At 37.9% G+C, this 144,179-nt stretch overlaps 6 protein-coding genes across 18 annotated transcripts in view; 1 reads left to right on the forward strand and 5 right to left on the reverse strand.

Annotated features, from left to right (window-relative positions):
• Positions 1–4,287, reverse strand: part of cdc14aa (cell division cycle 14Aa) — a 20,166-nt gene extending 15,879 nt beyond the window's left edge. For 2 of the 4 annotated variants that reach the window (XR_013821718.1, XM_079876113.1), the window contains exons 1-3: positions 1,991–2,459; positions 1,222–1,312; positions 1,053–1,128 (exon numbers count right to left, since the gene is read on the reverse strand). Coding sequence is in view for 3 of the 4 variants with exons in the window: in XM_079876113.1 (XP_079732239.1) it covers positions 1,053–1,128; positions 1,222–1,312; positions 1,991–2,036 (213 nt within the window). In the remaining variant the exon portion in view is untranslated. Of the gene's footprint in view, positions 1–1,052; positions 1,129–1,221; positions 1,313–1,990; positions 2,506–4,129 lie in introns of those variants that run through there. The other 2 variants (XM_079876114.1, XM_079876115.1) reach the window with 2 other exon arrangements.
• A 4,999-nt stretch (positions 4,288–9,286) lies between these two features.
• LOC307162109 (lipoamide acyltransferase component of branched-chain alpha-keto acid dehydrogenase complex, mitochondrial-like) lies at positions 9,287–34,465 on the forward strand. Of its 4 annotated transcripts, none has more exons than XM_079877185.1 (12): positions 9,287–9,376; positions 9,477–9,586; positions 10,582–10,699; positions 10,848–10,923; positions 27,102–27,283; positions 27,382–27,491; positions 27,587–27,812; positions 30,163–30,329; positions 31,040–31,117; positions 31,237–31,428; positions 32,702–32,773; positions 33,601–34,465. In XM_079877185.1, the coding sequence occupies exons 2-12, from the start codon at positions 9,536–9,538 to the stop codon at positions 33,766–33,768; spliced, it is 1,440 nt and encodes a 479-aa protein (XP_079733311.1). In that variant the 5' UTR covers positions 9,287–9,376; positions 9,477–9,535; the 3' UTR covers positions 33,769–34,465. The 4 variants fall into 4 exon arrangements, 3 of the variants coding, with proteins under 3 accessions (XP_079733311.1, XP_079733309.1, XP_079733310.1); XM_079877184.1 differs by having other exon boundaries at positions 9,292–9,352; positions 33,601–34,464; XM_079877183.1 differs by having other exon boundaries at positions 9,287–9,586; positions 33,601–34,464.
• Positions 34,466–36,169: 1,704 nt separating this feature from the next.
• On the reverse strand, positions 36,170–62,245 carry xpr1b (xenotropic and polytropic retrovirus receptor 1b). Its single transcript, XM_079877177.1, has 15 exons — positions 61,656–62,245; positions 53,979–54,030; positions 46,461–46,562; positions 44,620–44,840; positions 44,204–44,353; positions 43,955–44,038; positions 43,782–43,863; positions 43,401–43,597; positions 40,962–41,141; positions 40,655–40,820; positions 40,361–40,555; positions 39,954–40,114; positions 39,689–39,828; positions 39,161–39,382; positions 36,170–36,331 (listed from the first exon to the last, which is right to left on the reverse strand). The coding sequence occupies exons 1-15, from the start codon at positions 61,722–61,724 to the stop codon at positions 36,277–36,279; spliced, it is 2,076 nt and encodes a 691-aa protein (XP_079733303.1). The 5' UTR covers positions 61,725–62,245; the 3' UTR covers positions 36,170–36,276.
• Positions 62,246–62,643: 398 nt separating this feature from the next.
• Positions 62,644–75,422, reverse strand: ddr2b (discoidin domain receptor tyrosine kinase 2b). Of its 2 annotated transcripts, none has more exons than XM_079877175.1 (15): positions 75,328–75,411; positions 75,006–75,237; positions 72,652–72,799; positions 72,062–72,164; positions 71,797–71,980; positions 71,158–71,398; positions 70,940–71,005; positions 70,406–70,542; positions 70,016–70,166; positions 67,124–67,350; positions 66,926–67,047; positions 66,589–66,786; positions 63,908–64,142; positions 63,688–63,837; positions 62,644–63,098 (listed from the first exon to the last, which is right to left on the reverse strand). In XM_079877175.1, the coding sequence occupies exons 1-15, from the start codon at positions 75,405–75,407 to the stop codon at positions 62,967–62,969; spliced, it is 2,406 nt and encodes an 801-aa protein (XP_079733301.1). In that variant the 5' UTR covers positions 75,408–75,411; the 3' UTR covers positions 62,644–62,966. The 2 variants fall into 2 exon arrangements, with proteins under 2 accessions (XP_079733301.1, XP_079733302.1); XM_079877176.1 differs by having other exon boundaries at positions 62,648–63,098; positions 70,016–70,217; positions 75,328–75,422.
• Positions 75,423–91,320: 15,898 nt separating this feature from the next.
• Positions 91,321–105,349, reverse strand: nos1apb (nitric oxide synthase 1 (neuronal) adaptor protein b). Of its 6 annotated transcripts, none has more exons than XM_079877210.1 (11): positions 105,299–105,349; positions 104,665–105,066; positions 104,281–104,352; positions 98,561–98,653; positions 98,327–98,385; positions 97,682–97,790; positions 96,437–96,515; positions 96,179–96,282; positions 94,514–94,642; positions 93,330–93,501; positions 91,321–92,155 (listed from the first exon to the last, which is right to left on the reverse strand). In XM_079877210.1, exons 2-11 carry the CDS (start codon positions 104,761–104,763, stop codon positions 91,800–91,802), a joined length of 1,272 nt encoding a protein of 423 aa, XP_079733336.1. In that variant the 5' UTR covers positions 104,764–105,066; positions 105,299–105,349; the 3' UTR covers positions 91,321–91,799. The 6 variants fall into 6 exon arrangements, with proteins under 6 accessions (XP_079733336.1, XP_079733335.1, XP_079733338.1 ...); XM_079877209.1 differs by having other exon boundaries at positions 104,665–105,076; positions 105,299–105,338; XM_079877212.1 differs by lacking the exon at positions 105,299–105,349 and having other exon boundaries at positions 104,665–104,732; positions 104,953–105,255.
• A 6,935-nt stretch (positions 105,350–112,284) lies between these two features.
• rgs5b (regulator of G protein signaling 5b) lies at positions 112,285–135,685 on the reverse strand. Its single transcript, XM_079877219.1, has 5 exons — positions 135,332–135,685; positions 113,786–114,114; positions 113,397–113,542; positions 112,952–113,118; positions 112,285–112,852 (listed from the first exon to the last, which is right to left on the reverse strand). The coding sequence occupies exons 2-5, from the start codon at positions 113,827–113,829 to the stop codon at positions 112,679–112,681; spliced, it is 531 nt and encodes a 176-aa protein (XP_079733345.1). The 5' UTR covers positions 113,830–114,114; positions 135,332–135,685; the 3' UTR covers positions 112,285–112,678.
• Between the last annotated feature and the right edge of the window lie 8,494 nt (positions 135,686–144,179).

Genomic DNA, 144,179 nt, shown 5'->3' on the forward strand with positions numbered 1-144,179 from the left:
AGTACCAAACCTGGAGTTATCTGTTTTAAAGAGAGATATTACAATGCAACAAATGGAAATTAGGTTTAAAATGATAAAACAATAGATATACTGTTAAAAATGAAACAGTAAAATGGTTATCAAACATAAGTGGATCATGTTGTAAATCATACTCTGCTAGGAACTTTGTGAACTTGAGAAGAACCGACTTCATACATACACTAAAAGAAATCACCAAAACGCTAGTGGTTCAAAAGTCAAACATGGCGAATGATGTTCTGAGACAAGCTGTACACTAATGCCACTCGGTTTAATATTTCAAATCTAAATCAACAAATTCCAGATGTTTTATGTGCTACTTTAGTCCAAATATTTTTGTGCCCACTTCACACTAAAGACAAGCACATACTGTCCAGAAACACCTTGAGCCCTATAGCCCTTAATCTGTCAGCTCCAGATACAAAGATAGTCATTGAAGTTCAATCCTTCATGCCAGAAACTTCTGTGGTGTCATTATAGAGACGTGTAACTCACAGTAATAGAGCGCTCTCTGCTGCTCACTGCAGAAACTGCTTCCGACTCATTATACAGTCTTGCAACAGATAAAATAACTATTAATATAAACATTATGACCATGGCTGCTGGTGGTGAAGGGATGTGACCACAGTTAAGGTTTTACAAAACTGAACTATTAATGGTGATTTTCATTTATTTTTGTAAGGCTGGGCTTAACCTACCCATTTGCGGGGGATTAGCCTTCATCGTTTTCCAGGAAAGCATATTTAAGTTCTGTTATGTAAGATTCATACATTTCTATATACTCATATTCACGTTTTGAAGTTTTAACCTTTTTAATGGAATGAGAGAAAAATGGTTTTGAAGTGTCTCAGCCAACCATTCTGATTTATTTTAGGCAACCAAACTAATATGTCTGCTAACTAAAAAGGCTGTTCTCAATGTTTATCAATCAGGCCAAATATGAAAGTGAGTAAAATATGAATTTCTGGTTAAGGAATACAACAAGCACTGTAATGCAAACACTGAGCCATTTGATTCAAAGAAGATGATCTTACCTTTAGTTTTTTGTTCAGTTTGCAGCAATATCTGTACAGCATTGCCAGATTGAGGGGTCCAAAATCTGCATAAAAGCTTGAGACAGAAATGGACCATAAAGTCACCATTTGTCATGAAATGAAACAATCAAATATGAGCAGAATTTTACATGGTCAGTTAAAAACGTACTTTTCATATATAAATTCATCATCTGTGCAGAAGAAATGTGTGTTTGCTGTGCTCTTGGGTTTGCCTCGGAGAGTAGCGAAATACAGTCGATCTGGGGGAAAGAAAATAAAGATGATGGTAAACCGCTTTAAATCTCTTACAAAACACGGCCTATTGTATATAACTGGACTATACTGAAAAAAAAAGTTGCTGCCTTAATTTTTTAAGTACAATCAACTACTAGGATATTTAAATCATTTCCATTTAAATCTTGAATATTGTGTAACTCATAAAAAAGTTGAAACTTGCTTAACTTATTTTAATGAGTTAAAGCAAGGTAAAAACATATGTTGTTATTGATCATATACTTTTTTTTACAGTGCATTCTAGCAATCTGAAGATAAACTGCAACAGGAAGCAGAATGTAACAAATTTAAATTACTTTCATTATATTATGTATATTTGAATGTACATGAATAACAGATCTGTAAATAATTATATTGTTTTAATAACACTCGTGAAATTGATTACAAAGTGCAACATTTTGTAACATTAAAACAACATTTTGTTTGACTAATTCTGGCATATTTACATATGGTGCAACAATGTTCATGAATATGCATGGCCCCATCAAATAAACCAATAAATAAACAAACGTTATGCTAGGATATTGATGTTATACGACATTTGCATATGGATTGGGCAGATTAGAAAATAGATTTTAAATTATATTTGCCTTTGAACCTTTGTTTTATAAAAAACTTTATAGTAACTATATTCATCTTATTACCTTTGATAAACTCAGAAGATCCAAGCAGCTCATTGTCATCTCCCATTTGATTTAATACTGAAACTTCAGGATGTTGAAATATTTCCACGAGTTTCTTTTCCCGTTGGAACGTTATACTGGAACATCCGGTAATTTTGAAAATAAATGTGTTTAAAAATAAATCCGTTATAACGAAGACAACACAGTCCTGTTATAACCCACTTCTGTGTCCTATAAGCTCTTCTGTGTCGAGAATAGACTGCAAATCCTCTAAGTCTCCTCCGAACAGAAGGTGAGTTAAAAACATCATGTTTTCCATCAGTTTAACCTCATAAATGTTCGTGTCCTTCAGTTTTCCGTAATCTTTTGCACTTTTATTGTGCTGGAGTTCCCTCGCACGTTTTTTCCACGACTGAAAACTTCACGATACAAGTTAAAGAGACATTGCCTAGTTACCACGTGCCACACCACCACACAAATGCGTGTTGCTAAGGAGGGGGCACTTTCGACCAATCAGAGGACGCAGAGCCTGCTCTGTTTTGGATCACAGCTTTTCTCAATCGCTTTGATACGTTTCTCGAATCATCCTTAAGATTAGCAAAACAGTGTGTGCATTTATCAAGCCACTTCATACAAACAGCAGCACACAATGGATTACCTGCAAAAGCGTGTCACTCGCTCAAAAGCCTTAGTTCATCTCTCAAAAGTAAGTATTTATGTCAGTGAACATATGAGTGCCATCAGAATTACAAGTCCTTGTGTCATTTTTCAAAAACAAGATAGTCAAAATGCTTAGCCACGCTGTCAATATAACAGTTTACTCTGTCAGTATATTAAGATGTGAACTATTTTGATGACAATGATTGAAAATGCACAAGACTCACTGTACTTTATATGTAGCCTATGGCATATATACATTTTTAAAACTGTACAATTTTACACAGTAGGCTACTCTATATGGGATATTGATTGCATGAATCTGGATGGGATTCACAGTTACACTTTTACTGAATGTATGAACACACACACACACACACACACACACACACACACACCACAATAGTGCCCTTATTTCATCAGAAACATGTCTACAATCTGGGCCTCTTCTATCTCTTCCTCTGGTTTACCTCCGTACTCTTCCACCACACATCCTTACTTTTCTTCTTCCTGACTGTTGACCCTGTTTGTTTCCTTATTGTTTTTTGTAACACTGAGTTGTGCTCTGTCTATACAGTATATGCTTGCCAAATGATGCAATGGTTGATCTAGTGCTTTATATTCCCCTTCATTAATGAAATTCAGAATTCACCTTCACAATTAACCAATTCAGGACACATTTATAAAAATTAAAAAAAGTCTAAAAGAAATGTATAGAAAATATGCTTGACAGTTTATGACAAATAGTTCAACCATCTTGCATTTAATGACTTGAGATGTTTTGAGGGGATGTTGAGATGTTATTCAACAGGGAACCAGTATAATATATTTTGATCAACATGGCATAAGCATTGATCATGTAGGAAACATCAGACAATTGTACATAATCAATTGCATTACTGTACCAAAGCATTTACAACTTGTTCAAAATAACTATAAATGTTATTTATGATGTGCACAAGTAACTAGATAATGTGGAGGTTGAACAAGTAGTTTTAGGAATTTCAGTTGTGATCTTAGAAACGCACCAAAGCGACTGAGATGCATGTTACATGATTTAGCCACAGAAAGGGACAGAAATAAGAAGTAATGTTATTTTTGCATCCGACTTTGTTGAAGGAAATATTTCACATATTACCCAGGAACATATTTATAAGCCTACCTGTGAAATAATTTGAACTTTGCAGAAGTGTGTATAGACAGACAGATAGATAGATAGATAGATAGATAGATAGTAGACAGATAGATAGATATATAGATATATAGATAGATAGATAGATAGTAGACAGATAGATAGATATATAGATAGATAGATAGATAGATAGATAGATAGTAGACAGATAGATAGATATATAGATAGATAGATAGATAGATAGATAGATAGATAGATAGATAGTAGACAGACAGATAGATAGATAATAGATAGATAGATAGATAGATAGTAGACAGACAGACAGACAGACAGATAGATAGATAGATAGATAGATAGATAGACAGACAGACCTGTGATGTGTGTTATCCAGGCTGTTGGTGGCACCATGGCTGGACGCCTGCGCTTAAAGCGCCAGTGTCCCCTCCAGGCCGGCACATGGGACATGCCTTCATTGAGGTCCGTGAATGGAGGAAGAGGATAATGCTGATGAAGAATCACATCCTTATGTCGTCCCCCATTTAAACTGGAGGCAGCCGAACATAATTTGAGTCACAGAACAGAAGAAATAAGCTGCATTTCTCCAGAACTCCTCGCAGCTCAACCCGCCAAAGTGCTACGAAACAAAGGTAAGAGCGGCTCAAGTGACCGCCTCGGGTTACAGCTCGACTTCAGAAAGGCCCGGCTCCGGTGCTGTCAAAGGTTTTCGGTTACTCTCAATTCCCATAGAGGTGGGAATGTCACTGTTGAATTCTCACTCTGATTGGGCTTGAGATACGACCTCTGTGACACATTGGTATTGTCTCCATCAATCTCTGCCACTATAAAGCAGCATGGGCTTTTCACCACTGCAGCCGTCTGGAGTCCCTTTCTCTTGTTCAAGGGTCAGTGGCTGTGGGACAGTGCTAAGGTAACACCTGAGATGAGGACATGCTTAGAGGCCAGAGTCCAAATGGAAGAGGGTTTCTAATAACAGGCAAGGTCAACCACAGCGTTACAGGAGAGCTTATCAGCGCTGTAGATATTTGAGAAACACTGGAAGAAGACTCTTCCCCACTGGATGCGGATGAAATGAAAAAGCACCAAGAGGTAAATGCTGCTTGACATGACATGATTTTTAACATGAGATAAAAGTATGTTATTATGACATGGCTGACTGATTGGTCAGTCACAGCATTCTAACATCAAATATTTTTGCATAATGACTGCTAAACTGTATTATTGACCATCGTCCCCCATTTATTGTTCACTATAAAAAGTAATTCAGGGGACCTGTTGTAACCGGTCCTACTCGATTTGAACCAGCAACTTGCGCGCTAACAAGGATACTAAAGACTACAGTCTCTAGCATCAGTCGCTAGTGTGCCTCTTGAGATCAGGGGAGTTTACACGCACAGCTCTTACTAGATTGGCTTCGTTTCAGTCACCTCCCCAAAACCTCACTCCCATCTAAGTCACGGCACCAAATGTATCCGGTCCTACTCAACACGCTCTTAGCGGGATTGAGTAAGACCATGGGAGACAGGCGCGCTAACAAGGAGGCTAATGCACCTCTTGAGTCCAGGGGAGTGAGGTTTACATGCACAAACCTCAGCTTGCCTCCTTTACATTACCCCAAAAATTGTTATTCATTGATTTAATTTAAAAAAAGAGGGACGTGTAATGTGTTTTGTGGATTTGGAGAAGGCATTCGACTGTGTCCCTCGTGGCGGCCTGTGGAGGGTGCTCCGGGAGTATGGGGTCCGGGGTCCTTTACTAAGGGCTGTCCGGTCCCTGTACGACCGAAGCAGGAGCTTGGTTCGCATTGCCGGCAGTAAGTCAGACTTGTTCCCGGTGCATGTTGGACTCCGGCAGGGCTGCCCTTTGTCGCCGGTTCTGTTCATAATTTTTATGGACAGAATTTCTAGGCGCAGCCAGGGGCCGGAGGGGGTCAGGTTTGGGGACAACACGATTTCATCTCTGCTCTTTGCGGATGATGTTGTCGTGTTGGCCTCATCAAATCAGGACCTTCAGCATGCACTGGGGCGGTTTGCAGCCGAGTGTGAAGCGGCTGGGATGAGAATCAGCACCTCCAAATCCGAGGCCATGGTCCTCAGTCGGAAAAGGGTGGTTTGCCCGCTTCAGGTTGGTGGAGAGTTCCTGCCTCAAGTGGAGGAGTTTAAGTATCTTGGGGTTTTGTTCACGAGTGAGGGAGGGATGGAACGGGAGATTGACAGACGGATCGGTGCAGCTTCTGCAGTAATGCGGTCGATGTACCGGTCTGTCGTGGTGAAGAAAGAGCTGAGCCGCAAGGCGAAGCTCTCGATTTACCGGTCAATCTACGTTCCTACTCTCACCTATGGTCATGAGCTTTGGGTCATGACCGAAAGGACAAGATCCCGGATACAGGCGGCCGAAATGAGCTTTCTCCGCAGGGTGGCTGGGCGATCCCTTAGAGATAGGGTGAGAAGCTCGGTCACTCGGGAGGAGCTCAGAGTAGAGCCGCTGCTCCTCCACATCGAGAGGGGTCAGCTGAGGTGGCTCGTGCATCTGTTCCGGATGCCTCCTGGACGCCTTCCCAGGAAGGTGTTCCGGGCGCGTCCCACTGGGAGGAGACCCCGGGGAAGACCTAGGACACGCTGGAGAGACTGTCTCCCGGCTGGCCTGGGAACGCCTCGGTGTCCCCCGGAAGAGCTGGAAGAAGTGTCTAGGGAGAGGGAAGTCTGGGCATCTCTGCTTAGACTGCTGCCCCCGCGACCCGGCCCCGGATAAGCGGGAGAAGATGGATGGATGGATGGATGATTTCATTTAATGTTTAAGTAGCAAACATTATTTTGTTTAGTTCTGTGGATATAATTTATAATACAAATAAATTATAATAAAAAAACTTGAAATTGTGTGTAATTTAAAGTCAAATCTCTGCATTATTTGATTTTTTTTTTTTTAAACAATTAAGGTCAGCTCAATGTAGTTTGTTGGTTGAACAATTTCATTTGAAGTTGTCATTACTCAAAAAGATTGAGTCATTTTTTTTTTTTGAGCCAACACATTATTTTTTACAATGCTGTTATTGTTAAAACTAGGTGAAAAACTTAACCTTAAAAAAAATCTGAAATGTTACCTTTACTTGGCAGCTACAGTAACTGAAATCCATTTGTTTAAATTAAAGTACTAGAAAGACAAAAGCACACAACAAAATGTAACCAAAAACTTAAACTACAATTAAAATGAAAACCAAAAATATAAATATAAAAGCTAATTCAAAATATTGATAAAAACTATATATAAATAATACTAAAATAACTTTTTCCAGTTTCATAAACATCACTGTGGTCTCTTTCTTCTGATATAATAAATTAATAAAAAGTCTAATTATTTATTTTTTGATAGGAAGGAAGCTGGATCTTCCGATCATTATTGCAAAATAAATCCTGACAGTTTATTTTATTTTCAATATGTTTGTATTATATATGTTGTTTATTGTGTTCAAATATTCCTTTCTGACTTTTAAGATGACTAGCCTCTCGTAACTTTTTTGTATCATATCAGATTATTCTTTTAATAAGGTGTAATGCACAATTATTTGTAATCACATTCTAATCATCAAAATATTTATCTGAAGATTAATTTTTATTATTTTATTAGATAATTTGTATAATTGTAAAGTTGGAAATGATGCTTCTTTGTCATTTTATTTTAGATAGGTTTCTCAAAAAAAATTACTACAAGGATAGAAGAGATATATGAGATGCTGTTGTGTTGTTATAAAATTGTAAAATACCATATTAATATATCAATAATTAAAGGTTTTGATTTCAGTACATGAATTGCTATCATTCATATATGTGTCCTTTAAGCAAAATGTCATTATACAGAAAACGCGTCAGAGGAGTGATATTAACGAATATTGGGTCAAATGAACTATTGGGATCTGTGTGAAGATCCTGAAGCATCAGACCAAACACAGTGCATGAGAGAATATCCTCCTTCAGTCATGTGCTTCATCTCACCTGCACACAGTCATGCCTCATCTATTTTCGTCTTAACCCGATCATTTCAATCAGCCAATTAAGCAGCATCTTAAGGAGCTGTGGGAAAAGACAGCCAGGGTCAAGGCTGACGTGATAATCTCACCATGAGAAGAATGACTGCTGAACTATGGGGGACGAGACATCCCAGAGACTGGGTCACCTGACCTCAGCCATGCAGTGGAACCAAAGCCGGAGTAGATGACAGCATATGGATTAACTCAATATTATTGTTTATACACTGTGAAATATTATATGAGACAGCATATGTTTTTAGATTGCTTTAACTCATCAAAATAAATGTAAACTTTTTTAATAAGTTATACAAGACAACTCCTTTTTTTAAGTCAGTTTAATGTAATTTAAGTTGAAATGACTTAAACATCCACATTGATTGTACTTATAAATTTAAGGAAGCAACTTTTTGGCTTTAATAAACGTAAAAAATTAGGAGAACAAAAAATAATGTCTGAAGCTGTACAAGCAAAGTATAAAGTAGAGAAGAGGTCTGAAATAGTCTATAATAGAGTAAGTTTTCCCAAACATGACATAGACTGACCTACAACCAGGAAATCCCATGTGGTTTCCATCAGGAATTTCCTATGAGGTTTTAGAATGCCTTTAACGAAAAGAAGTGCACTTTAAAAACTACTGGCAGATAATAATAATGAAATAAAAGGCCACTTTAAAGAGAGTGCACTTTCACGACAACAACTGACTTCAGTACACTTTTAAAAAGTTCACTTGTAATAATGTCAAAATAAAAGTTTTACTTCAAAGTACGTTTTAGATTAATGTTTAAATAATCTTTTGTCATGCTTTGAAGATACACTTATTTTGATGTATATTGACTATAACATACTAAAGCACACGTAAAGTACTATTATAAGTTGTTAACCGTAGTGTGTTATTCCATATAGGCCTACAGTTATTAGATTGCAACTTCATAATTACTAATATACTTATATGCTACACGTTTTAATAGAAATGACATTAAAATAGGCTATATTTTAGTTTACCATAATACTTGTCAATACATAGGCCTACTGTATGAAAATACACTTCAATATAAGTAATTGTGAAATTACATAAAGATGTACTTTATACTTAGAGTAGGCTCAAAAATATTACGAATTACAAAAAGATATTACAAAATATTACGTTCATTTCGCACTTATAGGCTATTTTCTTTTATTCGAAGTATTATTACCGTTATAAGTACTTTAGTAGGCTTCTTACAGGTCTGTAAACATTTGAATAGACTTTCACATTTTGTTTTACGATTAAGGTTGCAAATTCAGCATACGTTAATAAAGATAAAAACTTAAAGTTGTTAGTTAACGTTAATGAGTAAACACATATTTTGTTTGTCAAATAACTTTAAGATATTTTTCACTTCAAATAATTTGAATATACGGCGAAATCATGTTTACATGCTTGAAAAAAAATAAACACTCATTGGCTGGTCAAAGGCGGCGTGAGCATGACGTCAACAAGCGTAACAAACAAGAGGATGCAAGATGAGAGATGACCAACACCACTTGGGGTTCGCAGTTGCAGGAAGTCCTGGTTTGATTTCTCCATAATTATGCAGTAATAAGTGGTTGTAGCATTACATTTGAGTTGTTTTCGTCTTGCAGGGTAAATGTATTGTTGTCATGCGCTCAGTGAGTCGGTTGTTCATATCTCGCAGTTTCAGGATGCCGGAGAGATCTCCTGTGTTCATCATCTCTGTGAGGGTCTTGGGCAATCATGGCGGCGATGACATCAGTGCGGAGCTCTCTGAGAACACTGAGGCGTCTGGTGGGTTTAGAAACATTGTGCTTTCATTAGACGAATATAACGCACCGTGTTAGAGTTTCCTAGTCGAATCACTTTCAGCGAACACGCACAAATTGAAAATATAATGAATTGCTGAAATGTTCAGACAGTCCTGTCCTCTGCTATAGTCAGTGTATATTCATTAAAGTCACCATGAAATCAAAATGGGCATTTATTTATATATTTTTTATTGGATAATGCAGTATTTGTTATTAATAGTTTATCCATGCACATATTAATTTATTTGATCTTCAATTTATTTAATCTTTAATTAAAAAAACTTCTCTGATGAGTGATGACCTGTTTACTGGCGCAAGGGCTGAGATCACAGCAATAGCAAACAACCACAACAATTCAATGATCCAATCAATTCCCATTGAACAAAATCAAGTCCCGCCCTAGATTTTTTTCTTGTTCGAGAAGCCATTTCGCTTGGCAATAAACCAATTTAACAATTGGGGTCCAGTGACCTTGCACATTAAGATAAAATCGGATTTTCTCCAGTCATTGTTAAAAAATAAGCCAGCAAAACTTGCAAACTAACAGTAGTGAAGTGGCCAGAAGGATCGTTGTGCCACCACCTAAGCTCCGCCCACAAAAAACCGTCACCATGTTTACCAACTGAAAAGGGGTCTATAGGGAACAAAAGACTATTGCAACTTTGTTTAATGTCGACTTTAAAGGCACACTATGCAAAACCAGCAATGCAAGTTTGAGAGGTGGCGCCCTGACAAATCTCGCGAGAATCATGACTTGCTTTACGGCACAACGTCACATACATCAACAACATATGAAGCAGCCTCTATGGAAGACACTAGCACGCATTTCAGACGTGAATCATGGCAGAGTCGTCAAAGAAAGCGCGGTCGGAAGAGTGCAGAGACGGCTGCACTTTTTTCAGGGCTTGTAAACCTACCTTTAGCATTCTGAGAAGAAAAAAAGTTTAATGGTCTTGCCTATGTACATCAAATCCCCAGGTTGTATCCCATCGCCTCCAGCAGTGTCCCAGGCTCCAGGCCCTTGGACCGGCCCCTGTAGTTCAGATCTCCACACCACTCACTTCAGTTCACTGGAGAAGCCTCAGATCCAGCCATGGTATGTGTCGGAAAGATGACATTCCCATATATGTTCAAACAGGCTTATTAGCTTGTACAACATATTAACAAGGTCTGATCTTTCTGTTAATGTCATTGCTGTGGTAATAAACTGGACTGTTGCAGTGTGCTTTTGTTTATACTTTCAGTGGCCTCTGGACCAGTGCTGCAGTTCAAACTCTCAGATATTGGAGAGGGCATTATGGAAGTGACAGTAAAAGAGTGGTATGTTGATGTGTTTGAATTTTGTATTGTAAACATGCTGAAATAGATCTTAATCTGAGACTTGAGTTTTGTCCCTAACAGAAGACTTGCTTTAGTGGAGCCACCAAAGTTGCTCTTAGACTATAGGATCATCTGAGGTGTTTGTTAAGACGAGGGTTCTCAAATATTTTTGTCAGATTTTAAAGGTGTTTTATGTAATTTTTTTTTTTTTTTTGACTGTACTAAAGCTTGAAAAACATGTTTGCAGATCTTTAGGAAACATACTAAGTTCACATACTCGTTTCTCAGTTTACATCTCACAATTCTGACTTTATAACACGATTGTGACTTTATATCTCACAATTCTGACTTTATAACACGCGATTGTGACTTTATATCTCGCAATTCTGATTTTATAACACGCGATTGTGACTTTATATCTCACAATTCTGACTTTATAACATGCGATTGTGACTTTATATCTCACAATTCTGACTTTATAACACGATTGTGACTTTATATCTCGCAATTCTGATTTTATAACACACGATTGTGACTTTATATCTCACAATTCTGACTTTATAACACGTGATTGTGACTTAATATCTCACAATTCTGTCTTTATAACACGCGATTGTGACTTTATATCTCACAATTCTGACTTTATAACATGATTGTGACTTTATATCTCACAATTCTGTCTTTATAACATGCGATTGTGACTTTATATCTCGCAATTCTGACTTTATAACACGTGATTGTGACTTTATATCTCACAATTCTGACTTTATAACATGCGATTGTGAGTTTATATCTCGCAATTCTAATTTTATAACACGCGATTGTGACTTTATATCTCGCAATTCTGACTTTATAACACGTGATTGTGACTTTATAACTCGCAATTCTGACTTTATAACACGCGATTGTGACTTTATATCTCACAATTCTGACTTTATAACACGTGATTGTGACTTAATATCTCACAATTCTGTCTTTATAACATGATTGTGACTTTATATCTCACAATTCTCTTTTTAACACGCGATTGTGACTTTATATCTCACAATTCTGACTTTATAACATGATTGTGACTTTATATCTCACAATTCTGTCTTTATAACATGCGATTGTGACTTTATATCTCGCAATTCTGACTTTATAACACGTGATTGTGACTTTATATCTCACAATTCTGACTTTATAACATGCGATTGTGAGTTTATATCTCGCAATTCTAATTTTATAACACGCGATTGTGACTTTATATCTCGCAATTCTGTCTTTATAACACGCGATTGTGACTTTATATCTCACAATTCTGATTTTATAACACGATTGTGACTTTATATCTCGTAATTCTGTCTTTATAACACGCGATTGTGACTTTATATCTCGCAATTCTGACTTTATAACACGATTGTGACTTTATATCTCACAATTCTGATTTTATAACACGCGATTGTGACTTTATATCTGGCAATTCTGATTTTATAACGCGATTGTGACTTTATATCTCACAATTCTGACTTTATAACACGCGATTGTGACTTTATATCTCACAATTCTCTTTATAACACGATTGTGACTTTATATCTCACAATTCTGACTTTATAACACGCGATTGTGACTTAATATCTCGCAATTCTGACTTTATAACACGATTGTGACTTTATATCTCGCAATTCTTTTATAACGCGATTGTGACTTTATATCTCACAATTCTGTCTTTATAACACGTGATTGTGACTTTATATCTCACAATTCTGACTTTATAACACGCGATTGTGACTTTATATCTCGCAATTCTGACTTTATAACACGCGATTGTGACTTTATATCTCGCAATTCTTTTATAACGCGATTGTGACTTTATATCTCGCAATTCTGACTTTATAACACGATTGTGACTTTATATCTCACAATTCTGACTTTATAACATGATTGTGACTTTATATCTCACAATTCTGACTTTATAACATGATTGTGACTTTATATCTCACAATTCTGACTTTATAACACGCGATTGTGACTTTATATCTCGCAATTCTGACTTTATAACACGCGATTGTGACTTTATATCTCACAATTCTGACTTTATAACATGATTGTGACTTTATATCTCACAATTCTGACTTTATAACACGCGATTGTGACTTTATATCTCACAATTCTGATTTTATAACGCGATTGTGACTTTATATCTCACAATTCTGACTTTATAACATGATTGTGACTTTATATCTCACAATTCTGACTTTATAACACGCGATTGTGACTTTATATCTCGCAATTCTGATTTTATAACACGATTGTGACTTAATATCTCGCAATTCTGACTTTATAACACGATTGTGACTTTATATCTCGCAATTCTTTTATAACGCGATTGTGACTTTATATCTCACAATTCTGACTTTATAACACGTGATTGTGACTTTATATCTCACAATTCTGATTTTATAACACGCGATTGTGACTTTATATCTCACAATTCTGTCTTTATAACACGATTGTGACTTTATATCTCGCAATTCTGACTTTATAACACGCGATTGTGACTTTATATCTCACAATTCTGACTTTATAACACGCGATTGTGACTTTATATCTCACAATTCTGACTTTATAACACGTGATTGTGACTTTATATCTCGCAATTCTGACTTTATAACACGATTGTGACTTTATATCTCGCAATTCTTTTATAACGCGATTGTGACTTTATATCTCGCAATTCTTTTATAACGCGATTGTGACTTTATATCTCGCAATTCTTTTATAACACGATTGTGACTTTATATCTCGCAATTCTGATTTTATAACACGATTGTGACTTAATATCTCGCAATTCTGACTTTATAACACGATTGTGACTTTATATCTCACAATTCTGACTTTATAACACGATTGTGACTTTATATCTCACAATTCTGACTTTATAACACGATTGTGACTTTATATCTCACAATTCTGATTTTATAACGCGATTGTGACTTTATATCTCACAATTCTGACTTTATAACACGCGATTGTGACTTTATATCTCACAATTCTGTCTTTATAACACGCGATTGTGACTTTATATCTCGCAATTCTGACTTTATAACACGATTGTGACTTTATATCTCACAATTCTGACTTTATAACACGCGATTGTGACTTTATATCTCACAATTCTGACTTTATAACATGTGATTGTGACTTTATATCTCGCAATTCTGTCTTTATAACACGATTGTGACTTTATATCTCACAATTCTGACTTTATAACACGCGATTGTGACTTTATATCTCACAATTCTGATTTTATAACACGCGATTGTGACTTTATATCTCACAATTCTGTCTTTATAACACGATTGTGACTTTATATCTCGCAATTCTGACTTTATAACACGCGATTGTGACTTTATATCTCACAATTCTGACTTTATAACATGCGATTGTGACTTTATATCTCACAATTCTGACTTTATAACACGTGATTGTGACTTTATATCTCACAATTCTGACTTTATAACACGTGATTGTGACTTTATATCTCACAATTCTGACTTTATAACACGCGATTGTGACTTTATATCTCGCAATTCTGACTTTATAACACGATTGTGACTTTATATCTCACAATTCTGACTTTATAACACGATTGTGACTTTATATCTCACAATTCTGACTTTATAACACGTGATTGTGACTTTATATCTCGCAATTCTGTCTTTATAACATGATTGTGACTTTATATCTCGCAATTCTGACTTTATAACACGATTGTGACTTTATATCTCGCAATTCTTTTAAAACGCGATTGTGACTTTATATCTCACAATTCTGATTTTATAACACGATTGTGACTTAATATCTCGCAATTCTGACTTTATAACACGATTGTGACTTTATATCTCGCAATTCTTTTATAACGCGATTGTGACTTTATATCTCACAATTCTGACTTTATAACACGCGATTGTGACTTTATATCTCGCAATTCTGTCTTTATAACACGATTGTGACTTTATATCTCACAATTCTGTCTTTATAACACGCGATTGTGACTTAATATCTCGCAATTCTGACTTTATAACACGATTGTGACTTTATATCTCGCAATTCTTTTATAACGCGATTGTGACTTTATATCTCGCAATTCTGACTTTATAACACGATTGTGACTTTATATCTCGCAATTCTTTTATAACGCGATTGTGACTTTATATCTCGCAATTCTGATTTTATAACACGATTGTGACTTAATATCTCGCAATTCTGACTTTATAACACGATTGTGACTTTATATCTCGCAATTCTTTTATAACGCGATTGTGACTTTATATCTCACAATTCTGACTTTATAACACACGATTGTGACTTTATATCTCGCAATTCTTTTATAACGCGATTGTGACTTTATATCTCGCAATTCTGATTTTATAACACGATTGTGACTTAATATCTCGCAATTCTGACTTTATAACACGATTGTGACTTTATATCTCACAATTCTGACTTTATAACATGATTGTGACTTTATATCTCACAATTCTGACTTTATAACACGATTGTGACTTTATATCTCACAATTCTGATTTTATAACGCGATTGTGACTTTATATCTCACAATTCTGACTTTATAACATGATTGTGACTTTATATCTCGCAATTCTTTTATAACGCGATTGTGACTTTATATCTCACAATTCTGACTTTATAACACGCGATTGTGACTTTATATCTCGCAATTCTGACTTTATAACACGATTGTGACTTTATATCTCGCAATTCTTTTATAACGCGATTCTGACTTTATGTCTCACAATTCTGTCTTTATAACGCGATTGTGACTTTATATCTCACAATTCTGACTTTATAACACGTGATTGTGACTTTATATCTCGCAATTCTGTCTTTATAACACGCGATTGTGACTTAATATCTCGCAATTCTGACTTTATAACACGATTGTGACTTTATATCTCACAATTCTGACTTTATAACACGCGATTCTGACTTTATATCTCACAATTCTGACTTTATAACACGCGATTGTGACTTTATATCTCACAATTCTGACTTTATAACGCGATTCTGACTTTATGTCTCACAATTCTGACTTTAACACGATTGTGACTTTATATCTCGCAATTCTGACTTTATAACACGTGATTGTGACTTTATATCTCGCAATTCTGACTTTAACACGATTGTGACTTTATATCTCGCAATTCTGTCTTTATAACATGCAATTGTGACTTTATATCTCGCAATTCTGACTTTATAACACGATTGTGACTTTATATCTCGCAATTCTGACTTTATAACACGATTGTGACTTTATATCTCACAATTCTGTCTTTATAACACGCGATTGTGACTTTATATCTCGCAATTCTGACTTTATAACACGATTGTGACTTTATATCTCACAATTCTGTCTTTATAACACGCGATTGTGACTTTATATCTCACAATTCTGATTTTATAACAAGATTGTGACTTTATATCTCGCAATTCTGACTTTATAACATGCAATTGTGACTTTATATCTCACAATTCTGACTTTATAACACGATTGTGACTTTATATCTCGCAATTCTGTCTTTATAACATGCAATTGTGACTTTATATCTCACAATTCTGACTTTAACACGATTGTGACTTTATATCTCGCAATTCTGTCTTTATAACATGCAATTGTGACTTTATATCTCGCAATTCTGACTTTATAACACGATTGTGACTTTATATCTCGCAATTCTGACTTTATAACACGATTGTGACTTTATATCTCACAATTCTGTCTTTATAACACGCGATTGTGACTTTATATCTCGCAATTCTGACTTTATAACACGATTGTGACTTTATATCTCACAATTCTGTCTTTATAACACGCGATTGTGACTTTATATCTCACAATTCTGATTTTATAACACGATTGTGACTTTATATCTCACAATTCTGATTTTATAACGCGATTGTGACTTTATATCTCACAATTCTGACTTTATAACATGATTGTGACTTTATATCTCGCAATTCTTTTATAACGCGATTGTGACTTTATATCTCACAATTCTGACTTTATAACACGCGATTGTGACTTTATATCTCGCAATTCTGACTTTATAACACGATTGTGACTTTATATCTCGCAATTCTTTTATAACGCGATTCTGACTTTATGTCTCACAATTCTGTCTTTATAACGCGATTGTGACTTTATATCTCACAATTCTGACTTTATAACACGTGATTGTGACTTTATATCTCGCAATTCTGTCTTTATAACACGCGATTGTGACTTAATATCTCGCAATTCTGACTTTATAACACGATTGTGACTTTATATCTCACAATTCTGACTTTATAACACGCGATTCTGACTTTATATCTCACAATTCTGACTTTATAACACGCGATTGTGACTTTATATCTCACAATTCTGACTTTATAACGCGATTCTGACTTTATGTCTCACAATTCTGACTTTAACACGATTGTGACTTTATATCTCGCAATTCTGACTTTATAACACGTGATTGTGACTTTATATCTCGCAATTCTGACTTTAACACGATTGTGACTTTATATCTCGCAATTCTGTCTTTATAACATGCAATTGTGACTTTATATCTCGCAATTCTGACTTTATAACACGATTGTGACTTTATATCTCGCAATTCTGACTTTATAACACGATTGTGACTTTATATCTCACAATTCTGTCTTTATAACACGCGATTGTGACTTTATATCTCGCAATTCTGACTTTATAACACGATTGTGACTTTATATCTCACAATTCTGTCTTTATAACACGCGATTGTGACTTTATATCTCACAATTCTGATTTTATAACAAGATTGTGACTTTATATCTCACAATTCTGTCTTTATAACACGCGATTGTGACTTTATATCTCGCAATTCTGATTTTATAACAAGATTGTGACTTTATATCTCGCAATTCTGACTTTATAACACGTGATTGTGACTTTATATCTCGCAATTCTGACTTTATAACACGCGATTGTGACTTTATATCTCACAATTCTGACTTTATAACACGCGATTGTGACTTTATATCTCGCAATTCTGACTTTATAACGCGATTGTGACTATATCTCACAATTCTGACTTTATAACACGATTGTGACTTTATATCTCGCTATTCTGACTTTATAACATGCAATTGTGACTTTATATCTCGCAATTCTGACTTTATAACACGATTGTGACTTTATATCTCACAATTCTGACTTTATAACACGATTGTGACTTTATATCTCGCAATTCTGACTTTATAACATGCAATTGTGACTTTATATCTCGCAATTCTGACTTTATAACACGATTGTGACTTTATATCTCACAATTCTGACTTTATAACACGATTGTGACTTTATATCTCGCAATTCTGACTTTATAACATGCAATTGTGACTTTATATCTCGCAATTCTGACTTTATAACACGATTGTGACTTTATATCTCGCAATTCTGACTTTATAACACGATTGTGACTTTATATCTCACAATTCTGACTTTATAACACGATTGTGACTTTATATCTCGCAATTCTGACTTTATAACACACGATTGTGGCTTTATATCTCGCAATTCTGACTTTATAACACGTGATTGTGACTTTATATCTCACAATTCTGACTTTATAACACGATTGTGACTTTATATCTCACAATTCTGTCTTTATAACACGCGATTGTGACTTTATATCTCGCAATTCTGACTTTATAACACGCGATTGTGACTTTATATCTCACAATTCTGACTTTATAACACGAGATTGTCAAGTCAAGTCAAGTCATCTTCATTTATATAGCGCTTTTAACAACGTAGATTGTTTCAAAGCAGCTTCACAGAGATAAGCGTATAATTTAAGGTAACAGAGATTGTTTTGGCTTTATAGCAGAGTTAAGTTATTTTCCATCTAAAGTTAGTTTTGATTGATTTGCTTCCGTCGCAACGATCATTTGTTCTTAAATTAGGGGCCGCTAAGACGACACCATTCCCTCTACACAGACTTTAAACGCGAACCTGTGAGAAACGCTGATGGCGTTCACATGCGCATTTAGAATGGGTTCTATAGTTATGTGCGTTTGAAAATACGCAGGTTTGGAATTCCCTACAAGCCAAGCCTAAACAAAGTACTTGTCTTTCCTTATAAATTTTGATAAAGAATTTTATTTTATTTTGTTGCTTTGGGGTAGGAACGCGAAACGAATTTCCCGACAACGCCTTGTCTGTAGAGTGGTAGAGGGATCCTCCATAGGGAGAGACTAGTTGGCACTTCAGCACTGCGTTGTCATCGGGTCCAGGCGCAGGTCCTTCGTCAGATCTGGATACGGCCTGGATCCGGCAGGCTGCAGGAAAACCTCGGGATAAACACAGACACTAAAATTAGCGTAGATGCCATTCTTCTCATGATGTAACGAGTACATCAGGATTTATGGGAAGTGTTCCCGGTTCCGGCTGACCTAATCTATGCAGCCTAACATTAAATTATAGAAGTCTATAATGTATTATGTGAATGCTAGGTCAAAGAGATGTGTCTTTAATCTGGCTTTGAACTGACAGAGTGTGTCTGCTTCCCGGACAATGGTAGGAAGACTGTTCCAGAGTTTTGGTGCTAAATAGGAAAAGGATCTACCTCCAGCAGTCGATTTTGATATTCTAGGTATTATCAACTGGCCGGAATTTTGAGATCGCAATAGACGTGAAGGACTATAATGCGTTAAGAGCTCGCTCAAGTACTGCGGAGCTAAACCATTTAGTGCTTTGTAAGTAATCAGCAATATTTTAAAATTTATGCGATGTTTAATAGGGAGCCAATGCAGTTTTGACAGAACCGGGCTAATATGGTCATACTTCCTGGTTCTGGTAAGAACTCGAGCTGCTGCGTTTTGAACCAGCTGTAGTTTGTTTATTAAGCGTGCAGGGCAACCACCCAGTAGAGCATTACAATAATCTAGCCTTGAGGTCATGAACGCATGAACTAATTGTTCCGCATTTGTCAATGAGAGCATATGGCGTAATTTAGATATATTTTTAAGATGGAAAAATGCAGTTTTACAGATACTAGAAACGTGACTTTCAAATGAAAGATTGGTATCAAAGAGCACACCCAGGTTCCTAACCGACGACGAAGACTTAACAGAGCAGCCATCAAGTGTTAGACAGTATTCAAGATTATTACGTGTGGAAGTTTTTTGTCTAATAATTAGAAACTCTGTTTTTTCAGAATTTAGAAGTAGGAAATTACGAGTCATCCAATTTTTTATATCTGCTATGCATTCCGTTAATTTTGTGAATTGATAAGTTTCGTTAGGTTTTGAAGAAATATACAGCTGAGTATCATCGGCATAACAGTGAAAGCTAATGCCATGTTTCCTAATGATATCTCCTAAGGGTAGCATGTACAGAGTGAACAGCAGCGGTCCTAGTACTGAGCCTTGTGGTACGCCATACTGAACTTGTGATCGATGAGACATCTCATCATTTACTGCTACAAACTGATAACGGTCAGATAAGTATGATTTAAACCATGCTAGTGCAATTCCCGTAATGCCAACATAATGTTCTAATCTATTTAAAAGAACGTTGTGGTCAATGGTGTCAAATGCAGCACTAAGATCGAGTAACACTAATAGCGAGACACAACCACGATCGGATGATAAGAGCAAATCATTTGTGACTCTAACGAGAGCTGTCTCGGTACTATGGTACGGTCTAAATCCGGACTGGAAATCCTCGCAGATATCATTTCTTTCAAGAAAGGAACACAGTTGTGAGGATACTGCCTTTTCTAATATCTTTGACAGAAAAGGTAGATTCGAGATCGGCCTATAATTGACTAATTCTGTAGGATCAAGTTGCGTTTTTTTAACAAGCGGTTTAATCATAGCCAGCTTAAAGGTTTTTGGTACGTATCCTAGAGACAAAGATGAATTAATGATATTAAGAAGAGGATCTAGGACCTCTGGAAGCATCTCTTTCAGTAGCTTAGTTGGTATAGGGTCTAACATACATGTTGTCGATTTAGATGATTTAATGAGTTTAGTAAATTCTTCCTCTCTTATAGCAATGAATGAATCAAATTTTTCCTCAGGGAGACTACAATGCACTGCCTGATGCGGTACTGTAGTAGACGGTTGCATAGTTATAATTTTCTCCCTGATATTATCAATCTTATAAGTGAAGAAGTTCATAAAATCATTACTGCTGTGTTGCTTGGAAACTTCTGGGCTTGAAGCTTTATTTTTCGTTAGTTTAGCCACCGTTTCAAATAAATACCTAGGATTATGTTTATTTTCTTCTAATAGGGTTGAAAAATAAGCAGATCTAGCAGCTTTTAAAGCCTCTCTGTAAGTAATTGAGCTCTCCTTCCATGAAATGCGAAATACCTCTAGTTTTGTTTTCTTCCAGTTGCGCTCCATTTTTCTTTGGATTGTGACTTTATATCTCGCAATTCTGACTTTATAACACGATTGTGACTTTATATCTCACAATTCTGACTTTATAACACGATTGTGACTTTATATCTCACAATTCTGACTTTATAACACGATTGTGACTTTATATCTCACAATTCTGACTTTATAACACGCGATTGTGACTTTATATCTCACAATTCTGACTTTATAACGCGATTGTGACTTTATATCTCACAATTCTGATTTTATAACGCGATTGTGACTTTATATCTCACAATTCTGACTTTATAACACGATTGTGACTTTATATCTCACAATTCTGATTTTACAACGCAATTGTGACTTTATATCTCACAATTCTGACTTTATAACATGCGATTGTGACTTTATATCTCACAATTCTGACTTTATAACACGATTGTGACTTTATATCTCACAATTCTGACTTTATAACACGATTGTGACTTTATATCTCACAATTCTGATTTTACAACGCAATTGTGACTTTATATCTCACAATTCTGACTTTATAACACGATTGTGACTTTATATCTCACAATTCTGATTTTACAACGCAATTGTGACTTTATATCTCACAATTCTGTCTTTATAACACGTGATTGTGACTTTATATCTCACAATTCTCTTTTTAACACGCGATTGTGACTTTATATCTCGTCTTTCTGTCTTTATTACACGCGATTGTGACTTTATATCTCACAATTCTGACTTTATAACACGCGATTGTGACTTTATATCTCACAATTCTGACTTTATAACACGCGATTGTGACTTTATATCTCACAATTCTGACTTTATAACACGTGATTGTGACTTTATATCTCACAATTCTGACTTTATAACATGCGATTGTGACTTTATATCTCACAATTCTGACTTTATAACACGTGATTGTGACTTTATATCTCACAATTCTGACTTTATAACACGCGATTGTGACTTTATAACTCGCAATTCTGACTTTATAACACGTGATTGTGACTTTATATCTCACAATTCTGACTTTATAACATGCGATTGTGACTTTATATCTCACAATTCTGACTTTATAACACGTGATTGTGACTTTATATCTCACAATTCTGACTTTATAACATGCGATTGTGACTTTATATCTCACAATTCTGACTTTATAACACGTGATTGTGACTTTATATCTCACAATTCTGACTTTATAACACGCGATTGTGACTTTATAACTCGCAATTCTGACTTTATAACACGATTGTGACTTTATATCTCACAATTCTGACTTTATAACACGATTGTGACTTTATATCTCACAATTCTGACTTTATAACATGATTGTGACTTTATATCTCACAATTCTGACTTTATAACACGCGATTGTGACTTTATATCTCACAATTCTGACTTTATAACACGCGATTGTGACTTTATATCTCACAATTCTGACTTTATAACACGATTGTGACTTTATATCTCACAATTCTGATTTTACAACGCGATTGTGACTTTATATCACACAATTCTGACTTTATAACATGCGATTGTGACTTTATATCTCACAATTCTGACTTTATAACACGATTGTGACTTTATATCTCACAATTCTGACTTTATAACACGATTGTGACTTTATATCTCACAATTCTGACTTTATAACACGATTGTGACTTTATATCTCACAATTCTGATTTTACAACGCAATTGTGACTTTATATCTCACAATTCTGACTTTATAACACAATTGTGACTTTATATCTCACAATTCTGATTTTACAACGCAATTGTGACTTTATATCTCACAATTCTGTCTTTATAACACGTGATTGTGACTTTATATCTCACAATTCTCTTTTTAACACGCGATTGTGACTTTATATCTCACAATTCTGACTTTATAACACGCGATTGTGACTTTATATCTCACAATTCTGACTTTATAACACGCGATTGTGACTTTATATCTCACAATTCTGACTTTATAACACGCGATTGTGACTTTATATCTCACAATTCTGACTTTATAACACGCGATTGTGACTTTATATCTCACAATTCTGACTTTATAACATGCGATTGTGACTTTATATCTCACAATTCTGTCTTTATAACACGCGATTGTGACTTTATATCTCACAATTCTGACTTTATAACATGCGATTGTGACTTTATATCTCACAATTCTGACTTTATAACATGCGATTGTGACTTTATATCTCACAATTCTGACTTTATAACACGCGATTGTGACTTTATATCTCACAATTCTGTCTTTATAACACGATTGTGACTTTATAACACGTGATTGTGACTTTATATCTCACAATTCTGACTTTATAACACGTGATTGTGACTTTATATCTCACAATTCTGACTTTATAACACGCGATTGTGACTTTATAACTCGCAATTCTGACTTTATAACACGATTGTGACTTTATATCTCACAATTCTGACTTTATAACATGCGATTGTGACTTTATATCACACAATTCTGACTTTATAACATGCGATTGTGACTTTATATCTCGCAATTCTGTCTTTATTACACGCGATTGTGACTTTATATCACACAATTCTGACTTTATAACATGCGATTGTGACTTTATATCTCACAATTCTGACTTTATAACACGATTGTGACTTTATATCTCACAATTCTGACTTTATAACACGATTGTGACTTTATATCTCACAATTCTGATTTTACAACGCAATTGTGACTTTATATCTCACAATTCTGTCTTTATAACACGTGATTGTGACTTTATATCTCACAATTCTGACTTTATAACACGCGATTGTGACTTTATATCTCACAATTCTGACTTTATAACATGCGATTGTGACTTTATATCTCACAATTCTGACTTTATAACATGCGATTGTGACTTTATATCTCACAATTCTGACTTTATAACATGCGATTGTGACTTTATATCTCACAATTCTGACTTTATAACACGTGATTGTGACTTTATATCTCACAATTCTGACTTTATAACACGCGATTGTGACTTTATAACTCGTCTTTCTGTCTTTATTACACGCGATTGTGACTTTATATCTCGTCTTTCTGTCTTTATTACACGCGATTGTGACTTTATATCTCACAATTCTGACTTTATAACACGCGATTGTGACTTTATATCTCACAATTCTGACTTTATAACACGCGATTGTGACTTTATATCTCACAATTCTGACTTTATAACATGCGATTGTGACTTTATATCTCACAATTCTGTCTTTATAACACGCGATTGTGACTTTATATCTCACAATTCTGACTTTATAACATGCGATTGTGACTTTATATCTCACAATTCTGACTTTATAACACGTGATTGTGACTTTATATCTCACAATTCTGACTTTATAACACGCGATTGTGACTTTATAACTCGCAATTCTGACTTTATAACACGATTGTGACTTTATATCTCACAATTCTGACTTTATAACACGATTGTGACTTTATATCTCACAATTCTGACTTTATAACATGATTGTGACTTTATATCTCACAATTCTGACTTTATAACACGCGATTGTGACTTTATATCTCACAATTCTGACTTTATAACACGCGATTGTGACTTTATATCTCACAATTCTGACTTTATAACACGATTGTGACTTTATATCTCACAATTCTGATTTTACAACGCGATTGTGACTTTATATCACACAATTCTGACTTTATAACATGCGATTGTGACTTTATATCTCACAATTCTGACTTTATAACACGATTGTGACTTTATATCTCACAATTCTGACTTTATAACACGATTGTGACTTTATATCTCACAATTCTGATTTTACAACGCAATTGTGACTTTATATCTCACAATTCTGACTTTATAACACAATTGTGACTTTATATCTCACAATTCTGATTTTACAACGCAATTGTGACTTTATATCTCACAATTCTGTCTTTATAACACGTGATTGTGACTTTATATCTCACAATTCTCTTTTTAACACGCGATTGTGACTTTATATCTCACAATTCTGACTTTATAACACGCGATTGTGACTTTATATCTCACAATTCTGACTTTATAACACGCGATTGTGACTTTATATCTCACAATTCTGACTTTATAACACGCGATTGTGACTTTATATCTCACAATTCTGACTTTATAACATGCGATTGTGACTTTATATCTCACAATTCTGTCTTTATAACACGCGATTGTGACTTTATATCTCACAATTCTGACTTTATAACATGCGATTGTGACTTTATATCTCACAATTCTGACTTTATAACACGTGATTGTGACTTTATATCTCACAATTCTGACTTTATAACACGTGATTGTGACTTTATATCTCACAATTCTGACTTTATAACACGCGATTGTGACTTTATAACTCGCAATTCTGACTTTATAACACGATTGTGACTTTATATCTCACAATTCTGACTTTATAACATGCGATTGTGACTTTATATCTCACAATTCTCTTTTTAACACGCGATTGTGACTTTATATCTCGAAATTCTGTCTTTATTACACGCGATTGTGACTTTATATCTACAATTCTGACTTTATAACACGCTATTGTGACTTTATATCTCACAATTCTGACTTTATAACACGCGATTGTGACTTTATATCTCACAATTCTGTCTTTATAACACGCGATTGTGACTTTATATCTCACAATTCTGACTTTATAACATGCGATTGTGACTTTATATCTCACAATTCTGTCTTTATAACACGCGATTGTGACTTTATATCTCACAATTCTGACTTTATAACACGCGATTGTGACTTTATATCTCACAATTCTGTCTTTATAACACGATTGTGACTTTATATCTCACAATTCTGACTTTATAACACGTGATTGTGACTTTATATCTCACAATTCTGACTTTATAACACGCGATTGTGACTTTATATCTCGCAATTCTGACTTTATAACACGATTGTGACTTTATATCTCACAATTCTGACTTTATAACATGCGATTGTGACTTTATATCTCACAATTCTCTTTTTAACACGCGATTGTGACTTTATATCTCGAAATTCTGTCTTTATTACACGCGATTGTGACTTTATATCTCACAATTCTGACTTTATAACACGCGATTGTGACTTTATATCTCACAATTCTGACTTTATAACACGTGATTGTGACTTTATATCTCACAATTCTGTCTTTATAACACGATTGTGACTTTATATCTCACAATTCTGACTTTATAACACGCGATTGTGACTTTATATCTCACAATTCTGACTTTATAACATGCGATTGTGACTTTATATCTCACAATTCTGACTTTATAACACGTGATTGTGACTTTATATCTCACAATTCTGTCTTTATAACACGCGATTGTGACTTTATATCTCACAATTCTGACTTTATAACATGCGATTGTGACTTTATATCTCACAATTCTGTCTTTATAACACGCGATTGTGACTTTATATCTCGCAATTCTGACTTTATAATATGCGATTCTGACTTAATAACTTGCAATCACGCAATTCTGAGACAAAAAGTCAGAATGGCGAGATGTAAACTCGCAATTGCGAGGAAAAAAGTCGGAATTGTCAGATAAAAAGTCGAAATTACCCTTTTTTTTTTTTTACTCAGTGGCAGAAACAAGCTTCCAAAGTTACAATCAGCAAATAGCAAAACATGTTTATTTTACGGATTAACCCATTCTAAATAATAAATGATGGTGAATATTCCAAGCAAATGTATGCTGTATGCAGGTATGTCAAGGAAGGGGACAGGGTCTCCCAGTTTGACAGCATTTGTGAGGTCCAGAGTGACAAAGCATCTGTCACTATCGCAAGCCGTTATGATGGCGTCATCCGTAAGCTGTACTATGATGTAAATGCTATCGCACATGTTGGTTCACCTCTTGTAGACATTGAAACGGACAAAGCGCTGGGTCAGTCACTGCTGTGGATCGTATTTTTAATATTCACTTTGAACTTGGAAATGTCCTTCCATCTCTGTCATTGTGCATTAATGCTGTTTGTCCTGCAGAGGGCGACCCAGAGGTGGATGTGGTAGATACTCCAGCAATATCCTATAACCAATCACATGAAAAAACCCAGGCAACACCAGCGGTGCGCCGTCTGGCCATGGACAACAATGTAATTGTGCATGGCATCAGACTGTAACCCCTCTATCATTGTGGCTCTATTGAGTTCTGTATAATTCCTGATCTCTAAAATCTGTCCTCTACCAGATTAAACTAAGTGAGGTGGTCGGGACTGGAAAAGATGGCCGTATTTTAAAAGAGGACATTATCAGGTTCTTAGCCAAGCAGACAGGAGCCATCCTTCCTTATGAGGTCCAGAAAATCCCAACACCTGTGATTTCCACTGCTGAGACCCCTCCCAAAGAGGAGACGCCCATCATGGCGATCCCACAACACATCTTCTCCGGCAAAGACAGGACAGAGCCTCTGAACGGTGAGTTTGAGTGTGTTCCACGTTCTTGGATGTCGGTCAATGATATTCAAAAATATATTGGTAACACTTTACAATACGGTTCGTTAGTTAACATTAGTTAACCACATTAGTTAGCATGAACTAATAATGAACTGCACTTATACAGCATTTATTAATCTTTGTTAATGCTAATTTCAAAAACCTTTAATAAAATCTTGTTAACGTTAGTTAATGCACTGTGAACTAAGGCTGTCAAAATTGCTCAAAAATGACGTTCGAATATTCCCTCTAAAAAACACACGAATATTCGAACTATTCGAACATCTGGTTGCGCATTTTGTCAATGACGCGCATTATGTCAATAACAGGACAAATTCATACAAAGAGACATAACTACTTGTATAGGTAGTAAATTTAAGTTTAAACATATTTGACAATGTATTACCAACACAAAACCAAGTAAATAAACTAATGGCCAAGACCGCAGACCTCACTCTCGCTCACTCGCAGGCACTCTCTCTCTCTCTCTCTCGCCCTCGCGGTCACACTCTCTCTGCGCATAACGGTTTAAATTAACAACAACAATAAGCACATGTTGAGTGCTGATAAAGAGTTTTGTGCAAGCAATTTAAGGTCGCGACTCTTGTCCCAAATATAGCAGGCTTTATTCAGTGATTGAAACAAATTTATTAACATTAATTGAAGTTTTACAGTATAGAACCGACATTGAACGCTCCGAACGAGCTGTGCTGTGGTAAACATGGAACTTTTCTGTTTAACGTTAAATAAAATGAGGCACACAATTCCGAGAAATGTGACAACAAAGAAATTTTACCCTGAGGTTCATAAAAAATAAAGTGCTATTAAAAAAGAAAAAGCCTACTTACATTCTTGGTGCTTGTATTAAAAAAATGAAAAACTGACTGCAATTTACTCCATTGTCTTTTTAGTGCACTGTCAACTTTCAGCAGTGACGCTGTGGTAGACAGTGCGACTCGTGTGACCTGTCCCTCAGGCAGCGCGCGCGCCCACTCGCAAAGCAGACAGCCGCGCCTCTGCTTCCGCGGGCGTGTTTTTCCATATTCGAAATTCACATTCGAATATTAATTTTCACGTTCGAATTCCTGTTTTTTAAAACTATTCGAATATATATTCGAATTCAGAATATTCGTTGACAGCCCTACTGTGAACTAACGTGAATAAACAAAGAACAGCTGTATTTATATTAACTAACATAGATTAACAAAGATTAACAAATACAGTAACAAATGTATTGCTCATAGTTATTTCATGTCAGTTAATGCATTAACTAATGTTAACAAATGAACCTTATTGTAAAGTGTTACCAATATATTATAAATGCAAATTCATGATTACAATGAATTGAACACACCTGTTCTGTTTTTTTATATATATTTATTTATTTTTTATAATTAAAATAATAACGGGCACCATAAAGTTGTAAATAAAAAAAAAAGAACCTGGCTTAAGTTTATTCTTATTTCTTAAATGTCATGTGGTGCGACTTCCCAAAAATGTAGTATTTATTAAATGGATAGTTCACTTAAAAATTTGAAATTTGTCACCATTTACTCACCCTCAAGTTGTTGAAAAAAATATCTTCCTTTGTGTTCAGCAGAAGAAAGACATTCATACAGGTTTGAAACAACTTGAGGGTGAGTAAATGATGCCAGAATTTTCATTTTTATGTGAACTATTCCTTTAATTAACAATACAGTATGTGTAAACAAACTTTTTACCTTGAAAAATATAGTAAACAACTTAGAAAATGATGATTAAAATGAGTACACTTACATATATTTGATGTATGGAAAAAATATCACTTTTTACTTGTTGGTTACACCACATGACATTTTCAGAGTCGTTCAATTAAAACTGTTCTTGAAAAGGGCATAAAAGTTTTTTAAAACCATATGAAACCAACACAAGTACAAAACATACCCTTTTAAAAGCCCTTTCACAGCACGAATGATAAAAAAATTATAAAACTATGACTAGTAACTATATTGTTTTTAATAAGCACATTGCTGTTATGTCGTCTGCCGATTTAAATGCCTGAGATCTTTGCGGGGATTTTGATTTGATTTTTTATCGTTCATCCACCAGAAAAAAAAAAGTCATTCTAAAAAGTGATTCCAACAATATATTCCTCTGTGTCATTATAGTTGTGCTGTGGACTTCCCTATTCCTATAGAATTAAAACTATATAGTCACAGCTGTAAACTGACCTTAAGTTAAGGTTTAAGACCTTAAACTATACTGCCGTTTCTTTATCATGGATGATGTTATTTGTCATTGACTTGCATGTTTGGCTATCTTGAACATCTCTTCTATATGGTGATAAACACAGGTTTCCAGAAGGCCATGGTGAAGACCATGAGCGCTGCTCTGAAAACTCCTCACTTCGGTTACTGTGATGAGGTGGACCTGACGCAGCTAGTGCGCTTACGCTCGGTGCTGAAGGACATGGCCGAGTCTCGGGGTGTCAAACTCAGCTACATGCCTTTCTTCATCAAGGTGCTCTCCTGTTACACTTGGTGTTACAGCAACCACCTGTTTCTGTTTATACACATTAAAAATTAAAGGGCCATCATGCTATAAGATTTTTAAATATTCATTTAAATATCCATTTTTTGTAGGTAAATATAAAATATAAAAATAACCAGTAATCATGAATGGCGGGAAAAGTTGTTGATCAGATTGTGTACGATCACTTCTCTAATGGCTTTTTGCTATGTGAATATTAAAGGCACACTATGTAACTTTTCGCCACTAGAGGTCGCTTATTCAAATCAAAGGCGTAGCTTGATGACGCCTTGATTTCGGGGAATCATGGGAGTTATTGTCTACAGCCGGTGGAGAATACGACGGGACTCGGGCTGAAATCATATTCATGGATGATCGGTAATGTATTAAAGATTTATAAGCGTCTTTGGTGTTTCCATGGTTTCTACAAAATAAAAACAGAAATCGAGGGTAACGAGGGTAATGATGTCATTGATAGGCGACGCACGGACACGGTCTGTGTCCTGCTTAAAACTCTCTGGATTTAAACATTCTTAGAAACATTTTGTGATAATGTAAGTACACAAATCAACAAAATATATAACATTGTTCTAGTGGTTTTTGGATATTTTGATCCAAAATTCTTACATAGTGTGCCTTTAACTCCAGGTGTTTGGGGTCAGATTATAATTCTAGATAGTTTTTTCTACTGTTTTGTTCAGGCTGCATCACTAGGGCTCTTGCAGTTTCCTGTTCTCAATGCCTCTGTGGATGAAGGCTGCCAAAACATCACATTCAAGGCAAGACAAACCCCAAAACACTCCAATTACATCACAGCCTTTCTTTTTGAGGCTCATGGTATGCTGAAATGTCCTAAACAGCACTATTTGAATAACAGTTTTTATTTGTGTTCTCTCAGGCGTCTCATAACATCGGTCTGGCAATGGACACTCCTCAGGGCCTCCTGGTGCCCAATGTGAAGAGCGTTCAGGCCCTCAGTGTTTTTGACATTGCTGTGGAGCTCAACCGTCTGCAGGCTCTGGGTTCGGCTGGACAGCTGGGCACCGCTGACCTCACTGGAGGAACTTTCACCCTCTCCAACATTGGCTCGGTGAGGCGCCGTCCACCTGACTTCAGACTTCAGAAATAGGTCAAGTGTGTATTTTCTGCATCCCCCCAATGGAATTGTCTAAACAGTTTCCCAAAAATCCTCATCTTCCATATCTCAGACGAACAGGTAGCCTTGTCCCAAACTGCTGGTTTGAAAGTATTGATTTCTCCATTTTAATCGATTCTCATTTTGATGAACCGATATCGATTCTTAAAGGGATAGTTCACCCAAAAAAGTTCACCCTCAAGTTGTTTCAAACCTGTTTGAATTTCTTTCTTCTGCTGAACACAGTTCAAGATATTTTTAAGAATGTTGGTAATCAAACAGTTGATGGACCCCTTTGACTTCCATAGTATTTTTTTTTTTTTTCAAACTATGGAAGTCAATGGGGTCCATCAACTGGAACAACATGAGGGTGAGTAAATAATGACAGAATTTTTACTTTTGGGTGGACTATCCCTTTAAATCCCAAGAATCGATCATTTAGTCTATGCTGTTTTCAGTTGATACATGAACAACACTTCATTACTTGTAGTGTGCCTTCCATCCAATAATCACATTCCAAATTCTGATTGATTCAAACAATGAATACCATTTTGATGCTATTTAATGTGGCGTGACAGATCGCTGTAGCTTCAGACAGCAAGTAAACCATTCACCTCTTCCTCTTTACTACTAGTTACACCACAAAATAAACACGAATGAACATCAGAAGGTATGTTAAAAGAAACAGAACAACTTACTGAAATGTATCATATCTCATGTAATCGCGCAATCAGTGTTTCAACCGCAGAAAGACATTAGTGAAACAGCTTGTAAACAACGTCACATAATGTTACATTTACCTCAGGAAACCCATTCAATGACCATTAACTTGATAGTTAGCTAGAAAAATGAACACTAGAGAAAAGCATTTTTGCTAAATATATCCACTATTTACATATTCATTTTATTCTTACTCAACCCGTTCTTCAAGAGTTCAAGTATTTTTGAGTAAATTCATCATTCATTTTTTTTTATGAAGGCTACTGCCTAAATGCAGACACTAAACACTGTTACCCTATTTGGGCCTCGACTGCAGCCGCCCCGAATGTTGGGCCTCATGATCGTTATCCTGTTTGGAGGATATATATGAGGGTCTGGAAGGTCTAAGCGTTTCTTTTATGGGTTAGCAGCCCTCAAACAACAGAAGGCTTTCAATGGGCTTCTATTTGCTGTCTAGCGATAATCTGATCTCTCCTCATAAAATAATTAAAGTCATTTTTTCATTTAGATTGGAGGGACATATGCCAAGCCTGTGATTCTGCCCCCGGAGGTGGCCATCGGAGCTTTGGGAAAGATCCAGGTTAGCTGCTTGTTTTCTTCACTCTTTAATAAATAAAGGAGATGATTGTTGAATCATTGGATCTACAGTAAATAATAGTGATTTTTTGCTGCATTGCTTTTGTATGTTCTATAGCGAATTATAATAACCCATACATGCTGATATTTTGCAATTTTTGTCACATCTATTAATTTATTGAAAAAAAAATACATTAAAAATGAAGTTCATACATACTATGGCTTCAACCACTGCAGAACCTCAAGACTGTGTATCAAGGTCAGATATTCTCCTAAAATCAGATAATTTGTAAATTTTTTAGGACTTTTATGACGAGATTCAAGTTATGAATCATGTTATGAATTATGACAAGTTCAGGTTGTAAAATGTAATGTTGTGCCACTACCCAAAACTTTCAGTGCTATGAAAAAATATATTTCTAAACTTAATACGATACGTACGCTCGCATTTATTCAAGGTTTAAGGAATTAAACTGAACTGCTCTTGCAATGGTTGAAGTTAAGAACTATATGAAACCAACATAAATACAATTCATCTGTTATATGAACTTTTTGTTTTATAATCACCATATAATGTACCATTGTTTGAAGATTTTTTTTTTTTTTGGCCAATATCCAATATGCAGTGATTTTCAATAGAAATTTTCAATATAAAAATAGACAGAGTTCGTGTCGGGTTCAAGTTGTCCTCACTCGGCTGACCACTAGAAAACTGCTTGGTTTGAAAGCTGTGCTTCATGCATCGCTATGCATTTGGCTAAATTTTCAGTGATAATTCCACTTATGTGACTGTGCCTTTAAACTTAAAGCCGTTTCTCTGCTCTGCTGCAGGTGCTGCCCAGGTTTAACTCTCGTGATGAGATAGTGAAGGCGTACATCATGAACGTCAGCTGGTCCGCCGATCATCGTGTCGTAGACGGGGCTACCATGTCCCGCTTCTCCAACCTGTGGCGGTCTTACCTGGAGAACCCAGCTGCTATGGTCCTGGAACTCAAATGAAGGCTGCTCTGGAAATGAGATCTCCGCTGGAGTGTCTTTAGGTTACTTAAAACTGCAATACAGTGTTGTGGCTATCATCTTGAAAACACACGTTTCTGCTTTCACATTCATTTTTTTGGGGGAAAAGACTAATTTCTTTCCTCTAGATGCCTTAATTTTTTAACTATGCATCATAAAACACTTGCGTCATGTTAATGAGTGTTTTTGAGTGGGTGTTTTTTCTAATGCGCATACGGAGGCTGATACTGACTGGCTCTTGGACAAGCATCTGGACTGTAACATCTCATTGTTTGCTGACTTTCTCTGAGACTTCATTCACACAAGCTTCTGTAGAGCTGACAGACAGTCACTTCATCTAAAACCACTTGTGTGCCAATGTGACTGGATGTCAGAGTAAAGAAAGGACCATCATTTAACTGTTAAATGAACAATTGGGCCACGCATGGATAGACTACTAAAATGTGATGGGAATAAAGTTTTTTTTTTGGCAAGCTGCATTGTGTTATAATTTTCAAAATCTCATTAAATATTGTGGTTAAAGGACACAATCACATAAGATGAACAGATTTAATTTAGGCTTGACGCACAAGAACAAGCCTCATTGGTTTTCTTGCGGGAGCTCAAATGAGCTTAAGTGACAAGTGAGAACAAGTGTTTGAGCTTCTGTTTACCATATTTGATCAGTGTTTATATATGAATAAAAGCCAAAATTAAAGCTGTACATCATATAAAGCGATTGTGTCTCTTAAGATTTGGATTACAATCTCTTTATGAACTTTTTGAAGCAGCAAAGTTTTGGTTACATGGTCTTTCAATGGAGAAACCGAAATCTCTTAGGACTCATTAAGAAAAGCGAAAGTCATATGGGTATGAAATAACATGAGGGGGAGTAAATGACAGCATTTAGATTCAGATTTCAGAAACCAAAGAGCAGTTTTAGCCTAAGTTTGATATAACAAGGCAATCTTGTCCATTTTTGTGGTTTAGAAATCTCAATCTAAAATGAGTTTAAATACCACGAGAAAACATCAACAGAGAAACCTTGTTTTTTTATATTTTTGGTCCAAGCATTTACTTGGGACAGTAGTACATGACATAGTATGTGAGGTGTAGCCGGTGAGAGTCTTTGAGTCTTGCAGCGTAGTTGAATCTCATGAATGTCTTACAATGATCTCGTTCACAGACAGCAAGGTCTTCAGAGGTACAAATACACATTTCCAACTGGAATGGATTATAAAACATCATACGAGAACTACCTGGGCATAATCATTCAGAAAACCATCCTTGCCTAATGTCTCATCATGATTTACGCAACAAGTTTTACGAACGATTCACACAGAAACTCGTTGTGCTCGTGTATCAATCATAAGCTTCATCTGAAAAGAAATGGAAGGTTTCGGTTCTCCCTGGAACCTCTGAAACCCTCAGGTGGTCTGGAAGTTGCTCTGGAAGACACTGACTGAAATTAAAATAAAAAACGATCAGAGACCTGGAATGCTACTCGAGTGGAATGTGACGAGAGAATAAGGTATGATTGTTTTTCACACTTTAAAAAAAACAACAAAATGGAGTTTCAGGAGGATCATATGTAGGAAGTCCGCTTTAAAATGAAGGCTAAGGAAATGTTCTCGAGGAATGCTTTAGATATTTGGCTAGCTCTTAACATGAGCCTGACACTTTTAAAGCAAAGGGGTTTTTCTCTTTCTAGGTCTACAAAAGCAGCACCTCTTCAAACTAGACTGACTATAAGACACATGAAAGAAAAATGTTTAATAACAAACAGAGGTATAAATCCCATTTGGCATTTTAGATTAGGTAACTACGTCGGTGGTTTGTGTTTAAATCGACTTCGAATGGCAAAGTATTTAATAACTATAAATATCAAATTGGTATTTTTCATTCAGAGCCACCTGAGGGTTGGTCAAAAGCATGCAGAGGTCCTGGGTAAAAGTCCAAGGTTTAAAGCAACGTTCAAGGCATCTCTCCTTCACATAAATAACAATGAAATGTACATTCAGAAAAAAAAAAAAAAGTAGAAATTGCCATTTTCATGAATGAGGGTAAACCAGTCCATGTGCTACATGAATGTCTTCACACCCTCCTCATTAAAGTCTTGAAAGAAAGTATCCAAACCGATTGACTGATCACACCTGCAATGAAGTGTCCACAATCAGGTGTTTGATTTGTATGAACGCAGTCCAATCAAGCGGTTTGTGAACTGACACGCTGTCCTTTGAATTCACTTGAAGATCCACATATTGTATCTTCACAAAGATGATCAAGGCAGCAACGAAGGAATTGAAAAACAGTACAGTAACTAAGAAGTGTCCTGTTGTGAGCTCATATGCATGTACGAGTCAGTGAGATGTTGTGAGAAGTGTGTGTGTGTGTGTGTGTGTGGTCAGGCAGCTTTGTGATGGATTGATTGGATAGCTTCTGAAGAGTCGAGGCTCACTGAGGTCTATGGTCCTTGAAAAACACTTTATCAAGCCATTGTGGACGCAAAGGTCAGGTGTCGTCATCTGTGTCCTCTATCAGGACTTTGGTGTCTCGGACTTTCGACCTGAGAAAAAAAAAAAAAAGAGAGATCCTTGAGTTAATCAAACTTTCATCATGAGAGCATCTGTATGATGGTGCTCAGAAGCTTACAAGGCAATTTTATTCACCAAATAGGATCCCTGATGTCCCGTTACTTTTTATTAAAGGCATTTTTTTTTTTTATATGTTCTTTAGAGAGAGTTTAAATTTGGAAACTGCTAAATGAACAACAAATCAAGTCATTTTCTCAATTCAATCGCGTTTTCAAAGATTTGACAATCTTTTTGTTTTAAGAAAAACATAAATTTTTCTGTTACAGGAAACATGCATTCATCAATAACTACAAGCCCAAACTTAGAAATATCTTATTTTATGCTAAAACTACAACAGTTACTCATTTAATTCATATCATAAACAACATATTCTGAAGGTTAAACTGATCTGAAACCAAAAAACACGTTTTTTTTTTTTCAAGCCCTATTTTGCACCCTCTCCATGGAAAGTGCCACAAAGTGTTGAAGTCCATGTAAAAACTGGGATTTATCTAGTGTTTTAAGGATGAAGTTGCAATGCTAATAAAAGGACAAGCTTTTTGATTTTGGTATCTTGAATCTCAGACAATGCTATAGCATCTAAACCAGTTGTTCCCAACCAGGGGGCCTCTGCAAACTTTCAAAGGGGACTCAAGATGACTAAAAATGAAGAGAAAAAGCATTACGACAAGCTAAAAATAAATAAAAATAAAGGTATTTCTTATTTTGTTTCACTTCAATAAGTGAAAACCCAGGTTTTAGAAAAAAAAAGTATATATGAGGCAGCTTCATTTAAAAGTGATTTCTAGAGAAGTCAGGTCAATTAATAAAATCTTCAAACTCTGTAGGCAGTTTAAAATGAATATACACAAGTAATGCAAAGATCTAACATATTTTATAAGATAGAAATTAGAAAAAAAATCCTTAACATTAATAATTATCCAAGAAAATTAAAACAACTGGAAAAGTCAAATTCATTGATTTAAAATTCAAAAGTTTGGAATCCCTTAAGAGCGTTCATTTCTTAATACTTCTGGACTCTTGAAATGTAAAATAATAATTTGATCCCCTGCTAATTTTGTAAGTTCGCCCACTTACAAAGAAATCAAGGGTCTATAATTTTTATGGTAGGTTTATGTTAACGAATAGAGACAGAATATCAACCCAAAAATTCAGAAAAACACATTATATAAAGATTGTAAATTGATTAGCATTTGATCGAGTGAAATAAGTATTTGATCCCCAAGCAACCAGGAAGAATTCTGCCTCCCACAGATTGGTTATGTGCCCGTGTTAAACACAGATTAGTCCTGTCACTTTAAGAAAGTACTCCTAATGTCAGTGGAAACCTATCCACAGAATCTGTATCTTCCATTCCAACCTCTCCACCATCATGAGCAAGACCAAAGAGCTGTCAAACGTCAGGGACCAGATTGTAGACCTGCACAAAGCTGGAATGGGCAACAAGATCATCAGCAAGAAGCTTGGAGAGAAGGAGACAACTGTTGGTGTGATTAATCGGAAATGGAAGAAATACTAAAGGAAAAATCAATCGGCCTCGGTCTGGAGCTCCATGCGAGATCTGGCCTCATGAGGTAATGATGATCATGAGAAAGGCGAGGGATCAGCCCAGAACTACACGGAGGAGCTTGTTAATGATATCAAGGCAGTTGGGACCACAGTCACCAAGCAAACCATTGGTAACACTACGCCCCAATGGACTGAAATCCTGCAGCGCCCACAAGGTCCCCCTGCTCAAGAAGGCACATGTTCAAGCCCGTCTGAAGTTTACCAATGAACATCTAATGATTCAGAGAAGGCTTGGAAGAAAGTGCTGTGGTCAGATGAGACCAAAATTGACATCAACTCAACTCACTGTGTTTGGAGGGAGAGAAATGTTGACTCTGACCCCAAGAACACCATCCCTACAGTCAAGCACGGGGGTGGAAACATCATGCTTTTGGGCTGTTTCTCTGCTAAGGGTACAGGACGACTTCACTGTATTGAGGGGCTGATGGACGGGGCCATGTACCGTCAAATCTTCCACGAGAACCTCCTTCCTTCAGCCAGAACATTGAAGATGGGTCTTCCAGCATGACAATGTCCCAAAACATACCGCCAAGGGAACAAAGGAGTGGCTCAAGAAGAAGCACATTGAGGTCTTGGAGTGGCCTAGCGAGTCTCCAGACCTTAATCCTATAGAAAACCTGTGAAGGGATCTGAAACTTCGAGTTGCAAAGCGACAGCCAAGAAACCTTAAGGATTTTGAGAGTATCTGTAAAGAGGAATGGATCAAAATCCCTCCTGAGATGTGTGAAAACCTGGTGACCAACTACAAGAAACGTCTTGCTAACAAAGGCTTCTCGACAAAGTACAAAGGAATGTTTTTGCTTGGGGATCAAATACTTATTTCACTCACTTTAATGCAAATCAATTTATAACCTTTATATAATGTTTTTTTCTGGATTTTTGGGTTGATATTCGGTCTCTATCCGTTAAAATAAACCTACCATGAAAATTATAGACCCTTCATTTCTTTGTAAGTGGGCAAACTTGCTAAATTATTTTCCACACTAATTTACAGAAACTATGAATGTCAGGCAAATTAATATTGTTGTGGTCAAAAAGGATGAGAACCACAGATTTAAACCAATCTGACAAAATCTTTTCATGTTTAAAATTAAATTCAGTTTATGTAGATTCCTCTGACGTTTCTTTATGTTGCATCTATTGCCAGCTGCTTTTGCTGTTCAAAGCTTGTTTTAATGGATTCCATGTCTGGATTTATGTCTGTGTGGTTGCACGTCCTATGTTGCACATACTGGGAGGAGAGGCGTGGTCTTCTCAAGGACATGCTGTAGCTTCTCTTCCAGTTCTTCTTTCCTTTTCTGTTCCTCACACCATCCTCCTGGTCCATCATTTGCTCCAGCAGCGTCAGGTCATCTGCATTCAGAGGCGCTACTGAGATGTCCCGCACTGCTCTGAACTCACCACAGTTATTCAGGTGTTCGTTCTCCAGACGGAAGAAGTTCCAAACAAAGCGCCTGAAACAGATGACAGATTATGAGGGTAAGTTACTTAACTATTTCAAGCTGAAAAATAATATGCCATTAATTTAAGGAGACATTAATGAGGATGGGGGCTTGATGAATAAAAACAGATGAAATGGCTTCTTGATTGTCATGTCTTCAGATTGGCCAATATAGCGTTCCAATAATGCTAAAATACACAATAGCTATGTCATGAAAAACATGTTCATCAAAGAGGTCAACTATTAACCACAGGTTGTGGGTAGGAATAGGTTAATGAGTCACAAAACCAGGCATGTGGATATATGCAGGTATGCTCACCTGAAGACCTCCAGAGGTGCGAGGATAGTGGCCAAAATATCAGAAATGTTAGGGTATGCAGTCATAATCCCAAGGGAAAGCGGAATGGTCCATGCAAAGCGCAAGATTACATCTTCTATTATGGCACAGTAATAGTAAGCCTGTTCAAAGAGAGCACACAAATTAACAACAACGAATCTGTCCACAGTGTAAATGCTGAGGAGGGGTCTGTTCGCTACAAAAATATTTAAATAAGACAACTTAAGTGTGTGTGTATTATTCTTACTTTCTGTGGATACACTATCTCCTCTCTGAGAAGGGTGTTCTCCCCTGCGTTTTTGTCAAACAGACCCCAGTCCATCTTCAGGTCCCAGATTAAGGTGTAGCAGGAATTAATGATCTTGCAGGCAATCATAATATACAAGAAGACCTGACCTTCCTGAAAACCTAATGATAACAGACAGGTAGTGACATGAGAGAACATCACAGACATAAGAGAACACAGGACTGCACGTTTAGCCACATGACGTTCCTCAAGCTTCGGTGTGTGGTCCGCTTTTAATCTCTAAAAAAAATATCATACACCATATTTTACCTGAGTGCCTTTCACACTTGTTTTGAGTGGAAACAAAAAATGTCATGTTGGGTAAACAAAGAATTGCAGGTAAAGAATGTAACAGCTCAGGTGCTTACTTTCATGAGTCTTATAGAGCGCAGAAAAGATGACCACGAAGAAAGTAGTGGAGTATTTGCCAGCATTGGCCAGGTGAGGGAAGGCACGCTTTGTGTCCCGGTAACGCCTCAGGCACTGCACAAACCGGAACCAGGCAGGCAAACACTGGATTACAGCTCGTACTCCATATGAATATGAGTGACAAATCGCTCCATCTGGTTTGAAAACAAAAACACATTAATATGTCATCATTAACTGCCCAATAAAAGCATGATTAAATTAAAATGCAAGGACATTGATGTGCATCTGGATACCTTTACTCAATAGCTTCCCCTCAGAATTGGTCCAGGTCAGCTCTATACTGTAGAAGCAGATCATGTACTCCAGATCCATCAGAAGCACTACTAGAGAGTTCAGTTGATCAGCCAGCCAGAAATCTGCAAACCCAACTCTGTGAAATGGAGCTGTGACCACTCGAAACTATGAACAGAAAAGGGAGGAAAATAAAGGAGGAGGATTTGACTGGAATTTGAAATGGAATAATGTCTCATAAAAGTGTGACTTTGAAAACCACAACGAATGCTGTTGTGTGATATGTATTTGGATTCTCCTGGCCCTTACCAGTAATTTGAGCAGCCAGAAGCGAGATTTGTAGTAGCATGTTTTGAAAGGGTTGATAAGGAAGAAGAAAAAGAACCCATAGAGAGCTAGAGGGTTCACTTGTATAGGGATCTTTGTGTCCTCAGCGAAGAGGCAGGACAGAATACTGACGCACCAAAGAACTCCAAGGAAACCAGCAATCTGCACAAAAACAGAGTGAAAAATGTATGCATATTTAAATATATAGGTTGTCGTCATGTTATGGCTCACCACGCCAATGAATAAAAAAATAATAATAATAGTACTTAAAAACCTTCCATATTTATACCTCATAAAACATATATTTAAACCCATATATGTCAAAAATGGATTCCACCTTCTGTGAAATCTGACATCTTCACTAAGAGAAGCACAGTTTAAGTAATCTAAAGATACATGTTCAAGTACATCCCTGTGCCAAAGTGTTATTGAAGGTTTTTTTTCCGATAGCCAATTCAAAAGAATACATTTTCTTGCACAAAATGATAGAAACGTATAAAGCATCTTTTTATGTTTCTGTAGTAATGTCACCATGTATTAAAAGCAGCATATACATTGGGTCACAGCCCGTGTTAATAGACAAGATAGCAAGTCCAACCGCAACCCAAAATCTGAATCTCCCTACAAACAATGAATAAGAAAACAATCCCTATCGAAAACAATGAATAAGATCTCTCTCCTCTGTTTCACATTTCGGGCACATTGAGGAGCCTGTGCCCCAGAAAGGGGGAGATGAGAGCTCCGTGTAAGATTTTAAGTTCTGTTGCTTTTACTTAGTTACATATACTCAGGGTCTCTGTATTATTCCAGGCTTCCTCCCATTGATTGACTGTGATTTGTACATTAAGTATTCTTTACCATGTCTCTTTTAGAAATTACACATCTGAAGGAACATTTATATTGTCCAGGTGTAGGAAAAGCTGCCTCTCCTCAGCCAATATAGTCTATTAATTGTAAATAGCAGAAAAAATCCTGCCGTGGGATGTTGTATTTGTCGACTAGTTGGTCAAATGACATCAAAATGTGTCCATCAAATAATCCCTGCCATGAGGTGAGGCCCTGAATCTGAAGCCCGAGTCTACAGTCCCCAGCAGGAAGTCAGTTACCACAAATAGGAGTAAACGCTGAGGTGAGCTGAGGTCTATCCTCCAAGCGTCTTATAGACTGCCATACATTGATAGTACAAATTGTGATAACAGGGTTACTGCAAGCGAATTTCAAGGATTTAAATCTATTGAGAAAAAGTAGTTTTATTAAAGGAAATTTGCTTGATGAACTTTTTTTAATCAAACCACACGGATCTGACCATATAAATGAACTAATCCAACCATTCAATTTCCTGATGGTTTTATGTGTGAAGTTTATCTGAATCATTTGAATGGGGGGTAATCTCGGAAGAATATTCATCTTCAGAAGAGAGATCTGACCTAGCAAAGAAATAGCAAGAATATTCCACCTTTCTATATCCACTTGAATGCACTCAAAATGCGGGAGAAAGTTTGACTTTTACATCTGTTCGAAGGAAGGGGTAACATTTATGTCTAGTTATATCAAGCCCTCAGGAAACCATCTGAAAGGAAAAAAGGGTAGTGTTTGGGCTATTTGTTTTAATCCACCAAAGGATTGTCCATGATTTATTGAAATTAATTAATATATCCTGAAAAAATGCCAAATCTGTTAATCGTGTCTATAAGAGCTGGGGTCGATGTTTCAGGATTCACCATTAAAATCAGAATATCGTCTGCGTACGGGTTAATCTTGTGTTGGCCTTTTGCTACCGTTAACCCACAAATGTTAGTATTTATTCTTATAGCTTCTGCTCTAAGACGTTTGATCGCTGAAGCAAATAAAAGAGGCGAAAGGGGGCAAACTTGTCTAGTGCCTCTCCTAACTCTCGCACAGCAGAAAGAGGCTTGTGATACAATAACTTGACCCATTTGATAAAATGCTCACCAAGAACATATTTATGTAACATATGAAATAAATATGGCCATTTGATGCGGTCAAATACCTTTTCCGCATCTAACGAAATCACAAGAACATCTATTGATTTCTGCTTAGAAAACCGTATCAAGTTCAGTAACCAATGCAAATTATTGACTGAGTTGCATCCGTATTTTTATTTTATATTATTTTTAGCAAGGCAGAAAATATGACAGAAGCTCTGCACTGCAAAATCTATAAAAGCATAAAGTAGCTGTCAAAATACTTTTTTAATGTGCGCAATCTGATTATTTTAAATGCACTTACACCCCTCCCACCCCCACACTAACTAAATAAGTGACCCGAAAATGTACAATTTCAAACTGTAATTTTAAAATGTTATATTATCACAAGTCTCCACTTGTCTTTATTTCACAGAACATAAAAAATAGCATTCACTGTACTGCTCAGAACTTCAATGACAGATTTACAAGTTACCTCAAAGAGATGTTGGTGGGACAGGTTGTTGCGGGGGTTGAGCTCGAATATTAAGACGTGGTTCACGCCAGCCTGTCTCCAGCCATATGTGTTGATGCCCAACAAGAAAAGGAATTCGATGAGCAGGAAACCACCCCGATAAATTCTTACCAGGGGCCACACATTCTCCCCCTCTCCACCAAGCAGTTTTCCCACAACTACAGATGTGCAAAACATGAAATTGTTAAAATAGCAAAAGTACTGAATCCTTGAGAAAGATTCAGAGCTCAGGGTTATATTTCTGTTGTTATTCATCTTTGATGTGGTAAAGAAAAGAAGAAGCCTTGTGAAATTTGACTTGATAAAGGAACTAAAGGCAAACTATCATTAGAGGTCATATACCTGTGATGATGACTGTGACTGTTAAAGCGACGAAGATGCCACAGTAGAGTCCCACTCTAAAAGTGGTCCATGCTGGTGCAGGCTAAGATAAAGAGCACAGGATGGTGAGAGGTTTATGTCCTTTTAACAGTACTAATGAAAAGGTGTTCTAGTGAAGGTCACAGTGTTCTTACCTGCGCTGCTCCCAGTGGGGGCACTCGGAGCCTCTTCATAGCTTTCTGTCGGTCTCCTCCTTCCAGCTCTGCGGTAACAAGAGCCTGGGGATTTGAGAACATGCTGTTAGAATAACTAACCACTGTGCTAGTTTGATCAGGCCGTCAAATTCAATTCCTCTTTAAAGCAGAAAGGAGATGAAGTATTTTATGTTTTAAATGCTTTATGTTTAAGTGGAATGAGTCATTTCACTGTAACGTGTACGGTACCTCGGTTTCAGAAATGAGCTGAGTGATCTTCTTACAGGTGTAAAAAGGAGCCACTTCAACATGAAGCTCACGCCAATCAGCACCTCGCATCGTCTCAAAGATCTTGTCATGCTTCTTTAAAATCTTCCGAAAACCTGTGAAGTTTAGATTCTGAAAGGGAGAAACCATTACAACTTTAAATGAGACTGATTTATAAGTCAAAGAACAGCTAAAAATGTATAAAAATCAGAGAATAAAAAAAGAATATGACGCAAACTGGATATTAAATAATACGGGAATTACAAAAAAAAAAAACACAACTGAGTGATTAAAGTTATCATGTGTGTAAATGAGCAGAAGGTTCCGTCTAGTCCTTTATATCTAAATTCATTACTTGAATACATTTTCCAAACATCAATTGTGGTGTGCTTTCAGACCTGGTAGTTCTGCAGCAGGATAAGGCTGAGGTAGAACTCGCTGAAGGCCAGCTGCAGGTCTTTGATATTGCGATGTTTGCAGCGCTCCTGCTGCGACAGGTGGAAGACAGCGCGGCGACGGCGCAGGCCCGTGGCTCGACGGCTCTCCCGCTGCGCGTCCAGAGACGACTGCAGCTCATTCTGTAGCGTCGCGAAACGCCGCTGTGCTTCGGCAAGCTTCTCTGTGTCATAAAAGGGAAACATCATGTATGTAATGAAGCTGGATGGATGGAACTATGATCAGCAAGAGAAATATTAGTCAACACAAAATTGCAAATGAACAGTAACCAATCTACTTTCCTGGCCTACACAATTTATTTTAGGTTGATGTCAGCAATTCCTTCTACCACCTCATTCTGAGAAGTGAATCCCACTTTTCAAGATCAGATCAGTTTCCCAAAGAATAAAATCAAATAACTATCCACTAGGGCTGGGCTGATAAACGATATCGAATTGAATTAAATTAATGTTGTGAACTATGATAAGCTCTGGACATTTTTACTCGATATGGATTAATCTAACAGCTTATCACACACCAGAAATAAACACGTCAACATCCAGTCAGTGCATGTTGCTAATAAGTTATTTCTGAGTGTCTCTTTGTGAATGAACAGCGTGGTTTTGTCTGATACACAAACTCACACACGTGAGGCTCACGGTGTTTTCAGCGTTCAAATAACAGGCTAGATAAGTGAAATTATATTTATATCGTCTTGCTGTATAAATGTGTCATTTTCTGTAATTTTTTTGTCTAAAAGTGACCCAAACAAAAAGCCATTTTAAAAAAGTTCCTTGGGAGGGGATCCGACCGCTAACATTTAGTGTGCCTCTATTTTAAAACCCACCAGCAGCCACAATATATTCCTATGGCAGTGAGCGTTCTGCGCGCTGTTTATGCGCCTGCTGCGCCTCGCGTTTTTGAAGTTGAAAAAAAAGCAACTCCGAGCGGGAAAAGAGCTCGACGTCATTGCGTTTTTTTCCACTGTCCAATCGAGTGAATGGAGAGGTGGGCCTTCCGTTTTAGTGATGAAAGCTACAGTTGCTTGAACGCCCGGAGAGTGTGATGATGGAGGATAAACTTGTGGTGCTCTCGCGGGTTAACAGGAGCTTAACGACTTCATGAACCGTAACTACCACAACGTTAACAGAAAGTAAATAAAGTTAATAAAAGGCTGATTTGACGTTTACTTGACTGACAGGACAGCTGCTTCAGTGGTTGCCTAGCAACATAAAAAACGCAGCGCACTGCTCGTTCTGTGCGATGGTAAGTGCTGTGCACCTCGCGTTTTCGAACCTGAAAAACGCGTTAGGTGTGATCGGAGCCTAACAGTTTCTTTTAAGGTGACGTAGTGACACGTACTCCATGTACTTACTATAATAATAAAAGTAAATTATACAAGCTAACCCAAACCCTATCATAAGTACGTGGTTAATCAATATTACTCAGTGCTTATTTGTGTAATTACACTGTAACAAGAACAACTTCACCTTAAAACAAAGTGTAACCCAATATACAACTGGACAAGGACATAAATGAGAGTAAGAGAACCATGTGAGTGAGAGAAAGAGAAAGCAGGTGGTTATTTAATGGGATATGATAAAATAACATGGTTTAATAACCTGGTTTAATGGCAGTCCTGGCTTTGAATCAGGAGCTTTACTGTCTGTTTTCAAAAAGTTAAATCTCTGTGTGATGGGTAATCTGTCACTGTAAATACTAATGACAAAAAATGGAAACAACAGGGAGCAGACACAAACAGTGAGCTTTACCTCAAACAAGTCTAGTGTTTACACATGGTTACCTGAATAGAAAGTGTTGATTTTGGCCAGCTCCTTCTCACATGTTTGGAAGAACTTCTCCTCAAACTTGGCATAGTATCTCTTGACAGTGTCTTCATCTGTGACTAAAAGCAAGAAGATAATGTGAAAATGCAATTCAGGAAAAACAAAGAAAAAGATAGGAGAGCGATAGCAAGAAATATACTGAACATAGGGAAAGAAGAAACCTGTGGAAAACATTGTTCTGTCTCACAGCTCAAAGGCCTGAGGTTGTGCGTATATTTGAGGGAAGGAGAAAACAAGCAGAGCTCTTTTTACAGAGCAGTACCTCAGGTTCTCATGTTGGGCCTTGTCAATATGTTCTCTGGATCTGAAACATCACTTGCTAAAACGTAGCAATTTTTGCACACTGCCCACAGAATATACTATTCTTGTCCAGATCACAATTTCTTTGCAAGAGATCTCAAGGACATGAGTTTGGCTCAAGCATTTAGAGAAGATTTGAATTAACTTTTTTGCGAGTTAAACCTGATTAAAATAAGGGACAAAAACAGCATGAATCAAATAACGTCATAAGCCAGGTTGCGAACATTGGATTACACCCTTTTGAGGCTGTAAGCTATTGGGGATACTCTTTCACACCAACAATAATCAATTCATCTTGTGGTAATCTTGTTGAATTACCAGGACACAAGTTAATATTTGTGTGTAAACCATGATATATCATTTTCTAGGATTCTTTGATGAATAGAAAGTTCAAAAGAACAGCATTTGTGTGTCCATTTTTTTGTAACACTGTATTTAGTGTCACTGTTGATCAATTTAACAAGTTAAATTTGCTAAATAAAAGTATTACATTTTCTCAAACTTTTGAACATCGTTTGTGTTCTGCAGAAGAAAGAAGTCTGTCCAGGTTTGGAACGATATGAGGGCGAGTAAAACGACTGAATGTTCATTTTTGGGTAAACTAACACTTCATGGAATCCCTGTATAATTATTCTGCGTCATGTCTTTCCAAAATCCTTAGTCTGAGAACCAAGAGTCAAGGCTAATTAAGTCAATTTGGTCTTAAATCACAATAATCATAACAGTTCATGGGTCATGGCTTCAAACATTTACAGTTAGAGGGCATGTGAAGTTTCTGTTGACTGTAAATACTTTTGACACCATAGAGACGTAACTGCATGATATTCCTCTCCGAGGGACAAAACACAGAGCGCAATGACAGTAAGTCTGGCTGATACTGTCCAGACGGACAGACAATGAATCACTATCTCAGGACTCTCAGACTTGGAAAAATGACTCATGGCTTGAAATACCTAAACTGGGAGCATTGCCTCCTAAATTGTGAGTTTCACACTAGCCAAGTTTCCATCCAGTTTTTGCGCTGTTTCATCATTGACAAAGTGAATATGCGCTAAAAAAAAAAAAAAAAAAGGTTTACCAAATTTACTGTCTCCAGCCGGTTTTCATCCAATTGGCCTTTTACCGATAAAATGGAGTGAGCAATGACGTCATCCTTTGTCGCATAGAACCGTTTTCAGAAATGAAACTTAGCAATTTCACACGGTTCCGGTATTAAAAAAAAAAAAAAAAAAAAACACTACCAGTTCTGTCTAAGAACCAATTCTCGGTTCCAAACCCTGTATATGTGTATGTCTGATGCGCCTGTGCGCACGCTTCGGATCTGTCAGTCAGCACGAGCAAGATCGTTTTGTTTACATCAGCATGAGTTTGAAAATCACATTTCATTGGATCAGACTAATGCCACTGAGAATTCGCCATGAATATTCACAAAGCTGGAATGCTGCGCTTTAAAACGATGCCACACTTGTGCTGAGAGGAAGCGCCAGTCGCCGAGAAGCGAGCAGAGAAAAACGACAATTTTCATGGACAAAGGAAAAGTACTCCTCTCAGAAAACACAAATAAAGAAACTTTTAGACGTTTAATCGCTATTTGGAGCATTGGGATCGCTAGACGAGGGCTTACTGAACTCATTTTTGTCAAAACTTCAAATTCGACCAAAATTGACATTTTTGACTTGTTTTGCCTGTAGCCCGAAATTAGCCTGTGCGCATTCTGACTCATTTTGCCAGCACGGGTCACATACAGTCGTAATCAAAATTACTCAACCACACTGCATTATTCATTCATTCACGGCATTTGAAGTATCGACATAGAATTTAAACGGGAAAAGATTGTATCGACAAATTGCAAAATTTTATCAATAATTAGCATTTCCATCAGCTACATCGGTAAACAAAAAAAAACTTTGGATGGAAACCTGGCTACTGGCGTACAGATACATTTTAAGTGTAACTCTTAAAACAAGGAGGCAAACGGCGAGAAAACCGTTACATGAGTGGGCTCACAATGTGTGTAGAATCCACAATGCGAGGTGAGGAGGGAGAGGGAGGTTTACTTTACACACAATATTGCTCATGTTTCATCTGTCAGAGCTCAAGTACTGTGGCAGGTGTGTTTGAAGAACACCATCATCTGACAAAACTAAAACAATGTGACTCCCAGCTGTGATTCTTGAAACACTACACTCACAAAACAGCCCATAATCCTACACTTCCAAAACAAACAGTGTTTGACCGACAGCGGTTTATTAGGCTTTGTTCATAAATTAGCTACAATGTTTTTCAAATGATTCATTGATGTGCAAGTTCTATTAGGTAGATAAGATTTATAAGGAACTGCTTCCCTGATCAAAGTACTAAACCATGGCAGTCACAAGTGTTTAAAAAATTATCTGAGCATGCAGTTTTCTTATCACATGACACTTATCAGTTACTATAAAACCCTCAAGTAAACATGTAAGAATTCTTTTGGGTTATGATGGCCATATGAGGTTTAGCGAGTTCAACACTTTGAAGTGAAAGGGTTAAGAAGATTCTGGGTTATTCTCACAACAAACTGTTTGATCTGATCTGATCTGATCCTGTGTTAATACTGGATTACTCCAGCTCTACAGCAGGGAGTCCCTCTCTGTATTGGTTTAGGTAACCCTCCCCAGTGAGACCTTCAGCAGGGTCATTGTGTCTGGCCTGCTATGCAAACACACGGCTCAGTTTCATATCAGCTCGGCAGGGATTAACATACACAGCTCTCCCTTCTAGCTGGAGCTCCTGAGAGAGAAAATAAACTACAGTGTCTCTGTACTTGAGAACTTTTGAGCTGAAATCTTCCAGGGAATGCATGACCTTGGAGAAGGACCCTCTGTGATTATTTAGACCAATAGCACACAACAGTTATGGACTTTTGACTAGTGATAGATCGATATATCTGCCAAATGGCCATTTTTACATTACTGGCCGATAACAACATCAGCAAAAAGTCACTGAAAAACCCTGATTCTTTCGTCATTCCAGGTCTGTGATTAAACTCAGCTAAAACTAGGGCTGCCACACCTAATCAATAAAAATGACAATACAAATCATTGACAACTAATGCCACTATTGATTAGTTGGGTGTATGAGCTGTGCATGCAGAACCTTCTTCAATTGCATAACTTTACAGTAATGAAAAATTATTTCAACAAACAAACAAAGAAAAACACAGATGGAGAGCAACATTGACAGGGTTGACAAATTTGACAATAATATTTTGTTAAAATGTTACATTTACAACATTCTGCCTTAAATTAGCATATTTATTTGAAATTCTACTTGTAATGCAAGTACTGATATATTTTTATGAGAACAGTAACTACTAATGGGATTTTGCAATGTACTTGTGTACTAGGATGAAATCTCCATTAAGAAATCTAGAGACCATGATCTCACTCTGAACACTGAAGTACTGACAAATAAAGATGGGCATAATCGCTCACGCAACTGTACGCAAAACACTTAAAATTAGAGGTTTATGACTTCAAACACCTGCACTATCAGCCCTTTCTCATATCCGTCATCAAAAAAAATCAGCATCTTATTAACGAAAAACCCTGGTCATGCAATTTCCCCTCCAAAATCATAGCTTTACTTAAACAATCCCATTAACTACACTTATCACCACCCAGAAAAACCACAAACTTTGACAGAAGATTATAGTTATTTCTAGATAATCACAACTACCATCATCCCACAGCTTAGAAAAACACTCAGTATGCAGGTTTATGGCTCTCTGGGAGCTTTAGCACTGTTGTAGGAAAAATGAGCATCTGGACGTGCGTGTTTTTGTGTGTGTGCGTGTGTTGTAACCTTTGGATGTAAATCACTGCTTATCTGAGCGCTCGAACAGTCCTCTATAAGTTTTCCATAAGCTGTGGGCCTTGCGCTGAGCCCGGGGAACTAATAGACAAAGTTTTTCTCTATCACCCCAGTTTAGACATTATATTCTGACAAAGCAATTAAATTACACACTGTGCCAAGAACAACTAGGCCTATGCTTCACATGTTCACTGTAGTGAGGCATCTTTACACTGACTTCAGGTCAGGATTTGTCATTTCCAGTTATTGGTATTAAGACAGGTTGGAACAAACCAAAAAGACACTGAGGCATAACTATTTAGCTGTTTGAGAAATACTGTGGACTTTGATTGTGAAAACGGTCTGATGATAGTCAAATATAATGGTTCTATAACATGGTGTGATGCCACTGGGAGTTTTGCTGATTTTTGTTGAATATCTGATACTTAAAGTCCCTGTAAAGGCAATTCTAAAAAAAAATTCTAAACACATTATAAATGTTAGAAATGTATTGCTAAAACATATTACAAAGACTGTGAACTGTGAAGTACTGAATTGTGGAGTTAGACGTTAAACAGTTTTTCGCCGTTGCTGTGTTCCGGATTTTTTGGGCGGGGCTAAAACGGGGGCTCGATGATGCACTGGAGCCCCTGAGCTCCTGGACACGCCCCTACTTGATGACGCACTGGAGCCCCTGAGGCTGGCCCCTCCCCGATCAGTTTGCCGCTCAATCGCGAGTTACTGTCAGTATTAGTTACTACAGCCTACAGTTTGCTAGCTAGCTATGCCTTCGTCACGGAAATGCGTATTACCTGGATGCGATCACTTACAAAACAGATCGGTGTCCTTATTTAAATTTACAAACAACGATCATATCAACAAGAGGTGGATTAATTTTGTGAAGAGCCACCTTGATGGAGAGGAGAGCTGAGGATCACCGCCAACACCTGCCTCTGTAGTGATCATTTTACACAGGATAGTTTTATAAACTTTCGTCGGAGACAACTGGAATTCACTGATAATCCGCTGTTACTGGTGAATGGGGCCGAGCCGACTATCTCCCGCCTCGGCGTTCATCCTCCCGTCGCGCCGATAACTGGTGCCACCATCTGCAGGGCGTGTCCGCTGCCCGCGAGTCAACTTTCCCGCGAGTGGGCGTGGTTTCAGCGCAGCCAGCGGACACGCCCCCAGCGTTTCAGAGCAGAGATGACTGCTAATTTTTTCAAGATTTTGATCGCTTATTTTATTTACGTGGCTGCTTTTTTTATCATTCAAATTTGGCTGGGTGGCTAATAACACATTATTCTGTGGTGTGACAAACTCAGAACACATACTTAATTTCGACTTTACAGGGACTTTAAAGTAAAGTTAAATCCGCCACCAACAAAGAACAACAGGCACTAGTAAGAATCTGTGGCTAGCTTGATCTTGGGAACCTTAAGAGGGAATAGCAATCACTAGATGGAGGCTATTAATGATTATGCACCAGAAGCCATTTACAACAAATAAACAATTAATAGAAGTTGGGCAAAGGTTTGATGTCCTTAGTTCCATAAATGACCCAAAGTAAATGTAATGTAATGTAAAGGCACTGAACATAATCTTCTTAGTATCACAATGCATTCATACTTAAAAAAAGTATAGTTATCGGTGGCGCATATGCATTCCTGAGATGAGACTTGCTCAGGCCTTGCATTTCTGACATGCAAGCAAAAGACATAAAAGAACATGCTGTACCTGCTGAAACTGCACAAACTGAACCAAAAACAAAGCTTTTTTGTGTGAAAACATATGGGTGAAGTCAAACACAGAAGCTCGGAGCAGCAGAGACACTAACAGGTGCTTGTTTTTGTACAAACACAAGTGAACTGCAAGCAAAGCAACTTCAGATTGTGCGGGTTGTAAATTTCATACACACATATTGTTTGCTTAGGTCTATTCTTATTACCACACAATAAATTATCTGATTAACTGATTAATCGTCAAAATAATCGACCGCTTACTCGATTACCAACATAATCGTTAGTGACAGCCCTAATATTTGACCATTTTTAACAACTATTAGGCTATATCATTTATTAATCCAGCTTAACGTTTATTTTTAAATCTAATTACTGTTAATATAATACTACAAACTGAAATGTATAAATATTACATGGTTAATTCACATTGGTTCATAATGCATTAACAACTTATACAACTTGAAAGTTAAAAAAAAAAAATGAAAAAATTAATCTAGATTACATAATACTTTTAAAAGTATTTTTCATTGTAGTTCATGGCACCTAATGTATTTACCAATCTTAATATGAAACCTGATAGTCTTATATGTAAAGTATCAAACCTATAAAGAGTTCTCCTTTATAACCGTGTGCTAATCTGAGATAGTGACGCAATGATGCAAACTCAGCCCTGTGCTCTGCTGTTATCTGATAGAACCATGACATCTTAAATTTGCTAACCTGAGGTGAAACTTTGCCCTTCCTCTTTTAAAAAACCACCATTGATTTTTACTGATTACTGATTTAGATCTCATTTAAATGAGCGTTTGGTAAAACCAACTCAGGACAACATTGATAGATAGAGAACCACTGTCTAATATGATCAAACTAAGGGGTTTAACTAACCTGACAGAAAACCCTAACTTTTCCACCATAAACTACTTGATTCATTTAAAAAGAGATTGTAAACCAACAGATGCTGGTGTTTACATTGTACTCTGACAATGATATGGAAGAGGAAGATGGGATTGCACTAGTAAGTCACATAAGTTATTGTGTATATGCTCTGGATATATTTGTTAAGGTTTATGAACTAGATATAGCTCTAAACAAAGTCTAAGCACAGCCCTTAAAGGTGATTTGGGTAATTCTGTTAAAATAGTTGATCCTATACAAGCTAGATTCTAACCAATCAATATTACACTTCATGTACACTTACATTCTTGAATCCAGATGAAGTCTAAAAGCCCGTAGAGTCTACCATGTGTCATTTTAGGTTTCATAAGTGCGCTCACGAGCTCCTCCATTGTGGCCACCATGCAACCTTGATATGAACTTCTGCCAAGCTCACAACGAGGCAACAAATGTCTACCAGACAGTCAAAGCACCAGTAGGTCACAAAATTGCTAAGGGGGCTTAGGGTGCCATTTGGGACAGGGCCTATCTGTATTTGTTTGACTGACCAAAGTGACATGGGAAGCCTGGAGACCTGATTGAAAGCTTTATTTTTGTGATTCCATTTAGTGGTCCCAGAAATTAGACTTTATTGTTCATTTTATGAGCTGATTTCTAAGTTGCGTTTTTGCATGCAAACAGACATACATAGGTCACATATGCATTTACCTTCCATTGATGGGGCTTGATCCTGGGCGGAGTACAACATTTCTTTAAAAGCCTGTGGAGAAGAGAAGAATATGAAACACCATTTCCAGAGGTCAGACAATTGGCTTTCATATTACACAGCAGCATGTGACTGGCACTGTGCCCGTGCTGACTGACGAGGGAACCTCTGCCAGGATACAGACGGAGTGAGAAGAAAGACATGAGTTCTTGAGTACAGAAGAGGAAGCACTAAAACTACAAGAATAATAGAGGAAATGGGTGTTTTTAACTTTGTCCGAAACTAGAATCAGATATCCCCTAAGAAACACATCATGTCCTTTAAAAAGAAAAAAAGAAGGACAAAGCAATGGCTTCGCCGCAATTCTGCAGGGATGAACTATTTGATTGGCCAATACTAGTTTTAAATCTGAGATCAATTTTTTTTATATTAAAACACACACAATTTCACATCACTTCAAATTTTAATGTGTATGAATTATAATATGCCCATTTTTGGGAGTAATCGCTGTATAGTTTAAGACAGAAAAATTAAACTGCAAATTAGGGCTGCACAATCATGACAAAACCAAAAGTGTTGATTATTTCCCTTTATGTTTTAACCTCTCCTATTAACCCTCTGGGGTCGGCAAACGCACCCGCGCATTTTGCTGGATTTTCTTCACATTGTAGCACAATAAACTTAAATTACTCCGTCATTTATGGTCATACAGAAAAAAGAAATATAAAAAAAGAATCTGTGATATTTCTACTTTTGTATGTGTCCACTTACAATCAAATCAAAACATTGTGCTTTTGTAAAATAAAGAAATTAAACAGGGTGTGCTTTCTGCCTCCCCGTCGCGGTGAACTTTTTTTTCTTGAGCACGTCTATAAACAAACAAAACTCAGCGAACACTTGTCACACATTTATGAGCCATATACCTTTATAAACATTTAAGTGTGTACTTTTAAATGATCGGATTCAAACTGAAAACAAATATTCTCTGTTTAAGTAATTTGTATAAAACCAACAAGATGTGCAGTATCTCAAACGCTTGCTCATTTTTAATTTGACCACGTGCGCAAAAGAGATTCACATGCAAATCTCCACATGGAACGCGAACGTGCTCGTTACCTCAAAAACAAAGCACGAAAAAACTTCACAAGTCTCTGCTTTTCGTCGAGCTTGAAAGACGCGCCGTGAGCTTACATTGGATTTACCTAAGAAGAACGCGATTTGAAGACAAGAAATATGTAAGGTAAGAAATTCTTACATATTAGTTTGTTATTGTTGCATAAACTTCACATTGCAGTTGAACTGTTGCTAGATATATGGTGAATATTATAATATTTAGACCCGTGTTTACTGTTACTGTGTTTGTGGATATCTGCTCAAACGTAACCATAATGTTTCATATTTTGGTGCGTGATCGCGTTTGAAAAGCAAAACGCACCAAACGGCTTCATGTTTTTACTATTATCTCATTTCATATCATCATAACGAATGGAAACATTTGAAGTAACATATGATAATCAATATATTTTTCTCTAGCGTAGTTACTGAAATCTTTTGGAAGATTTATAGGCTGCTATAGGTTATTGTTATTATTATTTTATGCAGCACTGCGCATAGCCTATGCCTACAAGGCACAACAAACCTGGTGTTCATTATATTATATATTGTTGGAAACATTGTGTGTGTGTGTGTGTGTGTGTGTGTGTGTGTGTGTGTGTGTGTGTGTGTGTGTGTGTGTGTGTGTGTGTGTGTGTGTGTGTGTATTCTGTGAATTTTAAAAAGCAATTTTAACCAGAAAAATCTAAAATTTATTCCCAAAATCGTGCAGGCCTTTCTCTTGATATCAGTATTCACTTTTTTTTTTTCTTTCAGGGACCAGATGCCACTGAGTCCTGCTGACTTCAACATTCGCATGAGTCTCTGTACATGAACATGGTAAAGTGAAAATCAAACACCTTGGAAATGAAAGGTATGTACAATGTTTTTAGGAATGGCACAAAGGTCTCTGCCTTTGGATCATTGTTTTCAATAAGTGCTTTTTTGTCATTTGTTTTGTATCTTTGGATTATGTTGTGTTGTAAATAAATCCAAACAATCAAAAAGCCATTATTTTTTAAATCTCCTCATTCTTTGTGCAAGGTTGATCAGAATGATAGGGCCTGATAGCTCCTAATAGGGCCGTTAGGGGAGGGTCTTTGTCTTTCTCAGGTGTGAAAAGCTTACATATTAATGATGTGATCACACCTCCCGCATAAAGCTTTCTCACACAAAACACGTCTTACAATTTTTAAATCAATATATTGTCTTATCTGAATGAGCAGTCAGGATGATTTTCACATAGTTTTGGAGCAAATATTCTAGGCTACGTGATACAATTTTCAAAAGTCAAGTCAAGTCAAGTCAAGTTTATTTATATAGCGCTTTTCACAACATAGGTTGTATCAAAGCAGCTTCACAGTAATAAATAAAAACAATACATCAATGTTTGTTTATAGTGGAACGTCCACGTTTGGTAATGCTGATCAATGGTATCGTTGATTGATTAATTCAATTAAATATCCCCAAATATCCCCAACAAACTTCACAAAAGTCTTGTGAAGAAATAATCAGTATGGGTTTCATGGCCTTATTTCAGTGATTTTTTTTTATTTTTGTATTTTCACAAACCACGCATAAATGCCATTATCTCAAAACTACAAACTTTTACATACATGCTGCTGATATATTATTGTAGCAGAGTTTGTGCTGAATACAGTGTAATCAGACTTTAGCCATGAAAATGTCACAAGTAACAGAAATAAGCACAAATGTCAGAGCACCTCCAGGGCCAGAAAACACCTCAGACCCCAGAGGGTTAATGTTGATTAACAGAACTAGAATTCATCAACAGAAATTAGAAATCATAACAAATTAGAAACATAATTTAGGCCTACATTATAAATTATTTTTGTGTGGGGAAACATTAGGCCAAATTATTCTTTATAAGTACTTTAGCTAGACATCCAATACAAACTGATAACCATTTCTGAATTAGGCTAGTTTATTGCTGTTTTATGCATCAGTAAATCAAGACAGTGACATTGCTATTGTTATTGTTAATCATCGCAATTTCAGGAGGGATTGACAGTGTTAAGCAGAGCTATAATTTAGGCCATTGACTAAGGGTGTTCCGATTGATCGGGCTACAATAGTTATTGGCCGATGATAGCTTTAAAAAGTTTGATCTGAAGTTTGTCTCTATAAAGGCCAATCAGAAGAGCCGATCAGATAACACAAAACTCGCGGGACAATTTGTTATGTGCGGCTTAAATTGCTTCACTACATTAACTGTTCTACCAGGTGTCTGAAAAGGTGTCAAATACACACAGAAATATGCCAAAATGCTTGGTGAGCATTTGCGTAAACACAGTCGGTTGTGTCTTAAAGGGTTAATTCACGTTGAAATATTTTACCATTAGTTAAACTTAAGAGCAGTAATAGTAAAAAACGTGCTAAAAGTTTTCGAGAGAGTTCCACATCTAATAATTAGCTATTTCATATGCAAAGATGTCAGCCAATCACAGCAGTGGGCGTTTACACTGAAGTCTCTCACAGACATGCCCCTTCAAACAGAGAGTTCAAATCAGAAGCTAAAATCAGTGTAGGAAAAATGCCTTTTATTATTAATTCATAATGCCGGCTTAAACATGGATGTCCTAGGCTATAACGATTTGTTTTATTCAACAGCATGCTTTTCAATTACTATTAAGATTTTACTTAATATGGAAAACTACAATGATATTGTGGAAGGAGGGTATTTTACTCGCCTTTATACGACGCACTAGGTGAAAGGTCATACAACAGTGGAGAAACAGTGAGAAGTGAGAGAGGCAGTAACTTTGCCAGTGGAACTCAAATCAATAACAACATATCAATATTTGGCTTGCTCTATATTAGTTGTTATGCCTCATCGTTACATCACGAGATATTGACAAGGAAACAATTGCTGCCCATCAAGCTCCTCTAACTCATCACATGATATTGTGTCTAGGTGTTCATGATATCCCAAAAAAAATAATTCCTTCTTGGAATTTTCAGTGGGAACACGCTCACTATTTAGGGCTGCTCCATCCAAAGAGTTTCCTACTCAACTGGTAGAAGTCTATTTAAGCCATCAATGGACTATTCGCATGTTTATGATATTAATTCAATTACTTAAATATATCCTGGGTGGGGGGGGGGGGGATTATTTAGCTTCCACACTCCGCACGAACAACATTTGGATATGCAATAATAGCGCACATGTATCTGGATTAACGTTATAGCAAGCTGCCATGTAAGTTTGAGGTTGATGAATGATAGGTGAACGTTTGTTTGCCTGCAGAGTTTGCAGATCACTTTTTTTGGGTTATTCTTAACCCTCTCAAAATTATCCACAGTTTGGATCTTCTGTCTGACATAATTATCACATGGACTGTGCTAACTATCTGTTCGTCATGGACTGCATGACTTCACCATTTCCTGTGGAGGTTTTTTTTTTCTGCGACCAATTAAAATTTGGTTGACCACACCTCTTCTCATCAACTAACGTCTGGTCGACTATTTGGGGGCAGCACTACTATTCATACAAATAAATGGCATAGAACAGTGCATAGCCACACAAATTGAGATGCACCTTATCTTTCACAACTGAATGGAGAATGCAAACAAAACAGAAAAACAGAGGCGCTGGAGCAGAGAACGATCTGACTGGTCAAATATTGCAAAAAAAAAATAAAATAAAAAAAACTAATGTTGTTCAAAAAGTGATGTCCAAATTGCATGCAGTTCTGCAGTGTATAGTACAGTCAAGTCTGCTGCAAAAACAAAATCCTGTAAGAAAACATGAGCTCAGAGGGATCGTGGCCTTGACGGCAGCATCAGGGATGTTTACTTGTTCTACCAGCAGGCCAGCATTCACAACATTACCATGACTGAGAAAAGGTCCTTGCCTCTAGTTTTGACTTCAGCAGGCTTTTTGAAAGAGCAATTTGCGTGCTTGTGCACTATTCTATGTCGTATTGTAGTATAGTGCGAGTAGTGTTTTCACACTGAAAATTCAAAAAAGTGCACTTTAGATACTTGCATGACGCACTTCTTTAACCGGAAAAAGTATAGAATGTTCAGGGCTCCAGACTTATAACATTTTTCCTGCCGGTGCGACCAAATTTTGATATGGGTCGCGCTGGCACGACCACAACGTTGCCCAGCATCAAATGGCAAACGAAATGAAAGCGGAATGAAACCACGCTACTCATTTGTGCTTCACGGACCGTTTATTTCTTCGGATCAATAGACAGTGCAGCGGCGTGAGCTACTCGCCAGTCGAGGGCCGATCTCAATCACGCGTCACCATTACTACAGCGCTGGGAGATCCAGTGAAGAAATACATTGAATTCGCCACAGAATTAATAAAATTTCTGCGAGATCCAATGAGAAACATTCAGATTCGGTACGGAGTTTTCGGTTTTAAACCACTGATATCAGATCAAACAGTGCTGACGTGGAAACCAGGAGAAACACTTATAGAAGGCTTTCAGTCCACAAATTAGCAACATTCACCATGGATTTAATGTAGTAACACTAACATTAACTATGGTATTATGACGTAAATAGTCAAACGCTTACGACTACGTGTAGGCCTATCTTTTTCCAGCATTTCAAAACTATATCATCAAATTTAAATGTTATTTTTGTTGTGATGACTAAACATTTTTTGTTCATCCTTCAAAGAGTGTCCCCATTTATAACTAAAAGTTTCAAGATGTAGGAAAACTCGCACTTATTTAAAAATAAAATAAAATAAGGATTAGGCTAAATTACCATTGTAACCATTAGGTGGCTGCGCACACAATTTTCACTCCCTAATACCTATTTTTTCACTCGTTTTGCTTTTGAATTAATATTAAGACATTATGAATGCTAATAAAGTTAATGTTATCTACACCTCAAATTAAGCTCAGTGCTTTATTGCCAGCCTCTCAGTGCTACCAAATACTTTCTGTAGAACTCCGTGGCTCCGATGCCGCTGCCCTCAAATGTTAGTCTGGACTGGAGCCCTGTGAACTTAAAATAACCCTGCACACAGTAATTTATGTACGTTCATGTCTATTTGTCACCAAGGCATTTGTCAGTAATACAGTCCAAATGGGGGGGCTGTGAATAACTGGGTTGCAGGTTGATTTAAGGTGTGCCCCTACATTTACTGCCTGTGCTCCTAAAAAAAAAATCAGTTAGGGGCTACAGCACTCCTAGTGAAAACAGTTAGTCTGAAACCTTGTAATGTGTCATTAGGGTCACAGCTTTCCTCTCACTTCTCTTTCCGAGCGTCAGGAATCATGTGATAGCCCACACAAAACACGAAAATCAGCATAAAACGCTCATATCTCTAAATAAGCTGACATCAGCTTTGTTAAGACTGTGAGACACAAAAAAGGGTCACAGAACATAACAGACCAACACATTCACGTCCAGCCACAGTGGGCAAAACAAGAGAGGAGAAAAACAAATTGTCCTCAAGATCAAAACGAAGGCAGGTGAGATAGCATTATAAAGTCTAAGTGTGGCGTAGAAAACAAATCCTTCACCAGTTGATTTTCCACCATTATTTATATTTGATTCAAGATCGTACAATCCGCCGTGTACCACTCTCAAAAAGGGATGATGTCTAATTAATTAGCGAATGTCCAAGAGGAAGGCAATAATCTCATTATGTGTAGGCCATTAAACCCTGAAGGAGCTGCAGTACACTAAAGCCCTGTCAACTCTAACCCAGTCCACTGTCGGAGACAAAGAAAACTGCCTCGTATGCTCTCATGTGAAATAATGAAATTATGTAGTCTGCTAAGCATTGCTCTTTGAAGCTCTGTATCACCATCATATATGTTTGTTTTGAGAGAATGTCTCCTGTAGAAAATACAGACCTGAAAATCAAGATGGATAAAAACTGCAAGGCAATGTCGAAAAAATGAAAATTAACACATATGCACACAGCCATTCCTAAATGTTTTATGCATGAAGTAGAGATTAAAAATGTAGATTTTCAGTACTATTCATCTAACACAATGCTAGATTTTGGTCATTGGTATGAGCTTGATTTAGTTGTTCACTCTGTTCATTCTCAAATATTAAGTTTAGGTTACCCAATAATCTTAATATAATATAATATAAATCATAGTATTAAGGATGCATCCGTTATATTTCCAGATCTGAAGCAAAAACATAATTTAATGTCCAAGATTTAGAGATTTTTGTGAAACAACAATAACATCAGTAGATCGTGGAATTGAGTGGATTTAATAGCGGGGTATTCGTTTGATGAACTTGAAACTATCGTTTAGTCCTTCTGTTGGTTCAGGATTTTTCTATTATAACTATATTAATAAAGCTGAACACGATAAGTGCGAAACATCTCTGGACTCATTCACCTGCATCTCTGCTGCTCATACAGACTCGCATTAGCTTTAAAGGCTATCAGCTGTTAGCTTTCGGTTACAGACTAACCCTGAACAGATATTGCAGTTATTATTAATCACACAAATCTTTCGTTTTTCGTTTGAATATTACATTATAATGACAGGTGACTTGTTTTCGACAGGTTCAATGAGCTGAAGGGAAACTGTCTGATGTAAAATAGCTCAACGTTGCTTTAATTCATCTCTTACCTCATATTGAATGTATTGTTTCCTCCACTCCGGGGTGATGTGGGCAGATAGATGCTCGGTAAATTTCATTTTTATGAATTTTCTTGGTGTTTTTTGTCTGAGGAGAGTCTCGCGCTGCTGGAAAATTACCAGTGAATCATCGCGAGCAGAAAATCACCCTCAGATTAACGGCTGGTTTTCGCTGCTCCGCGAGACACATATTCAGGGGAAATATTGCGATATTTTCAAACAGCCGACCCCAGTGTTCCTCATTAGCCCCTCAGGTGATTTTTCAAGTACTGCGGGACGCTGGTAGCAGTGGTTTATTGGGCTGCAGGAGCTCCAGACAGAGGTCTTTTCTGCCTGATATCTGAGGCTGAAGCTCCAGCGGCAGCCATCACTGTCGGAGAATGACGTCACGGCACGTCACCGCAGAGAGGATGTTTTCCAGTTCGCGGTATGAACACTCATGCCTCTTAAAATAATTACTGTGAATTATAGAAGTGCGAAATCAAGGGCAGGTTAAGCTTAACAAAAGGCCGATAGGTAAAACGTTTCTCATCGGATGAAAGTGCATCTGAATGCGCGTCACGTAAACCAGCTTGTTTATCATTGATAGTTCGTTACAGCGTAAGTTATCTAGGCTGAGTGAGTGACATGTTGCTCAACCGAGTCCAAGGCTCAATCTACAAAGCAGCACTGCCTTGTTATATTGCTGTGCTGTCCACTCACCTATTACTCTACAAGATCACTTTTGTCCGTTAAATTGTTTTTTTTTTTAATGTACGTATCATGTATTAAATCGTTAATTCATTCATTTTAGGTTGCTAAAATCTGATAAACAATTAAATATTCAAAATATATATATATTTTCAACATTCAACGCATGATATTTCCCAGATCCCCTGATATTTCCCAGATCCCCCACTTTGAGCACAATAATATCAACAGAAAGAAAGTATAAATATACCCCCCCCCCCCCCCCAATGAAGAATCATTCCTTCCCAGTAAGTCAGCAAATATGTATATTTAATAAACAATGACAACATGAACAGAAAGCACTGAGAAAAAGCACAAAATAACATTTTAAAATAATTACAAAACATTATTCCCATTTAATTTCCGTAACATAAGATTTAATATGTATAGATTCAATATGTTTATAGGTCTATGTATGATTTTCTTATAAATATATAATGAAATTAGAAGGATATTGCTATTACAATAAGCTGGACTTTTCTCACATCTCCGAATTTTTCTTAAGAGCTAAAAAAATCTATAGAGGGTTGAATCATGTGTGGGGGAAAAGCTGCTCTGTACATGCGCATGGAATTAGTCATATTGTCCCATCAGTGTGCTGTGGATCTCCAGGAACGTGGGTCTTTCTCTGGCATTTCTCTTCCAGCAGTTGAGCATGAGGCTGTACACTGAATCAGGACAGCAGGCTGGCTTTGGCAGATAGACCTGAGGGGTTCAAAAAAACAGCTCAGCACTGACACCTTTTGTTTTTTCCAAGTTATTACATGGATTTTTCCTGACTCATCTTGCAGTGCCAGCTATTTTTAGGTATTGGAAGGGGGGTATAAAGGTGTAGACCCATAAAATGTCCGTCCAATCATTGCACTCGGTCCAAATGGGGTCAATTTGATATAATTTTAAATATAAAATGAATAATAAAATACCAGAAATAATAGTTGAATAATACAAATGAATACTAAAAAACAATAATAAACTAAAATTAATTAGATTAAGATTAATTAAAATGCACAAATACAAATATTTTGTCAACAAATTAACATTAAAATATGATATTAATTAAAAGAAATTGTAGAATTATAAATGTGGGAAATTACAGATTTGTTAAGCATTACACAAAGGAATATTGTTATCAAATTAGTTCGTTTTTGTTTTACTGCATGATATTTTTATATTCTGTTGGTCTCTGATGGGTGATTTCCCAGATCTGTAAAGGTTGAAACAGCCTGTATATGTACATGAAAATGATTTACACAGATACTGAAAGACTTGGCTTGCCATGCATTGCAAGTCTCACCTGTTTGTTTTGGTCTCTAAAAAACTCGCCCTTGTTTTCGATCACCTGTTCATCTGTAAATTGGGCATACGGCTGCTCCTTGCACAGGGTTAGAATCTCCCACAGGGTCACCCCGAATGCCCACACGTCACTGGCCATGGTGAACTTCCCCTGTAGAAACAGACATGGTCAAACAGATGCGAGTTTAAGGCGCCGCTATATTTGAGTCCATCAGTCTTACCAGAAGGATGCTCTCCCAGGACATCCAGCGGATGGGGAGCACAGCTCGTCCCTGTATGCGGTAGTAATCTCCACGATACAGGTTTCGGCTCATGCCAAAGTCCGCGATCTTGATGGTGTTATTTGTGCCCACTAAACAGTTGCGTGTAGCGAGATCACGGTGAACAAAATTCAGAGATGACAGATACTTCATTCCAGAGGAAATCTGAGAGGCCATGTTGATCAGTTTTCTGTAGCTAGAGAGAAAAAGAAGACATTTACAGTATTTTATGCTAAATTTCCATCTCTATTATATGGCTTCAGAAGACATGGAATAGTGCAGGATTCAAATCAACAACACTTGAGAGTAGTTAAAGAGAAACAACCGTGTTGTTTAAAGTGCATTTTTATATAGGTCCAATAGAAAATCATGATTTCTGGTTTGTTCAGTTTGTCTAAAGCTAATAACGCTCCCTATTAGGGGTGTAATATTGTGTCACAATATATCGCAATACAAAAATGCAACAATGTGTATCGTGATTCATGGATAGTGACAATCTGTATTGTGTATACTCAAAATAAAAAATGACTGTGCGTGAAAAAAATCAAATTTACAGAGTTTTAGTGTCAGTACTACATTAAACTACTATATAATGTTGATATAATAATGCAATGGGTGAATATTTGTGGGTCCTGATAATGCTAAATGTCTTATGTTACCAGTAAAAAGTGGCCTACATTATTTTAAATAGATCTAGTCAGTGACAGAGTGCAAACATATTTGTCTAAAATAATTCTTTATTTTCAGCTTCAGAATCATGAATATTTGTATTCTGGTGTCTCTATTGTCCTGTGCCTTGGGTTACCAGCACCATGTCCAAGCTTATTCATTTACACCCACAATGTAATATCAAATTTAGCATTTTAATCAACAGTACATTTTTTGTTAACCTTTTATCATATGTCTTGGAGTATCGCAATAATATCGTATCGTGAGTTCAGTATCGTGATAAATATCGAATCGTGCCGATGGTATCGTTACACCCCAAATGAAAAGGAACAGTTTGGGGGTAGCGAATTACAAGTAAGTTATGTAATCAGATTACTTTTTTACTATTTTTTTTTTTCACTATTAATTATTACTTTTAAATTTACAATAAAATATCTGAGTTACTTTTTCATTTATTGACTGACACCTCGTCTGTGCAGATGTGTGAACATGATCGCCCTACAATCCATCGCGCTCTTTAAGATCACTAAATTCGAGGCTTCTGGTCATTCCTAGGTTATCTAAGTCCACTAAAGGAGGGAGGGCGTTTTCACATTTAGCTCCTAAACTCTGGAATGGCCTTCCTGATATTGTTCGAGGCTCAGACTCGCTGTCCCAGTTTAAAACTAGATTAAAGACGCATCTCTTTAGCCAAGCATTCACATAATACTTACCTTTTATACTACAGTTGAATCAGATTGAATGCATTAATATTATGAACAGCAGCTACGCTAATTATTTCCCATCTGCTCTTCTGTTGTTATCTCGGGACGCTAGTCCCGAGGTAATACAGATCGTCAGCTCCAGTTTGTATCCAGCCTCCCATGGAAACTACAGATGCCCCAACACCCATGCAGAGACGACTCGAAGCCTCTGAAGAGACGACTCGACGCTGGCGATATGTTTATGCCCTAAATTAATACATGATTAACTCACTGTATTTTTCTATGTACATTTCTGAAATGCACTTTCTGTAAAGCTGCTTTGAAACAATATGTATTGTGAAAAGTGCTATACAAATAAATTTGAATTGAATTGAATTGAATTGAATTGAATTGAATTTAATTTAATTTAATTTAATTTAATTTAATTTAATTTAATTTAATTTAATTTAATTGAATGATGGTTAATGCAGTTCTAGACTAATGTGAACTTGCATGAACATACATTGCTGTAACACAAACATATGAACACACTGTAGGCATGTTATGTTCAAGGGATAGTTCAAAAACAGATTCAGTATTCCTCAAAATGAATAAAAATAGTCAAATGCAAACACAGAATATTGCAGAAACAATAATTAAATATGTTAAATGAAAATATACTTTATGTATTTAATCTCACTTTATTAACTAATGTCTGCTGACCTTCAATGATCCAATTCAACCATACTACTTAGCAAACATTATTTTATATAAACATCACATTTGTTTTATTTTTTGTTTCTATGGCTGACGTTATGTGTTAATCCAAACGTTTGTTTTAGCAGTACAGGCGTGAACAATAAACATTATAAGATCTTTTGAAGAGAATATTCCAGTCTTTATTTATACTAAGTAAACTAAATTAAACATTGACTAGCGAAATGTTTTTTGTTTTATCTTAAGTGAAAATTCTACTTTCGTATACGTAATTTAGCTTTTGTTTGTGGTGAAAATAAGAAAAAACAAAAATGTTGACCTACATTAAATAAATATTTAGTGTCTACAGAAAATATATTGATTAAAACACTTTAAAACATCTTTTTACTTTGTATGGATATTTTAGTCTTTGCAAAAATAAATGTTTTGTTATATTAAATAAAAAAAATTAAGGTTTAAATAAAACCATAGGTATGTTTTGAAATAATACTAATACTAATAATAATTTGGCTGTATTTATTTTTACTTGGTCCAAATAATCATTTTATTGAATTTTTTTCCAGTCTGATATACCTGATGGTAGCCGAGTCACCGTCCTGAACTCCTTCATCCTGCAGCTCATGACGGGACAGGAACTGATTGAGGTCCCCGTTCTCCATGTACTCCGTGATCATGCACAGCGGATCGCTCTCAACGCACACCGCCAACAGGCGAATGATGTTCGGGTCTCTTAATCGTGAGATGATCCTGATCTCTTTCAAGAAGTCGTTCCTGAAAATGTAGATTTCCTTGAGGAAAGTTTAAACTGTCCTAAAATGGCTGGACAGCATCTGTAAAGCAAAAAAGCAGTGCTTCTCAGCAACAACAGGCACGTGACAAGGATTGCGGGACACCTGCACCTGTGTGTTACCTGGCATTTTTGTTTGCGTCCTCTCTTAGAGTCTTGACTGCTACGAGCATTGGCTCATCGCTGATGTCACCACAATGGTCCTTCATGAATTCCTGCATTCCCTCAGCTTCACACAGATGAACCTGCGGCAGGTAAGAACACATATAACAAATAACGTGACCAAGAATAGCTTTTTGGCGAAGAGAATTGTTCGCCAACCTCTCCAAATTGTCCTTCTCCAAGTTTCTCTTTAAAAGTCAGTCTCTCCCTTGGAAACTCCTCCAGAGCTCCGTCCCGTCCTGGAGATAAGGGCATGTTGACCACAGTGACACGGTAACTGTGAGCCCCGGTGGTTTCCTGCTGGGTCACGATGTCTGCCTCTGCGTAGTGTGGGACCTCATCTGTAGGGTGGCCCGTAGAGGGTTCGGAAGGGGCATCGATCATTGCTGTAACACAACCATATGAACACACTGTGTTATGTTGTTAAAGGGATAGTTCACCCAAAAATAAAAAAGCTGGGTTACACTTTAGTTTAGGGTCCAATTCTCACTATTAACTAGTAGCTTGTATATTACTAGGATATTGGCTGTTTATTAGTACTTATAAAGCACGTATTAGAGGAGTAATTCACTTTAAAGGTGAACTAAGTAACTTTTTTACCTTAACCGAACAGCTTCGGAGTCATTGGAATAGTTATATGAATTTTTTCGGGTTGAATGGTGGTCGTCTCGCACCCCCCAAGTGCCTGTGAGACGAAAAACCACCCTTGCAACTTTGGCCTGGCGGGCCGACGGCCTCAGCGTCAGGAAGTATCGCGTGAGATCAGGTCTCGCGATGTAACGAATTGCTTTACGGCACTGCACACATACACTATCTAAACATTTATATGCTAGCCTTCTGTGTATCATACCTCAGTGGACATGGCTCCGTGCGTTCGCCGGGTTCTTTGAAAACAAATGCACATGACGAGTGGGAGAAGATGGGAGGGGGGAGAGTCGCCAACGAGTTTTGACGACAGTGTTGTCAAATATCTATTCCGAAGCTGTAGGGGGAGCTCTATAGAGAAACCTACTAGCAAAAAATCGAGAAAACGGCGAAGAAATCGGCAAAGCTGCATAGTGCTGCTTTAAAATGAAAATTAGCCCATGATTTACTCACCCTCAATCCATCCTAGGTGTATATGACATTTTTTTCTCAGATGAATACAATCGGAGTTATATTAAAAAATTTCCTGGCTCTTCCAAGCTTGATAATGGCAGTGAATTGCAACCAACTGTTTGAAGCTCAAAAAAGTGAATCCATCCATGATAAAAGTGCTCCACACAGCTCCAGGGGGTTAATAAAGGCCTTCTGAAGCGAAGCGATAAGTTTGTGTAAGAAAAAATATTCATATTTAAAACTATATAACAGCTTCCGGCCAAACGAACATACGGATTCCATTTAAGTGTAAAGCACAACTTACGTGAGTAATGCTGATTTTTGTCCTACGCCATGACGCACTACGATACTTCTGACGTCACAAGTTGCGCTTTAGACGCAAGTAGACTGCGTATGGCCGTTTGACCGGAAACTAGAATTGTACTTTGTCACATGTTAAATATTTATATTTTTCTTACACAAACTCATCACTTTGCTTCAGAAGGCCTTTATTAACCCCTCAGAGCCATGGGGAGTTTGTTTATGATAGATGGATCTATTTTTTTTTAGCTTCAAACTGTTGGTTGCAATTCACTGGTATTATAAGGCTCGGAAGAGCCAGGGTATTTTTTTTTTCTATAACTCTGATTATATTCGTCTGAAAGAAGAAAGTCACATACACCTATAGGATGGCTTGAGGGTGAGTAAATCTTGGGGTTTTTTTTATTTTAAAGTGAACTACTCCTTTAATGCCTCCCCAACAGCAACATAGTGTCGGCCCAGATCCGGCCCACATCTGGTACACGTGGATTCCACACGGTCCAGATGTGGGCCAGATCTCAGGCAATATGTTGCTGTGTGGGCTTATTCTGCAAGACCATATTCTACATCCCTTAAATGTGCACTGTGTAATATTTAGGAGGATCTGTTGACAGAAATGCAATATCATATACATAACTATGTTTTCAGTGGTGTATAAAGACCTTACATAATGAACCGTTATGTTTTTATTGCCTTACAAGGAGCCAATTCTACACCTTACATTGAAATAGCCATTTTGCACCGGCATGTTTCTACAGGAGCCCTAATCGGACAAGCGTTTTTCATCACCATGTTGTTCTTTGTGCAAAGAAGCTAGCTAAAGTCAGCGAATAAAACACTGACACAATGATGAACAAGTAACAATAATATTTGCAATAACATATAATTTTACTGAATAATCAAGTAAATCTAATTTCTTAATTTATCCTCATTATCACTAATAAATCTCATTGTTTAACTGGCTACTCTCTGCTGTCTCAGATGAAGACATCTTTTCCTGTCGGCCACCGTAACTTCTGTTGGTTGCAATTCGTAACCTCACCACTAAATGCCGCTAAAAATTACACACTGCACCTTTAATGTTACCCAATTCCTAAACTTAACTTTTTACAAACCTTTACCTTACTAACTATTAATAAGCAGTAAATAGAAGTATATTGAGTCAAAGGTTGTAGTTAATAGGGAGAATTGGACTCTAATCTAAAGTGTGACCAAAATCTGTCATCATGTCAGCTAAATGAATAAATTTAAATGTCATTCCAAATCTCAATTGTTCCCTCAATTGTTTTATTATTATTATTATTATTAATATGTCAAAATTATGATATAACAGGTCATTCCATACCTGTATGACTTTCTTTCTTCTACAAAACACAATAAAAGATATTTTGAAAAATTTTGGGAACCAAACCACACTGGAGCTCATTGACTTCAACAGTATTGAGACTTTTTTTTTTTTTTTTTAAATAGTGTCTCCATGTGTTCCACAGAAGAATGAACAACTTACAGGTTTGGTGTGACATGAGGGTGAGTAAATGATGACAGAATTTTCCTTTTTGGCTAAAATTTTCCTACATACACATAATGAGCATATTATGAGCTAGAATAAATAGGGAAAAAAAACATAATTCTTGAACACTGAGCAGCCCTAACCAAGGTTTTCCGTAGCCTGAAATTCTGGTAGTTTCCTTAAAAGTTGGGATGGCTCCTGATAGTCAGATCCCATGGGGAAAATCCTTTCATACGTGGAACTGGATTCAACATCACTGGACAGAGAAGAGTGACGGTGTGCGAACGCCTCTCTCTGAACAGAAAGACGCACAGTCAGCTCATCGTCCAGCATACGCCGAGAGGCCTGTACATGTTACAAACATGTTACATTAATAACCATAAGCTGACAGGGTCAATTTGACTGTATTGTCATGATATGCAGCTTTCTATTGCAAAAGATTACCAATAGTCATTTTATGCTCAGCAAATTTACAGCAGGCTTCAAACTCGAGTGTATGAAGTTAAGGTTGAAATTGAAGATCATAATCTTACCTTCTCAATCATCTTCTGCCAGACCTGCCGCCATAGTATGATTATTATGATGGCCAACAGAATGACAATAATGGCCACCAAACAGCCTATTAGGATTCGTGTGTGGCTGTCATCAATTTTGTGGGTGGGATCATCCCCTGAAGAATATTAAGCATGGAGAAGATGATAGAAAATGTTTATATTTCACAGAATCATAAGTTCTGTGCAAATGGACATATTTTCTTAAAGCTAATTATTGAGTTATGTTCCAATGATTCTATAAAAAGTCGACGTTATGATTTACAGTGAAAATATTCAGAGCCCATCCTTTTTTTCTTATTTGCATTTTAATATGCTGCAGCATTATGCTAAAACTCAGCTTGATCTTGTGTATAATTTTTTTTTTTCTTTTAAATTTATGTGGCCATTGCATGAAGTAATGAACACCGGGGGGCGCTGTTGCCTGCAAATTCATATTGTACTGTACAACTGTAACAACCAAATGACACCACAAAGAATTATGAATGGTATGTAAAATAATTATATACAATTTACCTGGATAAATACCTGGGGGTTGGTTACGTTTACGAGGAACAAGAGAGGTGTTGTACATCGCTGTATCTGAAAGGTGAATTTGGGTGAAAAAGGCATTTTAAACTGTAGCAGTACTGCATGTGTAGTAGACTATTAATATGCTAAAATGAATAGGCCTAAAAAAAAAGTGAACAGATTAGAAAGGAGAACTAGAGATGAAAGAACTAAACCTCTATTACCTGACTGGAAAGCAATTTCACTGAACATCATCCAGATGCCATTGAATACAAAACGGCACCTAATTGCGCTGGCCATGCGGTTGCCAAGGGCAACAGTGACAAACCGAGCACTTGGACTGATGTTGTCTGCTTTCGGCTTGAACATCACAGGATTGGGCTCCCAGTCTGAATCCGAACGGAAGTAACACATGGCCTGTCGGAAGATTTTTACTCCCCATGTGTACATGTTGTTGCAGTGGACCTATTTAAACAGAAGGAAATCCATTTAATACAAAATAATAATAATACATACATACATTCATACATGAAAAAGAAGTAGGCCTACACTTTAAAATATTAATTTATTAATAATATCAATTTCTGTTGATCCCAGGTTGCTACGGTCGACAAGTGAACCGAATATGTCCCCTCCCGGTCACCATACAAAAAGATTATTAAAAGATTTAAAATGTACTTTAAAGTAAAACTTTTAATTTGACATTATTACAAAGTGCACCTTTTAAAAGTGTACTTACTGTAAGTGTGTCAAGAAACAGTCATGAAAGAGTACACTCTTTAAGTACACTTAAGTGGCCTTTTATTTATTTAAGTACAGTTTTTAAGGGACATGTAGTAGGTATTTCAGTAGATCAGACAAACCTTCATTGATGTGAAATTTCTGACCCGGTCAAACGTAAATGTCATCTCCACTGAGCCACCAGAGAAACTAGCATTGGTCCAGCCCACATAGTCATAGCCAGGCCAGACACCGTACACCTGACTTTTAGTGAAGTCATCTAAACCCCAGCTTCCATCAGTGAGCTGCCCAAGACCGTCTGTCATGCTGAGAGAATAAGAAAACCTTGTTGTTTAATTTGTATGACATGGTGATATTTGCTTTAGTGTTTAGTGAGTGATCATCTACCTGTAACTAATGGCTCCATCATACACAGTGTCATTTAAGTGGATTTGTTGGCCTCTGGAATTCATCTGTTGGCCAGAAGGGGCGCTGTAGGATACCAGACCATCTGCAGCACAGAGACTTTTTTTTGTAACCAAACCAGTGTGAATAATAAAGTTGTCACTCCTTCCCATACAAATACAACTAAGACTTCAGCTTTCAAGCTTGCAAAAAAGTTGCCAAAGCATTATAAAAGTAGGCTATTGGGGTAAACAGATCACCCTCTCGTTATCTTACTAGAGGAGGAAATATCAGTCCAAACAACAGACCAAAATTTAAAGTTTTTATTTACTAAATGTCTTGACATTTAGGAAGAAAGAAAGACAATGGAACGACAAAAGGCTGAGTAAATGATGAAATGAGTAAAGGCTGAATCAATCCTCTAACGGCTTGAAACCCGTTCTACACTAGAATGTGAATGCAAATGCTTGAAGCTTTTTTATGCATAGTTGCGATCAGACATTTTAGGTAACTGTATAACCCTTTTGAGGTTTGTTAATGCCACAGCCTGCATTTGAGTACTTGCACAAAGAATGTTTAAGTTGATAGTTTACCGAGCCATTCGCAGCCATAGAGCTCCACCCTCATGCACACAATCATAGAGGGGTCAGTCACAGGCACGAAACGCACAAAACGAGCAATAATGGGAGGCTCCAGGTCCTTGAGCACGACATCATAGGCGTTATTGTTCCCTTCGATGATCTAAATAATTATGAGAACACACAGACCATGAAATCACATGAAACATTTCACAATAAACATAATTCTTCAAGGCTTAAAATGATAGTTCACCCAGAAATAAATGTTGGGTCATCATTAAATCACCATTGTGTCATTTCAAAAACACAGAGCCCCTAAAGTTTATAAAGTTTAAAGGGACATGGATATAGGGAAAAAATTGTATTTCAACACTTTTGCATTTTTCTTCCTACCCCATATTATTTCCATTCAAAACGTTTTGCGAGCGAATTCAAACTTTCTTGGGAGAAAAAGTTTTGTGAGAGAAGCCTAAAGCATTGAAATATAATTTTTCCCATCCATCTTATGTCCCTTTAGGTCCTCAGTATACATATGTTTGACTTCTCTTTCCATACAATGAGAGACATGAGTGTGATGAAATGATAATAAAGTTAAGATTCTGAAAAAAAAAAAAGAGCTGGAGAGGGACGTAACCAAACGGGCAGGCAGAACAGTTCATGGGGGAGTGAAGGGTGGGAGGAGCCAGGGGGAGCAAGGAGCAGGAGTAGCCAGCTGGGGATGTAGAGAGCAACCAGGACGAAAGCCAAAGGTGGAGTTGTTGGCGGGAAGAGCCTTGGTGGAGACTTGGCTGATGACACATGGGGACGACTGATGGAGATTGAGTGGAGTCCTGGGCGCAGATAGAGAGCAGATGGGACCGGGAGATACAAATGGTCCTGGAGGCCGAAGGGGAGCCGCAGCGACAAGTGTCCGAGGTACAGCCAGGGTGCCTGAAGACCGATGCAAAGCCGGTTGGACAGAGTACTGAGGCGGAGGCAAAGCCAGAGGGAAGGTGGAGCCAGGCAGAGCCGAAGGGGTGGAGAGACAGAGTGCTCGTAAGTATGTGGCGCAGGTAGGGTGAAACTGGAGGGATAAGGGAACCCGGTGAATCTGCAAGAACGATGGTATCTAGTGGAGCTGAGGGAGGGAGGAGCCAAGGCAGAGCGGACAGGTCGACGGACAGAGGTTAAGTAAAGGGAACAGCTGCTGGAGGCAGAGTCGGGGGATCCTCTTGACTGGGCGGAGCTGGAGACCGGAAGACCCGAGGCAGATACACACAGAGTCAAAGGGCTGAAGGGAACCAGCTGAGGCATGGTTGAGGAACTGGCTGTTATTGGAAGAGGAGGCAGGAGAGGGAGGCTGGGTGGGAACTCTGGAGACACAGGAGACTTTGAAATGGGCAGGACCAGCGGGGACAGGAAACAAAGGAAAAATCCTCTTCCAAATCATTATAAAAACAGTTCACAGAGGCCAGCTCCAGCTCAACCTCAATGATGGGAACGTGGGCGGGGCCTTCCTCCATGCCCTCGTATTCCACTAGAATTCCCATGGGTCACACGATGTTGTGGGGCTGGTGTTCTCCACGGGGCAGATGGTGAAATCAGATCCATTATTCACCAGTCAGGAGAAAGGATAAACAAGGCTTAATACGCAGTAGTCCAGCGCGGCGGCTGTGTAGCTGGTTCAAATATTATAACAAACACAACCAGAGTAAAACTGCAACAGCTGCACATTGTCATGTTGTAAATAAGACAGTATTTGTTTTGCAAACCCCTCTATGTTACGGTTATTGTTATTGGCGTATACCTACCAATGCAACGTCATTGCCATAGAAACCAATGCAGATAATCCGGAAAATGAAAGAGCGACATGGACACAAACACATCAGATCTGAACAGTTGCTATACACAGTGTGGACAGTCAATACTTTTAGATCAGATTCCAATCAGATACACAAATAATCGGATTTGGAGATTACTAAAGGAGGGAGAGCGGTTTCACATCTGTCTCCTTAACTCTGGAACAGCCTTCCTGATAATGGTCGGGGCTCAGACTTAGTCTCCCAGTTTAAATTTAGATTAAAGACACATCTCTTTAGCCAAGCATCCACATAATGCATCTCATAACCTTGTACTCCAGTTGTATCAGATGAAAGTGAAAGTGAAAAGTGAAAGTGAAGTGACACGTCTGGTACATGTGGATACAACGCGTACCAGATGTGGGCCGACAATATGTTGCTGTCTGGGTTGTAATGTAGACATGTATTTTCTGTAAAGCTGCTTTGAAACAATATGGATTGTGAAAAGTGCTATTCAAATAAATGCAAAATGAATTGGATTGAAAGATCGCAGTCTCAATGGAATTGATAGAAATAACACTGCAGCCTCACCTGTCGACCTTGCCGGTCTCGCCAGGAGACCCAGCGGGTGCCGTCCCGGCTGTATTTAATCTTGTATCGCTGGGCAAACTCATTGCCCACTCCGTCTGCGTGCCGTCCCTGCGTGCCAACAAGAGTGAGAAAATGGAGAGTACGAAGGTCAATCTGCAGAAATTCTTTTAGACGGTCAGGTTCAGCCATGATGTCCGGACACCAGGCCCCATCTCCATCATCAAACTCCAATCTGGAACAGAAAGGGATGCGGTCGAGAAAATAACTCATATATAAGTGTTTCTGATCAGTTTTCAATGTGTGATCAGAGTGTTGGATGTACCTGCCATATCGAGCTGCAGTGGACTCTGACCATTGGCTGGAAGCAGAAATATCTTCATCCTGAATCTGGCCTCCTGTCATCCCAAGCGGGTACCTACATACAGCTATCACAGGATGACATTTAGGAAAGTTAAATGACACATATTGACAACACAGGCATTTTCCATGCATTTCGTTGTGATTTTATTATCATTTATATACAACTTTATTATGTTATTTTTATATTTTATTTATATTTTTACTTTAATTTTAGTAATTTTGTTGTGCATTTTTGTCATTTTTATTGGTTTCAGTTTTTTTATTATTTTTTATTATTTTAATTTATATAGTTTAATTATTTTAGGACTTCAAGTTAAACCAAAGAGATAGTTTACCCAAAAATTTTAATATTATTTACTCACCCTCATGTCGTTCCAAACCTGTAAGACTTTTGTTCATCTTCGAAACACAAATTAAGATATTTTAATTAAATCTGAGAGATTTCTGTCCCTCCATTGACAGGCTACGCAACTACCACTTTGACACTTCGAAAAAAGTTCATAAAGAGACCATAAAACCAATCCATGTGAATTTTTTTAGGGGGGCTGAAGTCCTCCTAAAATGGGCCAGTGATGCCTATGACAGTACTGTAATAGCACAAACATTCTCCTCTGAAAGAAACTAGACCTTTCTTGAAGGAGAAATGATCCTGGGTTCTTGGGTCCGCTGTAGTTTTTGGGACTGAATGCATCACCTTTTTTGTATCCTAAAGTCTAAGAGCTGTAGCTCTGCTCCGGAGAGGTGGTCACACAACCTCTACAACGTGAATCCACACCCTATAAGCAAATACCCAAAATACCACTCAACCCCATCCATGAGGCCTCAGCAGAAAACAGAGAGACTTTTATGTTCACGCCAGGACAAGCTCACCATGCACCGAAGGGCTTTCTCAGCTTTGAGTAGTTCTTTCTCTAAAAAAATCTTTTAGGTAGAAATTTAAATTATATCTGTTGTTACTGTTGCTGCAGAGGCGGGACTTCATCATAGACATTTTTTGTCACACTATTTACCAGTAAACACTTTCTCTAACATTAGTGTATGATTCCTGTTTTTTTTTTTCTTTTTTCTTTAGTTTCTACTTTTCTATAACCATAAACTATAATTCGTAGAATGTTCTGGGAACCAGAAATAGTTTGCTGGGAGAAAGATTATTTCAAACTTTTGCCGTTTTCGTTCTATATATACAGTATATCCCAACACCACTGTAACTTAAGGCAGCACTTATGAGTAGTGTAATGATAAATAGACTCCACTGTACAGGAGTACGAACTGGAAAACTCAGTCAACCAGTGAATAAATACTTCACATCCCTCTAATTTTTATTTGTAAGGCTTGGCATTTAAACAGACACTGGACCTCTAGCACACAGTAGCTTCCTCCATCCCCTACCTAACGTCAATGACATGCCTGTGGTGAAACACTAAAATAAATCTAATGGGACATTTCAAATACTGTTAAATCAAATTTTTGGAAGTAAAAAATGTCTTATAATTTACAGTGAAAAGTTTTGTACATTAGGGTTTTATGTTACATATTATGTTGTTAAAGTCAGCATGAAATCTAAATGGACAATTTTTTTTTTTTTTTATGGAATATTGCCGTATTTCTTTATAAATGATTTATCCGTGCACATTGTTTTTTTTTATCGTTTAATTCACGCGTCCTCGTAATCTATCAAGATAACTTCCCCTTCCTCTTGCAGCGACATCATCTCTTCTCTTCTCTGATGATGTGTTTACTGGCGTGAGGGCGGGACAACCTGTCACTCACATGACATCACAGCACTAGCAAACCACAACCATCCAATCAATTCCCCATGGACAAAATCAAGTCCCGCCAACATTTTTTCTTTTCGAGAAGCCGTTTCATTCAAATATGTGTCACAATAGGTTAACCGTCACAATGTTTATTGCATTATTTTAATGTCATGTGTTTTACCATGATGGTGTTTTGTGTGTATGGCATTATGCACCCTCTAGTATTATTTACCTTATATTACGAGTTTTGATATATCACGTGGCTTTCTCTTTTCCACCTGTGTATATAAATATTGCTACCGTATTTTTACGGTAGCCTACAGTTCTGACAACCACAACTGCCTTTTTTATTATGTATCAGATGTAATTTCCTCTTGTTTTTCTCTTAATTCTTTCATGATTTATTTACACATTGACACAATTGCAGCGGAAGTGATGCTGAAACAAGTTCTCCAAAAATCAGAGCTATTATTGATGAATTCACAGCACATTCGACAGAAAAATTTTGCACAATATAATGGTATGAATTAAAAACTGTTCCTCCTTTAATTTAGAAATTGTATTCATCATTCTGCATTTCACTCACCAGGATTGACCTGTGACTTCACAGCTCCAACCAGAAGCAGGACAGTAAGGTATTGTCTCATTTGGAACATCTTATTGTATGATTTTAATTCCTGTAAACAAAATGAAACTTAATTTAACAAACGATTAGTTTAGCATAATAGTGTAACTTTATAAGCAAAGGTTGTTGCAGAATTAGGGCGAAGAAGGGCTTATAATTATTTTAAAAATAATTAGAAATGTTTAAATATAATATTTAATTATATTAATATATTTAATCAATATAATAAGATTACATTATACTACAATGTATTTGCATTACAATAACCACATTCTTACATTTTTTTAATACTTAAAAAAAATCAAGACTTGTCAAAACATAAACCCACAAGATGAGGAACAAAACGGCTCTTGTAGGGGTGTTTGCCCTCAGGTCAGTAAGTTCTCCCGGTATACAAAGTCCACTATGTGAGTGGTGTTTATTTATGTTGCTTACGGCTCCAGTCAGATGCCTGTGGGAGAACAGTACTGTATTTACAGTCATGTGGAGGGGTGACCAATGGGAACTTACTTCTTATGGAGCACAAAAGTCTGCTACAATCATAAACACCAATGTGTGCTTAATACTTCTCTATATAAGCAGCTACATTATTTTACTGAATTAAAAAGTAAAGTTGACAGAAATTTATCAAATTTTACCTAGGAAATGTAGGTTACAAAATATTGTAATTTATTTGTACTCATGGACAACAGTTGATTAAAAAAAATAAAAAAATAAATGTTGATATACTTTTTCCAATCACTGTCCAGAATTATTGGTATTATTTAAAATGAATTACCAGCATAGCCTATAAAACAAACTAATAATCTAATCTAATGAATCAAGTGAAACATCCTACAAAACACAAGAGACACTTACCACTTTCTTTAGTCATAAACTCAAAAGATCACTGCCTCCTTAAGTATTAGCCTTTAAGCAAAACATAATCCTCCTCGTCTTCACGATCCATCCTGAGGGAAAATGAGAGGCTGGGGCGAGTGACCCTCATACAGGAGCAGAAATAAACAGAGAGAAAAAAAAGATACAGTCAGCACCATTCTGGGGAAAGTCCAAATAGCCCAGATTTCATCCTGAGAAACAGAAGGTTTTAATTATCGCAGGACCCTTTCACATTAAAGTTTTTCTTAATATTTTTAACATTTTATTTATTGTATTTTAATTTTGGTTTAGTTTGGTTATATTTTTATTTAGTTTTAGTTAAGTTTTATTAATTTTGTTGAGTGTTCTTATTTGTTTATCTTAAATATGTCTATCGTTTTTTTTTTTATTAAGCTTAAGTTTTAAGTTTTTGTTTATTTAGTTATTTTAGTTCTCGAAATGCTCCCTCAGCAACTTGCAGAAATGTAAGTGTTTTTATATTTATTTCTGTTAATTTTTCAGTTAATAAATTTTTTATGGTTTTACCCTTAATTTTAGTTAACGACAATATATACACTAACGCTGATGCGTGAGCTGGTATCTGAAGCATGTGTGGAAGCATGCCAGTTTCATTGGCCAATGCTGTGGTCAGGTGACGTAGCGTAAACATGTCATCAAGAAACATACATCATCAGATTCTAATTGTCTGAAGGAAGATGCTCAGGCATGAATGAAGTATGTCAAAGTGACCCAGTGTCTCGTTCCCTTCTTAGGTAAACCCTTTTGAGGGAACTCAGTGCTGTGTCATGACATTGATGCTATGGGATTGGTAATACCCACATCGCCATACTGAAAAATACCTGACCATTAAGGTTGTGAAGTACACATGTACACAAACCCTGTGGACCACTGAATGGATTAACCCAAAAAGACTAAAGTAGTAGTAGTAGTAGTAGTTTATTTGAACATGTAAAGAAAAACATAAAAGAAAATATATAGATATATATAGACATACATACATACATATATATATAATACAATTAAAAGAATAAGGACATGGACTTCTCAGCACAAGCTTCCAAAATTATTGTAAGTAATTCAAATAAGAAATTCCCATGTTCAAAAAGGAGTAGGAAGAAGTTCAAAAACCAACTTTTCTCTATTTTTATCCTTTAATTAAATACAAAACAAGTAAATGCTTTACATATTTACATACACATACACCGTATATCTACTTACAGTAGGCCTACCTACACTCACCTAAACACATGTATACACATAGACACAGATGCACCTTCATGCATACACATACACATTTCCATCTATCTTCATCGTTTCCGTCTATCTATATCAAACCGAATTATAACCCATCCAAACTAGACTTAGTATCTAATCCCAGGACCAATACAGTCAGTATACAATACTAACACCTCAAGTCCTTTTCGTATCCATTCAATATATTCATTTTAATTATTCTCTTAAAATAGCTCATTGTTGTACATGATTTCATCTCTTCACTGCAGTTGTTCCATACATTAACTCCTTTGGTTGTAATGCAGTGATATTTAGCATTTGTTCTTATAAGTGTCTTTTGAAATACAAAAGTTCCTCTTAAGTGATGCTTGCTCTCTCTCATTTGAAACAGGATATTTTTTGATAGCTGTTGATTATTTACTTTATACATAATTTGTGCAGTTTTAAAGTCAACAATATCTCTGAATTTTAGTGCTTTTAGTTTGATGAAAAGAGGATTAGTTGGTGCTCTATAAGTGGTTTTATTTATAATTCTTAAGGCTCTCTTTTGAAGTATATAAGTTCAGTGTTTGTTTTGTAAGTGTTTCCCCACACTTCCAAACAATAGGTAATATATGGAAGTATGAAGGAACAATCCAACGTGTACAATGAGCGTTGATTTGGATATTTTGGCCTTAATATAATATATACAGTGAGGAAAATAAGTATTTGAACACCCTGCTATTTTGCAAGTTCTCCCACTTAGAAATTATGGAGGGGTCTGAAATTGTCATCGTAGGTGCATGTCCGCTGTGAGAGACATAATCTAAAAAAAAAAATCCAGAAATCACAATGTATGATTTTTTAACTATTTATTTGTATGATACAGCTGCAAATAAGTATTTGAACACCTGAGAAAATAAATGTTAATATTTGGTACAGTAGCCTTTGTTTGCAATTACAGAGGTCAAACGTTTCCTGTAGTTTTTCACCAGGTTTGCACACACTGCAGGAGGGATTTTGGCCCACTCCTCCACACAGATCTTCTCTAGATCAGTCAGGTTTCTGGGCTGTCGCTGAGAAACACGGAGTTTGAGCTCCCTCCAAAGATTCTCTATTGGGTTTAGGTCTGGAGACTGGCTAGGCCATGCCAGAACCTTGATATGCTTCTTACAGAGCCACTCCTTGGTTATCCTGGCTGTGTGCTTCGGGTCATTGTCATGTTGGAAGACCCAGCCTCGACCCATCTTCAATGCTCTAACTGAGGGAAGGAGGTTGTTCCCCAAAATCTCGCAATACATGGCCCCGGTCATCCTCTCCTTAATACAGTGCAGTCGCCCTGTCCCATGTGCAGAAAAACACCCCAAAAGCATGATGCTACCACCCCCATGCTTCACAGTAGGGATGGTGTTCTTGGGATGGTACTCATCATTCTTCTTCCTCCAAACACGTTTAGTGGAATTATGACCAAAAAGTTCTATTTTGGTCTCATCTGACCACATGACTTTCTCCCATGACTCCTCTGGATCATCCAAATGGTCATTGGCAAACTTAAGACGGGCCTTGACATGTGCTGGTTTAAGCAGGGGAACCTTCCGTGCCATGCATGATTTCAAACCATGACGTCTTAGTGTATTACCAACAGTAACCTTGGAAACGGTGGTCCCAGCTCTTTTCAGGTCATTGACCAGCTCCTCCCGTGTATTTCTGGGCTGATTTCTCACCTTTCTTAGGATCATTGAGACCCCACGAGGTGAGATCTTGCATGGAGTCCGAGGGAGATTGACAGTCATGTTTAGCTTCTTCCATTTTCTAATGATTGCTCCACAACAGTGGACCTTTTTTCACCAAGCTGCTTGGCAATTTCCCCGTAGCCCTTTCCAGCCTTGTGGAGGTGTGCAATTTTGTCTCTAGTGTCTTTGGACAGCTCTTTGGTCTTGGCCATGTTAGTAGTTGGATTCTTACTGATTGTATGGGGTGGACAGGTGTCTTTATGCAGCTAACGACCTCAAACAGGTGCATCTAATTTAGGATAATAAATGGAGTGGAGGTGGACATTTTAAAGGCAGACTAACAGGTCTTTGAGGGTCAGAATTCTAGCTGATAGACAGGTGTTCAAATACTTATTTGCAGCTGTATCATACAAATAAATAGTTAAAAAAATCATATATTGTGATTTCTGGATTTTTTTTTTTAGATTATGTCTCTCACAGTAGACATGCACCTACGATGACAATTTCAGACCCCTCCATGATTTCCAAGTGGGAGAACTTGCAAAATAGCAGGGTGTTCAAATACTTATTTTCCTCACTGTATATATGTGGCTTCCAACATAATTTTTCATTGATTATTACTCCCAGAAATTTGTAAATGTGTTGCATGATTGCCAAAAATTAAGAATTTTGTTTTGCTTAAGTTCAATGTTAGTTTTTTTGCATCAAACCAGCTCTTCATCTGTTTTAATTCATTTTCCACTGTATCCAAGAGTTGATCCAAATTTCCCCCAGAACAGATTGAATTAGTGTCATCAGCAAATAAAATGGTTTTCAGTTTTTTTGACACCTCCCATACATTATTTATATACAAATTAAACAACAATGGTCCTAACACTGACCCCTGGGGGAGCCCACAGGTAATTGTCTTTAACTTTGATTTAAGGTTTTGCAATTCTACATATTGATATTGATTATGTAAGTAACTATTTAAACAAGAAAGTGCAGTCCCCCTAATACCATATTTGTGTAATTTCATGATCAGTAAATTATGGTATCAAATGCCTTCGTGAGATCCAAGAATATCATCCCCACTGCATATTTTTGATGTTCTATTGCTGTTGTTATTTCTTCTACAAGTTGAATAAGTGCATGTGAAGTTTTCCTATTATCCCTGAAACCATATTGCTGACCACACATATTGTGTTTATTAATAAAATTCTTGAGCCTTGTAGATACATTTTTTTTCTAGTATTTTTGAGAACTGGGAGAGCACTGAAACTGGTCTGTAGTTTGAAAGTATATGTTTTTCACCAGCCTTGTATATTGGTATCACCTTTGCCATTTTCATTTTATCTGGAAAAACTCAGAGATTTTCAGAGATTGATTACATACATGCGTTAAAGTTTTAACAACATACCCAATAATACTTTTGACCATAAACATGTCAATACCATTCCAGTCTATGGACTTTTTACTCTTAAATGTTTTAACAATCTCAATAATTTCTTTTTTATCACTTACCTTAACAAACATAGATTCACTAATGTTTACATTCTTACTTAGCACATCATTGCCAGTCTTTGGAAGCTCTTCAGCTAAACCTGGACAAACTCCAAAAAAAAAAAAAAAAAAAAAAAAATTAATTTGCAGCTGATGTCATATCCTTAACCTCTGTATTGTTTTTTTATTCTTGAGAATTTCATTCAGCACCCTCCAGGTGTTTCTTATATTGCTTCTGTTGTCCTCCAGTAATTTACTGTAATAGTTGTTTTTATTGCTTCTCGTAATTCTGGTCAGTTTGTCTTATATTTGTTTTCTGCTTCCTTTGTCCTCTTCTTTAAGAACTCTTTATACAATACATTCTGTTAGTTATCAACAGTTTTTTTTTTCATAAAGTGATGTTACAACAGCCAAAAATGAATAATAGGCTTCATTCACGTTTTTTTTCATTTTAATTTTTAATTTTTTTTAGTTTCTGATTTTAATTGGTTCAATGTGGTCTCTGTAGCACTTTGAGATTCTTTTATGAAAAGTGCTTTACAAATAAAATTGTATTATTATTATTATTATATTATATTATATACACTTTGTCCCAGTCTTGTTTCATTAAATCCTCTTTGAATGTATTAATATTTTATTGGGTAGTCATTATGTATATTTTGTTGTCCTTCCTGGTCTTAGTGTAGCTGGTTATGTTTGCAAAAACTGGCAGATGATCACTGACGTCATTTATTATTAGTCCACTTTCAACTTTATGTTCAATAACATTGGTAAATATATAGTGTAGTACTAGTTGTTGTAATTCTGGTTGGTCGAATGATTGAGGGATACAAACTGGTACTGTACATCATATTAATGAACTTAATGTTTTGTTGTGCTGTTGTGGGTTGAGCAAGTCAATATTGGAATCTCTGCAGATAAAACCCATTTTTTTGTTATTGCTATTACTGAATATTTCTGCTATTTTTTTGTCAATATTTGATCCTGGTTTCCTATAAATGCTGCTAACTAGAATGTTTTTAGATTTTTCCATTTCATTTTGTACTTTGATGCATTCCATGATTGTATCTAGGACAAAAGACATTTTATTAATTATTTTACATTGATATCTTTTATCAATATATAATGCAACCCCCCCCACTCTTTGATTGTTTCCTGTTGATAAGAAACAGTTCGTATCCCTCAATCTCAACCAAATCATGTTGTTCTGCCGTGAGCCAAGTCTCTGTTATTGCAATTGCAGTAAAAAAAAAAAAAAAAAAATCCCACTTGTTTTAGGCACTGTTTGATTTTTGAAAGGTTTGCGATAAGACTCCTGCTATTAAAATGTATTATTGATATTGTGCCATCCATTTTTATGTATTCTTTAAACTGCTCAACTGTGTAATATTCGCACTTGCTGTACCAATATAAAAGTTATTATCTGGGTCAATATCAATATCTTATGGTTTATGTTCGGTATATTTGAAAGATTCCAAGTTCAGTTGTTCATGTGAAACAGATGAGTTTCTGTAAAAGTTTGTCATGGTCATTGCGTTTGATAAGATCAGTTCAGTTTGTATTCAGTTACCTTATGTACTGTAGGCCTATGTTGCTCTTGATTCATTCCTTCTTTAAACTTATCCAGCTCAGTGATATCCCTGATGAGGAGCACTTTCGCTGTCTCAGGTGTCGACCCATGTAATTTGATAAATATTTTACAATTTCTTACCCATGTTGCCTGGATCTTGTATTGTTTTCTGAGTATGTGTGCTTTTCTAGCGATGTCAGCGTTTTTCTTGGTGAGGTGTTCATTGATGTAAACTTCTGTCCCTTTTAATTTTCTTCCCAGTCTGAGTGCTGACTTTTTCTTTCTGTTCGTGAACCGGATTATTATCTATGGAGAGACCGTTTTATCTTTGCTTGGCAGGGTATGACAAGCGTCAATGTAACCGCCATCAACATAAATGCCTTTGCTGTCCAAAAAGCAAATCACCTGTTGTTCCAGCGACTACTTCTCCTCCTCGGAAGCTTCACTCACTCTGGCAGCGGTGTGCCCAGCAAGTCAGTCAGTGAAGGGGAGAAAGGTTGAGGAACGATGGGGAGAAAGGTTGAGGAACGACTGGAAGAATGATCGAGAAAAGCAGAACGTAACCCGGCCTTGGATGCAATGTTGTGTTAGCTATTTTACAATAATGAGCCAGACACACACATAATGCTAAGGTAAACATCTCGCGTTATAACTCTCGTGTCACCTCCTTTAGGTCCATACAACAACAGTAACATTACTCTCACAGTACCCTTTACAGAACACCTCCGACTTTTAAGAACACATTTTCTATTGTAACATTTAGTACAGATACATCTTTGCAGCACCTTCAACTGTACATTTTGCTACAGATCACACTATCTGCAACACATTCTCATGAACAAACAAAAACATTCACATGAACAAACACAGTGAACTTTCCCTTTCTTTCTCTACAAATTCGTTCAGGAGGTCATGACACTCATTGTCACATAAGGTTCTCTACTCATATCTGTGTCTCTGGACGTGTTTGTGTCCCTAGAAGTGTGAGTATGAGTGTCAGTGTTACCCTGTTCCAGGGTTGTGCTACGTATATTATGGTCTATTTTCAGACATTATAGTCTCTGGGATTCCATGGCAGCTAAACACATCCTTTAAAGCTCCAATGACAGTTTTGGCTGTGGCCACATTTAGGTATGCTACTTCAATGTAACATGCTTTGCCCTATGCTGTGAGCACGTGCTGCAGTTTTCCACAAGCTGACTGATGTGCACAGACAGTCCTGGCCACCAGGTAGCCTGGCTAGCCTAAGCTTGGCACTTGACTATACCCTGGTGACCCTTGTGTATACTATGGAGGATTTCTTGCCTCATGCTGTTGGGAATCACGATTCTTTGGCCCCTGAGGAGCAGCTCTCCAGCTATGGTAAAACTTTCCCTTTCAGACCAATATGGCCACAACTCAGGAAGAAGGGACACCCAGTGTCAAATGACTGAGTTTAGCACTGATGAGATCAGTCTTCTGATTCTTGATTATTATATTCAGCCTTTTTTCTGTAGCTAGGGGCATCCACAAATGTGAATGTGTGTTTCACTGGAGCTCTTGTCAGCAGTTATCATTTACTTACCAGGCACATTCACAATGTCAAAAATGAACTTCATCAGCCTCTGATGGAACCACAGTATTTGTGGAGGGAGCTCCTCTAGCGCTTTGGTGCTTAGCAGTGAGAACAGCAGATTGTGATCCATCTTCAGTCTGAATTTCAGCGAGAGGAAGTAAGATGACAGACGTTCACAAGCCCACTTGACAGCAAGGGCCTCTTTCTCTATCTGAGCGGGGACGACAGTGCATATGGAACAGCACCCAAAACTAACTAAATTTTGTAGGGCTCCTTTAATTCGCCATGCCATAAAAAAACTATGACGGTAGGTATGACGTTGTATTAGAGTGAGGGATTCTATTGCAAGGAACCCAATAGGGGCTTAGACAAACTAGAAACTACATAAATTTCCTGTTCTGTAGTTTTATCTTTAATACAGTACTTAACGGACCTTTAAATTGTCCCTTTACATCTAGCTTGTGATTACGTGGCCTAAACAGCACTTTACCTGATGACTGCAGAGCTCCATATTTCTGGATAGATAAGCTGCTGCTTGCTTCCACATCTCTGGCAGGGGCTGTAGAATAAAGCCCAGAGCCTGAGACAGAAGGTCCCTCCTGATCGGAATATCCCACGGAGAGTCTTCCCAGAGTGATTTTATGTCCGAGAACCAGACTCGGGCTGGCCAGAATGAAGCCACACGCAACAGGCGAACTCTGTCCTGACGAACCCTCACTAAAACTCCTGGGAGCAGACAGTCCTCAGTAAGGGCAGTCTGCTTTGGGCCCAAAGCAGAATTTGCTGTGCCAACCTGAACAGGGGGCGTGAACACAGTCTACCCTGGTAATTTATAGGAGACTACAGTTCAAACAAACACACTGTAGCCCCTCAGGTCTGGGAGGAAGTACATCAGAGCCAGGAATACAGCCTTCATCTCTAGGCAATTTATGTTCCAGAAGAGATGTTGGCCTTCCCAGATTGTCCAACTAGTGAGGGAGGTTTCTGTGATCTCAGGCTTGTGATGACAGCATGCCTCCAGAATGGGACCCAAGGCAAGAAACTGGGGTATCTTCCACATAGAAAGGGTACATACCTCTGCACATAACTCTTATTATTTTAAGAGGGTTGCACAATGGATGGAACCCTCTGCTCCTGAGCTACAACTTAAATGGTCTCATGTACAGCAGCCCCAAAGGTATCACATTGGCAGTTGCTGCCAACAGCCTATGATATTGGCTGAAAGCGATTTCCTGACCTCGCCTGACTTCTTTCATGGCAGTAAGTATGGACTCGACCTGAGCAGGAGACAAAAGTGCCTTCATGGAGTTCTGAGTCCCATACCATCCTAAGAAAAGTTTTTCTTGACTCGGAGAGAGCACTTTGGATGCCATTTCACTTATACAAACAAACAGGGTAGACACAATATCTTTCTTTCTTTCCACACAAACACTCAGCTTTCTGAAGACAAAGAAGCTGATGACTTTTCTTTCAGGCGCATATTTATAGTCTTGATTATGCGCCTACGCTAGGTCAACCTGACTGCAACATTGGCCAATGAAATTTAAATTGTTACAGACACCAGCTCAGGCAGAATATTTTCCATAGCGTCAACGTCATGATGCAGCACTCAGTTCTCTCGAAAGGGAACACTTTATAATCAGTCACATAAAGAGAGATGACACAACAATAATAAAGGCAAGACAACAAAAACTTAAATGATTTTTATTTATTCTGTTTCGTTCATTCCACGACTCTTCAATATATGAGTTTATTTAAATGAAAATTAATGCTACAACACAGCAGCCTTCAGACAATACTTGAGCACAAAATACACAGTGTAAGTATTACTTGCTACACTCTTCCCAAAGAATAAACAGTATTAAAGATAAAATGCTGTTATACCATTTGAGAAACTATGTGATATTATCTCACAAATAATTTCACTTTATATTAACATTGGTATCAATGGAGATGGATGTTTAGTGTATAACAGTTCAATCTGCTCAGCTAAAAAAATGACAGTGAAGATCAAACATGCTTTACACATGGAGTTTAACATCTCGACAGAACGTTTCTCTCTCTTTAGCATTGCTGCAAAAAATTGTATAGTCAAGCCTGGCACATTAAAAACACTGGCAAATAAAACAAAATGTCATTAAATGCCCACAGAGACACATTTGCATTGCGCTTCAACATCGTAAAACATGTGCAATAATAAAAAGTATTTAAATAAAAAATGCCATTAAATGTATGGCTGTCCATATCCCTTTAAAAAGAAACAAAGCCATACTCTAGTTTCAGGGCTCACAACTACATTCCATCTTCAAAATAATACAATGCAATCAAAGAAATACAGAGAAGTCAAATACTTCTTGAGACTCATGTTAACTGACCAGGGACCACTGTAGACACTTAGCTTTAAAGGGATAGGTTAATCCAAAATGTATATACTGTATATATATATATATATATTTATATATATGCCGGGTCCATGGCAATGCATCAAAGACAGGCGCTCTCACTGCAAGTGCACGAGCCTCGCCTCGCTGAATTCACAGACCCTAAAGAAAGCGGCTCTTTTCTAACTAAAGTACTTTATTTCGCTTGTTCTCCGCACCAAAGTGATGAATTTGCTAGCAAAAGGGGCAGTAGAGACTGTTCCTTTGGCCCACACAGAGTCAGGCTTTTATACTCCTCTTTACCAAGAAGGATGGCGGCCTCAGTCCCATCCACGATTTCAGGCATCTGAATAGCGTCCTTATGAAACGGCCGTTTACTGTAAATGTTAACATTGAAAGAAATCCTCTCGCAGGTGTGCCAGGGGATTGGTTTTTCACAGCTGATCTTTCACATCCAAATAGCTCCCCATTGGCGTTCAAGGGGGTGGCTTACCAATGTACGGGCCTCTATTCGAACTCTTTCTAGCTCTGCGCACTTTCACGAAGTGCATGGATGTGGCTCTCTCCTCTCTGAGACAGAAGGGAATCAGCATCCTGAATTTACTCTATGACTGACTCATACTGGCCCAGTCAAAGACCGAGCTGGATGCTCACAGATCCTTGCTCCCCAGCCATTTGATATGCCTGGGACACAGGATCAACATTGCCAAGAGCTTGCTGTCTTCCAGCCAACGGATCTCATTCCTGGGAGTAGTCCTTACTGCAGCCCAAATATGGGCCACGCTCACACCAGAGCAAGCCTTGACGATTCAACAGCTCGCAGCGTCTTTCAGGGTCAGGGTCTCTTCAGCTGGGCCTGCTTCCCATGAGGCCCCTACAGTACTGGCTGAAACCCCGAATCCCAGCCCAGGCATTGGCATCTCGGACGCCTCCGCATCAGGGTGGATCATGGCTGCATCATGGCCCTGACCCCTTGGAAGGACCAACACGGGTTGGGGAGCTCTGTGCGAGATAAGGTCAACTTCCGGCTCCTGGTTGAGCATATAAAAAAGGCTTCATATCAACTGCCTGGAAATGTTGGAAGTCTTTCTGGCCCTCAGAACCTTCCTGCCAGATCTGAAATGGCACCATGTTTTAGTCTGGTCGGACAACATGGCAGTGGTGTTCTACATTAACCACCAAGGTGGACTCAGATCGAGGCCTCTGTACAAACTGGTGAGAAGCCTCCTCTTATTGGCACAATTCAATCTGTGCTCGCTGAGAGCGGTGCATGTGCAGGCGAGATTTAACCAAGGGGCAGACATGCTGTCCCGGGGCAACGTGTCCACGGAAGAGTGGACACTTCACCCCCAGATGGGTCGTATGATCTGGAGTATCTTCGGGAAGGCAGAGGTCAACATCTTCGCCTCAGAAGACAACTCTCACTGCCAAATATATTTCTCTAGGGACAGGGACATGCTGCCCACGAATGGCACAGCCTTCCCCTATGCGACTTCCCTCCAGTCGCACTGCTCCCTCAGGTCATCAGACAGATCAGGGAGGACATACGCGCAGTCCTTCTTGTGGCCCCTCCTGAGTTGACACAGCAGCTCTCAGCAGCCCCTGAGGAAATTCCCCTGAGGAAGGACTTCCTTTCCCAAGCGTAAGGAACAATCTGGCACCCCCAACCAGAGTTGTGGGCCCCTTCACTTCTGGCCCCTCGACGGGAGCCGATGAACCTCCCTGTGAGAGTCCTGAACACCATTTCAGAGGCTAGAGCTTGTTGGTCTTTATATCTTAACCTTCACATCCATGCGCCCTGGACCAGGGCCACAGAACGACTGTGGTTCCGCAGTTCTAAGCACGGCACGATAGGACTAGGTTCCCATTGTGTCTAGCGACACAGTATGTGTGACCCGTATCAAAAGTGAACGTAACTTTGGTTCACTAAGATAAAGGGAACGAGTACTGCATCACCGGCCGTGCTTAAATAACCTGATTCCTTAAGCCAGAATGCCCACTTATATAGAAGGATAGCCCCGCCCCTTTCATCAGGCTCTGGCGGGCTTTCTCCCCATAGGCTTGTGCAGTTTCAATTGCGTTATTCTATAGACCTTATGCGCCAGAGAAACGAGGGCGCTGCCATCTTTAAAATATTGTCTTTTAACTTCTGTTTTTGCGGTCGCCCTGTATATTTCTATGGCATTGCTGTCCAGGAGTAATTAGCTTTTGAAGTGGATTTACTTAATGTAAAGTTAACGAAAGTTATTGGACTGTGATGTTTAAAGCAGATGACTCAACAAATGTCAGTCGACCGGGAATATTTTAAAACGAGCCGTTCATTAATAAACACGCAGAATCGCTGTGAAAATGCAGACCGGAAGTCAAAAGACAATGAGTGCAGCGCTGAAAAGGGGCGGGGCTACATAAGGTCTATAATCTTCTGTAATCGAAGAAAAGGGAGTTTTCCCATTGCGTCTAGCGACGCAGTACTTGTTCCCGTTATCTCAGGGAACCGACGTTACGTCAGTACTTTTTATTTATTTATTTGAAGGTATTTTTTATTTATGATGACAAAGCTGAATTTTCAGCATCATTACTCCAGTCTTCAGTGTCACATGATCCTTCAGAAATCATTCTAAAATGCTGATTTGCTGCGCAATAAAAAAAATTGTATTATCATCAATGTTAAAAACAGAAAAAAAAGTAAAAAAACAGCATTTATTTGAAATATTTTGTAACATTATAAAAATCTACTGTCACTTTACTGATCAATATATTGCATCCTTGCACAATAAAAGTATTAACTTCCTAAAAAAAATAACTATCTTACTGAACCCAAGCATTTGAACGGTATATTGTGAAAGATTTGTTGTTTTTTGTCCATGCAATGCACATCAATTGGGCCCAAAACAACATTGATTGAACTCAACAAGTTTATTGTATGCAGTTTATTTATACAGGCTTGGAATGACACATGGGTGAGAAATTTTTTTTTAAATGTTTTATATTGTTTGATTGATTTTTGAGCAGAACAACCTGAACACACACACTGGTTAGGATCTGTATAATTAAACAGTGGGATGTTTAACATCTTTCAGTTTTTTTTTAATATACAAGCACATAAGGTGATCATTCTGACAGCTGAAGCTGCAATGCAAAACTCTCTTCACAAAGCTAAAGTGCTTAGCTTGCTACCCCTGCTGGTGTGGGCTGTTTTTTTCAGCAGGAACAGTCTCTCACAAACACAGATGCACACAGTTACTGGCCCCAGCTGTCCCGGTCATCGCTCTCATCCGTGTTAGACTCATAACCGGATGCGATACCCGACTCTCTGAATCCAGCTGTGTCCAGTGCGCTGAGGAACTGGTTCTCTGGAGGAGAGCAACCTCCTGACTGATCTTCATCCTGACCCTGACCTGAGTCACGGTCCTGCTCCGGCTTCTTCTCCTGGTCTGAAGATTCTGTGAAGAAACGAAAGCCATCCAGCCGAACCAGGCTGTTTGAGAGAGGGAAGCCCCCTCGAGCGCTTGGGGGGGGATTCGGGTTGGGGTCACGCGATGCAGCTGGCATGTTGGCACGCAGGGCGATTTCCAGTAGACTGTCTTGGGATCCCACTTCATGGAGGAAATGGCATAATGGCATGGTCAGTAAGAGAATAACTCAGAGGTGTCATCACATTTACCTTCTTTGAAAATGACTTGATTATATTCTGATGCAGATTTCTGATGCAGTATTCAACTTCTATTAAAGGATTCTTTCACTTTAATCAATGAAAATTTTATCATAAAATATGTATACTACCTTTCAAAAAATTGAAAGGGAAAAGTCTCTTATCTGCATTACTTTGATCAAAAATACAGTAAAAACAGTAATATTGTGAAATATTATTACAATTTAAAATAACTGTTTACTATTGCAATGTTTTTTAAATGTTATTTATTCCTGTGATGTCAAAGCTGGATTTTCTGCATCATTACTCCAGTCTTCAGTGTCACATGATCCTTCAGAAATCATTCTAATATGCAAACAGTTGTGCTGATCAATATTTCTGTGAAAACTGTGATACATTATTTTCAGGAACAGCATTTATTTGAAATAGAAATCCTTTGTAACATCATAAATGCTCTTACTGTCACGTATGATGAATAAATGTATTAATTTCTTTCCAAATCAATCTCAAAAACAATCTCAAAAACAATCTTACTCACCACAAACTTTTGAACGATAGCATATAAAATAGTAAAATCTACCTACACAAAAAATATTTAGAATATAAAGGATTTGTAAAGATTTTTTACTACTAAAGCTGTACATACAAAAATCTTAAAACGTTTTAAATGCTGTCAGCACATTCCTATTGTACCCTTAACATATATCCAAACACACAGGTGTAAATATTACAAACCACTGCCTACAGATAGTATTGAGGTCAAGCCCAGCCTGGGACACATTTTTTGGTGCTTTTATAGACTTTCATTATATGGAAAAGAGCAGCATGAACATTTTTACTTTTGTGATCAGTGGAAGAAGAAAGTCAAAAAAAGAAGACTTGGAACAACGTGATCAGGAGTAAATGACAGGATTTTAATTTTAGGGTGAACTATTCTTTGAAACAGACTGAATTATCCTTTAGCCTGGCACACATGGTAAAGCTGTGTGCCAGGCTGTATGACTATAAAGCTGCTTTGATTTGTATTGTATAAAGCGCTATATAAATGAAGGTGAATTGACTTGACATGAAAGAAGTAAAGAGATAGATCTCTTGAAGGAATATAACCCGAGACTCACAGGGAGAGTTTTTGTGTGGTTGAGTGCGAAGCTCCAGCTCTTGCACGTGTTTGACCAGAAGCGAGAGATGCTGCAGGAGTTCAGTGTTCTGTTGCAGGAGCTGCTGGACTCTCGCCTGAGCCTCCGTCCTGGCGCTGGTCTCCACCGACAGCTGCTGCTGTAGCAGAACCACCTACAGAACAACAATTAGATTGTTACACTTCTGTAAGAAGAATAGTGCTTACCTGTGCAAAACCTGCCACTAAGATGATAGGATTTTCTGGGTGGTTGCCAAGGCACAATGTATTTTGGGTGGTTACTTAAAGGAATAGTTCAATTAAAAATGAAAATTATGTTATCATTCACTCAATCTCAAGTTGTTTCAAACCTGTATGAATTTCTTTCTTCTGCTGAACACAAAAGAAGATATTTTGAAGAATGTCGGTAACCAGACAGTTGATGGACCCCATTGACTTCCATAGTAGGTAAAGAAATACTATTGAAGTTAATGGGGTCCATCAATTGTTTGGTTGCCAACATTCTTCAAAATATCTTCTTTTGTGTTCAGCAGAAGAAAGAAATTCATACAATCTATCTATCTATCTATCTATCTATCTATCTATCTATCTATCTATCTATCTATCTATCTATCTATCTATCTATCTATCTATCTATCTATCTATCTATCTATCTGCCTGTCTATCTATCTATCTATCTATCTGCCTGTCTATCTATCTATCTATCTATCTATCTATCTATCTATCTATCTATCTATCTATCTATCTATCTATCTATCTATCTATCTATCTATCTGTCTGTCTGTCTGTCTGTCTGTCTGTCTATCTATCTATCTATCTCTCTGTCTGTGTCTGTCTATCTATCTATCTATCTATCTATCTGTCTGTCTGTCTGTCTGTCTGTCTATCTATCTATCTATCTATCTATCTATCTGTCTGTCTGTCTGTCTGTCTGTCTGTCTGTCTGTCTGTCTGTCTGTCTATCTATCTATCTATCTATCTATCTATCTATCTATCTCTCTGTCTGTGTCTGTCTATCTATCTATCTATCTATCTATCTATCTATCTGTCTGTCTGTCTGTCTGTCTGTCTGTCTGTCTATCTATCTATCTATCTATCTATCTATCTATCTATCTATCTATCTATCTATCTATCTATCTGAGAAAGCGTTTAGACATGTGATGTGACCTGTGCGGAGGCAGCTTGACTCCTCTGCTCCTGCTGCTGTAACTGCCTCTGCAGGAGCTGCACCTGATGGCTCACAGTTAGAGGGCTGGAGAGAGGAGACTCCATCACCAGCACTGGTGCTTCACACACCTGCATGGAGAAAGTAGGAGATACATGCTGTTTATTACCTTTAAGCTGACATTTGCTTTGCAAATGAGGGCCAATTAAGCTACTTAGTACCTAATAATCAACCATGTGCATGAACTGCGATTGACACTTTGGAATCTATTAGTTCTTTTGAAATGTATCACACATTGAGAATAGTTTAGTTTATTTGTTAAGGTTAATAGGAGTGACCGTTTTCTTTCTATCAACCAATCATATTCAAGAACATCACCATAGCCATGCCATCTTGAATTATGGAACATGTTATCCACTTACAATCTACTTATTACAGTGACAACTCTTACTGGAGTGGCCTGGTGTTTCTTATTTAACATCACAATAGTTTATGGATGACCCTTTTGTGAGTTTGAAGGTAAAACCTTTCAATCACCTGCTTAGATACTAAACCACTAGCTAGTAAGTAAAGTAAAGTAAGTAAAGGTCGGCATGAAACTCAAGTTGTGATTGTCTTTTCTTCCCTATTGTGACGTATATCTGAGTGTAACGGCTTCTCGAATGAAAATATGTAGGGCGGGACTTGATTCTGCCCATGGATAATTGATTGGATGGTGTAAATTGATTTACACGGAGACCGTTTTCAAAAACTTGCACTTTGAAACCCGTTTTCAAAGGTTTGCATTTTCAGACACCCAAAACGCACTTGACGTGTAAATGAACGGGCAAAACTCATAAAAAGTTGTACTTTTTAGTTGAAAAAGGTGTCATCTAAACAGCCCCTTAGGCCCAGAGGAACATAAAAAATGAAAAACACTGGTCTCATATGTTCGCTCTTATGATTGCTGTAAATGAAAGAAGATCAGCAGATTCACAGAACAGATTCCAGAACAGACAACTTCTGCTGTATCAAAGTCATTTTGCAAACCATTACAAGTACATGAAAGCTTTAACCTCTGTGAAAGCGCAGTTTCCTAAAAACTCCCCAGTGATCTAATACGTGTCAGCATGGACAGCTTTCATATCTTATTCATTAGAGTAAAGCTAAAATTCTAGAAGTGTCTAAAATGTGTATCCTAAAATATATAATTCATAAATTAGCCCCATCATTGCTGGAAACAGTTGGCATGTTAATAAACAAGACTTATTGGAAAGAAACTACCATCAATGTCTAAAATTCACTTTTAAGTGTCATTATAAGATTCCAAAGGATATTTGAACTAAACTTCAGACAACTGTCTAGTAAATATCCTTTTTTAGCCCTAATTTTGATCATGGCCCAGTTTCTGCCCTAAAAACCATGTGGGATGAGCAAACTGTAGCATCTATAAATAACAGAAAACAGGGAAAACTTGAGCTATATTTAAAGAGACAACACCTCAGACATCTTCTTTCTTCTAATTTCTTCTAAAAAGTATGGCTTTCTGTTGGTAAAATTTTATTGAGTCAATGTGAAAATGTGAAAAAGAAATTAAGAATTTGAACACATTTGTTCTTGATATTCTGCTGGCTGTGGGAACTCGTTCAAACTGCATATCAACCTTATAGTCAGGCAGAGGACTTTACCTTGTCATCTTTTTCCAGGCCAGCGTTGCCTGATGTCTCAGTGGTGCTGCCAGTAACCGGATTTTCATCTTTGCTTCTATCCTCTTCTCCTTTTACAAGCCATGCTGCCAATTACAGAATAATCAATGGAAAGTATCTAGTTCACATAACAATATAGATTTTTTGATGGTTATGATTTTAATGACTGATCTTAATTTGTCTTCTATGAAAATGGCAACACTTCAGATGAAATGTAAGTTAAGGTCAATGTCTTCTCACCGTCGGCATTGTCTAGACTCTGTTTATGGCACACTTCAAACGCCTGACCCACGGTCCGCACTATCCTCATGGCTTGGCTCTGAGACAGACAGTAGATCTTTAAGCAACCGAGGTTTATTGAACATGTCAAACGTGCTTTTTCACATGCAGGTAAACATCTGTGGATTTTTGTTTGATATGGGACAAAAAAAGCTGTACTGGGAGAGACAGAAGAATTAATTAACATTTGAGAAAGAAAGAGGGATTTTTATAGAAGAGGATGACAGATATAAGGGAAAGAGAAGGAGTGAGTGAGAGAGGGAGAACATTACACCCATAAGTCAATTACACATTATAGCAGTGCTGTCAAAGTGATGGATTAGTTAATTTTAGATAGACCATGGCGCTCTGGACAAAAAACCCAAGCCAAAGAGACTCATATCAAGTAGCTTATGCCAAAATCAGTTTCTTTTTCTGGAGAAAACGGTTAACCTGTTGCTGTTCAAAAAAATCCCATGAGACAAATTTTTTGCAACAGAATTATTAAGAATAGTCATAAATGGTATTGTTTCAATTATATCAAAATTGATAAAAAAAAATTGTGGATCTATCTATCTATCTATCTTTGTGTACTGAACCCCTGTCTGTTTCGTTGTACTATGTTTTCGCTCTTACTTATTAAACTGCATATGGATCCTAACGACTCCACCTTGGCCTCTTCACAACAATGCGATTGTTGGGCAGGGCTCAGCCCAGTAATTGCTGCTTGCAGCTTTATTTTCATTACCATTTGTCGGCCAGCAGCTAGACAGCATTAACAATTCTGCTGATTTGTCATTAAGATAATGAATTGCCACAAAGATAATGTAACAGAAATGTAGATTACGTCCAATGAAAACCAAATGTTTAATGTTGTCTGCAGGGCACAAAAAAATGTATGGACAATATGAACTAATGTAATATTTTCAGAGGCAAGACAGCACTGACCCAAACGGGCTAGTGACTGTTTCATCAGCCGACCCAAAACTCTCTCACATTAGTCCTGGACCAGACGGCCATCCTTATTGTTGATCCCTGTTACTTTAAATCATCTGATGAATAAGATGACAGCTAAATAATATAAGTCCAGCATTATTTATTCACCCCTAAGATGTCCCATTTTGCCATTTTTATTCCTGGACAACCAATCAATATTATTAACATATTTGTGCCAAATGGAGTATTATCAAATGTCTAGAGGATTTCCTTCATTATAGTGAGGTTTACCTTTCTCTTGGATTTGAAGACATTGCAGTGGAACACGTTGCTTTTCCTGTCTCTGGCTATATAACTGAATATCTTCAGGTCCTGTGAGTCATGTGAGACGTAAAATATTCTGAAAAGAAAAAAATGACTAATGAGCTACAGCAGTTGACCTTATAACTGTCTCATTGCCATGGCAACAACAAGGCCAACATGCTCTTCACTGACTTGGTTCCTTTAGCATTACAGGAGTACACATGTGCTCAATACATTTTTGAAATAACAACAGATTTTGGAAATACAACAGAAAATGTTACATTAAATTAGTGTCAAGCTAAAACTCAAGAAATGGATCCATTTCAGAATGATGTTGGTATTGATTGGTACTGTATTGTTTAATACAATATAACTAAAGTGGACTGCCACTAGTCACTGTTGATGTTACTGCTAAACAATCCGCTTACGCTCGCTGGAGACTGTTTGTTGCTATGGGGATTTTGAAGACATTCTGCTTTTTGTTGCAGCTCACGGAGCCAAATGATTTTGATGTGACGTGTGCGTGTGCGTGTACAATGGTAAAGGTCATCAAACCCCCATAGGCAGTGTCACTCCAGTCAAGAATAAAATTAGTAATCAACTCTCTATGGAAATAAAATGTGGTAAAATTACCTGAAAATGGGGTCTTGGGCCAGTGTCACTTGGCTTTCATCCCAGCTATAATCATATTTCTAACACAAATATTGAGTACATTTTTAGTCAAGAAATATATTAATAATTTATAATAATTAGTTGTATATAATTGTACAAAATACACAACATTAATTTATATTTATAAATTAAATTACTTAAATTATTAAAATTAATATTTTGAATGAAATTATGAGAAACGCTGAAAGAGCTCACCTTTTTCTTTTTCCGCAAAACTACCTTGACACCATCCACTGACACAATAAGATTGACTTTCTTCTTCTTTATGTTCTTAATTTTAAACTCATACTGAAAATTATACATAAAAATAATGAACTGAATTGAAAACTGATTGAATAAACATGAATCATGATATAAACTTTATCATGCTCACCACCTGTTCTGTTCGGGTCATTTTTGACCCAGTTGAGAATTAAAAACATTGTAAAAAAAATATCTCTCTTTTTAAATTAGGTTTTTTTTTTTAAATGCTTTTTTGAAAAACAAAGATTTTATCATATTTAATTTATATTTCTGGAATGTCAAAATATTTGTATACATTCTCATGTTATGTGTGGGTCACATCCTCATAATCTGTATACATGTATCTTCAATCTGTACCACCACTGATGAGATGGTACAGATTGATGAGAATATTGTGAAAACATCTAGGTAAGCAAGCACTATCAGTTTTCACATACAAAAATCAATAGGAGAGTGGTGTAACATTTCTGAAGATACAGTTAAGTCTATATGGGTCGTTTTTGACCCGAACATAAAAGGTGTCATTTTTCTAACAGCCTACATTTAGGTCAGTAAACAAGACCAGATGAACCAAATAAATTCATCACTACTTAGCCTTTGAGTAAGACACATCACTTAATTTTACAGAATAACTGGTTCTGTAACAAGTAAACTCGAAGTAGCATTTTGATAAAGTCACTACATAATGTATAAATAAACAAACAAGTATGAAAATTGTGAATTATAACACATATATCTCAAATCAAATAGATTCTTCTAAGTGTCAAGGAAAGGAAAACTTGAGCAACCTGCAATGATAAGACAATATATCAAGAAAGATATCAACCTCTAATGAAGATGCTTTTGCTTTTAGAAGACTTGCAGTCTTTGGAGAACTGCATAAGTAATCAAAGACTAGGAAATCCACAGGAGTGGGATTAAAGGAGATGCACTGGGCATACTAAAATGTGTCTGGGTTAAAATAACTCTCTTTTATCCAAAGCTTTGATTAACGCTACATGGACCAATAGCAAGGCGAGCTTATTTCTAAGGAGCGTGTTTGTTCTGCTGCTCTTAGTTCTCCTTAAATACATGAAATAGATAGCGATATCAGAAAAAGATTGAGAGCTATGAAATACTACTGACTCAATTGATTGATCAACAGAAAAGCTCCCTGAAGAGAAATCTTGTGCAAACATGTCTAAACATTGCACAAACATATTCTCTTTGATGGAGCAATGTTGATTAAAGTAAACCGTGCTGATGCTGCCAGCACACTGGTGCAATCTCATAGCAATAAACACAGCCACACTGGACTCAGCAGAGAAGACACGAACAAACAGGTCTTTACATTGGTTCCATATTAAAAGAATAAACACCTTCCACCACAATAAAAGGGTTTCATTCATCAGTCCATAAAGTTTACCTTTTATAACTAGTTCTTCAGAGAAAACTGTTTAATTATTAAAGAGATAGTTCACCCAAAAATGAAACTTCTGTCAATTACTCGCCCTCATGTTGTTCCAAACCAGTAAGATTTTCTTTCATCATCAGAACACAAATGAAGACCTTTTTGATGAAATCTGAGAGATTTCTGTCCCTCCATTGACAGCTACGCAACTACCTCTTTGATGCTTCAAAAAGTTCATTAAAATCGTTCAAATTTTTTTGAAGAGCCTCGATCTTTTATATGATACAGATTTAATTTAGGCTAATTTACACATATAAACATTAATCAGCGAACATTAACAGAAGCTCAACCAAACCTGCTTAACGCAGGAGAACAAACCTTATTGGTTCTTGTAGAAGCTCAAACGTGCTGCATAACACACAAGAATGAACCTCATGTAGTTCTTTTGGAAGCTCAAACGTGCTGCGTAAAACGAGAATGAACACTATTGGTTCTTTGAGAAGCTCAAACGTGCTGCGTAACATGTGAGAATGAACCTCATTGGTTCTTGGAGAAGTTTAAATGTGCTGCGTAACACGAGAATGAATCTCATTGGTTCTTGCAGAAGCTCAAACGTGCTGCGTAACACGAGAATGAACCTCATTGGTTCTTGCAGAAGCTCAAACGTGCTGCGTAACACGAGAATGAACCTCATTGGTTCTTGCAGAAGCTCAAACGTGCTGCGTAACACGAGAATAAACCTCATTGGTTCTTGCGGAAGCTCAAACGTGCTGCGTAACACGAGAATGAACTTCATTGGCTCTTGCAGAAGCTCAGACGTGCTGCGTAACACGAGAATGAACCTCATTGGTTCTTGCAGAAGCTCAAACGTGCTGCGTAACACGAGAATGAACCTTATTGGTTCTTGCTGAAGCACAAACGTGCTGCGTAACACGAGAATGAACCTCATTGGTTCTTGCTGAAGCTCAAACGTGCTGCGTAACACGAGAATGAACCTTATTGGTTCTTGCTGAAGCACAAACGTGCTGTGTAACACGAGAATGAACCTCATTGGTTCTGGATGAAGCTCAAACGTGCTGCGTAACACGAGAATGAACCTCATTGGTTCTGGCAGAAGCTCAAACGTGCTGCGTAACACGAGAATGAACCTCATTGGTTCTTGCAGAAGCTCAAACGTGCTGCGTAACACGAGAATGAACCTCATTGGTTCTGGCAGAAGCTCAAACGTGCTGCGTAACACGAGAATGAACCTCATTGGTTCTTGCAGAAGCTCAAACGTGCTGCGTAACACGAGAATAAACCTCATTGGTTCTTGCAGAAGCTCAAACGTGCTGCGTAACACGAGAATGAACCTCATTGGTTCTGGATGAAGCTCAAACGTGCTGCGTAACACGAGAATAAACCTCATTGGTTCTTGCGGAAGCTCAAACGTGCTGCGTAACACGAGAATGAACCTCATTGGTTCTTGCAGAAGCTCAAACGTGCTGCGTAACACGAGAATGAACCTTATTGGTTCTTGCTGAAGCACAAACGTGCTGCGTAACACGAGAATGAACCTCATTGGTTCTTGCTGAAGCTCAAACGTGCTGCGTAACACGAGAATGAACCTCATTGGTTCTTACTGAAGCTCAAACGTACTGCGTAACATGAGAATGAACCTCATTGGTTCTTGCAAAAGCTCAAACGTACTGCGTAACACACGAGAATGAACCTCATTGGTTCTTACTGAAGCTCAAACGTGCTGCGTAACACGAGAATGAATCTCATTGGTTCTGGCAGAAGCTCAAACGTGCTGCGTAACACAGGAGAATGAACCTCATTGGTTCTTACTGAAGCTCAAACGTACTGCGTAACATGAGAATGAACCTCATTGGTTCTTGCAAAAGCTCAAACGTGCTGCGTGACATGAGAATGAACCTCATTGGTTCTTGCAAAAGCTCAAACCTGCTGCGTAACACATGACAATGAGCCTCATTGGTCCTTGCGGAAGCTCAAACGTGCTGCGTAACACGAGAATGAACCTCATTGGTCCTTGCGGAAGCTCAGACGTGCTGCATAACACGAGAATGAACTTCATTGGCTCTTGCAGAAGCTCAAACGTGCTTCGTAACACGAGAATGAACCTCATTGGTTCTTGCAGAAGCTCAAACGTGCTGCGTAACACGAGAATGAACCTCATTGGTCCTTGCGGAAGCTCAGACGTGCTGCGTAACACGAGAATGAACCTCATTGGTCCTTGCAGAAGCTCAAACGTGCTGCGTAACACGAGAATGAACCTCATTGGTTCTTGCAGAAGCTCAAACGTGCTGCGTAACACGAGAATGAACCTCATTGGTTCTTGCAGAAGCTCAAACGTGCTGCGTAACACGAGAATGAACCTCATTGGTTCTTGCAGAAGCTCAAACGTGCTGCGTAACACGAGAATGAACTTCATTGGCTCTTGCAGAAGCTCAAACGTGCTTCGTAACACGAGAATGAACCTCATTGGTTCTTGCAGAAGCTCAAACGTGCTGCGTAACACGAGAATGAACCTCATTGGTCCTTGCAGAAGCTCAAACGTGCTGCGTAACACGAGAATGAACCTCATTGGTTCTTGCAGAAGCTCAAACGTGCTGCGTAACACGAGAATGAACCTCATTGGTCCTTGCGGAAGCTCAGACGTGCTGCATAACACGAGAATGAACTTCATTGGCTCTTGCAGAAGCTCAAACGTGCTTCGTAACACGTGAGAATGAACCTCATTGGTTCTTGCAGAAGCTCAAACGTGCTGCGTAACACGAGAATGAACCTCATTGGTTCTTGCAGAAGCTCAAACGTGCTTCGTAACATGTGAGAATGAACCTCATTGGTTCTTGCAGAAGCTCAAACGTGCTGTGTAACACGAGAATGAACTTCATTGGTTCTTGCAGAAGCTCAAACGTTCTGCGTAACACAAGAACTAACCTTATTGGTTCTTGCAGAAGCTCAAACGTGCTGCGGAACACGTGAGAATGAACCTCATTGGTTCTTGCAGAAGCTCAAACGTGCTGTGTAACACGAGAATGAACTTCATTGGTTCTTGCAGAAGCTCAAACGTGCTGCGTAACACGAGAATGAACTTCATTGGTTCTTGCAGAAGCTCAAACGTGCTGCGTAACACAAGAACTAACCTTATTGGTTCTTGGAGAAGCTCAAACGTGCTGCGTAACACACGAGAATGAACCTCATTGGCTCTTGCTGAAGCTCAAACGTGCTGCGGAACACGTGAGAATGAACCTCATTGGTTCTTGCAGAAGCTCAAACGTGCTGCGTAACGTGAGAATGAACCGTACTGGTTCTTGCTGAAGCACAATTGTGCTGCGTAACACGAGAATGAACCTCATTGGTTCTTGTAGAACAGGGATGGGCACCTTCGGTCCTGGAGGGCCACTGTCCTACAGAGTTTAGCTTCAACCCTAATCAAACACACCTGAACAAGCTAATCAAGGTCCTCAGGATTACTAGAAAATTACAGGCAGGTGATTTTTTTCAGGGTTGGAGCTAAACTCTGTAGGACAGTGGCCCTCCAGGACCGAAGTTGCCCATCCCTGTTGTAGAAGCTTAAACATTCTGCGTAACACGTGAGAATGAACCTCATTGGTTCTTGCAAGCAAACATGCTTGAACTTCTGTTGACTACAACTTATGTGTGAGTTGATGAATGTTTATACTTGAATAAAAGCCTAAATTCAATCTGTTCATCATATAAAGTGATCGTGTCTCTTCAGAAAATTTGGACTAAAACGCTCAATTCATATGGATTAGTTTTATGATCTCTTTATGAATTTTTTGAAGTGTCAAATTGACAGTTGTGTAGCTGTCTATGGAGGGACAGAAATCTCTCAGATTTCTTTAAAAAGATCTTCATTTGTGTTTCGAAGATGAACGAAAGTCTTATGGGTTTGGAACGACATCAGGGTGAGTAATTAATGACATCATTTTTAGGTGAACTATCCCTTTAAGAGCTTTGAAACCCCCTTCTTTGGAGCTTTGGAATGTTATAAAGACATGCTATAATGCAAAATGAAGAAGAAATATTTAAGGTTTGGCACTATTTCTAGGTCACAAATTTAAATACATTCGTGACATTAAGTTATTAGTAATTAAGATAATGAAAATGTATTACCAGTAATATCCCCATTCTTAAGATATGCTATTCTTAAGCTATGCTATTCACACATCATTCTTTCAAAAAGGTCAACTGTCTGTTTCTGTCTGTAAGATAATTGTCCTATCCTTCATCTTACAAATTCAGGAACCCTTACCCGTATTTGTCTCATAGCGGCCAGAATTTCAATCCTGCTTTTAGGTCGCACAATATCCAGGCTCCCAATGAACTGTGGCAGAAAATGTTAAAACAATATGATAAACAGTACATTTTCTCAAAAAGTCAATGAATTGCATTCATGCCAGTGTAACAGGTGAAGTACGTACAGTTAGCCACATAATTGTAGACCCTTACATTACAGTGCCAATGTAACATTACACATTAATATAATATAGTTGTTACAATCCTTTAACATGATTATACATATTAAGTATAATCAGAACTTGCATAAGTCATACTCAGTGCAATTGCATGGTAAGAAGTACACTATAAATTGTGAGCCATTTAATAAACAAGTGCATTTTTGTTTCTTAATATTTACCTTCACCTCGAATGTGAGTCCATGCTGGAAATGTCCTTCAGCAGGAATCCTCTGATCCATTGAGTCGTCTACCAAATTATATTTACTTTTCTCCAGCATTATGTTATACAACAGAAATATCGTTCGATGCCTTTATTAACTCAAAACATGCTGAAGCCTCTTGGCTGCACTGATTTCTGAGGGTTTTCTCATAGAAAGATGACGGCAGTCCTGACAATGTCCAAAGGCACAGGCAGAGAGGGTTTCAGCATCATTTAGAGTAAATATGATTCAGTGTTTGTTTCATACCCAAACAGAAGGTTCAAATCGCGTACGCCGTCTGTTTGTATGTCTGGATTTCCAGCATGATGATAAATATCCCAGCTGTCACCGTTGGCGCAGACGGTCCCTGATCCTGAAATTCTGTGGAGTACTATGGAGAGAATGCTTATCTATTAATATTCAGCAGAGAAGCCATCGCCATTGGAAGGTTATCAGGCAACATCAGCGCGAGCAAAGTAATATTCATGAGACAAACATTACGGTTTCCAGGCAAAGTCGGCATAAGATGTATGTCGCAGTGTAAGTCGCTTTGGATAAAAGCGTCTGCCAAATGCAAATTTAAATGTAAGATCATTAATATTCGTCAGCCAACCTTCAGCGTAGTAGCATTCGTAATTTCGCGTCCATTATTTAAAAAAGGTTTACGAACCTTCTGTCAGGCTGTGAAATACTGGACTTTGGAAACACTTATGCTGACATCTTGTGGTTAAACAGGTGAACGCGCCTGATGAGTGCATTGCTACATGCAGGAAAACACCTGTCAATGCACGGTGTGTGTGTGGCCTGGTATAGTTATTTCGTTGTACTAAATAATGAGCAGCTAATTGTGACATAGCCTTAGTATAAAGGGTTTTGTGTCACTTTGAATTATAGAAGTGGCAATAGATATTATTTGCGTAGCTATACATGGACCTCAAACACACCGCGTCTTCTCAGTCAGGTGACTGTAAATGCGCAAAAACTGTTTCCATTGCAGTTTTGCGAAATATTCCTTTTTCGAATTGCCTGCAAAACCACCTCATGCGAGCGAAAAAACTTTTTTGCGATAAACGGGAGTTTTTGCGAAATTACGTGTTGTGCTTATTTTCAATTCGCAATTTCAATTTGCGCAATTTAAAGGGTAATGGATACGCGGCTACTGTCTAATGCAGACAGGTTTTTTCAACGGTTCGGCATAAACGAGGCACTACAACTGCCAATAACCAATCAGCAAACCTCAAGATGACTGACATTTAATTTAGCTAATTAAATTATATTTTTCATTGCAGGGCAGGGCCAGGTAACAATGCTAGACCAATCAACAAACTTTAAATGAAAAATTAAATGACTGACATATTATTGAAAAAAACAAACAAACGGGCGGGGCCCATGGGCTTGAGCCCAGTCAAGCCCAATAAGTCCGGCCTTGGACGCAAGAACTGTTGACGACTAACTATGGCAAAATCAGGACATGTTATATCACTTTAGCTTTAAACCTGCACTGTATTTTTGCTGGGGTTTGGCATAACACGACGAACACCTAGTCTGCCAATCTGTCAGAACCTTCACCATTTATAAAGACAAGTATGTCCTTAATGTTCTTTTGGCTCATGGGTCTACATCTCAAGATGTTGAGAGACTTGCGTCATCCCCCTGAACTTGATTGTGATGTATGTGACTATAAATAAGTGCACACAATAACACAGCAAATGCATGCACTTATTGACACACTATGTTTTTTGTTTTGTTTTTTACGGTAGAAACAGGTGAGGAGATTCTGTCTCAGAACACACTGTACCTATTGAGTTTTATCTTATTAATTTAGGGGACTGTGAAACTTGTTGTTCCACAGTTCATTTTTTGTCAATTTGACCTCAAATCAGTGTAACAGCCCCCTTCTGAGCTGAAGAAGGAAAGAAGAGGGAGAAATGAGAACACAGGATCGACACAATACGAAGAATAAATGTTCCCTTAGAAAAATGTAAGCTTGATAACAGCAGGATGCTAAACGCTGCTAAATGAAGCCAATCAGTTATAATTGTTGCTTTTTTACTAAAGCTAACATACCCATCATGCATTAGAGGCTTAAACTGGGAGATTTTTTTACTTGTCCTTGAGAAATGAGTAGGCAATAAAAATATATTTAGCCTAGAATTCTAGACGCACCCTAGCGGCAGCAGATTTAATTTTGCAGCCAGGGTGGTCTACCCAGATAGCAACATAGTGTTGGCTCAGATCAGGGCCACATCTGGTACATGTGGATTCAACACGTACCAGATGTGGGCCGGATCTGGGCCGACACTATGTTGCTATCTGGGTAGCAACTCTCTGTTGACTTTTGAGCTGGAAAAACCAAACTCTAGTCAGGCCAATCACATCGTGTATAGATTCGGCGGGCAGCTTAACATAATGACGGCAGAGTTGCGACGGTTCCCTGCTACTTGAAAACAAGGAATGGCTGCTGCTGGCGAACAGCGGTCTTTCGAATCGGCTTTGGCCGCGACTCTGGAAGACTTAAGCTTTTCTTTGCGAAAAGAACAAAGAACGGCACTTAAGTCATTCTTAAAAAAGGAAGATGTGTTCGGAGTTTTGCCGACCGGATACGGCAAAAGTTTAATCTCAACTACGCTGGCGGGAAAACGCTCTGGTTGGTTGTAGCGCTATCCTATTACGTGCAGAGGGAATTTGAAAGACAACCGTTTATCCCGCCCCTCGGATTGAGCCCTGCCAATGGTGAGTTCCCAGACCCAACATCTTGATGTGGGTCTGGCTTGCCAGGCTAACCATATATATATTTCCAGCATGATATAGTGTTAAATTTGGATTAGTGTTAAAACAGCGTTGTATAATTATTTTTACACTTTAATGAGTTGTTTTAACATTTGTTTAAATATTTATTTTAAATATTTTGTTGTTGTCATTACAATTTTTATTTATTTATTTATATTAATATTTGAATAAAAAATCCCCCACCCATATTTGGTGTTTTTATTTAAACAAGCTGAGAGTATAAAGTTAGGGATAAAACAGTAGTTAAAAACCCTAGCTCAGTCTTCCTTCCTGCTCAACGTCAGCTCATAATGTGTTTGGGAATAGAGGCTACAAATGATCCAGTCATGTGGAACAATAGAGGTGGAAAACACTGGTCATTTCTCTGAAAACTGGCCCTTCCTTATAAAGAGTTCCTCTATTGTGTCTGCATGCTCAAGTCTAACTTCACCATCATGTTCTATGAATAGCCCCGAGTTATGAATATCTTACACGGGGAGGTGAGTGTAGGATATGTCACTCTAAACACCGGCAGTGACTAAACATAGCAGTATTTACTGCAAATAGTTTCAGTAAGTCAGTCTGTTGACGCTGTTGTTCATTTTAGCAGCACTTAAAATAATCAAACTGCTTAAATAGTAAGTGCACCACATCCTTGGTTAATTTTAGAAGAAGGAAATGTCCTCTTACTGTAAGAGAGAGGCCTAGGATCCATTTACCACTGGCAGTGTGAACTCACTGTCTAGGAATCCACAGTCCACACACTGTAAAAAGTGAACAGTTGGATCAACTTAAAAAAATTACTTCAATTGGTAACACCTAAAGAAATTAAGTTTTCTCAACTTAAATGATCACGTTTTTCATGATAAAACAAGATCATTTAAGTTGAGAAAACTTAATTTCTTTAGGTGTTACCAATTGAAGTATTTTTTTTAAGTTGATCCAACTATTCACTTTTTACAGTGCAGTTTATTATAATAACATTAAAATCAATTAATCAAACAATTAATCAATCCATTGTGGAAATGGTGATTTATTTCAGGATTATTTGATGAATAAAACGTTCAGTGAACTGCATTTACTTGCATTTATTACATTTATTTAAAGCACTTATTAAATAGAAATATTTTGTAACATTATAAATGTCTTCACTGTCACATAAATTAATGCATGCTTGATGAATAAAAGTATTAATTTCTCTCTTTTTTAATCTTACCACAAATGTTTGAATGGTTTCCACAAAAATATTAAGCAGCAAACAGTGTTTTCAACATTGATAATAAAATTAATAATCAATGTTTCTTGAATAATGATTTCATGTGACACTGAATGTTGGAGTATTAGTGCTGAAAATTCAGCTTTGTCGTCACAGGAATAAATGACATTTTTAAATGACATTTTTCATTTATTTTTAATTATTAAATTACAATTTAAAAAAAAATAATGTTTCCAAACTTTTGACAGGTTTGTTGCATCCAATCTTAGATCTACGGCTACTGAACTGTGCTCTGAGGATGTACAGGTTCAGAATGTTAATGTTGAAGGTCTGTGGAGAGGTCTCTCTCTTGGCACATAAATTGACGGGAGATGATGGCTGTATTCATAGCACTGAGGTACTTCCTCCCAGATCACAGAGGCTGTCATGTGCTTGTCCGTACAGAGAACACATCAGTAGTCTCGTATATAAATCATCAGGGGGGTCTGAGATTGCGCCCTCTTTACAGACTGGCACACCAGATCCTCCAGTGGGCCCAGGGCAAGTTGCTCTCCAGGAGGGAATTCTACATCCCAGGGCACCTGAACCAGGGTGCAGATATCCTGTCGAGTCAGGGGCTGAGGCCCTGGGAATGGAGACTTCACCTAGAGAGGGTCAAGTTGATTTGGAAAAAAATGAAAAGTGGACTTGTTTGCTTCTCAAGAAACGTCATACTGTCCGGGTTCTCCCTCATTCATCCAGCTCCACACATGGTACAGGTGTGGCTGAGGCTGCATCTGTATGCCTTTCTCCCAATCGCTCTGCTCCTGGGAGCTCTAGAGAGAGTTCGCCAGGACAGGGTTCGTCTACTACTGGTAGCCCTTTCTGGCTGGGCCGAGTATGGATCTTGGACCTGATGTCTCTCCTCGACGACTCTCCCTGGGAGATTCCCATCAGGAGGGACCTTCTGTCTCAGGCACTACTTTCACTTCCGGCCAGAACTGTGGAAACTCTGGGTTTGGTCCCTGAGTGGACCAACTTGTGAAAGTGGAGAGTCTTCTCTTCAAGATGCGGAGAATGTCAGGTGGACCTAGTTAACTGCCCGATTGGTTCAGTTCCTCCAGGATCGTTTCTCAGCTGGGCTATCCCCCTTCTCTCGGAAGGAGTATGCAGAAGCCATTGCAGCTTACATGCACATTTGGGTGGTTAGTCTTTGGGGAGAAACCTGTTGGTGTCTCGTTGGTACAGGGACGAGGCCTGTAACTCATACAAGTGTGCCATGGCCGTGGTGGTAGAAGGTTTGGCCGAGGTGCTCTTCGAGCCCATAGAGTCTGTGTCAGAGAAGTTTCTGCTCACTATCACGTCTCTAAAGAGAGTAGGAGATCTTAAGGCTCTGTCAGTTGCCCCTTCATGTTTAAAGTTTGCCTTCGGCATGGTCAAAGCCTTCCTTCACCTTAAAATAGTTTATGTGCCTAAGGTGCCGACTAATGTGGCATGCTCTATAGTTTTATAGGCCTTCTGTCCTCCACACTTTTAGATTGTTACGTCCACGGAGATGCCCAGTGGTATAAAACTGACCGGCTGTTGGTATGCTTCGATTTTCCCAGGTTGGGTGGTTAGTTGAGGCAATTTCTTCACATGGCCTTCCCTCACCTCTGGCCATTAGAGCACAATCAACTTGGAGTAGGGCGGCTTCCAAGGCCTTGTTATCAGGGGTTTGCCTTCAAGAGCTGTGTGATCCGGCAGGATGACCTTTTCCACACACATTTGTGAGGTTCTATTGCCAGACTTGGACTCTTCACCAGGTTCTCGAGTGCTGATGTCCTAGCCTTTGCTCAGCATGATTCATACTAGGACAGGCGTTTTTCCGTATATGACAGTGAGTATTCACATTCCCATAGCATCATCTCAGATGCAATGTAAAAGTTCCCTCGAAAGGGAATGTTTTGGTTAAGACTGTAACCATGGTTCCCTGAGTAGGGAGTAGTTCCACCAATGAGTGATTACACATGTGCTTCAGACGCAATCATGCAGAGACATTCTCAAAGCTTCATCTCCTGCGTTGGAACCACTGTGCTAATGACCCCTTGGTTATAACCAGCTATACTATGACCTTCAATAAAAAAAAAATATATATATATATATATATATATAACATTTCTTCTTGGTTATAGATGTTTGGAGATGTTTTCCAGATAATTACATTAGAGGTTCTTCTTTTTTCGCTTTCTGTGTTCTTTAAGTCAGATGTTTATTTTTTCAAAAGATGTAGAGAATAAAAAAATATCTCTTAAACCTTTGTTTTTTTAAAAAAGGATTAAAAATATGGTACATTTTCACAAGATTCTTAGAATATAGTCTTTACTACAAGCAATATTGAACCAGTTTTCATTATTCATATCTTAATCGTGAGAATGATTGCCTCTACTGTGGTCTTCATAGGGTTTTAAAGGGCAGCATGAAGGGGGTGCAGAGCAGGTGACTCAGAGTGGGCGGCTGAAGCATCTCAGTGCCATCACAACAGAGGGTAAACAGGATCCTGCAGAGGCGTGGAGTGGGTGAGATGAGTGGACCACGCGGTCGCCATGGAAACCAGCCTCAGCTCCACAGAGATTTCCTGGAAAAAACACCTCTGGTTGTCTGTATATTCTGGAAAAAAATGAATTATCCTGTTGGTAGCTGTGAATTATGCATGTATCTGAATAGAGTAGATTTAGTCTTTATGAGGCTCATTGAGAAAGGCGCCAGGCATTGTGTGGTGAAGGTGACTAAGAGCCTCCATTAACCCATGTGAGTGGGATGTGTGGGGAGAGGAAGTGCAGAGGGGGATGTATATGACGTATTTCATTATGACAGCTGCACATAAAATACAAAAAGCAAAATAGAATAAAATCAAATCCAAAACGTAAAGAAAACAAATAAGACTATGTTAGTGGGATATGTGGGAAGAGAAAATGGGGATGCCTCTTACAATTTTATTATGACATTAAAGGCATAGTTTACCCCCAAATTAAAATGTTGTCATCATTTATTCCTCAAGTTGTTCCAAACCTGTATGAGTGTCTTTCTTCTGATGAACACAAAAGAAGATATTTTGAAGTATTGGTAAACAGACAGTTTACGGCACCCATTGACTTCAATAGTAGGAAAAACTGCCTTCAAATGTTCGACCAACATTTCAAAATATCTTCTTTTGTGTTCAGCAGAAGAAAGACACTCATACAGGTTTGGAATACATTTGTATTTTTTTTGGGGGGGGGGGGGGGGTGACCTATCCCTTTAATGTCATAATAAAATATGTAAGAGGCATCCCCATTTTCTCTTCTCGCATATCCCACCAATATAGGTTTATTTTTTATTTACTTTTTGGATTTTATTTTATTCTATTTTGCTTTTTGGATTTTATGTGTATTTTGTTTAATTTTTGGGTGATCTATCCCTTTTAATTCATCCATTTCCATTTAGCTGCACAGAAAATAAAATAAAATAATAAAATAAAAATATTCAAAAGCAAAATCAAATCAAATCCAAAAGCAAAATAAATAAATAAAACAATATTATATAACTACAATATATTCCACATTTCTAAAATGAGTAATAATTATTCAAAAAAGGTTTGCTGAAGACAAATGTTTGAATGTAAAAAATTTATTCAAGTTTTTTTTCACTCGAAGTTCAATAAATAACCCACAATTGTTCATCAAATATAAATAACACTATTTTCAATAAATACTCATAGGCAATACAAAAATACACACACAGAATTAGTTTGACATAAATGTGCAAAAGACGTTCCACTTTCACAGTTATTATCCAGTGCTACAACCTTGATCTGCCTGTGTGCTCCATTGCTGTGTTCATAGAATGAATGTTCTTTAATGCCCAAGGCCTTCCAGTCTGGCTTTGGTTCTGTTCCGTCCTCCTGAACCTCAAGAAACTGGTTCAGATGGTTCACTGACTGTCCCACAAATGCCGTGTTTATCTGGGACGCATTCCGCTGCTGCTGTCTTCAGAGTGGCCATGGGTAATTTAACCCAAATGTTGTGTGATTAGTTCCTGGTAGACTGTTGACTTGAGGAAACGAGGGTAGCAGTCTTTCTCCATGAGGGTGTAAATTTTACTCTGGGCAAGGTTGAAGCACGACAGGGTGGGTTGTTCCATATTGTTCAAAGTGATTGTTTTAGTTTCGTGATCAAGATTAACCTGAAAATATGCAGAGAAAGGATTTGCCATTAGACTTATTCATGACATTTTTTATTAAGAGTGAGTCTTCTGCGCTATTTATGTTCTTAGGATATTTACCTCTCTCGGTGCGTCAGAGCAGATGAACTCCTCATAGATATTCCTGGCCTTGGAGCACAGCTTTGAGGAGGTCTTCGTGTTCCTGTAGTCCTCACAGGCCAAATAGAAAGCGATATTTTCTTCACTGTACTCAGATGACAGGAAAGCTGTGAAAGCGTACAGTCCGTCTGCAAAGAAACATGAAGAAAACATTAGCTTTCATCCTACAGCCTGAGAATGGTGTGCTTTAATATTGCAACTGTAAAAAGTGGTAACCTGCAATTGTATATACCTTAAAGAGCCATTTTTACCTTATTTAACCTATGAAGTTAGTTTTGTTGGTGTAAGTTAATGCATTTAGGTTGATTTAGTGATTCTAAATAGTGTTTTTTTTTATTTGAACAAGTTAATTGAAATGTTACCATTTTTTTTTCTCAGTGCACCGTTCCCACTGATATAAACTCACCTTTGTGAAGCAGGAGTTCATGGAAAGACTGGCTCCATTTTTGTCTGTCCTCCAGAGTTAGCTTGGTAGTTTTTTTTGAGTGACCCATGATATTAAGCTCTTGCTTTAGCAGAAAATTCCCAAACCGAGTCGTGAGTTCCTTTGCCCTGTAAGGAACAAAATAATCATTTAATTGGGGGAAAGTACTTATAATTGATAAAAAGACATAGGCTATATTATTATTGAATTGAATAATTATTGAAGTTATTTTATAAATATTCAAATAAAATATAATATTATCATTTAAAAATTTAGACTTAAAGCTATACTTAAACTAAGGTCTAGTTAAAAAGAAAATAATGACATTTGAGCTTTTTTTTTATATATATATAAATACATATGAAACATACCTTTCCAGACAGGTGGTTGGCAGACGCTCTAGTGCTCGGCACATGTTAGCAGGTCCAAAGATTTCCTACTATGCTCCACAAGTGGCTGTCTAATAGTTACTGTTGTCTGAGACTTTTGATTCTGTCTTAAATGTCAGCAGTGCTGGGCTATTTATGTAGTTTCACCCTCCATGACATCACTTGGCTCAGCCAATGAAACGCAAGCTGTGGAGGGAGGGGGTGTTTCTGCCCTTCAAGCAGCCTTTGGTCTTCAGGGAATCATTTCCAGTAGAAAGCAATGTCAAAGATTTTTTTTTCCCTCTGATTTACTCAATTTGTTGCATAAAACACTGGAAATGGATTGGACATGTTTCAAACTTTTATTGAATAATAAACCCAAAAAGGAAAATTCTGTCATAATTCTAAACCTCTATGAATTTATTTTTATATGTGAAAAAAAAGAAGAAGAAGAAAAAAAAAAAAAGAAAATAAAAGAAATGGATTTAAGTGCTTTTTGCAATTTGCATTTTCTATTGTTGTTTTTGGACCTCATTGACTTTCACAGTATATAAAAAAAAAAGAGTTCTTCAAAATATCTTTTGTTTTATGTGCGTGAGTAAATGACAGAATTTTCCAATTTGGGTGAGCAAGCCCTCTTTGAATTTCTGATGCCACTGTGTGAAACCACAATATTTATTTTTATAACTTTGCATGTTTTATCAGTTGGTTAAATACTGTAACTATGAATAATTTTATAGATCAAAGAGATAATTTGTATTGATGTAGATGTATAGGGTACCTACACAAAGTCATTATTAAATAACTATAGGCTAATGTTTTACGTGGAAATGTATTCCAACCACATGTGTGCGCAAATGGGGCCTTTTTCTGCATACAGGAAGTGATGGGGGGATTTCAGTAGACAGGAGGAAGCCCACCCACGCGCCTTACAACCCCTGCTGATGTCACGGACTTACTCTGTGTGAACCCGTCTAGCATTCGAGTGAAGGGTCTTTAAAGCATTGTCGTAAAAACAGGAAATAGAGATGGAGAATATGTGGCAGAAGTCATCGTAATTGAGAATGAAATGGGAAATCTGTTCAGTTGATATGTTGATTATGATTTCCTTTGTTCCAAATGTTTTTTGTTTTTTTGGATCAAAGCAAAAGATCTAATGTAACCTCATGTGATTTTTCAAATCAAATATTTATCATGCTGGGAGGAAATGCTTCTTGATTTCTTTTGCTAAGCAATGAGTATTATCTCAGAGGAAAATGTAGCTCTGAGGTTGTTTTTTTTATATACTTTAACCAACAACAACAACAACAAAAAAAGGTCAGAAAAATTAAAAAGAAAATATGTATTATGTTGTAATGTATAAACTAACTGTTTTTATTCAAATCAAAAATATTATTTAATATGAATAAATCCCCTAGTGAAAAAAAAAAAAACCTATACCAAAATCTGTTTAAGATACATTTATTTAAGTATACAACAAATCCATTAACATATTTACTAACATATCGCTTGAGAGTTACTGATATAATTCTAATGAAACTTTATTGCACAATGCACATTTCTTAATATTAAGCCTTAAAATGTGTTTTAATATCACTATTATTAAGGATAGTATGATCTCTGTAGAATATCTTTAAATGCAGGATATTTAAAGTGTATCAAGTATACCAACACATTCTCATACCCAAGACGTCACTTTTTGTCACTTTCAACCATGCTTCAATATCTGACGCTCAAAGCACCCTTTAGCGTCCATATGTGACGCTTCGGTTATGGGTAGGTTTAGGCGTCATATAACTGACGCTTTCGAAAGCGTCAATATCCGACGCACAAAGCACCCTTAGCGTCAATATGAGACGCTTCGGTTGGGTAGGTTTAGGTCTGTGGTAGGGTTATGCGTCTCATATGGACGCTAAAGGGTGCAATAGATCCACTTTAGCACAATCAAATATATTAAGTATATCTTTAGTTGGACCTCAGCACTATTTCTGGATAAGCATTAAGCACAAAATTAGTTGTTTCAATTTAGCAGACTTTAAGTATGCCATTTTAGTATACCAAAAGTACAAACCTGCACAGTTTAGAGTGGCCTTTTATTGTGGCCAGCCTAAGGCACACCTGTGCAATAATCATGCTGCCTAATCAGCATCTTGATATGCCACACCTGTGAGGGGGATGGATCATCTCGGCAAAGGAGAAGTGCTCACTAACACAGATTTGACAGATTTGTGAACAATATTTGAGAGAAATAGGCCTTTTGTGTACATAGAAAAAGTCTTAGATCTTTGAGTTCAGCTCATGAAAAATGGGGGCAAAAACAAAAGTGTTGCGTTTATAATTTTGTTCAGTGTATATTAAGTACATAAATATGTAAATGTATTTGTAGTATACTTCGCATACAATAAATGCATTTCAAATACATTTAAGTATATTTGTTTTTCACTAGGGTCAACTTGACTACTTTAGGTTAAACCATGAATGTGTTAGATAAAGCAGAAATACATCTTTGAGGTACTGTAAGAATTGTAAGGTTACTGTTTTTAGATTTAAAGTCGTCATGAAATACAGTCTTTTCCAGCCTGATCTCACGGCAATTCGTACGAATTCTACGAGGTGGCTAATTCGTAGGAATTCATACGACCTCACTCGTACGAATTCGTACGATTTTTGCTAAATCGTACATATTTTACGAATTGCCCAATTCGTATGAATTCATACGAATGACCTACCCCTGACCCCGCCCCTAAACCTACCCATCACGTGGGTTTAGACAAATCGTACAAATTCGTACGAGTGAGGTCGTACGAATTCGTACGAATTAGCCACTTTTTTATCACTCGTACGAATTCGTACGAATTGGTCGTGTGATAGCGTTGTCTTTTCTCCCTTATTGTGATGAATATCCAAGTGAAATGGTTTTTCGAACAAGAAAAAAAAAAAGAAAAAAAGTAGAATCAGGAATTAATTGAATTGTTGTGGTTTGCTATTGCTGTGATGTCATGTGATTGACAGGTTGTCCTGCCCTCACGCCAGTAAACACATCATCAGAGAAGAGAAGAGATGAGCTGCAAGAGGGAGGGGAAGTTATTTTGATTAAAGATATTTGAATTTTGTTTACATGAATTTTAAAACATAATGATGTGCACAGATAAATAATTCATAACAAACACTGCAATGTTCCATAAAAAATAAGAATTGTCAATTTTGATTTCATGGTGACTTTAAGCAAAAGAGAAACAATAACAATGCAATCTCATTCGATATTTTCTTAAAGCAACCTGTAAACATCTCCATTAGCAATAACATGCTCTGTTTACTGACTTCTCAGTGCCCGATATTTGATTCCAGCAACTGTGAACTTTATTACATTAATTTGGATGACAAAAATATGTTGTGCTCTGTTTACATGCTCAATCAAAGGTCAGTGTTTTTGGGGACAGAGTGTTACAGCGAGTGTCTCTGGCCAGCTGTGGCATGTCTTATTGAGACACGTCCCCATCTGTCCACTGTCACTCTGGATGTAAACATGTTTTCTTTGCTATAATGCCCAGGCAAATAATAATAATAATAATATTACACCCTGCAAAGTCATGTGGAAAATATTATATGTGTGAAAATATAATTTCAAAAAACAAGATTTTAGAGTTGTCATTCAAGATCTAGATTTGTCATTATGATACAAATGGTCATAAACAGTCACCAAAAATGTGTTTCCTGTGGAAGCTCATTCACTTAAGAGAAAATAATTGCATAATTGCAACTCTGTATCTAACAATTGCGTCTTTATTAGTCATAATAGTGACTGTTTCTCATAATTGCAACATTTGTGTCTCACAATATCGGTCATGGAACAGAAGAGTGCAGACAAAAAGGTAAAATCCAAACTGAGTTTGAGACACACATATGTAAACCGGCGAGTAACTGGAAGGTAGATCGCTGAGATGATACTGGCAGGGTAATGACTGTTCTTATCTGTTTGCAGGCAGAGATAACAGGTAACTTGAAGGCTGTGTGGCTTGAAGATAAGATGAAGACAGAAGAAGTGAAAGTTTGAGACGGGATCGCACAGGTAAGTATCCACAGGTCGGTTGTCAGGTAAGTTTTCAGGGATGAACGACGAGACCAGACCTTGTGATGTGGAGCGTGACTGCTTAAATGGAGTGGAGCTGATGAGGGAGAATGATGTGTGGATGATTGTGAAGTGTGTGCAGGTGTGAGGGATTATGGGAAATGTAGTGCGCAACACTGTAAAAAGTGAACAGTTGGATCAACTTAAAAAATTACTTCAATTGGTAACACCTAAAGAATTTAAGTTTTCTCAACTTAAATTCTTTAGGTGTTACCAATTGAAGTAATTTTTTAAGTTGATCCAACTGTTCACTTTTTACAGTGAATGACTGGTCTGGGGACTGAGGATTTTGACAATTTCAGTGGTTTTTTCTCATAATTGTTACTATTTTTCGCAATGTGACTTTATAGCTCATTGCAATTTTTTTCTCTGAGAATTGACTTTATTTCTCATAATTGCAAATGTTTCTCTCACAATTAAGGCTTTCTGTTTCATAATAGTGCTGTTTCTTGCAGTGTGACATCTCACATCACAACTTTTTCCTCATTTGCAACTTTATATCTCATAATTTTGTATTTCTTTCTCATAATTGCAGCTTTATTTCTCACAATGTGCATTCATTTCTAATTTTACACTTGATCTCACAGTTAACTTTTTGTTTTTGTGATTTAGGAAGCAAATCTTTTTTCAGGTGGTCTTGGCAATTTACAGAAAGATACAATTTGTACTTAGTTCAGTAGGTTATTATAGCTGTACCTGCTCCTAGCTGTTTAGCTGATTATTTGGATCTCTATCTTGCACACAGCTAAGCTTATTGTTGCTGTTGCCGGAAAGCTGCACGTCCCTGGAGTTTGGTTTCCCATTTCCGTTTAACAATGGAAATAATTAACAAGGAATTGTGAACCACAATGGCTCTCTGAAATTTGGCTCAACTTATGGGAACAATTCAACTGCACAATATACAGTCTTGATAAACAGATACTGATGTGACGGCCACATCATATTGATTTTATGTTTTGCCCATTTCTAGGTTATAGGTTGTATAATGAGGTTACTTTGTAAATAGCTCATCAATTTTGAATGAAATATCTGTTGAGCTAAAAAGGATGTGGGATGTGGCGCCAAGACGTGAGTAAATAAGAGCTCCTTTTTTCACAACTATAATTGGGTCACATGAAGATCAATATGGAATGTCGTCATGATTTTTATGGAGCATAGTATGTCCTCATAAGCCCAGCCCTGATAACTATAAATAAACCAATACCAAACAATTTTCTAATCTAATGACACTATATTAATAATAAAAACATATCGTATAATAGACACTATATAGGTCAGTACATTGTTCTGTATGAAGGCAGGAAAATCGATTTCATCAAATTCAATAAAAAATATAGGCCAAAGATACTTATAATGCACCTATTTTCTCTTTCATTTCACATATTACTTTATTAATTCAAAAGAAAGCTAGCCTTCGTCTGTTATACATGAGAACCAAAACACTTGCACTAGATATGTGTCAGCTATAATGCTTTAGATATGTGTACCTTTGTAGCAAGGACTTTTTAAATGCTATTTTCAACAAACTGAACACAGGAAAGTGTCATGGTTTGAGCATGTTTAAAATTCATTTTGGACTGCATGTTTCTAAAAAAAAAATGAGAAAGTATTTACTGGTTCTTTCTGTATACTGTGAAGTATCTGATATGGAAATAATGTGTAGGCCTAGTGTTTTACACCAACACTAGTCATTGTTTTAAGTACTTGTTGACTAAATAGATATTTAAACCCCCACAAACACATGATGGCACATTGTCATTGTCATGATGGCACATTCAACAGAATTTCCCTTGGGAAAATATAATCACCGCTCATTTTCTGACATTTCTTTTCACAACAGAGTTTAACAAATGGTTGCCAAATCTATAAAGTGTATCAAATGAACAGACCTTTCCTCAGATGATTTAAATCATATATCAAACATGAATAGTATCAGTCAGTAATGATTAAATGTAGGGTAGTTGTAGACAGTAGTCACTGAGGGCCACAAACAAACAGCAGCCACTTTTACAGTTCCTCCTGAACCAAAACAATGAGCTTATGCTTCGTTCATGCCATGTTGAAACAGTAATTAAGAGATTGCAACCCACACTCTCAGAAAAAAAGGTACAAAAGCTGTCACTGGGACAGTACCTTTCAAAAGGGTACTATGTACCATTTAGGTACTAATATGTACACTTTTGGTACCAATATGTATCTTTGAGGGACTAATATGCACTCTTTAGGTACAAAGGTGTACCTTTTGAAAAGGTACCGCCACAGTGACAGCTTTTGTACCTTTTTTTCTGAAAGTGCATGACGTTCTACTGCAACACACAAATTGCCAGTAACTTTGTCTGTTTTTACTCCGCAAATGATTTCAAACAGTTTCTGTGAATGAATCAGTGAATTTGAATGATTCAGATGAGTGTGTGATTCAGTAATTAACTCTGAAGGGGGTGGATTGGAATCCACTGCTGCTTCAACATATATGTAATGAGTGATTATAATCAAGGTATTAATCAATAGTTTTTCCTTCTAAACATCACATGAGTGAATGATTTTTCTAGACTTATGAGATTTTACTTTGTTATAGAAGTTACCAGTGTGATTATGTTCTTTTCATGTATTCTCTATGCATGTATTTGATAACTGAATGCAGTAACAGTGCTTGCTCATTTAGAAATGAAATATGGAAAGATGTTTTGTTTTGTTGAGAAAGGCCCTCAACATGTGTCATCCATATATCTGTTTCTAGCTGACGAGAACTCCGGTCAATTTTAACATTGCGCTAATTTTTTTGTAAATTTGGAGTGCTGTCAGTACAGAGAACAACGACACAAATCTTTGTTGCCTACACCGTGTTATCCTCTTTTTAAAATTTGCACCCTGTTGACTTCAATGGGGCAAGTTTTAAACCTGCTTTTAGCCTCTTAACATCCTTGATGTGTCATTACAAGTGCACAGAAAATGTGAGTGATTCCTTCTGAGTGAACACGAGTGAGTCTGACTGCAGTAGATGTGAAAGATATGAATAAAAATGATGTTATTTCAGCCAACGCTCATACCTGTATTTACTTCCTGTTTTCGGCTGAAGTCCACAGTAGTCGATTGTCGAGTTCGGGCGTATGATCGTACGTACTAAACCTATGCGCGTGAACTCGACAATCGATTACTGTGGACTTCGACCGAAAACAGGAAGTAAATACAGGTATGAGCGTTGGCTGAAATAACATCATTTTTATTCATATCTTTCACATCTACTGCAGTCAGATTCACCCGCGTTCACTCTAAAGGAATCACTCACATGGCTGGTGCACTTGTAATGACACATCAAGGATGTTAAGAGGCTAAAAGCAGGTTTAAAACTTTCCCCATTGAAGTCAACAGGGTGCAAATTTTAAAAAGAGGATAACACGGTGTAGGCAACACCGATTTTTGTCGTTGTTCTCTGTATTGACAGCACTCCAAATTTACAAAAAAATGAGCTCAATGTTAAAATTGACCGGAGTTCTCCTTTAAGGTTACAGGGGTCCAACTATATGTGACTTCACCTGATTTACAGAATTGTACCTCTTTCATGTGTATTTCTCTAGAGAATAAAGTGAATATTATCTGTACTTCTTCCTGAGGAGGGAATGTATTATCAGTATGTTTTGGTAGTTTGTCCTAATCAGTGATGTAGTGGTGCCTGCAGAAGTGGATATACTCTTAATTTATGCCCCCAATATTTTTTTAAGCGTCCCAGCAAAGGATGAACGCTCTGTGTTATAAACAGTGACATGTAAGACTAGTCTTGCATATTAGTTCACCCCAAAATGGGCCAGTATTTGCACTAAACTTTCGCTGCTTGACTTCAAGGAGAAAGGATCATTATGAAATTTGACACAGAGGTGCAGTTTTGCAATTAATACTGGCCCACCGACTATAGGAGACTATTCATAAATAATTATGAATTTTGAGCTATGATTTTGAGTGACTATTGCTTAGTCCATCCACACATGAAAATTGGACAACTATTCTCTCACCTTGCAAGTAGTCTGCGCCAGTAGTTTCAACAGATAGTGTAAACTTATAATGGTGGCACACTCTGGCCTACACTATCTGCTTGGTCTGTGCACAAGTTAAATCGCTTGCACAGATTTAAAATCTTCTTTTTGTCTGTCCACAGGTCTGGGCAGTCATTATTAGTATCGACATAAAAAATAAATAAATAAATACACCAACATGAGTGATTGAATTATTATGGGCTATAAATGTAACTGTATAATATGTAATTAACATTTATATATGTACTATATAAATGTTATTTTGGGCTATAAATGTAACAAATGAAACAATTACCAAAAACCTGAATATTACTAAATTGAGTTCATTGCCATGAGAATTTCAGGTAGCTGTCAAAATAATGAAAGCATTCAAGTAATGCATATTATATTGAAAGCAGGCGCTCTTGTGGTGTGGGATGCATTTTCTTGGGCCAGGTAAAAAAAAAGAAAATTTTAAGTTTTCAACTTCATCTTTCTCTCTTAATGAAAATCCCCCTTCCACGCACAAGTGGTCACTAAATGGTTTAATTGTGTCACAAACTGTGACATTCAGCAGTGGCGTAATTAGGCTCTCTAAACATTTAACAGTCAGTTACACGCAATGTGAAGAACTCTGAATTGGCATATTATTGAGTCAACCAGAGTTTACAAACAATGCGAAATCTAAATGTATTTGTCATTGAATCATTCATTCAAGAGATTCGTTCAAAAACACTGAATCATCCAGTAATCAAACAAGTGACGTCTTTATGAGTGAGTCATTGAATCATTCATTCAAGAGATTCATAAAAAAATCCAGTAATGAAACAAGTGAAGTCTTTATGAGAGAGTCATTGAATCATTCATTCAAGAGATTCGTTCAAAAACACTGAATCATCCAGTAATCAAACAAGTGAAGTCTTTATGAATGAGTTATTGAATCATTCATTAAAATGTAATGTAAAAATTTAAGTCGTGATTCTCAACTTATCCAGAATTGTGCAGCTCTACTCCAACTGATTGTTTCTCCTATGACACACACTGTGTCACACAGTGATGGGCAAATGGTCATTTCGAGGCCTGACGTATGTTATTAACAAAATTTACAAGGTCCTGCTATTAAAAAGTGCTCACCTTGGTTGACGTCTTCATTCGAAGTTGTAGTTGAAAAGGCAGCATATCTGTCACTGTCGGCATCATCTCTGACTGGGGTTGGGAATGGAGCGGGCGTGGACGCTGTCGCTTGGCTATCGTTAGCTAGCAGCACCAAATGTAGCGTTGCAAGGTCGTTTGTTATTCTGAATTTTTTTTTTTTTGAGTAGTTCGCTTCATCTTTCTTATTAATTCTTTAAATATTCTAAAGGCCATTTTTAAAAATGGCGTTGAGCATTACCAAAATGCCAGGCAGCAAATCAGGCAGTGATTGACAGTGCTCTGATCCAATCTGGCGTTGGGCATTGTCAGACTGACAATGCGCGTGGGGGTGGGGGAATCAAGGGATCACTGCATCACTGTCTTTACTGGGTGTTTTTTATTCACATGAGATTGGATTAGCTACTAAAAGATGTACATCAGAGGGGATTTAGAAGTGGTATATGCAATGCCGACTGAAAAAGAAGTGGATATAGAAGTGGGAAGCCGTATACCTGCGTATACCCTGCACTACACCAATGGTCCTGATGATAGTTAGCTCAGGCCCTCTGCAACCTTGAGGAAACTGCTATTCCCTATGCTTTTGTGTGTGAGTTGGATGTTCTGTGCAAGTCTTGTATAGGAGTTATGGGATACTTTGGCATGCAACAACAGACCCGAAGGCGCCTTTCTTCGACTTCCGAGGTCACCGCAGACCTAAATCTAGGAATCGTGCGACGACTATCTTGACTACATGTTTCATTACTGAATGATGTTTCTGAACAAATCGTTTGAATGAATAATTCACTGACTCACTCATAAAGACGCTTGTCACCCCAGTATTTTGTTTTGACAAATTTCCAAACTGACTTCAGATAAAAAATTACCCTTCAGAATCCTTGAATGAGTTCAGTTAAAAAGCCACAGAAAATACGTGAATTCAATATGATTCAGATTATGATGAACAGGATGTAGACAATGACATGAGAATGGACGTCTGTGGGGATTGCCCATGCTACTCTTCAAAAGAATATTGGATTTGCCCAACATTCTGGATAACTGGACTTTAACTGGAAGAAGTGCAGACTTATGGGAATACAGCCGTCTTAAACTGGCAATTGTCCCAGAAACTGTGGGCCTAAAGAAATTTCAACTTTCCCTCAAATCTGCCAGAAGAGGTTTTAAAATATGAAGGTTCAAAGGGTCTTGTTGCTAAAAATATGAATCTCCAATTGTGTAACTGGAGGAACAGTAACAGATCAGATTAGAGCAGGAACTCTGCTGGATAATCTGAATAAATTAACCTGACAAATTAGGTTACTTCAATAAAAGTAAATATAATTTGCTAGTATGAACAGGTTCTTGGGGTAAAAATTGTGCTCTAATGTCTTTCTGCCTTCAGGATTTAATATAAAATATACATGTATGTGTATTTTTCTAATAGTGTGTATCTTCCACCCAAAGCATATTCTCAGCATGACATTTTATGGCAATAGAGAATGAAACACTGGGTTTTTCAGTGAAGAACAGCAGGGGTCTTTGAATAGAACAGTGGTCTGCATTAAGTATATCAATCTTCCTCAGTTTTCTGCAGAATTAAGCACTCCCAGAGATACCTGGAAAGATAACAGGCCAACAAATGAAAATGGCCTCACCACAGGATGTTTTCATACATAACACTTAATTGGGAACATTGTAATACTTGTGCCGGTTGAGCACTGATATTTCTTTTTAATGCTGAGATTGGCTTCATCACAAAGCTAAAGCTTAAGCAAGCTGGTTTTATTAGAAGAAAGAACAAAAAAGTGTTGCATATTCACACATATATTTCTGTCTCTATGACAGCAAACTGTGACTCTCCAGCAGCTAGTAAGGGCAAAATGGGGCAATGGGTTTATTCGTGACACATCGTTGCGTGATCGTCTTTTTCTAGAGATCATTCCACCTATGTAGGCATTAAATTAACTTTTTAAATGAACATTTTCTTCAAATTAATTAATTCTCCCAATCATGGGCGTAGGACATGGGCCGGGGGCACTTTTAATAAAATGTACTGTAATAATTTTTGGCCACCACTAGGGGCCACTGGCAAGCCTTCTTGCGGCTTGAGACCTATACTGCCACCACCTTTAATTCTAACCCGGTCTGGTCCGGGGGGAGCACACCAAACACACTCCAACACAGGAATTACCAAAGGAATACACTTTTTTATTAGTAACAATAGCAGCCGTATGGCATTCGCTCACTCAATTATCCTGATTACATATACTGGTCATCTCATTTCATTAAACCGTGAACACACATTTTGTTAGGGAACCAAATACTCATTCCAAATTCACAGCAAACTATAGTGATATCTCAGACAAAGCACACTTAATTAGAAACTCCAATCACATGCCCTAGATACAATAACCAGCATAGGCAATCAACATACAGTTCATGAAGGCAATAATCACCAAGGGCTAGACACAACACAACACACATAATAAATCATATAGAATGATTAAAATAATTTCGGACTTCCCTGTCCACGTCCGACGACACCCTGCCGTCACTGTGAGGACTCAACCTTCCTCGCCGCGGTAATGGTAGGAAGGTCTCGTTACACCAGCCAGGTCCACCTACACTTACTTCCCTATCTTTCTATTTTTCCCCCCAACTGTCTACCTCCAGGCCAATAAGTGGGACCCCGGTTTTCTTCACGCCGGTGGTGCTAGCCAACCACGAACGCCACAGATCCCCTTTGTGAACCCAGCAGGTTAAAAACACAGTTTATCAGTCTCTCCTCCCCTTCAGTGTCCGACAACCCCCATTTTAAAAGTCCCCAATTATCGTTCATCGTCCACAGGTGTTCCAGAAACCATAAATCCTTCCGTGTTTGTCCGTGACAATGACGTCACGCACCGTCCATCGAATCATAATCATTACACTACTTCCCCTCTTGAAAAATGGGACTCGTCCTCGAGTCCCTAAACAGCTCCATCATAATCCTTAAACCACACAGGGGGTTTTCTTATTCGTAGGGGACGGCCCCCCTCTGTAATAGATATCGTTGGTGTGGACAATTTCCCCCCAGCCGCAAACAGATCACTCCTGCTAGCCCCCTCCGCAACCGTAGATCCAGCAGGTAAGGGAGGCTCTCTCACTGTAGCCGGAGACACAGGGGGGCAACCACTGTCCACCACTGGAGCTTCTGCCAAAGCAGAGGGCAGCTCAGCCTCAATAAAAAGCTGCGATGCTTGGGATCCCCCGATAGCAGCCGACCGCCCAGGTGAAGCAGGTACTCCAGCAGCAGGTGAAATAGCCAACTGAAATTCGTCCGCGACACCAGAAGAAGCAGATGAATGGACGTCCCCAACAGCAACAGGAACATCAGGTGGCCGTGATCGTCGAAACACCCAAGTAGACCCAAAGCCTGGACCCCTTTCCTTCCTCCCCGTAGTCTGGGCAGATGTAATCTCCTGGTCAGCTTTGGCTTTTGTATAGCCACCCCCAGACTCTGCAACCATAGAAGGGACATAAGGTTTCAGCTGATTAAAATGCACCACATGATCTATACCTCCTGCCTCTGGTTGTATCCGATACAACACTTCAGATACCTTCTCCAACACCTTATAGGGGCCCTTAAACCGTTTCTGCAATTTTGGGCTCACCCCCTTCTTCCTGGCCTTATTCTTTAGCCACACCAACTCACCCTCTGAATAATACTGAAACCTGGCTTTAAAGTCAAAATGCAACTTTTGATGTTCCGAGGCTCTAGCCTGATGATTTTTCACTGCCCCAACTACAGTTGCCAGGCTTTCAGCTACCCCCTTCACATACTCATTCACGGTTGCAAATCGCTCTTGTCCATCTACGTCCATCATGACATCAATAGGCAAAACCATCTCCTGCCCAAATAAAACTTTATATGGGGTAAAGCCAGTACTGGAATGAACACTACTTCTATAAGCCATCATTACATAAGGCAAAAGGACATCCCAATTCTGCTGATTATCCTCAACATAAAAAGACAACATGGACAGCAATGTACGATTAAACCTCTCAATCATTCCATCTGACTGCGGCTGATATGGAGATGTCCTTGTCTTATTAATGCCTAGTAACCGACACAATTCCCCAAACAAATTTGATTCGAAATTTCGACCTTGGTCGGAATGCAGGCTTCTAGGGGTTCCATAACGACACACCCACTCTTCTACAAGTACTCTGGCTACGGTCTTTGCTTCCTGGTTTGGGAGTGGGTACGCTTCTGTCCACTTTGAAAAATAATCCCCCACAACCAACACATATTTGTTTTTAAGGAGGGTCTCAGGGAGGGGCCCTAATATATCAAGTGCAACTCGTTCATAAGGACGAGATGTTACAGAAGGAATAAGCGGGGCCCGGGGAACCGGACCGTTTTCCTTATGAACCGCACATTCAGGACATTCTTGACACCATCGTTTCACATCCTTATACCATCCTGGCCAATAAAAACGACCCCTCACCTTTTCTTGTAGCTTTTGCACTCCTAAATGGCCTCCCGTAGTTATATTATGCAACAACCTCAAAATGTCTGGCACCATAGACTGTGGAATAATAACTTGAGTTTTTGCCCTCAGACCAATTTTTGAAGGCAACACCCTCACCAACCTCTGCCCCTTAACCTCTATCTGCTCCCAGACCAAGGCATACTTCTTAAGGGATGGGTAGGTCTTCATAACTGCTTGTCGATTACCTTTCTGAGTCTTCAATGTTAACATCAAACTCAACTCTGGGTCCCTATGCTGAGCTTGTGTCAAATCATTCTCTCCTCCTTCCACCCCCCTAATTTCTTGATTCGAGAACTCTCCCTGTTCCAAAGCACCACCCTGAGGTAAAGATTTTACCTCTACATAACTAACAGAGCTAGCCACACCCTCTCCAGAATAAGCTGGTAATCTGGATAGCGCATCAGCATTAATGTGGTCTTTACCTGGTCGATGAACAATTTTATATTGGAAAACAGCTAATTGTTCCAACCAACGGGCCAACTGGCCTTCCAAACCCTGAAAATTATGCAACCAACGAAGAGAATTGTGGTCCGTTCGCAACAAAAACTCTTTCCCTAAAAGGAAATGTTTGAAATACTTGGTAAAAGTAACCACACTAAGCAGTTCCTTCTTTGTGGTGGCGTATTTACGTTCTTGTTTACTCAAAGTCCTACTAGCATACGCCACCACTCGCTCCAACCCATCAACTTCCTGTGACAAAACAGCCCCAATCCCCGAATCACTGGCATCTGTATCCAGGATGAATGAACGCTGGGGGTCTGGATAGGCTAAAACCGGAGCAGTAGTAAGGCACAATTTCAACTTCTCAAAAGCAGTCTGACAGCAATCATCCCACTGAAATCGCCTCCCCTTTTCTGTTAGCCGATGTAACGGTCTAGCCAACTCAGCAAAGCCCTTCACGAATCGTCTATAATATGAGGCTAAGCCCAAAAAGCTTCGTACCTCAGTCTGATTTTTAGGGGTTGGCCACGATTGTACAGCTTCCACTTTGCTGGGATCAGCCATAACCCCCTCAGCCGAAATAACATGACCAAGGTACTGTACTTTGGTGGCAAACAGATTACACTTAGATGGTTTTACTTTGAGATTGGCAGCCTGCAATTGGGACAACACTTGACCCAACCGCTGAAGATGTTCCCCAAAATTCTTCCCAAAAACTATAATATCGTCTAGGTACACTAAACACACGGACCACTGCAAATCTGCCAGAATCAAGTCCATAAGCCTTTGAAATGTACTTGGACTATTAGACAGCCCAAACGGAAGAACATTAAATTCAAAGAGCCCCTGTCTTGTTATGAAGGCTGTTTTAGGGCGATCAATAGGGTCCACTTCGACCTGCCAGTAACCGCTAGCTAAGTCTAAAGTAGAAAACCACTGTGCATGGGTTAAGCTATCTAATGCGTCGTCAATACGTGGAAGGGGATATGCATCTTTTCTAGTGACATCATTTAACTTACGATAATCGACACAAAACCTCAATGTGCCATCTTTCTATCCCACCGCTGCCACCAGTGTAATAATTTTTGGCCACCACTAGGGGCCACTGGCAAGCCTTCTTGCGGCTTGAGACCTATACTGCCACCACCTTTAATTCTAACCCGGTCTGGTCCGGGGGGAGCACACCAAACACACTCCAACACAGGAATTACCAAAGGAATACACTTTTTTATTAGTAACAATAGCAGCCGTATGGCATTCGCTCACTCAATTATCCTGATTACATATACTGGTCATCTCATTTCATTAAACCGTGAACACACATTTTGTTAGGGAACCAAATACTCATTCCAAATTCACAGCAAACTATAGTGATATCTCAGACAAAGCACACTTAATTAGAAACTCCAATCACATGCCCTAGATACAATAACCAGCATAGGCAATCAACATACAGTTCATGAAGGCAATAATCACCAAGGGCTAGACACAACACAACACACATAATAAATCATATAGAATGATTAAAATAATTTCGGACTTCCCTGTCCACGTCCGACGACACCCTGCCGTCACTGTGAGGACTCAACCTTCCTCGCCGCGGTAATGGTAGGAAGGTCTCGTTACACCAGCCAGGTCCACCTACACTTACTTCCCTATCTTTCTATTTTTCCCCCCAACTGTCTACCTCCAGGCCAATAAGTGGGACCCCGGTTTTCTTCACGCCGGTGGTGCTAGCCAACCACGAACGCCACAGATCCCCTTTGTGAACCCAGCAGGTTAAAAACACAGTTTATCAGTCTCTCCTCCCCTTCAGTGTCCGACAACCCCCATTTTAAAAGTCCCCAATTATCGTTCATCGTCCACAGGTGTTCCAGAAACCATAAATCCTTCCGTGTTTGTCCGTGACAATGACGTCACGCACCGTCCATCGAATCATAATCATTACAGTACATTCATCCTTCGCACTTTTTTCAGACAAGCAACATGACATCATGACTTTGCGTAAACATACACGCCACTTTCAAGTCAAGTGGCGTGTTATTTATACGCATTTTGAGCTTTCCGCGTGTATGTCCACGCGCGTGTATGTGTACGCCGTTAAACGTCAGAGTGATTCCGCGTGTATGTGTACGCCGTTAAATGTCCGAGCGAAACGGAGGAAAATGTATATCTACATCTGGGGAGCAATATTTTTTTTCCTAGGATGGTAGGGGAACACTCATAAATGGTATTAACCCGAGTGATGGGTAGGTTTAGGGACGCGGTTGGGGTAGGTCATATATATTTATATACAGTAATGTAACGTAAATCAACGGCGTTGATAAACACGCTGAAAAGCGATTATGCGTGTTGATAACACGCCAAAAATGGAAATACGAATTGGCGTGTCATACATACGCCATTTCATGAGATCAGTCTGCAACAAGTGTGTTCATGTTGAGGTTTTCATAGACCAACGTGAATAATTATAGGTTTAAATTCAAAGAGACAAGATAGTCCATTCATGACTAAGCATTACGGAGCGCTAAACACGCTCATGTAATGTATGTTTCATTCATACTCAAAGCCAGAGGGCGCTCTCTCGCAGAAATTCCAAAACAAATTCATAGAAGTAATAACTTGTAATGACATTGGACCTTATATGGACAAAGGCATATACACTGAACAAAATTATAAACGCAACACTTTTGTTTTTGCCCCCATTTTTCATGAGCTGAACTCAAAGATCTAAGACTTTTTCTATGTACACAAAAGGCCGATTTCTCTCAAATATTGTTCACAAATCTGTCTAAATCTGTGTTAGTGAGCACTTCTCCTTTGCTGAGATAATCCATCCACCTCACAGGTGTGGCACCTCTGGCCACAATAAAAGGCCACTCTAAAATGTGCAGAACTTCACCGATTTGCATTAAGCTTTGTATCGTTAGAAACCCAGTCATATTTTTGAATGGTCGTGCATTATTCCCTCATCCCCTCATTTTCCCCTGAAGGGGGAGAAAGGAGAAATACGGATTTCAGTGTTGCGGTTCCTGCTTATAATGATGTAAAAATCGTCATTTTGCGTCATTCTAAGCAGGAAGTCCCATATCTTTGTAGAGGGGTTGAGACTACAAACACTCATTCCTCATTTTTCCAGGGGGTGGGACCCACTCATACTACAGACCTATTACAGATCAGTTGGTGGGACTTCACTTGCAGAAACTAAAAGCAATATCCGCCATCTTATTTGGAAGCTAAACTAACAGGCGCTGTGGAGCCAGATGTGAAGTTACGACAATGGCGGAAGGTACTCAATATGAAATGGAAGAAGAGGATTCCATGAAGCATGAGCTACACACTGTTCTTGAGCTAATCTGAAAGCCACACGAAGTTTGGAGGTCTGTAGCTATTGACTCTGCAGAAAGATGGCGACTTCTGCGCACTGTGCGCCTCAGCATGTGCTAACCCCGCAATGTAATTTTACGTGGCCTACCACTTCGTGGCTGAGTTGCTGTTGTTCCCAGTTGCTTTCACTTTGTTATAATACCACTAATAGTTGACCGTGGATTATTTAGTAGTGATGAAATTTCATACTTACTGCACAGGTGGCAACCTATCACAGTATCACGCTTGAATTCAATGAGCTCCTGAGAGCAACCCATTCTTTCACAAATGTTTGTAGAGGCAGTCTGCATGCCTACTGTAGGTGCTTGATTTTATACAACTGTGGCCATGTTGCGTTTACGTGGCTGTTCTGTGTTCTGAATATCCTGAGTTTGTTAAATAAAGCCTGGAATCTGGTGCGATTAAATCAAATTTGGTGCGACTTCATTTGCAACTGAGAGTCAATATGTAAATATTTCACCCACTGATATTTAATAACATTGGTAGTTGCAGAAAACCAAAATGTATTCTTGATTAGATGGGGTGTTGTGGTGTAACAGTTAAAGATCTAGACTAATAATTAAAAGGTTATGTTCACCATTGTGATCTCGATCCAGACACTTAACCTCATGTAACTCTAGAGGGACTGTCCCTTTAATACATTAACTTCCTGACCTTAGATGAATTCATCATCTAAATTACTGAGTGATTTTACAGTTGGACATTGATTCGTTCAGTTGTAAAATAAGGAATCTAGTGAAATGTGAAATATATCCACTGTTATTGTACCCATGTCAAAATGAGTTATTTTGTTTTGTTTTTATTCTTAGCTCATAAAGGTTTTGCAAGCAATCCCATGGCTTCCATAAATTGTCAGTTTATTTTCTTATATAAAATATGCTTCTTGGAACACAATCATTATTGAGTGGAAAGTGAGAAGACAGTTTTAAAAGTGCACTTGTAACTTCAAAACTTAAAAGTATCTTTTTTAAAAACTGTACCTTCCCATAATATTCACAAAATTAAAGACTTTTGTAAATAAAGAATTAATTAAATACATTATAAAGTGCACTTTGTAATAACTTTTAACTTTAAAAAAAGTTGTACTTTAAAGTAAATCATTATGTATTTAATCTTTTGGCATATAGTTATTTTGATTTGATTTTACATTTAAATTTGATATATTTTGCTAATTTGCAGCTTCATCATTACACATGTGTAATTACAAATATATCTACATACGTCAATGGAAGTGACATTCAAGTACTAACTACCTTAGTTAACATGAACTAAGAATGAACAATATTTCTTCAGCATTTATTAATCTTAGTTAATATTCATTTCAACGTTTACTACTACATTACTAAAATCAAAGGTTGTGTTTGTTAACATTAGTTCATCACTGTGAACTAACATGAACAAACAACATCTGTATTTTTATTAACTTACATTAACAAAGATTAATAAATACTGTAACAAATTGCTCCCTGTTAGTTCATGTTAATTAATACATAAACTAAATGTTACCCAATGAACCTTTTTGTAAAGTGTTACCCAACATATTTCAAATACAACATAAGTAATTATGAAATTAAATATAAAGATGTCCTTCTTAGGTGTGTCAAAAAAGCACTCTAAAGTTCAGCTATTGCATTTATTATACTACTGTATAACACATTTTCATTTGATTGTAACTAACATGCAATTGAGTTTCTGAAAACATTACATTCAAGTATATTCTTTTAAAGTATATGTTTCCATAATAAATACACGTATTAAAAGGAGTTCTTTTTCACAAAGGAAAGCCCAGTCTATCTTCAGAAAACAACAAATCAGGAAGTTTTGCATCTTCTTAATGGTCCAACCCTTTGCCCTTCTGTCCCTAAAGAGAATATTCTGGCCACATCCTCCTCTGTAAATTCCCAATTTCAAAAGATGGGATGAATTTAGTGCTCCGTCAAATAGAGCAATGGTGTAACGCAACAATCCCCAGTAAGATACAGCCAGAGCGCTTTGACCCAATCTGATGAGTAATAGCCTATATAGGAGACTGAGAGTAAGACAGTGACAGACACCGTCCTGCCCACACTCTGTGTTATGTGTAGCTCAAATCTCAAGGGATTTCCTGAACCAAGTTGTGTTTAACCAACAACAGTTGGCAAATGAACCAGCAGAGATGATTAATTCAGTTGACAGATGACATCTAAACACAAAATAAACAGCTCACTGATAAGAGCCTTGACTGAAGCCTGTAAACGAGTGTAAAAGCAAAACTGTGTATGTTGTTTCTGTGACATGTCACATCCTCCCTGCGGTTGCTGGAACTCATGGGCCGGGCTTATGCTTGAAGAGTTTATTATTCATAATAATAAATAACTATGATATGGATGTCAAATGTCAATGCTGTGACTAATAATTACAGTTTTAAAAGAGAGTTTGGGGATTGGTTGCAAAAGACAAACTTGCCCATATGATGAAATGTCACTTTTTTGTTGTCTAATTTACACTATCATTTAAAGTTTGGGGTTAGTAGGATTTTTGTAGTATCTTATGCTCAAAAATACTGCATTCATTTGATCAAAAATACAATAAAAACAGTAACATTGTGAAATATGATTACAATTTAAAATAATTGAATATATATATATATATATATATTTCAAAATGTAATTTATTCCTGTGATGCAAAGCTGAATTTTGGATCACACAATCCTTCAGAAATCATTCTGAAATGCTGATTTGCTGCTCAAGATTTGATACATTTTATTCAGGATTCTTTGATGGATAAAAAAGCTCAAATGAAAGGCACTTATTTGAAGTACCACTCAAAAAACACCATATTCCCACGGCTGTGTGCTCTTAAAACACAGTAATTGAGCTTATATAGGCCTATATATATATCCCCATATGCCAAAACGGTGGAAAAGCTCAATTACTGTGTTTTAAGAGCACACAGCAGTCAATAGTGTGTTATTTGAGTGGTCATCAACGTTAGTGTGTTTTCCAAGCAATAGTCCTGCTCGATCTGGTGTAAATGCCCCTCAGGTTGTTCTGTAAACAACACTCAAGTGATATGTTTAGCACACACTACAGTCCACCAATCACCAAGAGAAAATCATTCATTTTAAGATGGTCTTGGTAGACTATTGAAACCACCAGAGAGCAGCAGAGTGCAACTAGAAGATCCTTATAACAATTTGTGTAAAAACTTACCTTCAGAATGACTTTGATTACACTGAAATATGGTTTGAATTACATATGAACATTGGAATAACATCAGGAACTAAAATAACATCAGGAACTAAAATATCAACAACATTGTAGTTTTCATACACTTTAAACCCATGTCCCTCACTGATATCTTTGACACTTTAAATGCCTTGATCTTTAGAGCAATCTGATGTAACGAGGAGCTGCGAGTTTACTGCTCACCTGAAAACTTGGATTTAACGATTTTATTAGTTACTTTATATTCATAGAGGTTCTCAAATGATTGCTCATGTAGACCTGCCCTTTATCAAGGGCCTTCACTGTAGATTGGACAGTTGTTGGACAACCAATGAGGACACAGTTTGTTGTTGTTGTTGTTGCTACTACTGCTTGACAAGGCACATAAAATAAGTCAGTATATGATCAAATATGAAGACACACACTTAAACACAAAAGTAATTTTTTGGCTAAATTCTATTAAATTGCAGACAGTCTCACAGTAAAGAGCTGCATGTAGAATTCAGAAACCCTGTTATTAGCGATACTGGTGGCCGTTGAGTGAACTGCAGTCAGAAACTTATTCCTCATGCTTGAACTTGTGCACACGTTACAAAGAAACTGAACGTGATTCAAAGCCCCAATATAATTCCCCAATAAAGGCCCAATAAAATTCTTTTTAGTATTTTGCTTATTAGTATATATATATATATATATAAAAAGTTGGAAATACCTGCAGGGAACATCCAAATGCCGTCTTCACAGATGGGAGTTATGGTTAGAGGAATTGCTCTGGGCTTTCCTCTCAATAACAAAATAAGCACAACAAAAATGATAGGGGTGACAACCATAATTAAGAAAGCACCAAGCAGAGCACGTTGTGGATGTTTGCACAAGCTCTGCAATTCACCAGCATCTTGTCGACAGATGAGGTAATTACAATTACATTGTTATGTTATGTACAAAGTTTGATTTAAGTAAATTTATATTATAGGCTATTTTTATGTTAAATATCTGGCAGTGTGAGGCTACAGTTTGAATTAACCCCCTTTCTTTACATGACACATTGCAATTCAGCTCTGTACAATGTGGGAGTCGGAATAATTGTCTCTTGTGAGCTGAGTTTGCTAATGCTAACATGATGCTAACGCTAGCGATGCACCCTCGCATCTCTGCGTCAAAGTTTACGTTCTGAGATAACACTGCCATCTTGTGGGCTGGTAACACAAAAATCTTGGATGTAAACAATTAAATAAATATTGATACAGGGAGCGAGCGAGTTTAAACCAGAGATTACATTAGATTACAGCTTTCTTATTTCTGCTTTAACATTTATTTCATGCTTTTTTTCCCTCTATTTTCTTTTATTTTTATTAATCATTGAATAAAACATTAAAATATAGAGACAATATATACATGCATTTTAAAATTAAATTAAATTATATTAATAAGGTAAATTATATAGGTAGCCTATAAATATATTATTTAGGCATTAACTCAGTTTAATGTGTTTTACTAACAGCCTGGTGTTTTAATAATTTGTGGCATTGTTAACTCATTAAACTGTAAGGAGGAGAAAATAATTCTCTCAGATTTGATAATGCAGTGCACACTGTGTGATTGTCACTCACTTGAATGAGCATGAATTTGTCTGCGATTTTCCTAAATCTGTCGGCAAGTGAAGATCAGAGCTAAAATCGTGCAGTGTAAACTCTACATTAGCGAACGAGTCAGTGCACGAGAATAAAAGGGAAAGTGATGAAAGCGCTACAGACAGAAGGCTGTTATAATTTTACATCATCTTAAGGGAGCATCCAAATGCACGAATATTTTCATAATAACATGATTGGAATGAAGAAAGTAATCAGCGTGATGATATTCAAAATTGTAAGCAAGCGCTTACCATTTTGGTAAGTTTCCCCTTTTTCCCCCCCTCGGTTTCCCTTTTTGAATGATAGAAAGATATTCACTTATATGCAGGAGCAGAACGCACATGCTAGTTGACAGTCGCCTTTAGTCCTTTTGGTGTGTTCAAGCGCAACTTTTTAGCAGAGAAGCAGCTGACGAGAGGCGACAAGTTACACAGTCAGCTTTCGTCGCTGCTAGTTCTTTGACGTCGGTTTAGTGTGTCCTGGGCTTAAGGTTAATGAGACTCGCTCCTTGGGTTAGCAGATTGCAGCGGCGATTTCACAGAGACTAATGATTCTTTGCTATATGGGAAGAGTTCGATTTAGGACATGATGGGCTCTGAGGGCGGGGCCAAATGCTGGGAAACTGTCGAGGAACAGGGGTGAGAGGCAGCTATTTATAGGCTTTCTCTTTGGCTGGATCATCTGAACTTGCTCCTAAAAGTGCACATCAATACAATTAAGCACACTTTTTTTTCAAAATGGAATGCAAAGAAGAGAAGATAGTTAACTAAATAACTTTAACTAAAGCAGAACTTCCTGATTTGAATCTTTCCTTTGATTATGTGCTCAAGCTAAACACAGATTTAATTCTTCACCACAATGGAAATCCCCAAAACTCACAACACTCTTCCCAGTATAACAGATCATTAAACCTCAATAAGCCCCCCTTTTCTCATTTTGCTCAAAGTAAAATACAATAAGACTTAATTTTAACATTTACTCTCTCCCATGTCCACTCTGGGAACTAGTAATCCCCTGCCCAAATTAACCAAAATTATTCATGTAGTCCCAAAACAAACAATTTAACACTGACGGCATGTAATGAAATTAGCTTGTGGCAAAAATAAAAATCAAGGAATGCTGCACTAGCTCATTTTAATTAAGTAAATTGAGCTTGCAGTGTGTCTATAAAGCACTGTGTCTATAAAGGCTATTTTCTTCAAACCTGTATTAACTCCAAGCAGATACCTGATTTCCCTTTGTCTAACTGGTAAATAAAGTCCATATACTGTAGCACGTAAAAGATCCATAAGCTCATTCACACACAGATCAGATTTTCCTCTCAGTTGATAGTCATTGACGATTATATGGCTCAATTATTATAGAGCATGATTAAAGAGAGTTTTAATTTAGTACTGAACACTAATAACATATTTGTCTGAATGATCAGATGCATTTTGACATCCGCAGTAAGTTTATTCTCCATTACATTGTGCACATTAACTGTTACATTATGTTTCATAGTGGGTGGTGCACAGAACAATTTGCCCTGAAGCCTCAGATGAACTTGCTGTGTGTCCCACAATGCAAACAAAATGAGTGAATCACTGTTGCTTGAATTGCAGATTGTACAACAGACATTAATGCAATGCAAAACATATTTCACATTATGAAACGATATGAATACAAGAAACATTCGAGAAACAATGCCATAAGGAATAAAAGGTTAATAAAATACATTCATAAAGCATTTTATGTGTACTTTGTCTCAGAACTTGGAAAGTGAGACCAAAACCATTAAAGAACAAATTTGTACTGAGTGCATTAATAACAGTTTGATTGCAATTTGGTGAAATCAGTGACCAAATGACAAAAGTGCCGACTTTGAGAAAAAAGGACTGTTTTTAAATGAGCTACTTGACCATCAGCCTAAAGCGCGGCCCGGGTCAGTGATGTGACCCTTTGCTTTCTAATTTAAACAGAAAAAGTCTCTCAGCAGAGATGGAAATGGGGTGGAAAGTGCTTCTTCATTAAACTTGCAAACATTAATGTCAGTCTGAGTGTCTAAAGCATTCAGTAATTGTAATTGCTGAGAATCTGCGCTGGATAATTAATTCATACACTCAACTTGCGCAGAACCCATAAGCATGATAGGTGTTGGTGCAGTGCATTCTCACCTTATAATTCACCTTAATGTTACTATAATGCCTTCATGAACGGTATACTCATCTCTCTGTGTGACGAATGTGAATGCTAGTTCTGTGATTTATGACTATCATTAAGACATCTAGCTACTGAGCCTACATCTACATTAATCCGGATACATTTGGAAATGCCGTTTTCATTTCAAAACGCTCCCTGTCCACACTTACTTTTTCAAGCGTTTTCCACAAGTTGCTCATCCACATTTAGGACATCTGAGAATGCTTAAATCACCTTAACGTGCATGCGTAAAACATACAAAAAGTTCACAAGATGATACAGAGAGAGCAGACATTATAAAGTTATCATGCTATTCTTATGGTGAGAAAAATACGTCGTTCTCTCAACATAGGTTCACGAGTTCACACTTACAAATAAGTCAGATAGAATAAATGCGTATTTGGCGTGCTGTCCGAGGAGAGGGCTCCGGGCTCGGTATTCGGCCCGAACCCACAGTACTCCCCCCGTATTCCTGGCTGTGAAAGAACAAGCCAAGAGTGAGGAGTCGGGGTGGTGGAGGGATGCTGAAAACTGTCAAGGAAGTTAGGTGAGTTGACAGAGTGAATATATATATATGCTTCCTCTCATGCTGATAGGGTAGACGTGGTAATTGTTTGATGAGTTGATTGAGTGATTGATTGATTGATTGATTATTTGAACATGCTCCTCCCGAACTTTGTTAATGAAACATCATATCTCGAGGCCACAACATTACATTGCGTGTCCATGACATATGGATGACATTACCTCAAAAAAATTATCTCGTGGCCACGACTTATCACGTTCCCATGAGTTAATATGACGTTCCCACAAATTAATATCTCGTGGCCACAACAAAACTAAGTGAATCGAACATGTCCCCTCCTGGTCACCGTAGGAAGTATATAGCAGGCACAAAAATGTCAGGATAACCATAGATATCTATGGGTACAATATGTGTCACATGACTAAACATGCATCAGTTGTTTTCAAATATCTCCATTTTCACAGTCCACACTACAATGCGAAAACAGGGTTTTCAAATTTATTCACTTGGGAAAGTGTTTTCAAAAAGCTCCATGTTCTTTGATAACAACGCCATCTCAATGTGGATGGAAGGCCAAAACGGAGAGAAAAAGATGCTTTTTCAAACGAAAACATATTAGTGTGGACAAGGCCTGATGTTGAAAAAGTAAACACGGGCATGCTTCTAAAGCTGATGGCTGACTTTTCATTCGCTTTCAGTAATACTGTTTATTTAGTTCATACTAACTCCTCACCTTAAGCATTACAAATACAAAGTTCTGTCATGAAACTCTAGATGGCGCAGGCGCCATAAATGGCGCCAGGGGAGGCTATATGTCTCCAGCCATAGTGGCCGAGTCAAGCTCCTGGGTCAAGTCAAACCCAACCCGGCTCATTTTACTGATGGCACCTCCATGGCTCCCTGAGCTACCAGTGCCTCCCTGGCTCCACCGCCCTGGAAACCTGCTCCCTACTGGTCATCCCATCTGACACCAGGCTGCCCGCCCTCCCTCCATGGCCGGATTCTGTTTGTTGTGAGGTCACGCCTTCTGGGAGCGTGGGAGTACTATCACGATTCACTCCCAGAATACAGCCAAGAGTCCGCTCCAGAATTCAGCCAAGAATCCACACCAGAATGCTCTCCAGAGTCCGATCCAGTGAGGGAAATTCCAGAGTCCGTTCCAGTGAGAGAAATTCCAGAGCTCAAACCAGAAAGACCACTTTCCATAATGGCTCTAGCATGTATGTGTGTCTGGGCCATACACATTTATGCTATCAGGATTCACCTGTCACCTCTGCAGTACATTTCCCATGATCCCTCCTGGCTCACACCTGCACACACTTCTCAATCATCCACACCTGCCATCATTCACCTTCATCTGCTCCACTCCATTTAAGCCTTCAGTTTCTGTCAGTTTTTTGTCTGGTGTTGTTTGTGTTTAAGTACACACTGCTACTTCGCTTCTCATCCTTTGTGTTGTTTAATTAGAGTTACTCTACTGTTTGAACGGATACCTTTCTCATCGTCATCCTTTGTGGACCAGGTTATGACACTTGGCAACTAAGTTTGTTAAAACACTAAAATTACTCAAACAAACACTGAAATAAAAATCAATCAAAGCTATATAGAAATATTAAATAGAAAAATAATAAAAATGACGAGCACATAACTTTGCTGAAACTTAATATGGTACAATGGGGCTAAAGGCACACAGGGGTAAAAGGCACATTTGATTTTGTTTTCCTCTAAAACACTAGATGGCACAAGAACTTGCTATAGCACTTTCCAAAACATCAGCTTTTTTAATCTAATATTGATTGATATTTGATTTGATCTAATATTTTATGTATTTTTAAAATGTTGTAGATTTAAGTAACAAATGAGAATCACTAAAAGTATTGAATATATATTTAAGACAAAAGTCATCTTAATGATTTTCAGTTTTGTTCAAGGTAAATAAAGCAAAAAAAAAATTCAACACAGGAAAAATATGTAAAAGTATGATATTTGGGGAAAAAGGTGCCCCTTCTGTTAGGGCTAAAGACAAAATAATCAGTTTTTGGCAAGCTACTTGGAAAATGTAGTGACCCAACCTAGCAGTTACACTACATTAAATGAAGCATTACACTGAAGCAAACCCAGTGCGTTTCCAGGCTGGAATGTTTGTTATTGTTTTGGTCTGTGATACTGCACGTTGCCAATGTGCCAATTTTCATTGTCCATTGTGTTGTTCCTGTTGCGTGTACTCAAAAACTCAACCCGTGTGAGAGCCTGTGTGTACCTATTTCGGCCACTAGTCATTATTACATACTGCACCTTTAAAGGTCCCGTATTATGCCCCTTTTCACAAGATGTAAAATAAGTCTCTGATGTCCCCAGAGTGTGTATGTGAAGTTTTAGCTCAAAATACCCAACAGATCATTTTTTAGAGCATGTTTAAATTGTCATTTTTTGGGGCTCAGAAAAACACGCTGTTTTAGTGTGTGCCCTTTAAATGCAAATAAGCTGCTGCTGCACGGCACAGGGGGCGGAGCTTCATGAGCTCGCGCTCAGTCTCTCTCTGAGGATTATTTCATCTCACGGAATGATGATAATATCAGAAACTCTCAGTAACGGTGTTCATTTCGAGTCGGACAATAATGCCTACAGAGTCAGAGTGCTGTATGGAGATGGAACAGGTATAGTTTAGTTTAATTACGGTTATAACGTATTTGTCATCTGCTTGTATGTATCCACTATTAATAGCCTACAAGTCTGCTGTTTTGGACCAGGTCCGAATGATGATCAAACATATACTGATGAGTTTAATAAAGTTTATTTTACGTCACACAAAAGATGAAGCGTCAGTTTTACTTCAGTAAATCACCGTAAGAGCCGAGTAAACACAGTAAGTTATAAGAAGTGCGCAAGTACATAAACGAATTTCGGTAGAGTTGAGGGAGCATTTTCTTTAAAAACAAAATAATTCCACCTCGTCTTCAGCGGCTGCCTCAGATTTCGGGAGTAAATAGAGAGAGCTATGTGGATTAATACATCCAGCCACACAACACCTACAACGCTTGGGAGACATTCTCGTCAGTGCAGCAGCTGTGAAGTTGAACTCGATCAGGGCGGGTCTATGTTGAAACGGCAATGTCTGTCAACACTCGTGGGCGGGGCCTGTTTTAGTGATGTCACTAAAACAGCTTTCTGAAAACAGGTCATTTGGAGACACTGCTGATGATTTATGGGGATTAATAAAAAAGGAGTGAGTGGATTTTTATCACTATTGGCTGGTTGTGTACACACACTGCCAACACACATTTATGTCCAAACAGCATGCAAAAGTGAATTTTGCATAATACGGGACCTTTAAGGTGTGCCTTCTACCCTATAAAAATAAAACATTATTCAAAATATGAATAATTACAATAATTGTATATAACACTACTAAAATAACACTGCAACTATAGGTCAGGGATTTGATTCTCAGGGACCAGAATGGCTTAGACACTCTTCTGACCAGTAACAAACAACTTAGCAACATAACAACATGTCAACCTTTAGACAATGTTCATTTATTAGCATCGGACCTAATTAATACAAACACTGTAATAATTATTCTACCTAAAAATGATCCATTTGCACAGAGAACATACAAACTGTAATTCACTGGGGACTGTAAAGCAACACAATTATTATGCATGTGTGTAATGTCATCCTAAGGGTGCAGCTCAGTGGGTGGAGCTGTAGTCGTATTTCTCTCTGCACTTTATGGCCGCAGTGAAACGCAGGTTGTAAATGCACCTCAAATGAGGCTCCACACTTAGACAAAGGTTTTTCTCATAGGACAAACAAGGGTATCTGAGTGTCTTTTCAGTTGCAAGGTGGGTTATGGGAGTCTAAATGAGATCATGTCACCTTGAATTTTATCACTGCGTAAATTGCCCTCTACATAGGATAATGTGACCCGGGCTTAGTTGCTTCTGTTTGGAAAATTGGGTGGAAAATCACATAATATTGAAGACCACTTCTGAGTGATGTGTCTGGAGGAGGGTCATTATGAAAATATGGTGACAAATCTGTGCTTTGTACTTTCAGTTATGAAAAAGATTTCAAATAGTCAAAAAAACGCAAACATGGCTGAGCAAAGTGCTGAACAAGACACAAGATAAAGAAACCACACATTCATGACAGAAGCTCACAATGAATTAAAAACTAAAGAAAAAAAGTAGGTTTTAAGAGAAGATTTAAAAACCGTTAAAGACTGTGCCGATCTGATGTAAACCGGAAGGCTGTTCCACAGCCTAGGGCCGGCAATAGCAAAGGCCTTATCATACACACGGCACAATGCAGCGCCAGGCGCGACGCAAGTGCTTTTTGCCTGAACACACCTCGATTTCAGGCGCATTGTTGGCGTGTTGCTATTTTGAGGCAACTGAAATAGACTGCGCCACTGACCAACAAAAACCTGGTCTAAAATCAATGGGGCAATTTATTTTTATTTTTTTGTTATTTAAAGGGTGCATTAGTAATATGCGCCTATAGGTGGGTGCACAACGTGCGTACACTCTGCTTATTACACACACAGGGACAGCGCAACAGCACACAAATATGCCAAATATTAAAAATGAAAAGATTACAATGTAAAAAACTATTATTGTGTACATAAAGATATGGTGGAATCCGGCTTGTCCCATAGATGGTCTGCTTGCGCGCTTTAACATCGCACACGAGCAGATCCGTTTCCTCTCTGGAGAATTGTTCAGTCTTAGAGAGTAAATAGTGAATCCGCCATAGCATGAGCGCAACTGGCTTTTAAAGGGAATGGGAGATGAGACTCTGGTTGGTTTATTTCACGTTATGCACAAAACACACCCATTACTCATTAAGAGAATAGGGACAACCCTTTTAGACCATGCGCCGTGCGCGCCGACCATTTTTCCGGTTGTTAAACTAGCAAAAGTGGATTCGGACACGACCTACAGTAAGTGCACTGCACCATGCGCTTTAGATTGTTAAAATAGGGCCCGAAGAGTCCGTCTTTAAACCCCTCCTTTCTGAGAGCCAACTCTGCTCTGATTGGTCAAACGACCAAGTCTGATTGGTCTACCGCTTCCAGCGCATTTCGGAAACCAAACGCCAATTACCATGTGCAAATTTTAGCTCTTGAAGCTTCCTCAGCACTTGTAAACGCAGTGATATGAACAGTAACGATGGCGTTGACTTTACCGTATCAATTCGAGCCTCAGTCTTCATCCTTT

Source organism: Squalius cephalus, assembly GCF_949319135.1.
Source record: "Squalius cephalus genome assembly, chromosome: 7".
Classification (NCBI taxonomy): Eukaryota; Metazoa; Chordata; class Actinopteri; order Cypriniformes; family Leuciscidae; genus Squalius; species Squalius cephalus.

Bases quoted from the DNA above. Each gene is read 5' to 3' on its own strand.
- LOC307162109 (XM_079877185.1), top strand. From the start codon at position 9,536: ATGGCGGCGATGACATCAGTGCGGAGCTCTCTGAGAACACTGAGGCGT. The intron at 9,587-10,581 runs GTGGGTTTAGAA...TCAAATCCCCAG, and splicing joins TGAGAACACTGAGGCGTCTG to GTTGTATCCCATCGCCTCCA. The intron at 27,492-27,586 runs GTAATTGTGCAT...GTCCTCTACCAG, and splicing joins GTCTGGCCATGGACAACAAT to ATTAAACTAAGTGAGGTGGT.
- xpr1b (XM_079877177.1), bottom strand. From the start codon at position 61,724: ATGAAATTTACCGAGCATCTATCTGCCCACATCACCCCGGAGTGGAGG. The intron at 44,354-44,619 runs GTCTGAAAGCAC...TCTCCCTTTCAG, and splicing joins TCCTGCTGCAGAACTACCAG to AATCTAAACTTCACAGGTTT. The intron at 40,821-40,961 runs GTAAGGGCCAGG...TTCTGTTCATAG, and splicing joins TCTGGCTGCTCAAATTACTG to TTTCGAGTGGTCACAGCTCC.
- ddr2b (XM_079877176.1), bottom strand. From the start codon at position 75,407: ATGACAGGAGGCCAGATTCAGGATGAAGATATTTCTGCTTCCAGCCAA. The intron at 66,787-66,925 runs GTAACACACAGG...CTACATTTTCAG, and splicing joins GACGCAAACAAAAATGCCAG to GAACGACTTCTTGAAAGAGA. The intron at 64,143-66,588 runs GTATATCAGACT...TTTTCTCTCTAG, and splicing joins GGTGACTCGGCTACCATCAG to CTACAGAAAACTGATCAACA.
- nos1apb (XM_079877210.1), bottom strand. From the start codon at position 104,763: ATGCTGGAGAAAAGTAAATATAATTTGGTAGACGACTCAATGGATCAG. The intron at 97,791-98,326 runs GTAATTTTACCA...TTTTCTTTTCAG, and splicing joins GCCCAAGACCCCATTTTCAG to AATATTTTACGTCTCACATG. The intron at 96,516-97,681 runs GTAAACCTCACT...TGTCTGTCTCAG, and splicing joins TCTTCAAATCCAAGAGAAAG to AGCCAAGCCATGAGGATAGT.
- rgs5b (XM_079877219.1), bottom strand. From the start codon at position 113,829: ATGTGCCGAGCACTAGAGCGTCTGCCAACCACCTGTCTGGAAAG. The intron at 113,543-113,785 runs GTATGTTTCATA...TGTTCCTTACAG, and splicing joins CCAACCACCTGTCTGGAAAG to GGCAAAGGAACTCACGACTC. The intron at 113,119-113,396 runs GTGAGTTTATAT...GTTTCTTTGCAG, and splicing joins TGAACTCCTGCTTCACAAAG to ACGGACTGTACGCTTTCACA.